This window comes from Nicotiana tomentosiformis, chromosome 9 (genome assembly GCF_000390325.3).
Source record: "Nicotiana tomentosiformis chromosome 9, ASM39032v3, whole genome shotgun sequence".
Taxonomy (NCBI): domain Eukaryota; kingdom Viridiplantae; phylum Streptophyta; class Magnoliopsida; order Solanales; family Solanaceae; genus Nicotiana; species Nicotiana tomentosiformis.
In genome coordinates, this window is record NC_090820.1 from 94010250 (window position 1) to 94154428 (window position 144179).

General features: G+C 38.7%; 5 protein-coding genes, 2 long non-coding RNA genes and 1 pseudogene across 12 annotated transcripts; 5 read left to right on the top strand and 3 right to left on the bottom strand.

Moving 5' to 3' along the window:
* The first annotated feature begins 15706 nt into the window (after positions 1–15706).
* On the top strand, positions 15707–25806 carry LOC104115433 (protein MID1-COMPLEMENTING ACTIVITY 1-like). 2 transcript variants are annotated; one of them, XM_009626062.4, is made up of 9 exons: positions 15707–15883; positions 16772–16842; positions 17117–17910; positions 19195–19610; positions 19747–19856; positions 23617–23688; positions 24750–24856; positions 25274–25367; positions 25543–25806. In XM_009626062.4, exons 3-9 carry the CDS (start codon positions 17503–17505, stop codon positions 25593–25595), a joined length of 1260 nt encoding a protein of 419 aa, XP_009624357.1. In that variant the 5' UTR covers positions 15707–15883; positions 16772–16842; positions 17117–17502; the 3' UTR covers positions 25596–25806. The 2 variants fall into 2 exon arrangements, with proteins under 2 accessions (XP_009624357.1, XP_018632925.1); XM_018777409.3 differs by lacking the exon at positions 16772–16842 and having other exon boundaries at positions 15773–15883.
* Positions 25304–26494, bottom strand: LOC138899423 (uncharacterized). The gene is made up of 2 exons (XR_011411026.1): positions 26296–26494; positions 25304–25439 (listed from the first exon to the last, which is right to left on the bottom strand). It is a non-coding gene; the product is annotated as an uncharacterized lncRNA (long non-coding RNA).
* A 6253-nt stretch (positions 26495–32747) lies between these two features.
* LOC104093891 (uncharacterized) lies at positions 32748–34799 on the top strand. The gene is made up of 3 exons (XM_009599718.4): positions 32748–32977; positions 33071–33125; positions 34489–34799. Exons 1-3 carry the CDS (start codon positions 32877–32879, stop codon positions 34594–34596), a joined length of 264 nt encoding a protein of 87 aa, XP_009598013.1. The 5' UTR covers positions 32748–32876; the 3' UTR covers positions 34597–34799.
* Positions 34800–36145: 1346 nt separating this feature from the next.
* On the top strand, positions 36146–85892 carry LOC138899424 (uncharacterized). Its single transcript, XR_011411027.1, has 2 exons — positions 36146–36314; positions 85748–85892. It is a non-coding gene; the product is annotated as an uncharacterized lncRNA (long non-coding RNA).
* LOC104093890 (aspartyl protease family protein 1-like) lies at positions 36329–40599 on the bottom strand (annotated as a pseudogene).
* LOC104087143 (probable protein phosphatase 2C 60) lies at positions 73917–79977 on the top strand. Of its 5 annotated transcripts, none has more exons than XM_009591546.4 (6): positions 73917–74326; positions 75059–75172; positions 75257–75680; positions 76361–76728; positions 78147–78383; positions 79504–79977. In XM_009591546.4, the coding sequence occupies exons 3-6, from the start codon at positions 75362–75364 to the stop codon at positions 79771–79773; spliced, it is 1194 nt and encodes a 397-aa protein (XP_009589841.1). In that variant the 5' UTR covers positions 73917–74326; positions 75059–75172; positions 75257–75361; the 3' UTR covers positions 79774–79977. The 5 variants fall into 5 exon arrangements, with proteins under 5 accessions (XP_009589841.1, XP_009589842.1, XP_009589843.1 ...); XM_009591547.4 differs by having other exon boundaries at positions 75086–75172; XM_009591548.4 differs by lacking the exon at positions 75059–75172.
* Positions 85698–88372, bottom strand: LOC104087142 (NEP1-interacting protein-like 1). The gene is made up of 5 exons (XM_009591544.4): positions 87977–88372; positions 86677–86855; positions 86420–86503; positions 86161–86328; positions 85698–86067 (listed from the first exon to the last, which is right to left on the bottom strand). The coding sequence occupies exons 1-5, from the start codon at positions 88140–88142 to the stop codon at positions 85945–85947; spliced, it is 720 nt and encodes a 239-aa protein (XP_009589839.1). The 5' UTR covers positions 88143–88372; the 3' UTR covers positions 85698–85944.
* A 16189-nt stretch (positions 88373–104561) lies between these two features.
* LOC138899207 (KNR4/SMI1 homolog) lies at positions 104562–105866 on the top strand. Its single transcript, XM_070185345.1, has 2 exons — positions 104562–104705; positions 105450–105866. Exons 1-2 carry the CDS (start codon positions 104562–104564, stop codon positions 105864–105866), a joined length of 561 nt encoding a protein of 186 aa, XP_070041446.1.
* Positions 105867–144179: the final 38313 nt, after the last annotated feature.

Genomic DNA, 144179 nt, shown 5'->3' on the forward strand with positions numbered 1-144179 from the left:
TCACAACCTGCCACCAAATTCCATCGACACATTTGCCATGTTAGCAGATTCTTTCGTAAAGGCACATGCCGGGGCCATAAAGGTCGCATCGAGGAAATCAGACCTTTTCAAGGTAAGACAAAGGGATAATGAAATGTTGAGGGAGTTCATGTCCCGATTTCAAATGGAACGCATGGAGATGCCACCGGTCACAGATGATTGGGTCGTTCAAGCTTTCACCCAAGGGTTGAACGAGCGGAGTTTGATAGCATCACGTCAGTTGAAATAAAATTTGATCGAGTATCCACCTGTAACTTGGGCAGATGTGCACAATCGATATCAGTCGAAGATCAGGGTCGAGGATGACCAATTAGGATCCCCTTCCGGTTCAATACATCCAAATAGGTCGGCAGTTAAAAATAAGAGGGACGTCGATATGGAGCCAAGGTCGAACATTGACTGATATCAACCATATACCACAGATCTAAGGAACAATGGTTCAGGACGCAATTCCGCGCGGAACGATCGAAGAAGTGATCGAGGACATAATGCTCGGGGACTTATGAGCAAAAGTGGTTTTGACAAGTATGTCGATCCCATAGAGGCACCTCGGTTATCGGAATATAACCTTAGTATCGATGCATCGGGCATTATATCGGCAATCGGAAGGATCAGAGATACTAGGTGGCCCAGACACATACAAATCGATCCTTCCCAAAGAAACCCAAATTTGATGTGCAAGTATCATGGCACGCATAGTCACAAGACCGAGGATTGAAGGCAATTAAGGGAGGAGGTATCCCGTCTATTCAATGAGGGCCACATCGAGAGTTCCTCAGCGATCGAGCCAATAATCATTTCAGAAAAAGGGATGCCAACATGAAAAATGAACAGGAGGAACCCCAACATGTCACTCATATGATCGTCGGTGGGGTCGATATTCCATAGGGACCCATATTCAAACGCGCTAAGGTAGCAATCACTAGGGATAATGAACCCGAGATTATGTGCCCGAAGGCACTTTATCATTAAACAACGAAGAAGCATAAGACATTTCTCAGCCTCATAATGACGCTCTAGTAATGTCTATCATATTAAATAAAGTTCAAGTTAAGCGTGTTTTAGTGGATCCAGGTAACTTGGAGAATATCATCCGATAGAGGGTCGTGGAGAAGCTCGGTCTACAAAATCAAATCGTGCCCGCAGCTCGGGTCTTAAACGGCTTCAATATGGCCAGTGAAATAACTAAAAGGGAGATTATTTTACTGGTGAACGTGGCTGAAACCATTCAATATACCAAGTTCCACGTAATCGAGGGCGATATGAGGTACAATGCCCTGCTCGAAAGGCCTTGGATCCACAATATGAGGGCAATCCCTTCTACTCTCCACCAAATGATGAAATTCCCGACGTATGACGGTGTAAAAACAGTATACGTGGAGCAGTATGCTACAAAGGAAATACTTGCGGTCGATGAGGTAACACTGATATCGACACTATCAACATCGAAAAGGTTGAGCATAAAAGGTAAATAGGAAGTAAAATAGCAATCACAGCCACGGGCCTCGATCGAATCAGGGAAGCAGGAGATAGAAGAAGAAGAGGATGATTTTCTGACCCCTCGAACTTTTATTGTTCCCGAAGTTTCTGATGCCACCAAATCAATGGTTAAAGAGCTGGAATAGGTTATATTGATCGAGTATCTGCTCGAGTGAAAGTTATATCTGGGAACGGGATTAACCCCCAAACTCAGGAAAAAGTTTATTCAATTTCTTATTGATAACATAGATTATTTTGCTTGGTCCCATTTAGACACGACATGGATCCCATCGGAGATAACGACGCATCGGCTAAGCCTGGACCCTAGGTTCAAACCGGTGAAGCAAAAGAGAAGACCCGAGTCCAAGGTAAAGCACACATTCATAAAGGACGATGTAACTAAACTTCTCAAAATAGGGTCCATTCGGGAGGTAAAATATCCTGAATGGTTAGCCAATATAGTTGTAGTCCATAAAAAGGGAACAAACTTAGAATGTGTGTAGATTATAAGAATTTAAACAAGGCGTGCCCCAAAGATTATTTTCCACTGGCTAACATCGATCGCATGATCTATTCCACTGCCGGCCACGAGATCCTTACTTTTATTGATGCCTATTTCAGGTACAATCAAATCCAAATGAACCCGGAGAATCGAGAAAAGACTTCATTTATCACCAAGTATGGAATATATTGTTATAATGTAATGCCCTTCGGGCTAAAATATGCAGGAGCTACTTACCAACGCCTAGTAAATAAAATATTCGAAGAACAAATAGGTAAATCAATGGAAGTTTATATTGATGACATGCTAGTTAAGTCCCTGTGCGCAGAGGACCATTTGGCTCATTTGCAGGGAACGTTCGAGATTTTAAGGAAATACAACATGAAGCTCAAACCCGATAAATGTGCTTCCGGGATTGGTTCGGGCAAGTTCCTTGGCTTCATGGTATCGAATCGGGGTATCGAGAACCCCGATAAAATCAAGGCCATCGAAGGCATCACCGTCGTGGATAGTGTAAAAGCCGTACAGAGGATAACTGGATGGATAGATGCCTTAGGGCAATTCATTTCGAGGTCGTCGGATCGAAGCCACAAATTTTTCTCTCTACTAAAAAAGAAAAACAATTTCGCCTGGACCCCAGAATGCCAACATGTATTAGAGGAATTGAAGCGATACCTATCGAGCCTACCACTGCTTCACACTCCAAAGGCAGATGAGAAACTTTACTTGTACTTGGCAGTATCAGAAATCGCGGTCAGTGGTGTCTTAGTTCGAGAAGAGAAAGGTACGAAATTTCCCGTTTATTATGTAAGTCGAACCTTAGGAGAAGCAGAAACTAGATATCCACACTTGGAGAAATTGGCACTTGCACTGTTAAGCACCTCTAGAAAGTTAAGACCATACTTTCAATGTCACCCCATATGCGTATTAACCACTTACCCACTTCGTAATATTTTGTACAAGCCCGAACTATCGGGCCGATTGGCCAAATGGGTCGTCGAACTGAGTGGATACGATACCGAATATCAACCTAGAACGACCATCAAATCTCAAAATTTAACGGACTTTGTGGCCGATTTCACGCCAACCCTCGTACCCGAAGTTGAAAAGGAACTCTTGTTAAAATCGGTTACATTATCGGGGGTATGGACCCTCTTCACAGATGATGCTTCCAATGAGAAGGGGTCCGGGCTAGGCATCGTTTTGAAGCCACCGACGGGTAGCACTATTAGGCAATCTATCAAAACTTTTAGGTTGACTAACAATGAGGCCGAGTATGAGGCCATGATTGTAGGTCTCGAGCAAGCTAAAAGCTTGGGAGCAGAAGTCATTGAAGCTAAGTGTGACTCTTTACTGGTGTTGAACCAAGTAAACAAATCCTTCGAAGTTTGAGAGGATAGAATGCAAAGATATTTGGACAAACTGCAGGTAACTTTGCACCATTTCAAGGAATGGACTTTACAGCATGTACCTTGAGAACAAAATAGTGAGGCTGATGCACTTGCAAATTTGGGGTCATCGGTCGAGGAAGATGAGATCAGCTTGGGGACTGTTGTTCAACTGTCGAGATCCGTGATCGAGGAAGGTCATGCCGAGATAAACTCTACAAGCTTAACATGGGATTGGAGGAATAAATATATTGAATACTTGCAGAACGACAAGCTCCCATCGGACCCTAAAGAATCGAGGGCCCTACAAACCAAAGCTGCTCGATTCACATTGGCTGAAGATAGAACATTATATAAAAGTACATTCGATGGACCATTGGCAGTAAGCTTAGGACCATGAGACATCGATTATGTTCTACGAGAGGTCTATGAAGGCACTTGTGGGAACCACTCGGGCACCGAATCACTGATTCACAAAATTATTAAAGCAAGATACTACTGGGATAGCATGGAAAAAGACACTAAGGAGTTTGTTCGAAAATGTGATAAATGTCAAAGGTTTGCACCGATGATCCATCAGCCCGGAGTACAACTTCATTCAGTCTTATCCTCATGTCCATTCATGAAATGGGGAATGGATATCGTCGGCCCTCTTCTGTCACGACTCAAACCGATGGGCCGCGACGATCACCCGGCACCTTACTCAACCGGGTACCAACATAACATATCTTTTGTATCATACTATCATAGATAATTGAGCCGGAGAGGTTGTCGTTAGATAAGTAGAACAAAACATGAGTAAATACTCAATATAGGGTGACCCAACTTGATATACCAACTTATACCTATTACGTACTGGCCTAAAAGGCCATACCAGTATCCGTATACATTATATGTGTCTACAAGCCTCTAAGAGTACATAAATATAATAAAGGTCGGGACAGAGCCCCGTCATACCAAACAATACATATTCAAATCATACTGACCAAATAGACAATTCCGGAGCAAGTGGAGTGTACACACACCTTCTGTTGAGCTGATAGCCTACTAGGAGAACTCTCAACCTATCTATCGGGACCTGCGGGCATGAAACGCAGCGTCCCCAGGCAAAAGGGATGCCAGTACAAATAAAGTATCGAGTATGTAAGGCATAAAAGTAGTATATAAAAGACTTGAAAGAAACATGGAGTAAATAACTCAACATGAAATTCTGAATAGCTATGTGAATCATGAAAATTTATAATGTCACACAAGTGCGTATAAATTCCATACCATGCATAGGTATATGCGTACATAACATCATCAAGCCTCTAAGGGCATCCCATCATATCATCTCAGGCACTGTGGGCAAAATCATCAATGTATACCAACTGATCAAGTGGTGGTGCACATATAATACCGTAACCTTTTCTCATATCCCATATGCATATGATATACGCGTATATAACGCCTTCTGGTCATGGTCAATGTACATGTATAAATGCATGAAATGCATAAGAAATACGTTAATAAGATTTCTCAAATATCATAAAATCAATATGTCTTTCGGACAAACTTTATCAAATACGTATTTTTCTGAGACCCATGAATAGAGGATATAATAATAATAATTCATATGGGGAATCAAGAATATAGACACCCCTAGTATCTCTATGAATAGAGTTATTTATGAAAGTTATGAATTTTGCTCGTTTCGTTTGTATCACTTGGATAATGCCAAAAGGAAAGAAGGGATAGGCTTAACATACCGGTATGATCTCTTCCTTATTACTCAACCAAGCTCAACACAAACTTCTTTCATCTACAACAAGTGAAATGATATTGCCGTTAACATACAATGTCATACCATCATATTAGGCTAGTCGTATGGCTTAAGAAAAATTGGACAGCAACTCCCCTGTTTTTAACTACGAAGGGTCATCAACAGCCCAACAACAACTATAACCAACAATAGCAACAACAAGTGAGAGAGTGAGAGAGAAATAGGTTATAGACTTCATCTCGGATAATATCGTATGTCGATTTGGAATACCCGCCGAAATAGTGTGTGACAATGGAAAATGATTTATCGACAGCAAAGGGACGAAATTCCTCGAAGACCATAAAATAAAAAGGATATTCTCAACGCCGTATCACCCTAGTGGGAAATGATAGGCCGAATTGACGAACAAGACTATCATTCAAAACCTAATGAAAAGGTTGAACGACGCTAAGGGTAAATGGAGAGAAATTCTACCCAAAGTCCTTTGAGCATATCGAATAAAATCAAAGTCCAGTACGGGGGCAACCCTGTTATCCTTAGTATATGGCTCTGAAGCTATGATTCCAGTCGGGGAACCCAGTGCCAGATTTCGACATACAACAGAATAGTCAAATCACGAGGGTATGAATACTTGCCTCGAATTATTGGATGAAAAATGAGAAGCCGCACTCGTTCGAATGGTTGCACAAAAGCAACGAATTGAAAGATACTACAATAGGAGAACCAACCTTCGCAACTTCAGAGTCGGGGACTTAGTCCCGAGGAAAGTCACCATCAACACTCGAGATCCTAATGAAGGGAAGCTCGACCCAAATTGGGAGGGACCCTTCCAAGTCCTCGACATCGTCGGAAAGGGATCTTATAAGCTCGGCACGATGGACGACGAACAACTGCCAAATAATTGGAACATATCGCTTCTCAAACGGTATTATTTCTAAGGTATGACTTTATACCATTTTTTCATTTATATATTCGACACTAACTCACTACAGGTGTTCGATCGAAGACATCGAGACCTCAGGTTTTAAGGCACGCATTGCACTCTTTTTCCCTTAGATCAGTTTTTGTCCCGAGTAGGTTTTTCCGGCAAGTTTTTTAACGAGGCAACAAGGCTTCTTTACAATCAACCTCGAATACTAGGGGGCATCACCCTCAGATGTTACACTTTCAAGGAAAATACTTTGTGTCAAAGGGTCTCGATAGAGAAACTTTGTAATGGGCCAAACGGTCGAATGAACCGTGTCCGTATAGATTAGTCGAGCCTCGATTGAAAAACATGTACGCATGTATAAATTATACAAAGAAGCATTCTTTCTATATCAAACATCTTTTGTCTCAAAGAAATTTTTTTACTATACAAGCTCCACACTTATGATTTTGTGAGAAATGGCTCAAGGGCCAAGTGCAAATATACCTCGTACACTCGGGGACTGCCGTCGACGATCGACATATTCTAGTAATATAAACTCAAATTCATAAGACCTCAAAGAGGCACCCCTCGATCTATAGGCCAAAGACATCACTCTCGGAGACTAACACTTCGAGCAAGTTCGAAATGTTATTGGAAAATAAGCCCAAGAGGTATACCCAAAGGTTACGACCAAATTAAGGCGGATCGGAGACGTCAAAATCCCGCAATTAAAATTGGCCTTCGAATTCTATGAAAAAATCGTTAAAAAAGGCTACCCTCGGCAAGTAATCAAAAGGGCTTCGATGAAATAAGCCCTCAAAAAACCTTAAGAGGTATCAAATTATCTTAACACAAACGTGCTAAGTCCCAAAAAGCAAAGGGGTTTCAATTGACATCGAACCCTCAAAAAACCCAATGGGTAAAGAATACGTGTTAAGGCATAAAGAAATTCTTTACTAAGTCTTCTGAGCCGAAAAAGGGAAAAGAATAGCCATCTTTTAGAGGCCATATCGACCCAATCTAAAGAGTCTAAGGGCCAATACACTTAGAGTTCGAGATTTTGTTTTCACTCAATTCGGACCTAAGGGTTCCACTATTCCGAGCTCAAATAAATCTGACTTGAATATAGCTTGAGGATTCATCATTATTTGATATAAAACCTTAATGGGTATGTTACTGTGAGTTCAAAACTTACTCGAACTCGTCTATAAAAATAGTACAATTACGTCTTCGATCAATCCATCCGAAATCAAAATCCCGAACATGTTATTGAGCTCGGGGACTCGCCCTCGCTTACCTAAAAAACCAAAGGGTTTGTTCTACTCTGAGTTCGAGCTATTGCTCACTCGATTATAGAGGCTACAATAACACGATTGCAACAAAGTTTTCACAAGGCAAAGGCAAAAACAGAATTTATCATAAATCAGAAATCGAAGACGAAACGGAAAGAAAGGGAATCTTTCATATATGCAAAGTATTTACAAATACCACACAAGGTTTTACAAAAAAACAAAAAAAATAAATCCTAAGTGACTAGTCCGCCTCGGGAGACGCATCTTTGGGAGCTTCATCTTCATCTCCTTAGTTCTCAGATCCACTCGCAGAGTCTTTATCATCAGAAAGCAAAGCTTCGACCTAGTCCTCCAAAACCTTCGCACTCTTGATATCAGCTGTGAGGTCGAAGCCACGAGCATGTACCTCCTCAAGAGTCTCTCTCCGAGATTGGCACCTAGAATGCTCGGCACATAGGACAATCTAACCTCAACAGCGTCAGAAATTTTCTTTGCCTGAGTGTTAGCGGCTTCGGCGTCGGCTCGGTAGGAGGCCACAAGTGCCTCTACTTCGGATGAGGCCCTTGCAAGCTCAGCGGCCAACTATGTCTCGAGCTCTTCAATCTTCTGGGCTCGAGCCAATTTCTCCTCCTGCACACTTTGGAGTTGACGCTCAACCGAAGACAGTTGGGTTCGAACCGCATCTTTCTCCTAGGTGAGACGGTCCATATTCTGCTTCTACCCGAAAGTGTCTGCCTCTTTCATCTTGGCCTCCTCACGAAGATGCTCAACCAATTCGGCCTTCTACTGAACCTGTAGGATCAAAGTGTTAGTCGACATTATCAAGTTAATATATAACAAGCTCCTAGAAATTTACATTACCTGTTCACTGTGCTCGGTCTGATCTTGATAAGCTCTTGTCAGCTCGACTCTAATACTCATGATCTCCTCTTCTTTTTGCACATAGAGGAGTTTAAGGGTGTCTCTCTCCTCCATAATCATTTTTAGATCAGCCTCACATCGAGCCATCTTAGCTCGGTATTTGGAGAACGCTTCTTGATGGAGCGCCATAGCCGGTACAGAAAGGAAGGAAATCAGACTTAGAGAAATAAGAACAAACGCAAGCATGGTAACATGGGATAAAACTCACTTGGTTTAGAAGCCGCTGAGCCTCATCAAAAATGAGTGATGCATCCATGTCGGGAACATCATCGACCCTCACGAAGCATCCGCGAAATATATCATCCCCTTCGGGGGCCGTCCCCACGTCAGGGGTCCCCATGGATCGGGCATCCCAAAACTACCCCTCAGAGAACGTGGGGACGGGCGGCGAATCATCAATGTTAATTGCCCTGAGCGAGTCACTTGGGGAATTCCCTTCTCTTTGAAGGGCCTCAGAACTAGACCCTTCGGGCACACCCTCCGGTTCTTCATCACGGCAGAAGACATCATCAACGCCCGATGACTCGGGGACTCTACTCGGACCTTCCTCCGAGATCACCTCGGTCTGCGGCTGAACCTCCTCGACCGTCACCGGCTCAATAGTCCTCGAAGATTCGATGCCTTCCCTTTTCCGAGCCACCAGCAGGTAGTCGACACCTTCTCCATCCTCGTCTTCATCTCGTAGCGTTTGGACTACATCGGTAGACACAACGGCGGGATCAGTCTTCGACTTTCGAGCCCTGCTTTTCCTGGGCTTTGGGGTATCTCGAGGCGAGGCTCTTCTCCTTTTCTTGTCTTTGGTCAGCTTCGGGACCTCTTCTTCCCTGGGGGAAGGCGAACTCATAATGACATTATATCCAAGACCTGTATGAGAAAAAATCAAGTTAAAAAGATGTATTTCACAGGAAAGCATCAAACACGGATAAGGGAACTTACCATGATTTATGGCCTACCATCGACCCTTGGCCAAATCGCGCCACGAGCGCTCAGCATACGAAGAGGTTGAAACTAGTTGTCGAACCCAACCTGCAAGGTCCGGGACTGCACCAGGAAACCAGGGGGAAGCTGCACTATAAAGAAGAATATAGATGAGAAGAGGTAAAAGAAACATAACAAGTAATCAAACGTTATCGGTGAGGTTCTACTTACGCTTCATGTTCCATTCTTCGGGGAATGGCATCTTCTCGGCGGGGATTAAGTCGGAGGTCCTGACTCGGACAAACGGCCCATCCATCCTCGGTCCTTGTTCTTGTCTATATTTCGAGAACAACACCTTCGTGGCCCAGCGCTGAAGCCTTATCAGTCCGCCCCGTTAAAGACGAGGGTTGTATAGCCTAATGAGATGATCGAAGGTGAAAGACATCACCTCGACCTTGCTCGAGAAGAATCTGAGCAAAATGACAATGCACCAATAAGTGGTGATGTCCTCCTCGGGGGTAGGAATCACCACCTTTTTATTCTCCTAGTGGCTGTCTTTTTTCACATGCTCGAGATCGCCTTCAGATATCGAAAATATGTATCTAGACACGGGCTCGCATCGGCTAGGAACCGAATAGGATTTTTTGACTTTAAAGTCGGAAGTAAGTTCACATGGCGCGGGGATGCACTCTATGATACGTGGCTCCACCGGTGTTTTGTCACCGGCCGACCACGATTAGGAGGCCTTTTCTTCTTGAGGAACGGTCTTTGATATTTGTACCATTTCTATATGAGGTTTAAGGAAGAAGAAAGCAAAATTTGTGTTTTAATAAGAGATTGGCAAATGAAAACCGGCAAAGTTGATGAACTTGGAGAGAATAGAAGAGCTTTTGAAGATTAAAAGAAGTTTGAAAGTAAAGTTTGAGAAGATCATGAAGGTGGTCTATTTATAATAGCCACTTTGATGGTTTGAAAGCACTGGTGGCCGACCATCAACTCCGTTAATTAATGACCTTGGGAACTGTGCAGATGCGCCACTTCAATTGCTTCTTCCGCTTACGTCACAATGTTGACGTCATAATTGATCGATGTATTAAATCGAAGTCTCGAATTAGTTTCTTCTCGTTACACTCTAAAAATGAGGGGATTATCTGTATATGGTCGAAATCGAGCATACCCGATTTTGTTGGCAGGGGAGTTGCCTCGAGGGTAACCTCATAATAAATCGGGCTCGAGCTCAAAGATAGAACATCAAGCCTGGAGATCGAAGTGTTCATTGAGATCGAGGCCAGCAACAATCGAGATCAAGCATGACTAACTTCGAGTAAGGCGTAATAACGGAATGACGAGATATCAGTAACCGGTCGAACATCACGGCGGAAATCTCGGAACAGATCAAATCAAAGCAGTTATTAGTGCCAATCATGGGATCTACTTCCGTTATTAGAGTTGTACCTTATTTAGGATTCCTCTATTATATAAAGAGGGATCACATTCACTTGTAAGGGGGAGTTTTCATTATTCAGTGATAAGAAGATACACATACATTGCTTTCTTTGTTTTACTTATTGTTCATCGTTGTTTGTTCCATCCTCTACTGTTTTTATTAACTAACCTCGAGACTATCTCGAATCGAGGTCGAGGCATTGTTTGCAGACCGGTTTGATTTATTTTATTATCCAATTTATCTATTTAATTCATTGTTTATCAATTGGTGCTGGTTTAAATCACATATTCTTAAAACCACAATATAAATTTAATTGTTACTCAATTTTTAGGGTAAACACTGTGTTATTTTCTTATGAATTGTATAATTACTAAATAAGACTTTTTTCCCTTATGTTATGGTCATATATAACATATCAAACAAAAAAGAATTATTTCTAAGATAATTTCGTAAAGCTACTCATGGATCAATTTGTGATAAAAATTAGTCCAACTTTAAATGGATTGAGATGAGCGGGGTCAAAATCAATTGGGCTCAATAAATGAACAATTTGGGTTTGGGCCAAATTTGATAGCCCTACATGAGCCACATCATTGATCGTACCAATTAACCTCTCTCTACATTGCAAGGCATGATATTTTGTTTTTGTTTTTTCCCCGTTCAATGTTTGAGTATTCTATATCAGAATTTTTTCCATTACCAAGGTTCGAACCCAGAAACTCTAATTAATATTGGTCATACGAGGTCTCAGATTCTATTCATTCCATCAAATTCTTTGTGTTGATATTTGTTTGGTCACGAAGCTAGTATGGAAGGAGAGAAAACTACAGGAACAATGTGAAAAGATGACAACAATTATTGAGTTTTCCAACTATTTTTGGCAAGACAGAATGGTTTGACTAACTGTTAACACATACGACTACTCGACAACTTATTCGGTTGCGCTGTAGAATTTAGGCCAGACACATGCTAATTTATCTTTTTGCCTTTCTCTTGTCTTGCACTACTATTATGCAAATATGAAAAATAGTATAAGTGTTTTAACAAAAATAACAAATTTGTAATTATAAGATCATAGAAGTGTATTATTATGCAAATATGAAAAATAGTATAAGTGTTTTAACAAAAATAACAAATTTGTAATTATAAGATCATAGAAGTGTATTATGAAATGGTTAGAGTCACAGGATCCTTAATCATGAATATCAGGTTAAGAATTGGAGAACATGTTGTTAAAAGTGTGCCTTAATAAACCTGAATATAATAAATTCAGATTAATCAATCAGTAAATTTTGAATATCATATAATTCAACTAAAAAAATTGTGGTTCATTTCATAAATGATGATTCAGCTTTTATTTTATTGTATCAAAGCCACTTAACTATATTTCGTAACAAAACAGTTTTTCTACCTTTTCAAAGCATCACATAAGTCATTAGCGGTGTTTTAAAAGGCGTGGGCGTAAGGCGAGACGTTTTACATATGTCTCAGCGGGGTGTAAGCCCCATAAATATTTAATTTTTAATATTTTATAAAATAATATAATGACTGTTAATATTTATAAACAGGTAAAATTGCATAAAAAATGAAAAAAATTATATATATATATATATGTGTGCTCAATCCCCACAAAAAACTAATCAAAACAATCTATTATACGTTACTTACAAGCACATGTAATTTGAGTCTAAAAGAATAAACTTTTCTATATGGATGAACAAAAAAGATGATTAACCTGCAATTTGAACTTTGAATTTGCTGCTATGAAGAAAAATGTAGTTCTCTTTGTATTTGTAAAAAAAATTAAATATTAGTTGCTTTTGGGAGATATTAGTAGATTAGCAGACAAGATAAAAATTTGGGAAAACCATGAATTAGGGCTTAAATCAATAAAAAAAGTCTTTACTTTTAAATTTAATACTTTTGAGTTCCTTTTTAAACCTTTTGAGTAATTACCAAACTGACTTTTGAGAATTTGGGTATTATATGAAGGACTAATTCAACACATTTTATTTTAATTTAAAAAAGTCTCTGGGGCTTACTCTTTACTTAAAAAACGCGCCCCGAATGCCCGGACGTACACCCCAAATTGCGGGGCGTACGCCTCTTGAGACTTTCGCCCCAGAGCGTTTTTGGTACGCCTCGCCCCGAAAACGTCTTTTAAAACAGAAGTCATTAGGAGAAAATAAATGAGATATTTTCTATGACACTTGAGAGCGGAATTAAGTAACTTCTTGGTTATGAAAATTGAAAATTTGGTTAGTGAATTTATCTGATATTTAGTTAAAGTTGAGTGAACTTATAATTACAAACGATATTTTGTCACCTTTTGTAATATTTAGACAAAATTAAATAAATAAATTAGCAACTCTAACACAATAAAAGTAAAAATTAAGTAATCACCCATCAAATTACCTAAAAAGAATTGTGACTATAGCTATAAAAATTATGAGGCGCAGACTCGTGAAGACATTGATGAGAAAACGACTAAGTACTAAAGTAGGCAAAAAAGAAAGGTACGTGTTCTATGGGGCACATGTGCCTCATTTTGTCCAAAGTATTAATCCTGGTCCCATTATGACAGTTGCGCAATATGGATGGAAGTTTTAAGTTGAACATGCATGCTCCTTTGTTTTTTAGTTGTTTGCTTAAATTGCGCAAATTTGCCTTTTTATATTTTCACCAAATAAATAAATAAACAAATAAACACCCAGAAAAGCTAAAGCTCTTCAATATTTAATTTATGTACATAAAAAAATTAATATTCTGTTTGGCCAAGATGGAGAAATCAGCTTATTTTGCGAAATACGTTTTTCAAAAGTGTGCTTTTGAAAAAAGTAATTTTGGAGATAAGCTGTTTGTGTTTGGCTAATCACTCTGAAAAATACTTTTGAGCAATAATTTGTGTTTGACAAAACTTTTTAGAAAGTTCTTTTAAGTACCAAATTACGAATAAGGATATATAAATGATTTACTTAATAGTTAATATTATAAGTAAATAAATAATCTTAAAATTTTATTATTATATGTAATAATTAAATATTTTCATTTTATTTAAGTAAAATATAAAAATAATAATTAAAAGTACTTAATTATTTTAATATAAGTTAAATATATTAAAAATTATTTAACAAATATAAAAAAATTCACCCCTAAAGTCACTATATATTAAAAAGCTATCCTAAAAATAATAAGAAATATTTATACATTAATATCCTAAGTATTAGGTTTAACGATTATTTCGGTATATACTATATTTTGTTAAGAGTACTTTTGGTAAGAAGAAAAGTCAAAATTGTTTCTGCTTCTACTTTTGGGAAGAAGTTTTTTTTTTCTGCTTCTCGGAAACTGCTTCTGCTTCTTTCCAAAAATACTTTTTTTCTCCAAAAAAGCTTGGCCAAACACCTCAAGTTACGGAAAAAGTGCTTGTGAGATTTTTTTTTTTTTGGCCTCTTGAAAAGCTTGCCGAACATGTTATTAATCTTATAAGGCAAAAAGAGTTCGCCTTAACCCCCTTTCGCTCAAAGGCGTATCCTGGTTGATGGATATGGGTTCACGTGAACCCATACTCCTCTCCCTAAACCATATATAACAATGCTATATTTTTTTAAAATTATCTAAATATATGTGTGTGAACCCATGCTCAAAGACTTCTATGTTGCAATTATTATTAGGTGCGCCTCTACAAGTGAAACTGGAGATTCAAATCTCACTCTGAACGGTCTTGATTTCGGCACGGAGTATAGATATATATGTGAAAATTACTAAAATTTAAAAAAGAATATAATTTTAAACCTATAATTTTAAAAGTGTAGTGAGTTCATGGTAAGACACTAAAGTTAAACTTGTCAAATATAAATTCTAGATACACTGTCGATGATAGATACTCGATGATTATAGTTGAGGTAATCCTATGTTGGCATATATAGACCGTTATAAAAAAAAATAATGTCAAACAAACAGAATTAAACAAAAAAGAAAATGAAACAGTGATGTGGCCTTGTCATAAAGCAAGAGGTAATTTGGTCTTACACCCATCAACTAGAAGCAATTAAAGCCAAAGATTATTCATTGGCTGCAAAATGATTACGTGGACTACTTAATTTACTAATAACCTAGCTGTCATTAATTAATTTAATGCTTTTGTAACTACAAGTCAAATTGGGAGTACTTTTAATTTACCCATCCGATGTCTTGATACCTAAATCCTTTACAGCTCATACTTGAGTTTATTAATTAATGAGGTTTAGGGGTAAACTCCGTAAAATATAACATTATTGGATTGGATTTTAAATAATCACTTCTTTTTTCATTTTATCGCTGAAAAGTTAATTTATGAATAAATAAATTAAATAAATCAATTAATTTTACCTAAATATCACATAAATTACTAAATATTTTCTGTAATGTTTACTGACTTTCGTAATATTTAAATAAAGTTGAATAACTTTTCATTTTAAAAAATAATTTAGTAATTTTGATTTAACAAAATAAAAATTGATTGACTTCATGTTAAATTAATTGAGGTGCGCAAAAGTTAGTTGGGGTGTGGGGCGGATTTATAACCTATTTTATGGGGCACGTGAACTCATGATATTTTCGTCAAATTAGTTATTTTATGTATATATTTGCTAGAATCGATCTACGGAGTAATACTATCTACTAGCATCGATGCTCTAAAAAGGTTAAATGGTGCACTTGGTTGAATGCATAGTTTTTTACCTAGAGGACCGAGGATCAATTTTACATGCCGTGTCATTCGTATCCGTTACCGTTATTATATTATTGTTATTATTGTTTGCTACTTATTACTTTATCTCCCATGTTTCTTGAGTCGATGGTTTATCGGAAACAACCTCTCTATCCCTATAAGTTAGGATTAATATCTTACATACTATCCTTCTCAGATCCCATTATAGGAATATACTGAGATTGTTGCTGTTGTTATTTGAAGCAGTTTAATTCCTACTTAATATTTTTTTTCTTTTTTTTTTGTAGTGCACCCATGTTATAAAAATAGTAGATGACGATGGTAACATTTGCAAGAACAAGAAAAAGTGGAGGGTGTTTTAGGCAAATTAAAAATAAAAGCCAAATTGCTTTTCTGGCATTCTGACAATGTATGTATCCACTCAAATCCAAATAGTGTGACTCTGCAAAACACTCTCTCCTTCTTCTGCAGTGTGCAGCAAAACGGAGCTCCAAGACAAGCGACACCGAAGCCGGTGACCTCTCTCTCTCACACACACACACACTGTTCTCTGCAATTTGGAAGTTGATTCCCTCAAATCAATGCCTGTAAAGCTGCAATTCACAGAAATCCATGTCCTTTTTGCTCTCAATTTTACGTTTCTTCCACCTATTTTTTAGCTTCTATACATTTTTTTTGTGTGCAACATTTTCGAAAAACTCATCTGAGTTTCTACTTTTTCCGCCCCAAAAAGCTTCATTTGCTTAAATTATGTGTGTGTACACCTCGGATGCAGTGTTTCCACTACTTCCTCTATAGTAGAAATAGTGCCCACTAGCCACTTTTTTACTCTGTTTCTTGAAAAAATAGCCATTCTTCTAGTTTCATTTGTGGAGTTTGAAACTTTAGGACAGTGGTTATTTTCAATTGCAGCGGGTTGAAAAGTGGCTATTTGTGAAAATTTGTAGTTAGTTGTATTTTTTGAAAAAAGAAGTATACTTATACAAAATTTTTGCATCTACTATTATTTTAGAAAATACTCTCTGGTATCATATTATTTTAAGTGATATTATTTGATTGAGCAAGTTTAATTTTTTTTTCTTCTGAAACTTATGTGTTTAATAGAAGCCATAATTTTTTTTGTAACTATGTAAATGAGAAGATTAAAGCTAAATTGTGTTTAAATTAGAAGGTATTTTTTTCTTTGGGACAGCCTACAAAGGAATGCGAGTGAGTAATGTGTTTTAAATATACACACACCCGAAATTTGCATCCATTATCACAAAGAATTAGTAGTTGCAGTGTATTATACATTGACTTAAATTTTTGGTCTTTTGTGTGTACATGTATAATATATGAATGTAGATATGTGAGCTGGGCTAATGTGTGGCTGAATATGATGAATTGGACCACATTATTACAGGTTTATCTAGGAAAGTGTGGATAATTCCGGTGGAGTACAGTGAGGTGATAGCAGCGTCACTGTTAATTCAGGTAATGCTGTTGGGAATTTTAATTGAATTATGCTGAAAACTGTTTCTTGCTTTTCCTTTATTTAAAAAAGAAAAAAGAAAAAAAAATCGTTTCTTGCTTTTCTTTTGTTGTGGGGATACTTGATCTTAAAGTGAAGAGTCAAACAATATCTTTTCCTATTTATTGTATATTCCTTTTTGCCTTTATCTCTTTGTTGAAATGGATAGCGGAAGGTAATGGAATGTTTGACTATCTTTGAGATCTTGTTGATTCATATTTTGAGCTTACATTGCAGCTGAAGATCTTCATCTGGAATTCAGTAGTTGCAAGATCTGTTGCAAGTTGTGCTCCCAGTGGTCTCAGTATAGAACTGACTGTGTAGGGAGCTCTTGAGTGGACATTGCAGGCTGACTTTATTTATGTGTATGTTTTTTAATGACGGTGGTGTCTGGGTCACGTACGTTGACTAATCAATTGGATTGCCTGCGACAACAAGCACAGAATAATTTAGAGACAATTTGTCAAAGAAAAGGAAAAGATAAATCTGAAACTTGATTAGTTTATTATGCAAGAGATTTGAATGAGCAAATGTTAGTATTATGGTCATTCAATTGATAAGAGTCTGTGCTTGTAATTGAGTTGAAAAATAAAGGGGGTTGAGGGAATAATCCGGGATTGAGAATGGCAACGTGGGAACACTTTGGGGAAGTTGCAAACTTTGCCCAGCTTGCTGGCCTTGATGCAGTGAGGCTAATTGGGATGATTGTAAAAGCTGCAAGCACAGCTCGGATGCACAAGAAGAACTGTAGGCAGTTCGCGCAGCATCTCAAGTTGATCGGGAATTTATTGGAGCAGCTTAAGATTACAGAACTCAAGAAGTATCCCGAAACCCGCGAGCCATTGGAATATCTTGAAGATGCATTAAGGAGGTCTTATATGTTGGTCCACAGCTGCCACGATAGGAGCTATCTTTATCTGTTGGCTATGGGATGGAACATTGTTTACCAGTTCCGGAAGGCTCAGAATGAGATTGACCAATATTTGAAGATCATCCCTCTTATCACGCTGGTGGATAATGCTCGAGTCAGGGTACTGAAACTTTGCTTTCTTTATTCATAGCATCAGGCATTCAGCTTTACATGTCTTCATAATCTATTTTATTCATTCATAATCCGTCTCATGTCTATATATTTGTCCTTTCTTGTATATTAAGTTTGGCTGGAAGTCTGAATTCATGATATGTAATTGGAATCATTCGTCAGGTCATTGCCTCGTTTGATATTGGCCTGATCCCCAAAGCTATAGTATGAGGCTTTTCTTACCTGCTAATCTTGCACGTATTTCCTATTGTAAGATCTTTTTCCTATTGTAAGATCTTACTAGGTTTGTTGGTTAATTGCTTTTCAAATCCTTGTTTTCAGATGCTAAGCAGACTTCTTTTTGGTTGACTTCTTCTTTCGTTAAATACTATGTTTGTGTGGAAGAACAAATTTCCTTTTTTCATGCTGTAACATGTATAAAAAGCTTGAATGTATTAGCATCATAAAGATAAATACCAATTACCAACAACAGTGTCAGTAAATTCAAGAATAAATTCTTACATTAGCTTACTTGTTGTGTAAAGTGCTATCAATTAGGAGAAAAATTAGTGCACGAGAGTTTCTCAAACATTTTGGTTCCTGCAAAATAGACAGCTCTGATCACTTGTTCATTTTGCATAAGATTATGAGGTGGGTCATGTGTGGGAAATGTGGACTAGTTCAATGTACCAGATGGTGGACAAAAGCCATGGGATATTAGTATCAAGCAGTTTCTACTTTCTCCTAGGTCTAGAGTTGGAATTCATAGTAATGTGTTGTCACAGCCACAGGGTTGTTGGGTATCTTCAACCTCTTTCTTCTGCTGGGTTATGTATTCTTATTCTCTTGTCTCCACTTTACAGGTTATGAACTAAAGTCAAGGACTAGGACGTTATGAACTAACGTTTTTCATTGCTATAGTAACTGCTGACTATTAACAAAGTCAAGGGCCAGTATTGTCTTATTTCTTGTTTTACAAACACTGTTAAAAAAATGTTTGTGATCACTTCCCAAGGCAGTAGTTTCTTTATCAAGTTTAAGCACGAGATAAATTGTAATTGGAAGACAGATGCATCTTTAAATAACAGTAATTTGCTCACTTATTTAATTTTCATGTAATTCTAATATATCTATTCAAGCATGCAAATCTAGCTTGGTTTGCTCGCTTCTGCTCAGAATTGGAAGGAGTAACCTGCACCTTGACTTAATTATTTACACATGTACAATTGGTGTGTGTCAGTATCTAGTTTCTAGCTTCAAAGCTGATAAATCTTTGCGTTTCGTATGTTGACAGGAGAGATTTGAAATCATTGAGAAGGACCAGTGTGAATACACTTTGGAGGCTGAAGACATGAAGGTGCAAGAAGTCATTTTGAAACGAGAGCCCTCTAAACATGATACAGTAGTGTTGAAGAAGACCCTTTCTCGTTCCTACCCAAGCATGCCTATCAATGAGGCAATTCAAAAGGAGAATGAAAAGCTTCAGCTGGAACTGCAACGTTCACAAGCTAATTTGGATGTAAGTCACTGTGAATTCATTCAGCATCTTCTCGAAGTCACAGAGGTAGTTGCATCTGAATCTCTTTCTGAGAAGAGTTCACCCACCAAGCCTACCAAAAAGTTAGAGCATAGTCACTCAGATGTCAATAGTGACAAGGAACACAATGATAGAAGTTATACAAAGAGCGATGAGAAACAGTCAACTTCAAGGTTTGTTTCCTTTATAGATATTATTGATCCTTAATCCTTTCATATGATGTCGAAGCTATCTTGTGAATTCTTTAGAGTCTGAGAGTTTAGTGCCTATACTCTTCTCTCAACCATTTTGTTTTTATGTTATCTACAGAATCACTTCATCAGTTTCATCTCAGCGTGAACTGCTGTCTTCAAAGGGTTCAGATCGATATGACGAGTGGCATTCAGATCTGTTGGGCTGCTGTTCAGAACCTCTCTTATGTACATTCAACATCTTTGCTTTACTATTCTTTATGTTACAGTATATGGTTTCATCTTTTCTATCGTTTTTCATATCAGTTTTGCTTAAATGAAAGATAATCTGTTTCTTCAATGAGTATTTGTTGATAGATATTTGTACTGAAGATGTAAAATGTCCAGAATAGTGAATTTTGTGCACAAAACTTCCCGTGTTGATTTACTTGTATTCGCAAGTCCAATTTTATGTGAGACACTTTGTAATTTGAGGAAATATTTTGTTATTATTGATCAAATCGAACAATTTATTCAATGCTCCAACGTCAGAAACTAAAAGTTTGTCATGATTGTTGTTTAGCCTATCAAACAGCTCCTTTGTGCATTTTTGGATGAATTTGGGGAAGTAACAATAGGATATTTGTTGGCATGGAGAAACCAGCATGGAGTATTAAAATCTATTTGTTATTTCATTTCTACTGTATAGGTCGTTGGATAGATTTCCTGAAGACTCAACGCTAAACTGATATAATATTTGTGACCATCTTGGTGCATGCTAATAAATATCCTCTTGATTCATACCTTCGGAGTAGTCAGAGGAAGTATTGGGAGTGAGGTTCCATTCCATTTACAGGGTCTGTAGGGTAGCTAGATCAAGGGAAAGGAGTTGCTTAATCCAGGGAGTATTCAAAAAAAGAAAAGATAAAGGCATTTATTTAAAGCAGGATGTACTAAGTAAGCATGCTATGGAAATGTTTCTCAGTGGCAGAAAAAGATTAGATGCTTTATAGACGGAGCTATCTGTAGACTGTAAAACAGAATAGAAGAAACATTGGATGTAGAAGTACAATAAAAGACTTCTTTGGTTCAGAAAAGAAAAAAGTCAAGAAAGTATTTAGCAGTAGATTCATGTGCATAGACACTCAAACTTGAATGTCAGTCCACAAGCTTCTAAGTGCCATCCTAGCATTGCAAATAACTGCACTTTAGAGCCAATTACAGATAGGCTAACTAGATTAATAAGGTAGAATGCAAACAACAAGGGACTGCTGCCAACCTGAAAACATTCTTGGTGAGTGATGTTACCATTCGAATTCACCTTCACAAGTTTTCTAGTTAGCATTTCAGATATATAATTGCAAAAGTGGGTTTTAAGCACCTGGAAATGTAACTTAGCCAATGACCTTTATCTTTCTAATCAAGGTGAGGTACCTCTTAGGCAGAATGAGAAATGTGAGACTTCTTATTTCCTAGCTCTAGCAGGCAAAAGATCTACGAGCTATGCATTTTAAGTACTTCAGATAAGCTCAGTTGATGGTGACCATTGTATGTTTTCCTATCTTGCAAAGTAAAATATGTTGACTTGGGTGTGTATTTCAAAAAGATAGAATGAGATAAGGAAATTGGATACTTAGGCATTGAAGCATAATCCTTAAGACACCTCTACCTCTACCTATGGATGGAATATTTTTTCTACCATATAATATGGCGATTTTTGGTTTCTCCTCTTTTTAAAATGAAATGAATCAACTCTTAGTTCTTGATACATTTGCTTTGGAACTAGTCATTAGGGTACGCGCTTTGTGCGTGTGCCTATAAATCTATTAAAAAATAACATAAATTCAAATTCAAAATGTGTTTTGAGTTATTATAAAAGAAAGTGAAAGAAAAAGATATAAGTATTTAAAATAATGATTATTGTATCCTATTCATCTAATTACTCTATAAGGAAGAAACTCTGCCCTATATATTCTCCTATAAATATGCGGATTATGAGTATGATTTTATTTTATGACTCCTATATGACATATAACTATAATTTTTATATATTTACTTAATTTAATCATGTAAGTATTAAGTGTCATTTAATGATTATTCTATCGTCTCAATTGGTTATATATATATGTATAAGTTGCATAAAGTTCAGATATTAACATTAGTACTCAATTTTATGCTATTTATTCCTATTGAAGTGTTAGAATCTAAATAGAATTTATTTAAAGTTTTAAATATTAGGACTTCCTACCTAATCCAAATAAGGAAGGGTTCAACAAACAAAATTTAGTTGATTTCAAAATTCTAATAATTAGGGAAGTAATTTGTCTAGTATGAAATTTATTATTAAAGGGTAAAAAAGGCAAACGACATTTTGCTAAGGGGCTTCGTGCTTTAATATAGTATAGATATAAATATAGATTGATAGATTCGTGTTTTTAATATAGTATAAATATAGATAGATAGATTGTTATGTCAAAGTAACTTGCTGGAATTTTTCTATAAAAGCAGAAAATGACATGATGAATTAGTAGACAGTGACATTGATTTTACTACATGTAAAACTTTATAATATATCATAACTATGACATGTTGACCATCGGCTAGTCTCACTGGACGATTATTTTATCAGAATTCTATATAAATTAATTTCAATCATTTGTTCGGTAGTATTTTACAAGTTGAGTTCGTATTAGTTATACTATTAGTATATAAGGTAAAAGTCTGAATTGATTTTAATTCCGAAATAGTAAGAATTTCTATATAGTTCAAATAAGGAAATACTTAGTATATAAAATTTCAGTTGATTTCGAAGTCCTAAATATTAGGAAAATAATTAAATAACTATTTGTAAATATTAAGAAATTAATTTAATGACTATTTTGTCCAGTGTGAACTCTATTTTAAAAGGATAAAAAAGGCGAACGACATTTCGCTAAGGTCCTTCGTGCTTTTAATATAATATAGATACAACAACAACAACCCAGTATAATCCCACTAGTGGGGTCTGGGGAGGGTAGTGTGTACGCAGACCTTACCCCTACCCTGGGGTAGAGAGGCTGTTTCCAATAGACCCTCGGCATCCTTCTATCCAAGAACTCCCACCTTGCTCTTGGGGTCTTGGTTGGAAGTGGAGGGCGCTTACCATCAGAGCAACCCACCTTGTCAAATATAATATAGATATATAGATAGATATTTTGAATTGATCCAAACCTTACAAGGAGTTTGATTTTTCCCGAGTACAACTGATTTATTTTATGTGATACATTCTTCATTTAGGAGTATATTGGAACCCATGGCACATGTTAACAAATATCCATGTTTGTTATGACCAGAATATTTGAGTCTGTGGCTACTTTAGATTTGGATCATGCTCAAGTTGTCAATGGCGCAAACATTTACTCCTTTAGATTGGATGTTTTTCATGTTATTGTTATTAGAAGCATCTTTTCTTTGTGGCAGATTCGGGCGGGAAGGATTCCCACGGCTGAAATAGGATACTGAAGCACAATTGGCTATCCTTTTTTGTTATCACTTTGTGCTTTTAGTACTGCTCTTCTTGCTATGAACCACACGACCGCAGTCTTCTGCTGGTTATGTGATCTTAGATAGATACTATTAGTTCATGTTCTATCATTTCTCATGCTGAATAGCCTTTATTTGAAGGAGAATCCTGAAATTAGTTGATCGTATGACTTGTTTGTTTTCATATGCATAAATTCTCTTTTCCCTATTTTATGGTTTTTGGTATAGAAGTTTCTTCAAAGATTATATTGGCTGGGAAAATAATTGTGCTAATGAACAATAGTTCTTTACTTCAAAGGAAGATCGCATTTGGCATCATTAACATATGATCCTTCTTGTTCAACTCAATTCATTTTGGTTTACTTTGTTTGCACTTTTACATCTTTCTGATGGAAAGCTACTTGTTATTCATCCTTTGGAGAAGATATTATTACATTTTCATGTAATATCAAGATATTGTAGTTAAAAGTGTGTCTTTACCTTGCAGGCATTAAAACCTGTTTCTTTCCTTGTGGTACATTTTCTAAAGTTGCCAGTGCTGCAGCTGACAGGCATATATGTAAGTGGCTTAATAGTCTGTCCAATTCTTTCTTGTCTAGTCATGGTTGATAAAATAAAATGGAGTCATCTTTTAGTTACTCATTTTCAGCAATCTTCTTTTCTCTGATGACAAGAGACCATAATTACCGATGGTTATGGTATTTGTTTTTGCAAGTCACTGCATGACATTCAGAACTAGCAGTTGAAGTGCTGTTCTCACTGTAAGAGCATATATACTATGTTTTTTGGTTAAGTTAAACTAAGTACTATCTAAGAGATGTGAAAGAACTAGTTAATCCATCTTTAGATTAGCATTGGTGGCCTATTTTTTTGATAACCAAGCTGTTGATTGCATTTCTCGATTGTTTTTAAGAGAAAATAGCAACTGCAAACTCAATACTTGACAAGGTCTTGTAAGTTAAAGAACTAGAAAATTTGGATCAATATTCCTGCGACAAAATTCAAATTCTATGTATAATTAGATATCTTATAACAGGTATCTTCATTTTAAGTATAGCTATGCATCTAAAAAGAATTTGAGCATTCAGCCAAAATTGGTAAGGATATGAGTGGAGTACCTTAAGGCTGAAACTACTTCTTAATTGTTGTATAATTGATATATTTTTCACATGCTACAAACCTGAAATGAATAAATAAAAGTGTCATATCTCTAACAGATTAATATTTTATGTGAGTTTCACAAATTCAACTATCATGAGGTTTTCAGTTTAAGACTTACAACACCTATCAACAAAAATATTTCCACGTGTTTGGCACAAGAAAAAGAATCAATCTACATGTGAGGAGGCGTGACGTACATATAAATAAAGAAATAAGTGTCCAGTAAATAAATTAAAGTTTCTTCCCCCTAACAAGTTTTTAGAACAATTCAAATGCGATCTGAAAGGTTATTGTTGGAGTCGTCCAAGATTGTTACAAATCCTTCTCGAGAAACTTATACTACTGATGTGAGACATATCTCAAACAATCTCACCGTGCCATTCTCTTATTAGATGTTTATTCACGATTTTGATACCATTTGGATCTCTCCTAAATAACTTTTGACTGTGTTGGATGCAGCTTCAGCAGATGCCTGTAATGAATTAATGGCTTACTCATTGATACTGTCCTGCTGTTGTTACACTTGCTGCATCAGAAAGAAGCTACGGAAAAAGCTAAACATCACGGTAAACTACCATATCTGCTGCAGCTGCATTCATCCCATTATCAGAGTAGATTCGCAAACTTAATATCCTTCTAGTAAACAGGAAATGAAAAATAGACTTGCAAGTTATCACATTAGATTCGCAAACTTAATATCCCTCTAGTAAATCAGAAATGAAAAATAGACTTGCAAGTTATTCCCGCAAGCACTCCACAAGAAAAGAGAAACCCCCCTCTCGCATTTTCATATGCCTATCGGAAGGGATAAGGAAAAGCTTCTGAAGGTTCCTTTTCTTCATCATGTTGATCCTTGTTTGAAGGTACTTGATTGACAAAGCCAAATAGTTAATGACGGACAAGTACCTTCATCCAAGACCTGGTGTTAAACTGAATATCATTGAGATATCGTAGATACCCTGCTGATTTTTGTTTCTTTTTAGGGAGGCATTATAGATGATTTTCTCTCACACTTAATGTGCTGTTGCTGTGCTCTTGTCCAAGAATTGCGTGAAGTGGAGATACGTGGGGCTCATGGTATGTTTTACTGGAATCCTCTACTCACTATTTCCATCTGTTAATGCCTTCAACTAGCGGGGTGCTGTTTTTCTGTATTAACAAGATCCTAACGGAAAATGTTAACACTGTTGCACTAAGCTAACTCTTTGTAGGTTCACGAATGATGCAAATGTGCGTGTGCTACGTTATGCAGGTACAGGGAAGACGAAAACAAGTCCCCCGCCTTCTCAATTTATGGAATCCTAAGAAATTACGATTGGCATTTTAGGGCTAATCTTCTTAATAGAATTATGCAGAGTTAATGACTGATTAACTTGTCACTACTGGATTCATGCAACATGATAGTTTCTGACTGAGTTTAGTCAACCATTCTGTAAAGTAATTCTTAATAATCCAGATTCAGCTTGTACAGAATACATTCTATAGTTTTCAACGGTTCATTGTCCATTACTTAAAACTGTGATTCACAAATCAGGGACTATCCCTAACCTTTCCCCCTTCCCCCCCCCCCCCGGCTCCCCCACCCCTGGCCCCGATATCGTGGTATGTGGCCATGCAGTCTGGGTGGGTATTAGCCCGTTAACATTAGTAGTTTAAATAGTGGAAAGATGAACTTAGCTATGCACCTATTTCACGTGAAAAGAGAGATGGGGTTGTATTCTCATGTGATGTAAATGGGAAAATATACCATTCTTGATATAATTTATATACACGTATTTTTTAATTGGTTAAAGCAAGTTATTTACTATACTTTTGAAGAATATTGTAGATAGTTAGTAGCTGTTATTGTATGTTGCCGTTTTTAAACATTCAACTGTAACATTCTAGGCAAATTTTAAGTCGGAAAAGATATTGAGTATATATGAAAAAATAAACCTTAAACTTTACTAACATATTTCAACTTAGACGTAAAATGGACAATATTACTATTGAACTGAGTTGTTACCTTCATTTTTCTTCAATAATCGAAACACCAATATGAAAAGATTCCTTCTCGGACTATATTTTGATCTCTGACATCTTTCTAAGGGCTGTTGGGGGATTCCCTGTCTAACTAAAGAAGAAGCCTAATTTATTTAAAATTTGACAGATTACATGACTGATATAACTAAGGAAAGATTAAAATAGATTTAACCCAAATTGACCCGTCTAAGGTTTGGACTAAAATGGATTGAAAGAAACCTAGTAAATAACTTGCTTTAACATTGCAATTACCATCATTTTTGACCATGGTGAATTATGGAGATCGCATCGCGACCCTTGAGGGAACGGTTGACGCATTACGGCCCATCGTGGAAATGGTGCCCGATCTAAAAACCAGCCTAGTGCAAAGGTTGGACGACCTGGACCGCAGACTCATCCAGGCCGAAGTTGACATAGAAAACATCAGCCGCGACTCTGAAGGAGACCGGCAAACAGCAGCCACAGAGGCAGCTGAAATTTTTGGTAAATTTGAGGTCCTCCAGCAGGAGCGTGCCGAGGATTTAGCCAACAGGGAACAAGAGGCAGACAGGGTGACTGCCATGCAACAAACCATTGACAACTTGACAGGCCAGCTCAATGTTGTCAATGCTGCTTTACAAGGCCTACTTCGAGGAGGCGGAAACCAATTTGGGGGTGGTGTGAACCTCGCCCCCATGGCACAAAAGCTGAAAATTCCTGAGCCAAAGCCATACAGTGGAGCTCGGAATGCCAAAGAAGTGGAAAATTTCATTTTCGACATCGAGCAATACTTCGATGCCGTGGGAAGCCTGGAAGAAGCTAAGAAGGTAGCAACTGCTGCCATGTATCTTCAGGGTGATGCCAAACTCTGGTGGCGGGTGAAGTACGAAGCCATCAAGGCAGGTGAAGATGCCCTCGACACATGGGCGGAACTGAAGGCAGCCATACGCCTACAGTTCTTCCCCGAAAATGTTGAGTACAATGCCAGGAGAAAGTTGCGGGAGCTCCGCCAGACCAAATCAGTGCGAGATTACGTGCGGGAATTCTCCGCGCTCATGCTGAACATCCGTGACATGGGGGACAAAGACAAACTCTTCACCTTCCTGGAAGGGTTGAAACCTTATGCCCGGATGGAGTTGCAGAGACAAAGGGTAGACACGTTGCCTAAGGCAATCCAAGCAGCAGAGTGCCTTGGGGATTACCAAGTGGAAGCCCGGAAGGATAGGCCTCAACAGCCTGTCCGAGGAGGATACAAAGGGGGCCAACCAAACACTAGTGGCCCTAGCAGAAGTGGAGGAGACCGGAGTGCACCCAAATCCAAGGCTCCCTCTTCCGGCAGTACTAGTGCTGCATCTAACAACAATGATCGGGGGAGGAAGCCCCCTTCAGGATGTCGCCATTGCGGCGGACCACATTGGAATAATGAATGTCCACATGCACAGATGAACGCCCATCAAACTTTTGAGGATGGGACGGATGACGACGCCGATGATGCGGACCAGACCGAGCCAGTAGGTGCATTCAATGCAATTGTTGGCTCCATTTCTGAGCCCTTAGCGGGAACCAGTGCCGGTATCCGCAAGAAGAAGGACCCATGTCCAATTGCCAGGAAAGGAAATAAGAAGGCGAATTTGAGGACTCCTCCTCATCAAGAGAGGACCCTAATGTTCGTTGACATGAAGGTAAATGGCAAGCCCATTCGGGCAATGATAGACACGGGTGCCACCCACAACTACTTAGCCTCGACTCAGGTGGAGCGTCTTGGACTAGTTGTAGGAAAGGGCAAAGGTCGTGTGAAGGCTATCAACTCACCACCTCAACCAGTAGGTGGAATAGCCAAAGAAGTACCAGTGAAGCTTGGCCCTTATGAAGGAAAGTTCAACTTGCGCGTAGTGATCATAGATGACTTTGAGTTAATCGTGGGGTTGGAATTCCTGAGACAGACCAATACCATGCCCGCACCGTATGCAGACATGCTACTGATGATGGGGGCAAATGGGGCCAAGCCCTGCATTATTCCGTGCATTCCCATGAAGATGGCAGCCGAGAACATCTCGGCCTTGCAGTTGAAGAAGGGGGTAAAAAGACATGAACCCACGTTCCTGGCTACCCTCTGCATGGAAGATATAGAACGCTCCTCGGGTCCCATTCCTGCACCCGTGAAGGAGTTACTTCTGGAATTTGAAGACATCATGCCACAAGACATGCCAAAGCGTCTTCCGCCTAGGCGAACTGTGGACCATGAGATTGAGTTGGTGCCGGGTGCGAAGCCACCTGCCCGGGCGCCATACAGAATGTCACAACCCGAACTCGCCGAGCTTCGGAGACAATTGACGGAAATGCTAGACACAGGGATCATTGTGCCCTCTAAGTCCCCATACGGGTCCCCTGTGCTATTCCAAAAGAAACATGATGGTAGTTTGCGACTCTGCGTGGATTACCGGGCTCTAAACAAAATCACCGTGAAAAACAAGTACCCTATTCCGCTAATGGCAGACTTGTTTGATAGACTGGGTGGTGCGACGGTATTCACCAAAATAGACCTGAGGACAGGTTATTGGCAAGTTCGGATTGCCGATGGTGATGAGCACAAGATGACCTGTGTGACAAGATATGGGTCGTACGACTTCCTGGTTATGCCCTTTGGCTTGACTAACACGCCAGCCACATTTTGCACCTTGATGAACCAAGTCTTCCGAGAATACATTGATGAATTCGTCGTGGTTTATTTGGATGACATTGTGGTATATAGCCAGACACTAGAAGAACACCTGGAGCATTTGCGGAAGGTCCTAGCCCGATTGCGGGAGCACGAATTATATGCGAAGCTATCCAAGTGCTCCTTTGCTCAGAAACAAATTGACTTCCTCGGACATGTCATCGAGGAAGGGAGGATCAAGATGGACCAGCAGAAGATTCAGGCCATTACAGAATGGCCGCCTCCTAAGGATATACATGCCTTGAGGTCGTTCCTTGGCCTATGCAACTTCTATCGGCGGTTTGTGAAAAGTTACTCCCTCATTGCAGTGCCGCTGACAGAACTTCTCAAGAAGGCCACCCCGTGGGATTGGGGCCCCAAGCGGGCAGAGGCCTTCGACGCATTGAAGATGGCTATGTCTAGTAGCCCAGTCTTGGCCCTCCCTGACTTGGCCAAGCCATTCGAAGTGCAAACGGATGCCTCCGACTATGCACTTGGTGGAGTATTGCTACAAGAAGGGCATCCCGTAGCGTACGAGAGCCGGAAACTGAAGGATGCAGAGCGGCGCTATGCCGCCCATGAGAAAGAATTATTGGCTGTCGTTCATTGCTTACGCCTTTGGAGGCATTATCTACTGGGAGCCCCTTTCGTGGTCAAGACAGACAACACAGCCGTTAGCCATTTCATGACCCAGCCAAAGTTGAATGGATGACAGGCTAGGTGGCAGGAACTCCTAGCGGAATTTCACTTCAACCTGGAGTACCGAAGTGGAAAGACCAATCATATTGCTGATGCACTCAGTCGGAGAGCTGATCTAGCATCGATGTGCGTACTCGCCGCCCTAAAGGGAAGCGAAGTAACCACCACCATAAAAGACCAGATACAGGATCTACTCATTAAGGATCCTGCTGCACAGTATTTGGTTGATTTGGTAGGACAGGGCAAGACTCGCCAGTTCTACACCGAAGATGGGTTCCTGAAGGTGAAAGGGAACCGACTTTATGTTCCTAAAGGAGGAGATCTGCGACGGACTCTTCTTGCAGAATGCCACGATACTTTGTGGGCCGGTCATCCCGGCGAGGAACGCACCATGGCATTACTTCGCCGTGCATATTATTGGCCTCAAATGGTCGATGACGTCGCTCAGTATGTGAAGACTTGTCTAGTATGCCAAAAAGATAAGTCAGACCGCTTGACGCAGGCAGGGCTCTTGGAACCACTAGCTGTACCAAAAAGACCTTGGGAAAGCGTTTCCCTGGACTTCATCACCGGATTGCCCAAGGTCGGAGATCTCACAACTATCTTGGTTGTGGTGGATCGGTTTTCCAAGTATGCTACCTTTATAGCAGCCCCACAATATATATCAGCAGAAGATACAGCTCGACTATTCTTCTCTCATGTCGTCAAGTATTGGGGCTTACCTAAAGACATTGTTAGTGATCGCGACTCACGCTTCACTAGCAATTTTTGGACCCAACTCTTTAAGTGCCTCGGGTCAAAATTGAGTCATAGCTCAAGTTTTCATCCGCAATCTGATGGCCAGACGGAGCGATTCAATGGCATGCTAGAGGAATATCTCCGGCACTTTGTGACCGGATCGCAGAAGAATTGGGTGAAGCTTCTGGATGCTGCTCAACTGTGTTTCAATTCACAAAAGAGCTCAAGTACCAACAAAAGCGCTTTTGAAATTGTTACCGGACAGCAACCGCTACTCCCACACACAGTGAACGCACCAAACATGTCAAAATCTCCTCGGGCTGCTAGCTTCTCAAAAGAATGGAAGCAAAATTTGGAGATAGTGCGGAGCTATCTTGTCAAAGCCCAAAAGCGGATGAAGAGGCATGCTGATCAGAATCGCCGCTTTGTGGAATACCAGGTGGGAGACAAAGTGATGGTCAAAATCCCAAAGCGGTACTTGTTTGCAGGGGTCCATGACCCTCGCCTATTGCAAAAATATATTGGACCCTTGTCCATTGAAAGGCGCATTGGGAAAGTTGCATACCGGGTGGATACCCCAGCTTGGTGGAAAATCCATCCTGTTTTCCATGTCAGTCTCCTGAAACCTTTTCGGGAAGATATGGAGGATCCTTCACGAAGCCAACTCACAATACCAAGTATTCGAGGCCCTAATTCAACCAGGAAAAGGCATGCTGAAGCTATTCTTGATGATTGAGTGATTCACGCCTCAAGAAAAGATCACCAGGAGTTCTTGGTGAAATGGCAGGGATGTGATGCAGAGGAGAATACTTGGGAGAGGGGAACAAACCTCAAAGCCTACAAGAGCCTGATTGATGATTACCTTGCAAGGAAGGCGCCGAGGACGTCGCCAACTCAGGTGGGGGAGAATGTCATGGGCGGCTTTCCAGCCATGCCCCATGATCCCTTGGACGCGCCCCGTGGCGTCCTGGCCAGCCTCCCAACGCCCGTCGCCACGGTCGGCCCCGTGGTCTCGGCAGCTCCAAGTGACAAGCGCGCATGTGCCTCTGTCGCCCCACCGATAGCCATCTCCAGCGCCCAGCCACAGGCAAAAGCCAACAGCACCGCGCGCGCAGACCCTGATGCTAAAGACAAAGTTGCTGCCAACGGACTTGCTGCTGCTTTGTAGAAGACTAAGTCCTTTTTATTGTAAATATAGAGTAGTTTTGCTGCATTTTCTTTAAGTGTGATTTTTCAGCTTTCATAGGTCTAGTCATGTAACTTTGGTTTATTTTTTTAAGCATTATTAAGGGGGACAAAGCAAGCAAACAATTCTCTGTACTGGTGTCTCTTCCCCCCGACACCGTCTTGTTTTCTGTAATAGCTTTCATTCAATGCAATCAAACTTTCTTTCATTCTCAATTCTCTTTTCTGCTATCTTTCAATTGCTCATGACATTGGTTTTCCCGTACGGCACTGACAATCTAGTCTAGCGTACGGAGGGGACCTCAGTTGGCGGATAGCAACCGTACTGACATCGATTGCCTAGCCTTACGTCGCCCTTCCAAGGAACTTCAGGAAGGCGTCGCGTAACATTACTATTGAACTGAGTTGTTACCTTCATTTTTCTTCAATAATCGAAACACCAATATGAAAAGATTCCTTCTCGGACTATATTTTGATCTCTGACATCTTTCTAAGGGCTGTTGGGGGATTCCCTGTCTAACTAAAGAAGAAGCCTAATTTATTTAAAATTTGACAGATTACATGACTGATATAACTAAGGAAAGATTAAAATAGATTTAACCCAAATTGACCCGTCTAAGGTTTGGACTAAAATGGATTGAAAGAAACCTAGCAAGCTGATTATTAACCAGCTATTTTGAAGGTCTAAATCAGAAGTAATCAATAAAATTTTCAGTCTTCCTGTTAAAAATAAACTAAAAGAAAGAGAAAAAAGTTAACATAATTTCTTTTTTGATAATCGTCGTATCCGAGCCAACTTGCACGCACCTCAACTAATTTCAGGAGACTCATCCGCAACAGGTACCAAGTAACTCTATATCAAGGATTGAACAGATTGAAAGAAATCACAGCTACTAATATTTTTGTGTCCGTTGAAATTCAAAGCCGAAACTTCCGGCTATCAACCTACTTTATTGACCACGCACCTTATGCACAAAGTCAACATATAAAAAGTATTAGTATTAGTTATACGGTAGAATATTTAATTTTTTATTTTACATTATCACTGTAATTTAATATATAGTGTATATATAATTTAAAAACACTAAACAATGCTTTCTAATCAATAGTGATTGTAAACCACTCTTCAATAAAGATTTTCTTATTAACCTCAACAATGAAGCTGACCCGTTTCTTACCCGCTAATCTTGACCCGCCCCAGTTCTTCTTAACTCACCATATCAAACCCCAGTGCCGGAATCAAATTTTGCAGGAAAAACTAAAAAATGGTGAGATTCGGAAGAATACTTCTAAAAGATGGAACGGGCGGGATTAACAAAACACTATTAGAATATCTGGTCTGTCCACTTTCAAAACAACCTTTAAGGTAAGTTCCCATAATTTTTACTTATTGGAAATTATTTTTCTTTTTCTGAACTCAGAATGTGTTTAGTAGTTTTTTATTTTAACTCTGTTGAAGGCTTTGTGAGAAGACGAATTCTCTAATCAGTGATGCCATTGGTGTTTCTTATCCGGTGAGTGATTTGTGTTGCATTGAATTACTAAATTGTTTTTGATAATTGAATTTCATTTCCTCTGTGTCCTATTGTTTACTCTTAATATTAAGGGCAGCCTGGTGCACAAAGCATCCTGCATTCACGCAGGGTCCGGGTAAAGGGCCGCACACCATGGGGCGTGATGTAGACAGCCTACCCTAATGAAACATTAGTGGCTGATTCTAGTGCTCGAACCCGTGACCTATAGGTCACATGGAGACAACTTTATTGTTGCTCCTAGGCTCCTAAATTACTGAAAATATTCTGTCAACGAGTGCAATTTTGTACAATCTTGGCTATTATTATTGTTCCTCAAGCTCGGAAACCGGAGGATAAATTAGAGTAAATACTTACTCACAGGCGGCAACCAATGTTTACACCAAACCAAACAATATAACCTTACTAGTATCAATTAACCATAATATGTGATGTTTATGTGTGTGAAAGACATAAGTCCTGCATTTACTGATTTGGTGTAAACAACATGTGTGGTTAAGTTTTCACCATTAAATTAGCTGGGATCCTCTACGTAAATAATTTTTATCCATGTTCATAGCTTTGTTATAGTTAGACTATCTTTAGTTCTTTACCATACTGCAATCTTCCTCCTTTATCTAGTCTGGGCGCTAGCTATGCTTTGCGAAACTTTCTTAGGCAGGTTACTATGATGTATAATCGATCAATATATCTTTTACAACAACTACGCCTCTATCCCAAACTAGTTGGCGTCGGCTATATGAATCCTTATTGTCCATGTTTCTCCATTTAATCAATATATTAATTTTGAGAATAATTTTATTCCTTGCCCATTCCTACTGTTTAATCAATGTCTGAGTATGTTTGCCTAAACTATTTTGAACAACTAGGAAAGAGAAGAAAAGAAGGGAAAAAAATTATGTTATCTAATTGGGAAAGAAACCTGATAAAGACAATTTCTACGGCAAAGCAAATGAAAAGAAACACATTTGTAAGGAAGGTGAGGGGTTAGGATAGGGATGGCTGGAGTGTAGACAATGAAATCAAACTGCTTAATAAAGAGTCCAGGAAAGGGAATGAGTAATATTTAATTGTTTAATTATTCAAAAGGAAAGATAACTTTAAGAGTTTGGAAATCTGAGGAAATTACTTGCCTTCACTTTCAGTAGAAAGTTATTTCCAGTCAAATCAGTGAAAAATATTGATTTGAGAACATTTTCCTCAAGATATAATCCGTACAAACAAAGAAAATTAAGAGGACACTTATGTCATATCAACTGGAGCTTTTGTATTTGACTTCACGCTTTACATTTTGTTGTTAGTCAAGTTTGTCATTTGCTTATGTTTCTTCCTTGTGTTTAATTAGATAGTCGATGGGGTCCCTCGTCTTGTACCAACAGATGGCAAGATTATTGAGACTGATGATGCATTGAATTCTAATGGTGCTGGTGATCTGCCTAATAAAAAAACATGATGATCAAAGAGGTAGTTCTTAAGACTATCCACTGACAAACAGCGAGGGAGCTCATTATCTGATGGAAGATGTTCGAATAGATTATGTGAGTTTACTCAGTTGTACCTCTTTATTATGTCAACCTTTTCTTGACTGCAGTTCTAGTTGTAGCGATCTGTACTTATCAATGAGACTAATAAGAAGTGCTTCTCCTTGATTAGTAATACCTAGAAGAGGCTAATTTCTATTTTTTTCCCAAGCTTTATCTCATTACCAAATTTCAAATATCTCTTTTCATGAGGTCGTTTGTGCAAATCATTTTTTTGCATTGCAAGAGCCAAGAGGTTGTGTTTTTCATAAGCATCTGAAACATAGGACTAATAAAACCTCGTGGTTTATATGTTTTGATGAATGCTGTTAGCCTTGAGTTCATGAATTGTCTTGGCATTTGGAACACAGGGCATAAACTTCAGTTTACTGTCATTAGGTTCTTTTTAAAATTAATAAGCATAATATCAGTGTTTTCTAGAGCTCACATATTAATCGTTGACTGGTTATACGTGTGCACTCTGGAACATAATTGAGGTTGCTTGAGTATTGGCCTTAGAATACTTATAGAAGGAGCAATTGTTGACACTACCCGTTATTTTCATATGTGCATCTTCCTGTTAGCATTTTATCTAGAATTAAAGAGGCTGCATCCAAGCCTTTCAAATTTCCGTGTACTTTGACATAGGGATAGTAGATATAACACAGAGAATGAATACGTGTTGCCGTTAGTGCTGTTATCAAGTGAAATCTAAAAGGAATATGCGTTGCCGTTAAAGTGCTGCTTATCAAGTGAAATCAGTAGATTTGGTGTTGCAACTCTAAAACCTTGAGAGAATTTTGTCCTTCAAATCTTGAAGTGGCAGTTAAAGATGCAAATTGCGTTGGTAGTTGATTATGCAGTATGTATTAGGACTATCATACTTTATGCCTCCCCTACATGGTTACGTCTCAACTCTTCCTATATATTGACTACATAGGACTCCTTCCAGAACATATATTATCTGCAAACAAAAGTATATTGCTTTTGTGAAACAATTGGAAACAACGTTTTGAGAAAAGGAAATAATGCTGCTAGATTCCAGTTTTTGTACAACAAAAAGACTCTTTCTACTGCCTATGAACGAGAGTACAAACATCTTTTGAACCGTGTCACTCTTACGCTTCATCCTCCATTTCTTTGAATCTTGATGTTGTTCACTTAACGTAAGCTCATAATTTTTTATTACTAATCAAGTTTGTACTTGAAAGGTGTGTGAAAATAAAAGAAATTTATTAACAAATACTGATTACAAAACGATACTGTAGTATGGTCAATGAGTTCAAATCTCAGTAGAGACAAAAAAGTTAGGTGATTTCTTCTGATCTGCCTAAACATTGCTAAACATTGCTGGACGGAGTTACTTGGTACCTCTGCTGGTGGGAAGTAACAGATACCAAGCGTACTAGTTGAGGTTTGAGCAAATTGGTCAGGATGCCATTGTTGTAAATTAAAAAAAAAAAAAAAAGGGTAGCCCGGTGCACTAAGCTCCCGCTATGCGCAGGGTCCGGGGAAATGGCCGGACCACAAGTGTCTATTGTACGCAGCCTTACCCTGCATTTCTGCAAGAGGCTGTTTCCACGGCTTGAACCCGTGACCTCCTGTTCACACGGCAACAACTTTACCAATTACTCCAAGGCTCCCCTTCATTGTTATAAATTAAAATAAAAAAGAAAAAGAGATTGTAGTACGGGAAAATGGTGTGTTTTGACACTTCGAAGTTTCTATTCGACCAATTAAACAGAGGTCACTATAATACAGGGGTAAAGAGATGCTTCATGAAGAAATAATAATCAAATAATAGCTAAAAGTGGAAAACATAGTCATCACTAGCGTGCAAAAGAAGGAATTCAACTGTGTTCCATGGTTTCCTGTAAGTGTAGATGATGGAAAAGCTGGAGTTGTCCTAGCAGTGCCATTTCCGTTTCCTCTGGTGGCCTCGGGCCCCACATTGGTAGGAATAGACGCTTCAGTAGGCTTTTGCTTGTTGATTGGCAGAGTAGTACTTTTGGATTCTTTAGAATCATAACCTGAAAAAGGAACTTGAACTGTTTTTGGAAATCGCCTTCTGTTTAAGGTTGAGTATATATCTTATGTTAAAGGTGGGATATAAACTCACAATCAGATGGCTTCCAGCCCAAAACCATCTTTTCCCGATCAAACACCATCAGGTAGGCAGTCATAAAATTTTCTGCAAAGGGGTCCTTGTATTACTGTTATTTCTTTCATTTTGTATATAGATGAAAACAAAAACTTAAAATCTTCTTACCACTTGGTATTGGTAAGATCTTTAGTTCCTTAATTGCAGAAATAAACAGAATTACTAGTTAATAGATACTCACGTCCAATGATGTTGACATCCCCACTTTTGACAACAGCTAAACAATATGCCTTGGATCCGTCCTGAGGATTAAGGAGGTAATTAGAAAATTATAATAGAGAATACTCTAACCTACTAAGAGCAGAAACCATCTTACCGGAAATGACAATGTTATGATTGGATCAAAAAGATAAAACTGGTCGCCACCTTTCATTATCAAATTTACATCAGGATTTCCAAAGGTAGTCTGATTTGCACTGTATAGACAGTGTTAAGTTCTGAGAGTTTATAAGGAATTAACTGAAAGAATACAAACAAAGATTATAGAGGCTGGTTTAACCTTACGCCATAACAGTACTCAAAAGGAAGTTGGGCGGTAGGTTGAATACGTTGCTCTTGTGCCTGGGAATTAAACTGCCAAATATACCAAATATTTTTAGTTGTCAAATATACACAACAAAGTCTCCAACTAGTGATCATACATCCAACTCCTGGCCGGAGACGGATCTAGTGTTTGAACTTGATGTATTCAACCTTTAAAGTTCTTACTTCAACTTATTGTACTTTTGAATTATGGGTTCAGAATTTAATATTTATTGAAATTTTAGTGGTTTTTCACATATATATATATATATATATATATATATATATATATATATATCTGCCTTTTCTCCGGACTCACATTCTCTGTAATGACTCTGTAAGGTGGATCATTTAAGTATGTGAATGAGGTACCAGTGTCAAATATGGCTGTGAAATCTACATCAATGTTCTTAGTTCCCACAGTTATTCCTGTGAAGCTAATATTATAAGTTTGGCTGCATCCAGAGAGAGAAGAGGAAGGAAACACATATTTAGTTTGAATTCCCACATCATATATAATCAAGCTTGAAACAGAATCAAAATGCTGAACCCTGTGAATCAAGGTGAATGCTTACTGTGGTTGTTCAAGATTGAATGGTGTTTCTCCTTGGCCTGGACTCCCTTTGTCTCCAAAATCTATTCTTCCAATACCATCAGCCCCAAAGCACATGGAAAAAGAATTTGCAGCAAAACCTTTGCTGGCCAAAATGCTAGGAACAGATATACTGTCCATACCAAGTCCAAATAGACCATTGGGAGCACAGCACCATTCAAGAATGCACCAGTTTGTTTCATCCCACACCTGAAATAGAACTACTAGTAAATATAGATTGTAGTGAATTAGAAAATGCATTGTGTAATGCAAGAACGTCTTTGGCATCCTGGGGTCCTGGATCGGCCATTGAACCGTATTCAGTAAGTGGAACGCATTAGCTCTCCGCTTTTAGGTTGGGCAGTCAATAAGTGAATTTGACTACATTTTCTCTCACACCATCTAGTGTGCAGTTATTAACCTTGGGGTCGTGTGGTTTGAAAACAAGTTATTCTGGGATTAGTTTTGGTGATATTAGTTATTCTGGTATTACTCCCTCCGTTTCAAAAAAATTGTCTTAATTTGACTTGGTGCAAACTTTAATAAAGAAAGGAAGACTTTTGAAATATATGGTATTAAATAAGCCATCACATTTCTGTGGCTATAAAACTTTTGAAACTTGTGGTCTAAAACCTGTCATAACATTTGTGTGGCTATAAATGCTTCTTATTAAGGAAATATTGAAAGATGTCAATCTTTTTGAAACAGACTAATAAGGAAATAGTGACAATCTTTTTGAAACAGAGGGAAATTTGGTATGTTATATTAATCCTGGGGTTGTCAATTTTACTGTTTTATCGTAGGATAACTTATCCTGGTATTACTTTTCCATTCTCTGACACGTATAAATTATTCCGGTACTATTTTTAATCCTCGGATAACTTATCTCAGGATTAGTAACCAAACAAGGGATAAAGCGGTACTAAATTTTTATTCCAGGATTATTTTTGCTTATCCATCCTACCAAACGATCCCTTAATATCTTCAAAAGAGAAACAAGAAGTAATCACACTCACCCCAGTGTAATTGGTGCCTCTACACTTTTTTGTTGAGTATTATCTGTTTGTAAGTGCAAGATGTCTTCTACCAATACTCCTGAAGATGAGGTATTATTGGAGAGATATTTAACTACATAATCACATGCACTATGTGCCGCTGAACATTGTCTTCCTTGTCCACACAGAGTGTTGTTGCAGGGAACAATATTGCTTGTCGAGGATGTATTAAGGTTGTAAATGTTGAGATCTATACGCTGTTTCAAAAGTAGGGACAGTAAAACAAGTGTCTTTTAGTTATCCATATCCGTCACTGGAAACGCAATTTAACTGTTTCAAAGTAATATGCAAGAAGGGTAGCCTTGAAGCAACGGTAAAATTGTCTCTGTGTGACATATGTCACTGGTTCGAGCTGTGGAAGCAGTCACTAATGCTTGCATTAGGGTAGGTTGCTTACATCACTCCCCTGTCCTTCTCCGGACTCTGCGTGAATGCGGGATGCCTTGTGCACGGGACTGCCCTAAAGTAATAAATATGCAAATTAGACATACACTTCCAGAACCCGTCACAAGTGAACGGGCACAGCTGCTGCAGTTACATGGTAGCCAAAATAAGTCACTGCCAGTGTCAAGTGCCACCAGAAATGGTTGCCCGGGTGTACCCACTGTCACATTTGCATAATGCAAACTGAAAATCACCAAACACATTTAGTTAGTCCTAGTAAAGGAAGAACATGAGAAGAACTGCAAAAGAAGGAACCTACAATCCCAGAGAACTGAGTAGAACAGTTTTGTTTCCCCCTCTGGCGAACGTGACTGACACCGGAGTAGGATCACCGGTGTCAGCTAGCCGGTGATCACGCTGAGTCCAAGCTGAATAATACTCAATACTACCTTTTTGGGGCAATCTTTGAGGGTCCAGAATACCTTTCACTGGATCAGAATACCTGTGGTGGATATCAAACCCGAATGTCCCAAACGCTTCACTATTATGCAACTGTAAAGCTAAAACCATCAGCACGATAACCCGCACCGTGAAGGTACTAGTACAACAAGAATTATCCATTGAAATAACGAGAAAAAGTAACCTAACGGCTCAGGCTCAAATGTGAAGGTATAGTTTACGCAGTTTTGTCTTAATCTGAAAGACGTCTCAATGGTTGAATTCCTGATCTCGCCTTAACTTTCTCTTCCCATTCTTCATAGCAAACTCTTTCAAGTTCAACCACCAGCAGTCCGGGAAAAGAACTCCCCAAAATATTCTCAATGGAACAGTGATACAAAAATGAACAAAAAACAGTGCGGTACAATACATAGTCCATATATATGTATGTTTAGGAAGGGAGAGAAAAAGGGTAGAACCAAGAATCAAAAGGGTGTGTGATAATTAAAGATATGAATAGAAAATTTTGGGTTGACGAATTCGAAACTGGAGGAGGTGGAAAGTGAGTCCACCAACTGAAGCTTTACTACAAGTTGTAGTAGTTTATTGTCAAATGGGGAATGACAGAATGATAGAGGGAAAAAAAATGTTCAAGTCTTTGTGAAAGCAAGGATGTTTGGACAATTACCTAGTACTGATTGGGGAAGGTATTGTGGATTCCATGTTTTGGGTTCACACATAATGGGGCCCAAGGTTTAATGTTGTTGGTGGATATGAAGTGCATTTGGAGGGTATTGGCAGAAGCAAAGTCAGGTTTTGAAGCTTACATGTTTGGGATTCTTACTTTATTTAAGTTATTGGGTTCTAAGTTAATAATTTGTATATATTCAATAATTTTTTAAGATAAATACAAAATTTGGACCAAAGCTACTAGATTTGCTCGAATCCCTATTCTGCATTTTAACTCCGCCCCTAGGTACTTGCACTACCTACCAGAAGATCCGATACTGCAGTTTCTAATCCATTCATGATTTCTCCTGTTTTGTTTTGTGAAAAGTATTTGCATGGTATCTTTTATATGCTCAATAAGAATAAACGAATTCAAGGTCAGTTTGTAAGTAGGAGGTGCAATTGTGTTTACCAAGTACAATGTAAGTTTGTATTTTCTACTTACAAAGTAGTAAAAATAATGAAAGTATGCACTAGGGGTGGCAAACGAGCGGGTCGGATATGGGACGGGTCGAAAACGGATAATGAAAAAACGGATAAATTATCCGACCTGACCCATATTTAATACGGATAAAAAACAGGTTAACCGGCGGATAACATGGGTAACCATATTATCCATGGTTTCATGAATATGATCACTTTTGGGAGAATTCAAAGTCTCCCAATTTGAGGTTTTACAAATGTAAAAATTAAACCCATGAGTTATCCATTGGTTATTCATTTCTAAATGGATAATATGGTTCTTATCCATATTTGACCCGTTTTTAAAAAGTTCATTATCCAACTCATTTTTAGTGGATAATATGAATGGTTAACTATTTTTTTTTAAACCATTTTGCCACCCCTAGACTATGCACTCACTAACTTAAATAATGGAGGAAAAAAGCTCGAGAAGGAATACCAAAACTTATTTCATTCGATAAGTCTTTTTGCATTCATGGTTAAATAGCAAAATCACCCAACCCGTAGGTTTGATTCCTACCGATTGTTTTTATAGGATCGAAAAATGATATACATGAGAGTTAGTGTGACCTTGGCTTAAAAGATTGGTTAAAAAAGCTCTTTTTGTTAGCCAAGACCTTTTGTTGAACTAAACAAAATGGAATAGATTAGCCTCCACAAGTTTTGAGTTCGTAAGAAGTGATGAACAACCTTAATTTATATGTTGCTAGTGAGCTACCAAATACCTATCTTGTTAGGCGGATTTAGGATTTCTACAATATGGGTACACCTAACGAAAAGAGATAAGAAAGTATTAAGCAAGAATTTATCTCTGTTCCTCTAAGTAAGTAACTCGGTATTCAACCAAATGCAATATTTAATTTTTTGGAGCATGAGGGCCATTAGATAATATTAAATCAATTCTAAAAAATGCGTACATAAAACACCTAGTTTGATAGAGAGATCATGGGTTCACGTGCTCTATTTTTTAAACAGTAAATCCGCCCAACATGCCAACAATACTGACGCAAAAGAGTCTTTTCTTCCTAAATTTACATTTATCTTTGATGTCAGTGGTAGAGCCACATGTATTTAAGGAGTGTTAATTGATACTCCTTTTCGAATATTTCATTATGTAGCTAGATAAACTTTTTTTTTATGTATAAATATTATATTTATTTTTCTTGGTTTCTTTGTGGGTTTAAAAAATATTTTGACATTCTTTGATAAAAATTCTAGCTCTATCATTATTTTGCCGCAAGTGAAATTGGAAATGAAAACGGGTTGAGGCAGAAAAGTGGGAGACGACTTGATCACATGTTGCTGATTTCTTTCGATTTCTCTTTCTTTCCTTTAAGTTGAGAGGCACGGGTAGTTTCTGGTGTACAAAAAGAATTAAAATTTTAGTCAATCTTCCAAATGTATACCAAACATCTTATATCGAGTCAATATCATATTTTCATATCCTATCTTCTTTTAATTATTAAGTATTTGTTCCCCTCCTCTTTCATTCCCTTAAAGAAGTATAAACTACCAAAATGACAATTTAAGTCAAAGCTATCTAATTAGAGGCAGAAATACTGAACTTTCTTTTGCCAAATATTTGAATCAATCGGTAAAATTAGTTGTCATTAATTTCAACCAGCGAAGCCAGGAAATTTAATAAGGGTGTTCAAATTCTTTGCCAGTGGACTATGCAAGGGTGTTCAAAGTCTATTTTTAATCAATAACAAGTAATATTTTACCTTATATGTAGTACTTATAATTTTTCGGCGAATGGTGATCAGTTGACCACCCTTGGGCCAACAAAGCTTTGCCACTGATTTCAACATATATACCACTGGTAATGTGCAGGGGTGGAGTTATCATTAGTGAAGAGGGTTTAATTAAATTTTATAAAAAAAATTATACAACGTAAAAAGGGTGAAAACAAATATCATGTGTGTATGAATTGTTGAATCTCTCTGACATAAGGAAAGTTTCTAGCGTAATGACAAAGGTGATTCGAAAAATAAATTGATGAATTCCCTTATAAAAATTCTAACTTCACTACTAACAAGCGAGTCTTACAACAAACTTTGTAGGTCATATTCATACCCAATTTGTTGAAATTGCCAAATAATCATCAAATCTATGCCATGATGTTATCAAACTGGCATACATGAAAAATGGGCACCTCTTCCCTTTTAGACTTCTTTCCAAATTACTTTCTCATTTACTTTTATTAGTCCATTATTTACTTGACGCTCCCCTTAAAAAATTATTAATTAAGAATTTATTTTTCTATTTTACATATACTAATACTAGTAATTAAGAACCTGTCAGCAAAGCAATGACTAGGAAGTACGGGTACTTAATGATAATGGTAACATTGGAAGAAAATGATAAATGTCTCTTAATTTGCTAAAGTGACACCTAAAAGAAAAATATTAGTTTTAGTATACCGGAGTGAGTAATATGCTGGAATATTGGGTTTTTAATATTAAAATAATAATATATCATGATCTCTTATTATTTTCATTATTATCCCATGATCTTGAGAAGTGGTCATAAACTCTTAATTTTCATTAACCCATGTTCTCCATGATCTCATAATTTATTACCCAATTTTCTTCTAATTTATTCCAAGGAAGACTTCTTACAGCTATAAATAGGAGTATTCCTGTGGTAGAGTAGCGTATGAAAAATATTGTAGAGTGTATGAAAAAGTAAGTTGGTATAATTAAAAAGAGAGCTGAGAGAAGGAAATAATCTAAGTCTCCAACTTATTCACTACAAATAGTGGCGGAGCCACATACACCAAAGGAGTGTCAACCGACACCACTTTACCGGAAAATTATACTGTAGAGCTAGGTAATTTAAAAAAAAATATAAATATACTATATAATGACACCCCTTGACTTCTTGATTCGTTTATTTTTTTATCTTATGAATCCCCTTAATGAAAATCTTGGTTCCGCCACTGACTACAAAAGAGAATTTTATTTAGTTGAAGGAATATGTTATTTGTGGTGGAGTTTTGGAGTCAACAACTAGTCCAGAATTTGTACGAGTCATACGATATGGTCGGGGATAGACAAGTCAAGAAGATTACTGCTGGACCATCGAAACTTTTGATGTAATGAAGAGAATGGAATATTTGTGCCTCAGCCTAAAGGATATTTTGATTTTCTTTGTTATTTTTTCAACTTCACTTATAAATTCACCTAACATAATATCATATCATAGCTTCAATGGATAGACTACATATACAGAGGAGTGTAGCTATATATTATGATATGGTTATATATGGTATTTGGTCTTATCACTTATGTGATGCGTTGTGTCACGGGTGACCTGCTTCAACCCCACCCCCCACACACACAACCCCCCTCACGATATGAAAATATACTCCAATTTCCTGCATATCCACTCTGCATTGAATTCCATAGGTAATTAAATAGTGTTAATGCAGTGCATTAAAGACGCCTTTGATTTCCCAAAATATTTGAAAAAAAAAAAACCTTTCAATTTTCGGTTGAAGAATTGTCACGATCCGAAATTTTCCACCGATGGGACCGTGATGGCGCTTAACATTTCACTTGCCAGGCAAGCCAACGTTAGAGAATCATTAAACCAATTTCTTATTTTCATTCAGTAAATAATAATAATTAACTAAGATGAAATATAATAAGTGCGGAATATCATAAAACTGTATTAATTATTACCACCCAGATCTGGAGTCACAATTCACGAGCATTCTAGAATTTGCTACAAGTAATAGTCAGAAAGAAATACAACTGTCTGAATGAAAGAACCAGTAGAACAGAAAAGATAGACGGGGACTTCAAGGTCTGTGAACGCCGACAGATCTACCTTGAGTCTCCGGACATCGGACCAATAGCAAAATCTCGATTTACCTGAGCCAGTATCAAAATCTGCACACAAAGTGCAGAGTACAGTATTAGTACAACCGACCTCATGTACTGGTAAGTGTCGAGCCTAACCTCGACGAAATAGTGACGAGGCTAGGACAAGGCACCTACAAATCAACATGTACAATTTAATAGTGTATATGCAAATAACAGAAATGAAGAACTAAACAGGAAATGTCGGGAGAGGAACATACTGTGGGGAATACAAGATAAAGAACTACAACAGAATGATCACCGGAGCAGTCAATATACCATGAATCAACAGGAATAGTGAATACAGCAAGGAAAAATGCACGGCATCACCCTTCGTGCTTTTACTTTCAATCTCACCATAAAATTAATAGAAACAGCACGGCATCACTCTTCGTGCATTAACTCTCATCTCATGGAACGGCATCACCCTTCGTGCATTAACACTCACAATATGACACGACATCACCCTTCGTGCATTAACACTCACAATATGGCACGGCATCACCCTTCGTGCATTAACATTCTCCCTTACCATAATGCAATGCATAAATAACAACAGGAAGATAGAATAACAAGTACAAACCTTACTTCAACATTTGGTTCCATAATTTCAATCTCAACTTTGAAATATAAACTCAATTATCATTAGAAAATCCGTAAACATGATAATGACGATCAATTTAACAACACTAGTATAACACATAGCAATTAGGCATGGGAATGAGACAATATAAGAAAACGAAAGAAACATGGAAAAACAGGTAAATTGGCGACGCATAAGTACTCGTCACCTCACATATACGCCGCTCACAAGAATTTCACTTAGCAAGTAATCTAAGGTTCATAATTTTCTCAAGTCAGGGTTAGACACAACACTTACCTCGCTCCGAATACTACTTAATTCTCAATCACAGCTTTTTCTTTGGAATTCACCTCCAAACCACTCGTATCTATTTAAAAATGACTCAATAATGTCAAATATTGCTAAAGGAATCAATTATATTGCATAAATTAAATTTTCCAAATTTTTCCTCCAAAAAGTCAAAATATCGGCCCCGGGCCCGCTTGGTCAAAACTCGAGGTTCGGACCAAAATTCTTTTACCCATTCATCCCCGAGCCCGAATATATAATTGGTTTTAGAATCCGACCTCAAATTGAGGTCTAAATCCCCAAATTCCCGAAATTCCTAGTGTCTACCCTAACCCCTAATCCTACCATGAAAATTCTAGAGTTTAGGTTGAAATTTCAAGAAATTAATGGGTATTTGAAAGAAAATGATTTAGAATCACTTACCAATAATTTGGGGAAGAAATGACTCTTGAAAAATCGCCTCTCACCGTTTGATTTTTGAGAAAAATGAGTTTTTGGCTAAAATCCCGTTTTTAGATTCTGTTAAGTGCTGGGCGACAGTGTTCATCGTGTTCGCAAGAGCACTGTCGCGTTCGCGAAGGGTACTAGCTGCCAAGACTTCGCGTTTGCGAGGCATCGCTCGCGTTCGCGATGAAGCAACGAAAACCCCCCTCAGGTCCCCACATGCTTCGCGTTCGCGAAGGGTAAGTCCCCCATCACTTCGCGTTCGCGAAGAAGAAAACTTTAGCTGCCCAGTTTACTCTTCGCGTTCGCGAGAGTACCTTCGCGAACGCGAAGAAGGACATGCCAGAACACAGACTCTGCAGTAAAAACCAGATTTTCAAAGTCCAAAACATCTCGTGGCCTATCCGAAACTTACCCGAGCCCTCGGGGCTCCAAACCAAACATGCACACAAGTCTAAAAATATCATACGGACCTGCTCACGCGATCAAATCGCCAAAATAACACCTAGAACTCCGAATTTAGCACCAAATCGAATGAAATTCTCAAGAAAACTTTAAAATTACTATTTTCTCAACCGAAGGTCCGAATTACGTCAGATCAACTCCATTTCTCACCAAATTTCTCAGACAGGGCTTAAATATCATAATGAACCTGTACCGGGCTCCGGAACTAAAATACAGACCCGGTACTAACAATGCCAAACATCTTAAAACAATTAATTTTCAGACTTTTAACTTTCATCAAAAATTCATAATTCAAGCTAGGGACCTCCGAATTTAATTCCGGGCATACGCCTAGGTCCCATAATTCGATACGGACCTATCGAGACCGTCAACGCACGGATCCAGGCCTGTTTACCAAAAATATTGACCGAAGTCAACTAAAATCAACTTTTAAGGCAAAAATTCTTATTTTCATTAGTTTTTAACATAAAAGTTTTTCGAAAACCTTCTTGGACTGTGCACGCAAATCGATGAGGGTAAAAATGAGATTTTTAAGGCTTAAGAGCGCAGATTCGAGTTCTAAAATATAAAATGACCTTTTGGGTCATCACAATCTCCACCTCTAAAACAACCGTTCGTCCTCGAACGGACATAGAAAAGTACCTGGGCTGGTAAAAAGGTGGGGATATATACTCCGCATATCGGACTCGGACTCCCAAGTAGCTGCCTCAATAGGCTTACCTCTCCACTGCACTCGAACTGAAGGATAACTCTTTGATCTTAACTAGCAAACTTGCCGGGCTAGAATTGATACTGGTTCCTCCTCGTAAGTCAAATCCTTGTCCAACTGGACAGAGCTGAAATCTAACACATGGGACGGATCGCCGTGATACTTTCGAAGCATGGACATATGGAATATCGGATGAACATCTGCTAAAATAGGTGGTAATTCAAGCCTGTAAGCCACATCTCCCACTCTCTCCAGAATCTCAAAAGGTTCGATATACCTAGGGCTCAACTTGCCCTTCTTTCCGAACCTCATTACACCCTTCATGGGTGATACACGAAGTAACACTCTCTCTCCGACCATGAATGCAACATCACGAACTCTACGGTCGGCATAACTCTTCTGCCTGGACTGAGCTGTGTGAAGTCGATCCTGAATAATCTTGACCTTATCCAAGGCATCCTGTACTAAGTCTGTGCCCAACAACCAAGCCTCTCCCGGCTCGAACCACCCAACTGGCGATCGACACCGCCTACCATATAATGCCTCATAGGGAGCCATCTGAATGCTCGACTGGTAGCTGTTGTTGTAGGCGAACTCTACAAGGGGCAAGATCTGATCCCACGATCCTCCGAAGTCTATAACACAAGCGCGGAACATATCCTCCAAGATTTGAATAGTACGCTCGGATTGCCCGTCCATCTGAGGATGAAATGTTATGCTCAACTCAACCCGCGTACCCAACTCACGCTGTACTGCCCTCCAAAAGTGTGAGGTAAACTGCGTACCTCGATCAGAAATGATAGACACGGGCACACCGTAAAGACGGACGATCTCACGAATATAAATCTCTGCTAACCGCTCCAAGGAATTGGTAACTACCACAAGAATGAAGTGCGCTGACTTAGTCAGCCTATCCTTAATAACCCATATGACGTCGAACTTCCTCTGAGTCCGTGGGAGTCCAACAACAAAGTCCATAGTGATACGCTCCCACTTCCACTCAGGAATCTCCATCTGCTGAAGCAAACCACCGGGTCTCTGATGCTCATATTTTACCTGCTGACAATTTAGGCACCAAGCTATGTAAGCAACTATATCTTTCTTCATCCTCCTCCACCAATAATGTTGCCGCAAATCTTGATACATTTTGGCGATACCTGGATGAATAGAATACCTGGAACTGTGTGCCTCTTCAAGAATTAATTCATGAAGCCCATCCACATCAGGCACACAAATACGACCCTGCATTCGCAGAACTTCATCTTCCCCCACAGCAACCTATTTGGCATCACTGTGCCGCACCGTGTCCTAAGGACAAGTAAACGAGTATCATCATACTGCCTCTCTCTGATGCGCTCATATAAAGAAGATCGAGCCACTGTGCAAGCTAGATCTCGATTGGGTTCTGAAACATCTAACCTCACGAATTGGTTAGCCAAAGTCTGAACATATGCAGTTAATGGCCTCTCACCAACAGGAATATACGCAAGACTGCCCATACTCACAACCTTTCTACTCAAAGCATCGGCCACCACATTGGCCTTTCCGGGGTGATACAAAATGGTGATATCATAGTCTTTCAACAACTCCAACCATCTTCTCTGCCTCAAATAAAGATCTTTTTGTTTGAACAGGTACTGAAGGCAACGACGATCAGTAAATACCTCACACGAGACACCGTAGAGGTAGTGCCTCTAAATCTTCAGCGCATGAACAATGGCTGCCAGTTCTAAGTCATGAATGGGATAATTCTTCTCGTGAACTTTCAATTGCCGCGACGCATATGCAATTACCTTGCCATCTTGCATTAATACTGCACCAAGCCCAATGTGAGAGGCGTCACAATATACCGTATACGATCCTGAACCTGTGGGTAATACCAACACTAGCGTTGTAGTCAAAGCGGTCTTGATCTTCTGAAAGCTCAACTCACACTCGTCTGACCATCTAAATGGGGCACCCTTCTGGGTCAATCTGGTCTTAATAGTTGTTCATAATCAATTACAGAATCGTCAATTAACTTCATGTTAACAAAAATCTCGTTTCAAACCTTCACAATACTAATAACGAGATGCGAGGCATGAAGACCTCATAATTATTTTCCCGAATTAACGAGTCACATTTAACGCCACCTGGGCGGGCACCTACCTCGTAGGTTACAACTCAATATTACAACATAAATTTGGCAAGTATGCATAGAGAATTTCATACAAATATTTTTGAATAAGCCTAGCAGGCATGACTCCCTATTAGTACTATTGTACAAATTAAATTTCACAAGGGAGAATTTAAACACAAGATTTTTTTATCACAAGGATCTCGTCCTTATATAACTTCCACCGCAGCTCATAGCCCGGTTTAAACACATCAATTTATTTTAAAATACGAGCACCTCGGCCTCCGTTCTGAATCACAAGTAATATGTACATCTTGCCAATCGAAACTTTCCATTTTCTCCTTTTAAATAACTTTCTTTAAACAAAATCACAACGCATAATGAACCCCACATCGGTAAGGCATATAATTCACAATTTGTAAATAAATTATCCGAAAATACATCAAAACATACCGAAATAAGTACCAGAAAGGCACCTTTAGCCTCACAGATCTTATTAGAGTCCATCATGGAATGATAGGTGTATTTATCTCCATAAAACCTCCAAACAGAAGTAAACACATAAGTAGATTATAGAATTACGAAGCTCACTCATAAGTGGTGCACAATAAGAGGACTCGTCTTGATACTCAGAATCGAATCAAGTTAAGGAAATTATTCCTTTATTTTAAATCGAGGTCGTACCTATAACGACACCATCTGATGTAACGACCTCCACCATACCATAAAACAAATATAACAACGGCTGGGTCTCCACCTCTAGGACGTCTTCTACCCGCCTGTCCTCCCCCCTTAACTGATCGTGTGGGTGGTGTAGTAACTGCAATGGGGCACGTAGCCTGAGTGCTTTGATGAAATATGCCTCTCCTAAGTTTGGGATAATTTTCTCATGATGTGCCTAGTATCGCCGTATTCATAACAACCCATCTGCTGGTTTGGCTGCTCATACTGAGTCTGTGCCAGATAACTAGAATAACCATTGTAGGACACTTATGTCAGTGGTGCATTAAAAGAACTTACTAGAGTACCTCGATTAATCCGATGTGCTAACTGGGCTGACCGACTACCCGAGCCCCTGCCATAATAATTTATACTCGCAGAGTAGAATCTACTGAATCCCCCAGAACCTCGAGACGTCTTGGTCTCCTTAGTTTCCTTTTTCCTCACCCCGAACACGTTCTAATATCTTGGCAATTTCTACCACTAGTGAAAATGAAGTATCAGTCTGTAGCTCCCGAGTCATATAAAATTTTACGATCATAATAAGTCCTTTAATGAGTCCGTGGACTCGCTCTCTGGTTATAGGAAACAAAGTAGGAATATGACGGGCTAACTTATTGAACTTGATGGCATATTATGACACCGTCATGGTGACCTGACGCAATCGTTCAAACCCTATGCGCCATGCATTACGGAGAGTCCGGGAAACAAACTCTTTCAAAAGCATTTCTGAGAATCGAGCCAAGTGGGCAGTGTTGTATTGGCTGGTGTGCCCTCTTCATAGGCTTGCCATAGACACCTGTGGAGAATTATCTCTCCCAAGGCCAATTAATTCTTTTGTTATGCTGTCTCGACACTGTTGAGCTGACCCATTTCTTAACATTCTCTTCGATTCTTCTCGGAGGTACCCCTTACCCCTATTTATACACAACGATCACACAAGTAGAGCTCCATACAGACAAATCTTGGCACAAACCACATAGTCCATAATCTCATCAACCATTGTACTTCCTCCGAAGCATCCCAAAATCCGCAACCATGACGTCCACGCTGAGTAGATCTTTTGTAAATTTAAAGTTGTTTCTCTAACTCCTTTGGTACTGAAGTATAGGATTATTATGGAGGTGGACATACCGCAAGTCCCAACCTTATCCTCTACAAAATCTCAGGCCTTAAACACATATAAATTTTGGGAGAACCTTTCAGTTCCATATATATACATTTCAGGCCAAAACTGATATAACACATAACTCGCAATCCATTCATTGATAGTGGACTCCTCCACTCGGCGCGAAGTCATAGTTCACCACATCCGATGGTCCACAATATTAACCTTCACAACTCGTATAAATCAACCAGATGCCAAGGTACGTTGCACCCCCCACACATTATTCACTGGGTGATCTCTTTATACGTTCGCATCTTCAGTCGGAATCACACGTTGAGGCAATGTTTGCGCATCTCTGGCTCCCTCGTAGTTCATCTGCGGACAGCGGACCAATAGCAAAATCTCGATCAACCCGAGTTGGTATTAAAATCTGCACAGAAAGTGCAGAGTGCAGTGTCAGTACAACCGACCCCATGTACTGGTAAGTGTCGAGCCTAACCTCGACGAAGTAGTGATGAGGCTAAGGCAAGGCACCTACAAATCAACTTGTACAATTTAACTGTGTATATGCAAATAACAGAAATGAAGAACTAAACAGGAAATGTCGGGAGAGGAACATACTGAGGGGAATACAAGATAAAGAACTATAACAGAATGATCACCGGAGCAGTCAATATACCATGAATCAACAGGAATAGTGAATACAGTAAGGAAAAATACACGGCATCACCCTTCGTGTTTTTACTCTCAATCTCACCATAAAATTAATAGAAACGACACGGCATCACTCTTCGTGCATTAACTCTCATCTCATGGCACGGCATCACCCTTCGTGCATTAACACTCACAATATGGCACGACATCACCCTTCGTGCATTAATACTCTCCCTTACCATAATGCAATGCATAAATAACAACAGGGAGATAGAATAACAAGTAAACCTTACTTCAATATTTGGTTCCATAATATCAATTTCAACTTTGAAATATAAACTCAATTATCACCAGAAAATTCGTAAACATGATAATGACGATCAATTTAACAACACTAGTATAACACATAGCAATTAGGCATGAGAATGAGACAATACAAGAAAACGGAAGAAACATGAAAAAATAGGTAAATTGGCGGCGCATTAGTACTCGTCACCTCACATATACGCCGCTCACATGAATTTCACTTAGCAAGTAATCTAAGGTTCCTAATTCTCTCAAGTCAGGGTTAGACACAACACTTACTTCGTTCCGAAGGCCACTTAATTCTCAATCACAGCTTTTTCTTTGAAATTCACCTTCAAACCACTCGTATCTATTAAAAAATGACTCAATAATATCAAATATTGCTAAAGGAATCAATTATATTGCATAAATTAAATTTCCCAAATTTTTCCTCCAAAAAGTCAAAAAATCGACCCCGGGCCCGCTTGGTCAAAATTCGAGTTTCGGACCAAATTCCTTTTACCCATTCATCCCCGAGCCTGAATATATAATTGATTTTGGAATCCGACCTCAAATTGAGGTCTAAATCCCCAAATTCTTAAAATCCCTAGTTTCTACCCTAACCCCTAATTCTACCATGTAAATTCTAGATTTTAGGTTGAAATTTCAAGAAATGTAATGGGTAATTGAAAGAAAATGGTTTAGAATCACTTACCAACAATTTGGGGAAGAAATGACTCTTGAAAAATCGCCTCTCACAGTTTGATTTTTGAGAAAAATGAGTTTTTGGCTAAAATCTCGTTTTTGGATTCCGTTAAGTGTTGGGCGACAGTGTTCATCGCGTTCGCGAGAGCAGTGTCGCATTCGCGAAGGGTACTGGCTGCCAAGCCTTCGCATTCGCGAGACCCAGCTCGCGTTCGCGATGATTACTCCCCCATGGCCTTCGCGTTCGCGAGGCATGGCTCGCGTTCGCGATGAAGCAACGACCAACCCCCCCCCCCAGGTCCCCACATGCTTCGCGTCCACGTTGAGCCAGTCGCGTTCGCGAAGGGTAAGTCCCCCATCACTTCGCGTTCGCGACCAGGCCTTCGCGTTCGCGAAGAAGAAAACTTCAGCTGCCCAGTTTACTCTTCGCGTTCGCGAGAGTACCTTCGCGAACGCGAAGAAGGACATGCCAGAACATAGACTCTGCAGTAAAAACCAGATTTTCAAAGTCCAAAACATCCCGTGGCCTATCCGAAACTCACCCGAGCCCTCGGGGCTCCAAACCAAATATGCACACAAGTCTAAAAATATCATACGGATCTGCTCACGCGATCAAATCGCCAAAATACCACCTAGAACTCTGAATTTAGCACCAAATCGAATAAAATTCTTAAAAACACTTTAAAACTACTATTTTCTCAACCGAAGGTCCGAATCACGTCAAATCAACTCCATTTCTCATCAAATTTCTCAGACAGGTCTTAAATATCATAATGAACCTGTACCGGGCTCCGGAACTAAAATACGAACCCGGTACTAACAATGCCAAACATCAATTAATTCTTAAAAATAATTAATTTTTAGACTTTTAACTTTCATAAAAAATTCATAACTCAAGTTAGGGACCTCCGAATTCAATTCCGTGCATACGCCCAGGTCCCATAATTCGATACGGACCTACCGGGACCGTCAACGCACGGATCTGGGCTCGTTTACCAAAAATATTGATCGAAATCAACTAAAATCAACTTTTAAGACAAAAATTCTTATTTTCATTAGTTTTCAACATAAAAGCTTTTCGGAAACCTGCCCAGACTGCGCACGCAAATTGAGGAGGGTAAAAATGAGATTTTTAAGGCTTAAGAACGCAGATACGAGTTCTAAAACATAAGATGACCGTTTGGGTCATCACAAGAATTTAATAAGCATGAAATTTCCTGTTTCCAACTTAAACATATGGGCCTCCTGAAAATGGTGCGATTTTTGGCAATATAATAATTGAGAAAATGAAAATAATGATCTAAAATGAGTCGTTCACGAAAGTCATAATTACTTAAATTACTTAGTAGGAGTAAATCATTAAATTATCCATGTGGTTGATTATAGAAATTCGAATTTTACTGTCGATAGCTCCTCAATGACAGTCAAACTGTCAACTTTATTATTATTATTATTATTATTATTATTATTAAGTATAATATATAGTATATCTGCCGACTATCTATTTAAGTTAATTTTTCTATTTTCTACTATGCCTGATCCAAGCGAGTTTGCATAGATTTCAGTGGGCAAGCTTAAATTTATTTGGGTATTGAATTAATTAGGAGGAAATTATGTCAACAAGTATTCAGCCCTTATCAAATGATTCAAGAATGAGTATGAGCATCATGTTAAAGAGTTCTAGTTTAATCCACGAATTGGATGACTCCTATAAAATTGATCATTAGACTAGAGAATTAATGCAATGATCATTAGACTATAAAATTGATCATTTCAACTTTCAGTTTATTATTAATTTACAGACCTTAGATTACTTACATGTTATGTGTGAATATGTTTCTTGTACATCATGTATTCCCCATGTAATCTATGAGAGTTACCGAGTATTCTATAAGTAATACTTAGTTGGCAAGGGCTTGCTTCTATTTCTTAAATGCAGATACAACTGACAACGTTTCCGATACGACCAATTAGCACCAGCTCACATTCCAATATTCACATGCTTCTCTTTTTGGTGGGAGACTCGGTCTCATCATTTATAAATTGCTTTAGTATTCCGGGGTATGGCATAAGGATATATGTTTTTAGATTTTTATTCAGTTTTAGAGGCTCATAACTTAACTTAGTTGGTGTTCATAGTTTTCAGTTACAATTCTTAACGTTCAATTATTGTAACGATCCGATCGATCGTTTTGAGTATTTACATGTTGCTCGGTAGTTTACGGGCATGAATAGCTCTGTATGATGTATTATGACTTATGTGAATCGTCAGTTTTGGTTTTTAGGTTATTCGGAATCGATTTAGAAGAATGAATTTCATTGTTGAAGTTTTAAAGTGGGAGAGTTGATCAAATTTGACTTTTTGTGAATTTGAACTCGGAACGGAGTTTTGATGGGTCCGTTAGCACCGTTGGGTGATTTTGGACTTAGGAGCGCGTCCAGATTGTGATTCGGAGGTCCGTAGTGGAATTTGGCTTGAAATGACGAAAGTTGAATTTTGGGGAAGTTTGACTAGGGGATTGACTTTTTGATATCGGGGTCGGATTCCGATTCCGGAAGTTGGAGTAGGTCCGTAATGTTGAATATGACTTGTTGTAACGACCCGGCCGGTCGTTTTGACTATTGCAATCCCGTTCCCCCATTTACTGCTCCGATTGTGAATTACAGTTGTTATTTGGCTTGCCGGGGTAATTGGTTTGGGTTCAGTGAGATTTTGAAATGATTTAGAGCGCTTAGTTCCAAGGTTTAGAATTTAAGTTGAAAAGGTTGACCGGATGTTAACTTATGTGTAACGACCCCGGAGAAAATTTTGCTAAGGAAATTAAGGTTTGGTGGTGCCGAGGTAGATCAATTAGTACAAAGATTATAGAAATTTCTCGTGGCTCGGACTTTTTGGGTTGAACAATGCACCGATGTGTAAAGGAAAATTTTGTCGAAAATGATCATTTCTGCGACCACTATGTAGTTGCAGAATCACTATGCGGACCGCATAATGGTCGCAAAGTGGAGCACGAGGAGGGCAAGGTTTGAGAAAAATCTACGGTGCACTATGCGATCGCAGACCTATTTTGCGGTGCATTATGCGACCGCAGAACAAGTATGCGGACCGCATAATGATCGCAGAACAGGTCAGTAACGCCCAGCTTTGGAGGCCAAATTATGCGGTTGGTATGCGGACCGCATACCTGTTATGCGATCGCATAACTGCGTCGGAGCTTCCATTCTTTCTAATTTTTGACCCGACCCAACTTCGATTTATAGCCCTTGAAGCTCATTTTTGAGCCAAAATGTGATATTTTAGAGAGAGGTGAGAGCATTTTAGAGAGAGAGAAAGTAAAGACTTAGTGATTTATCCATCAACTCTTGTTCAAGGTTTGAAGATTTCACAAGGATCTTGCTAGGGCTTCAAGAGGTGCGAATTTCTTTCCCTAATTCTTCAATTTCGGGTTTGGAGTAAAGATGGGTGATTAATAGTATGATTCTTGGGTGTAAAGTATCATATATACATACCAATAAGGTTGTGGAAAGATTGTTAAGTTCAAATAGGTAAGGATTGGGCTGAAAATGGTAGAAATTTTCATACACTTTAATTGAAGATTTGAGGGTTGAGTTGGTATCGGATTTTGATGAAATTTGTATGGTTGGACTCGTGGTTGGATGAGCGTTCATATTCTTTAACTTTTGTCGGGTTCCGATACGTGAGCCCCACGAGCGATTTTTGAGTTAATTTCGGATTTTATTGGGAAAATTAGTATTTTCTTATTGAATTAATTACAATAATTTGTATTGACTGATTCGAATTAATTGTGGCTAGATACGAGGCTTTCGGAGACCAATTCTCGTGGCAAGGGCATAGCGGAATAAATAATTACACGGGTTGAGGAAAGTAACAGTTATAAATCTGGTCCTGAGGGTATTAAACCCCGGATTTTGGTATCATGTGATTATTTTGGAGGTGACGCACATGCTAGGTGACGAGCATGTGGGCGTGCAACGAGAGGATTGTGACGTGGTCCGTCCCGAAAAACTGTAAAGTTGAATAATTTGTTGTTAGCTATATGCCCTCTATGTGTTGATAAAATTTGACTGTAAATCATGTTAGAAATCATGCGTAGGTTATGTAATAGTGTTGTTGGGACCCACAGAGGTCGTGTACTTGTTGAATTGCTTGCTAAATGCTATATTTACTCAGTCTCAATTTCTACTTGCACATTTTATCTCAATCTCTGTTATTATTATTGATACATCATGTCATTGTTGTTTGGGCTGATTCATGATTATTGAGAGCCTGAGAGACTAGAGAGATTTATGACTGAGGGAGGCCGAGGGCCTGATTGTGAGGATATTTTATGGATCGGGGATGCCCGCCTGCAGTAGGCCTAATTGGCTTATTATTGCACGTGAGTTAGCCGTGCAGCTCGTGAGTTGGCCGTGCGGATCCTTATATTATTATTATTGCACGTGAGTTGGCCGTGCGGATCCAGAGATTTATATTATGGCACGTGAGTTATCCGTGCAGCACGTGAGTTGTCCGTTCTTATAGCACTTGGGCTGTAGGAGCCCCTCATGAGTCTGTACACCCCCAGTGAGCACGTGTACCCATTGAGAGTGAGTGATGAGGGCTGGGAGCCCAGTGAGTGATTGTTGTCCTAAGAGGTTGTACTTGATTTTCATTTGTTGTTGCACTTAGTTGCTATCTGTCATTATTGTGAAATCTCTGAAAGATTGTTGATATACGGATTACATGAACAAGAACTATATAAACATTGATTTGACATTAAACTGTCAGATTTGATAGCATGTCTATTCTTTTGCTGGAATTACTAGAAATGAACCATAACTGTGTAGCTCGTTACTATTTTCAGTTCCTTATTTATTATTGTTACTTGCTGAGTTGGTTGTACTCATACTACACCCTGCACTTCGTGTGCAGATCCAAGTGTTCCCGGACATAGCGAGTGTTGATCCTTTCGCGCGGTTGATTTTCAGGAGATTTTGTGGTAGCTGCCGTGTTCTGCAGATCTTGTCTCTCCTTCTCTATCTCTTTGTTCACTGTATTTGGTCTCAGACTATTATAGACTATATTTTCCAAACTTGTATTTATATTAGATGCTTATGTACTCAGTGACACCAGATTTTGGGGAGTGTTTGTATTGTATTTAAATATTATATTTTCAATCTTGAGAGAAATTATGGTTTATTGAGATTTTCGGCTTGCCTAGTATTGAGATAGACGCCATCACGACGGGTGAGATTTTGGGTCGTGACACTTGTATGAAAAAGTTGAGGTCAATCGGGCGTGGTTTGGTATGATTCGACATCGTTTGTAGAATTCAGAAGTTTAGAAGTTTTTTAGGGTTGAATCCGGGTGTAATCGATGTTTTGATGTTGTTTTGAGTGATTCGAAGGTTCGACTAAGTTCGTTTTGGGTTATATGACTTGTTGGCATATTTGGCTGAGGTCCCGGGGGCCTCGGGTAGATTTCGGGTGGTTAAGGAACTTGATTTTTTTTGAGTTGATGAAGCAGTTGAAGAGTTGCTGCTACTGGTGTAACCGCACCTGCGGAGTGGGCACCGCAGGTGAGAGCACGCAGAAGCGTGGCATGAATCGCAGATGCGGGCAAGGCTATGAAGGACAGGGATCATAGGTGCGAAGAATTTCCCCACCCGCGGTAGCGCAGATGTGGACAAGTGGACGCAGGTGCGGGGGCAACTAGGAGAGATTGACTCCGCAGAAGCGAGGCCAAGGGCCGCAGATGCGCGTTCGCAGGTGCAGAACCTGGAGCGCAGGTGCGGGCCCTGGAGGTGCAAGTGACTTCCGCAGAAGCGTCATTTTCACTGCAGATGCGGCATCGCAGGTGCGACAATAGGCCCGCAGATGCGAAAAGTCTAGGCAGAAGGTTTATAAGTAAGGGTTCGCAATTTTAGTCTTATTTCAATATTTTGGACTCGGACTTAGGCGATTTTAGAGAAGATTTTCGAGGTGATTATTGAGGTAAACTTCTTGTACTCGTTTTGGATCATAAAACTTGTTTCCCTACTGATTTTCCCGCCTAATTAGTGAGATTTTGAAGTGAAATTTGGGGGTTTAGGGCTTGAGAATTGGAGAGTAAATTTTGGAGATTTGCATGACCAAATGGTGTCGGATTTTGATAAATTTAGTATGGTTAGACTCGTGAGTGAATGAGCTTTCGAGTTTTATAAATTCTGTCGGGTTCCGAGGTATGAGCCCGGGTTGGGTTTGTGGCCGATTTTGGGCTTTTGATTCAAGATTTGATCTTTTTCGACAGGGATTGGTTCCTTTAGCATTGTTTGATGCATTTGAGTTATTTTTGGTTAGTTTCGAGCCGTTCGGAGGTCGGAACACGCGGGATGACATCTTTGGAGCATCGCTTGGCTTGTTCGGCATTGGTATTGGCTTGTTCGAGGTAAGTAACTCTTCTAATCTTAGTGCTGAGGGTATGAAACCCCGAAATACGTGTTATGCGATTGGTATTGAGGTGACGCACATGCTAGGTGACGGGCGTGTGGCGTGCACCATGTGAATTGGGACTCTGTTGTTTCCATGGCGCTGTACAATGGTCCTACTTTATTGATATCTGTATTTTTACCATGTGATAAAGTAATTAAGATTCCAATCATATTAGATATCATGTTTAGGCATTATGCCGATACTGTTTGGACCCATAGTGGTCGTTTCTTACTATTATCTCACTGATTTTATTGATATTTCATACTCAGTCATATTCATGCATTCATACCATATCTCAGTCTCAGTTATTATTTATTGATACATCATATCCATTGTTGTGGGACTAGTTATAGTTTCATGATATTGTGAGCCTGCGAGTGAGAATGGAAAGATTGATGACTGAGTGAGGCCGAGGGCCCGAGTGAGAGTGATATTTCGGGATCGGGATGCACGCCACAACAGATTATATTGATTATAGCTATGGGATCGGGCTGCACGCCGCAATATGCTATATTGATTTATGCCTGGATCTGACTTATGATAGCGCTTGGGCTGTAGGAGCCCCTCTAGGGTCTGCACACCTCCAGCGAGCGCGGTTGATTTATATTGAGGGATGGATCTTCCCTGGACATGGATCTTGTCCGAAGCATTTATATATATCTGGAGATGGATCTTCTCCATGGAGCCGGATTGGCCTTCCTCGGTACCGAGTGACTGATGGTCAGTGATGTATATATTCCGGGATGGATCTTCCCTGGGCCGTATGGGCTATATATAGTACCGAGTGGTTGAGCATGATGAGTGAAAAGTGTGAGACAGTGAGATTGGGTACTCTATGAGTATGAGTACATGATTCATCTCTGAGATACATGGCATTGGCATGCACACATGATATACAAGCATAGAGATGCATTTTTCCTCATGTTGTACGGTATCACGTCATTCATGATTTTTTACACACATTGATATATGGGCATAGAGAGGTATTTTCACACTTGCTATCTGGAAAAAGAATGAAACATCTTATTTATTGTGGAAAGGATATTTGAAAAAAAAATATTTATTACAGTTTTCAAACTTACTCGTATTTTTGGCATTTTTGATAAAAGATTTGGGTTTTCACTAAGATACTTGATAAGCATGACTATTTTCTGGAACTGTGAAGGGGTTGAGCATTTTACTTCTGAGATACATCTTTTTTTACTTGTATTATGCTATTATGAACTGTTGTGGGATATTGGTATTGGACCCGACCTTGTGTTAGCTCGTCACTACTTTCAACCTAAAGTTAAATTTGTTACTTTTTGAGTACATGAGGTCGGTTGTACCCATACTATACTCCTGCACTTTGCGTGCAGATGTTGGTTGTTGATGTTGCTGTATTCGATGGGAGCTGGATTGAAGATGTACCTGCATCCCGATTGTAGCTGTCTCTTGTTCGTGGTAGCTTTAGATCTGTAAAACTCTGTTTATATACTTTTCAAACAGACGATGTATTTATTTCATTTCCGCTTTGTAAACTCTATTCTTAGAAGCTCATGATTTATACTACTGGTTCTTGGGGAATGTATAAGATTCAGATAATTGTTTTATTTAATTGCTTTATTTATTATTATTAGAATTGGTTAATGGTTAACTGGCTTACCTAGAGAGTTGGGTTAGGTGTCATCACGACTAGTTGGATTTTGTGTCGTGACAATTATAGACTTAACAATTCAATGTTTTTAACTATGGTTACATTTCCAGCTAAATTCAGACAATTCAGTTAAATTATATGTCAGACAGTTAGACACAAGGTTCGCTCGATGAGTAATTAGAGTTCACACCCTCCTCACTTTGGGGCACAATAGATAATTAATATTTGAGATTTTAGAGCATTAAATAATATTTTCTTTGATCACTTTTCTTTATGACTTTGTATTGTATACTATTACTAAATTAATTTTCCAAAATAGAGGGAATTATACATGTTACTTATACTACTAAAGTTTTAAATTATTATGAAGTAATCATTCAACTTGACCCAAAACTCCCACCTGGGTGTCCGCTTTGTTCCTCTGAGAATTGTAGGGTTCACCATCGTGGTGAGACCCTAGAAATATTTCTTCTATTTGCCCTAGTGCTTACATTGTGCTTCTGTAATTGACATATGGCATTCATTGTCATTTGTGAACGACAATTCTTATTAAAATAGGGACGACATTCCCCTCCTGAAGTTGCACATTTTGCTTTAGAATTAGGCACGTCAAGTGTTCGACGAACTGCCATATTAGCCACAGGGCCGAGCTGGTGAAGTCTGAGTAGCCGTTTAATTCATGTGAATCAACCCGTGTGAAGTATGGTAGAATAGCACCTTTGTCGCGCGACTATTTTGTGTCTTACCTTTTCTAGGCCTTGTTCCTAGGCGCTATACAAATTAAGCTTTCTATTGACGAACTTAAAGTCTAAACTACACGTATTGGGATTAATGCTTTACAACGAAGCTTTTTAAGGGATTTATTGTTCTGGACTATTAGTCTAGAGATCTTAAAAATTTAAATTAAATGCTCGGATTAGTTAATTACATGGCATTAGATCCAAACTTTCATAAACCTATTTCCGCAATTTCTTATATCTATCTATGCTATCACTAAGTGATAAATGATGGAAAATGCATGTTTCTGAGTATGTTTGCATATAATTTCTTATGTGAGTTGCGGGATATTTCATGTTTATAAATATATAATATGCTCATTACATGTTTATTGTGTGTAGGAATGAATTTGGATGGAAGTTCGCAAGATGCAAGACCTAGGAGCGTGCAACAATTGGTGCATTGCATGAAGGCAGGCGCGAAATGGCCTAGGAGATGAACAAAAAAAATAGTGAAGTATGGAGGTTGGCGCTGGACCTAGAACGCGAAAGAACAAAGAAGAAGAAAAACAACTGGGAGCGTGCTAGAAGTCGCGCGTTGCACCAACTCTAGTACGCAACTCAGGGTGCCCTTTTCGAATTTGGAGAGATCAAGGACGCCCCACATCAACCCTAATTGATATAAATATATCATAAAACGTCCTTTTGAAGGGGGAGACACTACTTTAGGGTAAAACAACACCCAAGGAGGCAAGAATACACGAGAATCAAGGAGGAAGATTCAACCACGAGTTTTTTCCCTTCTTTTTCCTACTTTTCATTGTTGGTTATGACTTTTAGTATTGTAGTTTTACATACTATTATGAGTAGCTAATTTATTATCTAGAGTTTTGATGGAACCCCTTAGAGGATGAATTTTTGTTATGTTTTAATATAATTTAACCTTGGAGTTATATACTTGTTCAACTACGTACTTATTTCAGTTGATTGAATGGCCATCGATTGACTGTGCCTATTTATTATCTGTTGCTTGAGAAAGGATATATATTTAGGTGGTTGTTGAACAATGTCACTTCTAACGTATGTGAGAAATCAATACAGCGGGTTTAAAGGTAGGTTTAGAAATAACAAAGCCTTGACGTGGTCATAGTGAGCGGTTAGATAAAGCCAGTTAGCGTAGTTCGAGAGAATATACCTAGTAAATTATTATAGTTGCTTGAGAGACAATTACGACACCTAAAGTGCTCACGATCAGTAGAGAATACATAGGCGAAATTGTAGGAAACATAGCGGGAAGGATTTCGACAAATGGGGAAATCATAACTCTAGACCTCCTTAATTTAGTCTCCAACCCTTAGTTTCTTTAGTTGATAAATTCATATTGTTTTTTGATAATCACTAGTTAATTAGTTTAAGTAACTTAAAAGTTATCCGAGCTTGTCCTCTTGGTGATATTGAACAGTTATAGCGAAATCTTAGTTCTCTGTGGGATTCGACTCCGGACTTTTAGACCGGATTATATTTGCAGCGACCGTTTATCCTTTTTAGGACTAGTGTTGGGCGTGACCAAATTTTGGCGTCGTTGCCGGAGAAATAACGGTGTAGCTGTATGTGTACATAATGATAGGTTTCAAGTTTGAACTTTTATTTTTGTTTTCTTGTATTTGATTCTTTTAATTTTTGTTTTGCTTGTTAATTTGAGAAATATGGCATCGTGGAATTATGAGAGATTTGATGTTGGTAATTCTACTGTTGATCTTCCTTTTGTGTATTGTGGAGGAAACCACCTGTGGCAAAAATGTTAAAATATTTCCGAGAGCGAGTTATGTGCACCAACTCAATCTTATGTGTGGAATGTATGTGATATGTGTGGTAGTCAAGATGGTCACTTTCATGATTGTGCTTATATTTCTTATCTTCCCCCAACCCCTTACTTTGATGGTTCTTCTTTTTTTTGTGAAGTTAATAGGAACAAAAAACCCTGGGATGATGACCTGAAAGAGATCAAGGATATGCTAAGGTGCTTTGTGGAACAAAATAATGAGAAACAACTGCACATACAAAGGCAAGATGCTATTATTCGCAACCTGGAGGCACAAATGAGAAACAAATGTCGTTTTTGATTTTTTAGGAGCATGGGAAGCAAATGGAAGGATGCAACAACAAGCTAAATGATTAGAACTAAGTGTGGGGTGCCCGCACAAAGGGTCATGCATGAGAGAAGTTTAAGTACCCCATGAGCTGCTAATGCTTCGGCCTTTGGCCTACCAGGGAGTTTCTTTTACCCTCTTGTATTTTTGGGTGTGTATTGGAGACAATGCACAATTTTAAGTGTGGGGTGAATAGACTGTTTGTGTGATTTCCTATGCTATTTCAGTTGTAGTATTTTATGTGTGTTGAAAATAATCAAAATAAAAATAAAAATAATAATTAGGTAGAAATAATCCCTCTTGTTTTTTCTTATGGCCACAGTTCTTTTCTAAGGGATGACTCTTTGAATCGGATAATAATTTTTTTTTGTAGGTAGAATTTTCAAAAAGTTTTGGACTTTTCCCTACGATGGACTTCCTAGACAGTTTTCTTGAGGGTTTAAAGTCTAAACAAAAATATAATATATTTTTTTCAACTGATAATGGAATAGGAAGAACTTGAGTGTCTATGTTTTTGACATGATTTATATCGGGTCTTAGAGGTGGAGCATTTGTACTGAGTACTTTCTTCTTGATTCTTATGACTATATGCCTTGAGAATATTGTGTGACTTCCTTTTGACGCTTGGGCTCATTTATTGACTCTTGTTGTTACTTCCTAGTGTTTGAATTATATGATGACTGTGCTAGTTGCTTTAACTTGAGAGTCGAGTCTGAGCCGTCCTGAGTAAGTTATGTGCATTGTGTGAAGTGAGATTTTGGTTGTACTCTGTATCATCCCTTATTAATCTAGAACTTGTTCCGTGTGTGAGTCAAAGCGAAATGATTAAGTCATATGAGTCTAGAAAATGATATAGACATTTCTTTGATTGATCCTTAAGCCTATTTGCCTACCAGTGATAACATTTGTAGTCAGCCTTTTGACATGTAGACTTTTTTCTTTGGCGCCCACATTACGAGCCAACCCCTATTTTGTTATAAATCGTATCTTATTCACCCTTTACCTCCGAAAGCACTTAAGTCGTTGAAAGAGTAAGGAAAAGATGGGTAGTTTTTGAGTGAAACCATAAAAAGGCTGGAAAGGAACATTTGTGTATAAAAGTCTTACTAGTTGGAAATACCAAATTAAGGAGAATGTAAAAAAAAACACAAAAGAAAAAAAAAAAAGAAAAATGAATGACACCTCCCATATGTTTGTTTGGGTTAGTGAGTTTCTATATGTTGATGTACTTAACGAAGAAAGGCTTAATTGTGTATGGTTTTACGATAAAATATTGAATTGGTCATGACAAGAATGTGCTTGAAAGTGTGGTGTATGAAAGTACTTAGGAGGATTAGTCACTATTTTCCTATATATATATATATATATATATATATATATATATATATATATATATATATATATACTACCCATCCCTTAGCCTACATTACACTCTATAAAGTCCTACTTGATCCTAGATTTTACCAGCTTAAATTAGTTGAGTCTTATACTATGGGCAAGCCTATGGTACGAACTTGGGTTTCATATGAGTTTCTTTGCGAGAGTGAGCGAGTTTTTTCAATATGTGAGTCCTTAAATTATACTTAAATTTATATTTGAGTGTGCGGACTAATTACTCTCTTTGCTTTGTTGGTGAGGGCACATGCTTTATGACGGATTGGTAAAGAACTCATATCTTTAGTTGGCACAAGAAGCGAGTCATATACAGGAATGTAGTGGAGTCAATTTTTGAGGTTAGGATGTTAAAAGAGACACAAATATTTTAAATAGTCTTGGCATTGGTCTAAAAATGTGGAGAGTATGAAGAGTACTTATGCCGGGTTCTAAGCGTTGATATAAAGCATTGTCATTGGTGTGATGCTTGAGTATGTTTTGAAATATGTGTTTTGCCTATGTACTTAATTTTAAATTGCTCGAGGACGAGCAAGAGTTTAAGTATGAGGTAGTGATAAATAATGAAAAATGCATGTTTCTGAGTATGTTTGCATATAATTTCTTATGTGAGTTGCGGGATATTTCATGTTTATAAACATATAATATGCACATTACATGTTTATTGTGTGTAGGAATGAATTTGGATGGAAGTTCGCAAGAATTGGATGATTTGATGCAAAAAGAGTAGAGATGCAAGACTTGGGAGCGTGCAACAATTGGTGCATTACATGAAGGCAGGCGCGAAATGGCCTAGGAGATGAACAAAAAAACAGTGAAGTATGGAGGTTGGCGTTGGACCTAGAACGCAGAAGAACAATGAAGAAGAAAAACAACTGAGAGCGTGCTAGAAGTCGCGCGTTGCACCAACTCTAGTACGCGACTCAGCGTATCCTTTTCGAATTTGGAGAGATCAAGGACGCTCCACATCAACCCTAATTGATATAAATACATCATAAAACGTCATTTTGAAGGGGGAGACACTACTTTAGGGTAAAACAATACCCAAGGAGGCAAGAATACGCGAGAATCAAGGAGAAAGATTCAACCACGAGTTTTTCCCCTTCTTCTTCCTACTTTTCATTGTTGATTATGACTTTTAGTATTGTAGTTTTATATACTATTATGAGTAGCTAATTTATTAGCTAGAGTTTTGATGGAACCTCTTAGAGGATGAATTCTTGTTATGTTTTAATATAATTTAACCTTTGGAGTTATATACTTGTTCAACTACGTACTTATTTCAGTTGATTGAATGGCCATCGATTGACTGTGCCTATTTATTATGTGTTGCTTGAGAAAGGATACATATTTAGGTGGTTGTTGAACAACGTCACTCAACGTATGTGAGAAATCAATACAACGGGTTTAAAGGTAGGTTTAGAAATAACAAAGCCTTGACGTGGTCATAATGAGCGGTTAGATAAAGCCAGCTAGCGTAGTTCGAGAGAATATGCCTAGTAAATTATTGTAGTTGCTCGAGAAAGAATTACGACACCTAAAGTGCTCACGATCAGTAGAAAATACATAGGTGAAATTGTAGAAAACATAGTGGGAATGATTCCGACAATTGGAAAAATCATAATTTTAGACCTCCTTAACTTAGTCTCCATCCCTTAGTTTCTTTAGTTGATAAATTTCTATTGCTTTTTGATAATCACTAGTTAATTAGTTTAAGTAACTTAAAAGTTATTCGAGTTTGTCCTCTTGGTGATATTAAACAGTTATAGCGAAACCTTAGTTCTCTGTGGGATTCGACTCCGGATTTTTAGATCGAATTATATTTATGATCGCTTATCCTTTTTAAAACTAGAGTTGGGCATGGCCACAAAGCTTCTCAGTTTCTCTGAAATCTTTCACAAGCAGAAGTGATGAGATGGTAATGTTTTAAATTATTTCACAAGTAGTATGTTTTCACAAGTACAATATGTTTTACATAGATTTCACAACTGTAGATTTCATCCGGTGTTGTACAATATGTTTGGCAATATACGCTCATATGTCGTAAAACATACTACTACTGTATTACTAAGAAATATTAAATTGACTGACAGAAAAGAAAGAGATATTACAGTTGAAAGTTGAATTTGAATTATTAAGCTAAAAAGATGAAATCATGGTTCTCTCCTCTCAATTTCATAAACAGATTTATTTAAGAAATATTATATTATAACCGGTTCATAAGTATTCCCTCGGTACCATTTTATGTGAAGGTATTATTATTTGAAGGAGTCAAACACTTTTTCTTTGACTAAAACTTTATAAAGTATTTTTTAAATAGTTGAATCATTAACTATGTTAACTTATAGTAGTACTTTTTATGTAATTATTTAATATATAAATTTTAGTATTAAAAAAGTTGTATGAAAATTCACATAAAAAATTAAGTGTTTTGACGTTCATTTTCCGAAGCTCTTCACATAAATTGGGAGAAAGGAAGTAGTAATGTAGTCTTTCTCCATCCAATTTTTTGTGACATTTTTGTTTTTGGTTTGTCTAGAAAAAAATGATTTTTTTTTTTTTAAAAAAAAGTTTATTTAATCTTAGCATCTCCATTTTAATCTTAATAACACATGTAATATGAAATTTCATTCTTTTGTTATGAATATATTATATTATGGATGTTCATTTAGTACTCCGTTGTAAATAAGCTTCCTGAAGAAGTTTATCCATATGAGACTCCGCCATAAATACATTTATCTATTTAGTACTCTATTGGAAATAAGCCTCCTGAAGAAGCTTATCCTTTCGGTACTCCGTTATGGATAAATATTACCCATGATAGAAGATTATCAATATGGCACAACAGTTTAGAGCAGCAGCTTACAAGCAGTTTACACAGCAGCTTGCAGCAGCAGCTTACACAGCAGCTTGCAGTAGCAGCTTACACAGCAGCTTGCAGTAGCAGCTTCCTTTCTTCTATAAATAGAGGAGAATTCAGTTCATTATGTACATAAGTTTGAAGTGAGAATAATATATCAGTTTCTCTCTATACTTGTCTTTACTTTACAGCCTTTATTTTATAACACGTTATCAGCACGAGACTCCGCCATCTCGAGCAAATACTTTGAAAGTATTAGAGGTACGAACTTTCTTTTTCTAAATAATGTCAAATCTTTCTAAACTTGAGTTTGTAGCCCTGGATATATCGGACAAAAGCTACATGTCTTGAGTACTTGATGCCGAAATTCATCTTGATGCGATGGGTCTGGCAGACACCATCAAAGATAAAAATCAGGCATCAAACCAAGACCGTGCCAAAGCAATGATATTCCTACGCCATCACCTTGATGAGGGCTTGAAAATAGAATATCTTACTGTTAAAGATCCAGTCATACTGTGGAGTAATTTGAAAGATAGATATGACCACCTAAAGATGGTCGTTCTTCCACAGGTACGTTATGATTGGACTCATCTAAGGCTACAAGATTTTAAATCTATCAGTGAGTATAATTCTGCTATGTTCAGAATTATTTCCCAATTGAAACTATGTGGTGATAATATTACTGATCATGATATGTTGGAGAAAACTTTCACCACTTTTCATGCCTCGAATATGCTCCTGCAGCAGCAATATCGAGAGATGGGATTTAAAAAGTATTTTGAACTTATCTCACATCTTCTTGTAGCCGAGCAACATAATGGGCTATTAATGAAAAACCATGAAAGCCGACCTACTGGTTCTTGTCCATTCCCTGAAGTGAATGAGACGAACTTCCACCAAGCTAAGCGTGGAAGAGGATGTGGCCCCAGTCGTGGTCATGGCTGTGGTCGGGGAGGAAACTCTAATCGTGGTAATAATAATGCACCAAAGAATCCTCCTCACCACCAGCAGTGGAAAAGGAAGGAGCAAAAGCATGAAGCGGTGCAAACAGCAAAGCCAGAAAATACATGCTATAGATGTGAAGGAAAAGGGCACTGGTCACGTACATGTCGTACGCCAAAGCACCTGGTTGAGCTATATCAAGCTTCTCTGAAGAAGACAGAGAAAAATGCTGAAATAAATTTTATTTCTGAAGATAATTTAGACTTCATGCATTTGGATGTAGCTGATTACTTTGCACTCCCAGAAGGAGAAACAAGTCATGTGATCGGTAGTGAATATGTAGAGATGTAAATATTTTAATTTTTGTTATTTGTAGTAGATAGTATGGTTATGTAATTGTTGTACATAAATAAAAGTTATGCTTTGATAATAATGTTTACTATCATATTTATTTTGTTTATGTCATTTTGAAGAATATGGATAATCCTCAAATTATGTTTGGATCAAAGACTAATCATGAAGATATTTGTGTAGTTGATAATGGAACAACTCATGCCATATTCAAAGATCAGAAATACTTTTCTTATTTGCATAAGGAAAAAGCAAATATTTCTACAATTTCTGGTAATATAAGTTTGATTGAAGGCTCCAGAAGAGCTATTGTATTTCTGTCTAAGGGAACAAAACTTATTATCGACAATGCATTGTACTCCTCCAAGTCCCGAAGAAACTTGTTGAGTTTTATAGATATCTGCCGAAATGGATATCATGTTGAGACAATAGATGAAATGAATGTGGAATATCTTTGTATTACAAAGAATATTTCTGGCCAGAAATGCATTGTAGAAAAGTTACCAACTTTATCTTCTGGCTTATACTATTCAGAGATTAGTACAGTTGAAGCACACTCTATCGTAAACCAGAAGTTTATTGATTCAAATACTTTTGTGCTTTGGCATGGCCGTTTGGGCCATCCTGGATCAATAATGATGAGACAAATTACTGAAAATTTGAGTGGGCATCTATTAAAGAACCTGAAGATTCTTACAAATAATGAATTTTCTTGTGATGCTTGTTATCAAGGCAAAATGATCACTAGACCATCACCAATGAAGGTTGGCATTGAGTCCCCTACCTTTTTAGAACGTATACATGAGGATATATGTGTACCTATTCACCCACCAAGTGGGTCGTTTAGATATTTTATGGTCCTAATAGATGCATCTTCAAGATGGTCTCATGTGTACCTATTATCATCTCGCAACCTGGCGTTTGCAAAGTTATTAGCCCAAATAATTCGATTAAGGGCACAATTCCCAGATTATCCTATAAAGGCTATTCGTCTTGATAATGCTGGAGAATTCTCATCTCAAGCTTTTGATAATTACTGCCTATCAGTTGGGATAAAAGTTGAATATCCCGTAGCTTATGTTCATACTCAAAATGGCCTTGCAGAGTCATTCATTAAACGACTGCAATTAATAGCAAGACCACTACTTATGAAAATAAAATAGTCCACTACTATTTGGGGCCATGCTATCTTGCACGTAGCATCACTTATCCGTCTCAGACCAACGCATTATAATAAATATTCTCCGTCATAATTAGTTTTTGGTCATGAACCAAATATTGCCCATCTACGAATTTTTAGATGTGCTGTATATGTGCCAGTAGCACCACCACAGCGCAATAAGATGGGCCCCCAAAGAAGGTTAGGAATATGTATTGGGTTTGAATCACCCTCTATTATTCGCTATCTTGAACCATTGACGGGAGATTTATTTACTGCTCGATTTGCAGATTGTCGATTTGATGAAATAAATTTCCCACAATTAGGGGGAGAGAAAAAGGAAATCAAAAGAGAAATTGTGTGGAAAGTTTCATCATTATCTCACTGTACCCCTATATGTAATCAGGAGGTCCAGAAGATCATCCATTTACAGAATATAGCAAATCAAATGCCAGACGCATTTACTGATTTGAAAAGGATAACTAAGTTACATATCCCTGCAGAGAATGTGCCTATCCAAATTGATGTCCCAGCAGGACCATCTATTAGCATGAGAGCTAGTGAACCTAAAGCACGCCTGAAGCGTGGTAGGCCTATGGGTTCTAAGGATCGAAATCCTAGAAAAAGAAAATCGACAAATGATCAAAATGATATTATGAAGGGATCTCCTGAAGAGACCCAAGATCTGATTAGTTATGAGATTCCTGAAGAAATCAATAAACCCGAGACTCAAGTGAGCGAGGAACTTTTAATAAGTTCTACTGGTGATGGGATTAATTTAAATCGATCTCAAATAGTGGTGGATAATATTTTTGCATATAATGTTGCACTTAACATTATGCAAGATAGTGAGGATTTTGAACCCCAATCTGTCGAAGAATGTCAATAAAGATCTGATTGGCCAAAATGGCAAGGGGCAATTCAATCAGAATTGAACGCACTTGCTAAAAGAGAGGTCTTTGGACCAGTAGTCCAAACACCTGCTGGTATAAAGCCAGTTGGTCATAAATGGGTTTTTGTGTGAAAAAGGAATGAGCAAAATGAAGTTGAAAGATACAAGGCTCGCCTTGTCGCACAAGGATTCTCACAACGACCTGGAGTCGATTATGAAGAAACATATTCACCCGTTATGGATGCCATAACATTTCGATATCTCATCAGTTTAGCCTTACGTGAAAGGCTTGAAATACATCTAATGGATGTGGTTACAACTTATCTATTCGGGTCACTTAATAATTAAATTTACATGAAAATCCCCGAAGGATTTAAAATGCCTGAAGCATATTCAAAATCTCGGAAAATGTACTCAATCAGATTACAAAGATCTTTGTATGGTTTAAAGCAATCTGTGCGCATGTGGTATAATTGCCTCAGTGAATATTTGCTGAAAGAGGGTTATATAAATGATGTTATTTGTCCATGTATTTTTATAAAGAAAATGGCATCAGAATTTGTTATACTTACTGTTTATGTTGATGACATAAATCTTGTTAGAACTTCAGAAGAGCTCCAAAAAGCAACTGAATATCTTAAGAAATAATTTGAGATGAAAGATCTTGGGAAGACAAAACTTTGTCTTGGTCTGCAAATTGAACATTTAGCAGACGGGATCTTTATCCATCAATCTGCCTATACAGAAAGGGTCTTAAAATGCTTTTACATGGACAAAGCGCACCCATTGAGTACACCAATGGTTGTTCGATCACTTGAAGTGAATAAGGACCCGTTCCGACCTCCAGAAAAGAATGAGGAACTCCTGGGTCCCGAAATACCCTATCTCAGTACAATTGGTGCACTTATGTATCTTGCTAATGCTACAAGGCTTGACATAGCATTTTCTATTAATTTACTAGCAAGATATAGCTCTTCTCCTACACGGAGACATTGGAACGAGATTCAACATATATTGCGATATTTAAAGGGAACTCTTGATATGGGTTTGTTTTATGCTAACAAAGATAGTGCAGATCTTGTTGGTTATGCAGATACAGGTTATTTATCTGATCCCCATAAAGCTAGATCTCAAATCGGATACGTGTTTACATGTGGAGGTACTATCATATCATGGCGCTCCACAAAATAATTTATTGTTGCTACTTCTTCAAATCATGCTAAAATAATAGCTATTCATGAAGCAAGTAGGGAATGCATATGGTTGAGATCAATAATTCATTTTATTCGAGAAAAATGTGATTTGGAATGTGAGAAAAGACCCACAATTTTATACGAAGACAATGCTGCATGCATAGCCCAATTGAAGGGAGGATTTATAAAAGGAGATAGAACGAAGCACATTTCACCAAAATTATTCTACACACACGATCTTCAGAAAAATGGTGACATCGATGTGCAACAAATCCGTTCAAGTGACAATCCGGCAGATTTATTCACCAAATCTTTACCAACTTCAACTTTTGAGAATATGGTATACAAGATTGGAATGCGGAGACTTAAATATTTGAAACAAGGTTTTCATCAGGGGGAGTAAAATACGCGATGTACTCTTTTTTCCTTATTAAGGTTTTTTCCCACAGGGTTTTCCTTATAAGGTTTTTAATGAGGCAGTTAGCAATGCGTATTACTAAATATGTGTACTCTTTTTCCTTCACTAGGATTTTTTCCCACTGGATTTTTCCTAGTAAGGTTTTAACGAGGTACATTATCTTTTAATGAACATCCAAGGGGAAGTGTTATGAATATATTATATTATGGATGTTCATTTAATACTCCGTTGTAAATAAGCTTCCTGAAGAAGTTTATCCATATGAGACTCCGCCATAAATACATTTATCTATTTAGTACTATATTGGAAATAAGCCTCCTGAAGAAGCTTATCCTTTCGGTACTCCGTTATGGATAAATATTACCCATGATAGAAGATTATCTATATGGCACAACAGTTTAGAGCAGCAACTTACAAGCAGCTTACACAACAGCTTACAAGCAGCTTACACAGCAGCTTACAAGCAGCTTGCAGTAGCAACTTACACAACAGCTTGCAGTAACAGCTTACACAACAACTTCTTTTCTTCTATAAATAGAGAAGAATTCAGTTCATTATGTACATAAGTTTGAAGTGAGAATAATATATCAGTTTTTCTCTATACTTGTCTTTACTTTACGGCCTTTATTTTATAACATCTTTCACAAAGAGTAATTTTTTTTTTTAATATTTTGCCTATATTTGACTTATATGCCATTCCTTTAGCATTGCTGTCTATTTGCCATCTAATTTTGTTGGGTTTTTCCTGAAAGGGTTTTGTTTGTCTACTGCTAAACACTAGTGAGTGTGTGTTGTTCTCTTCAGTTAGTTTAATCACACACAGATAAAGTAAAACCTTTCCCCCACCCAACACCCGCTTTTTCTTTATTATACTTATCTTTTTCTTCTTTCTTTCCTCTTTAATTTCTCAATTTTCTTTTTCCCCTTTCCTTTTTACAAGTAATACAAGAGAAAAGAGAGAGAGAAAGGAAACAAGAACTGGAAAAAAGACTCAATCTTTACTGTGTATAGTTAAGGGGGGCTGCTTTGATGGATCTATAGATCTAACACTTTCAGACCCACATGGATTGTTATGTCTTTTTTCAGATCTCAGTCATTATCAGTTGAAAAGATTCAGTAACTGACCAGAAAAAAGATAGCATAATAAAGGCCTAATTGCATCAAAATCTTATCTTTATATTATTTTTCAAGAAGGTAATTCTCTCTAAGCTGTAAACATTATTTGATTTGTGTGCTTTCTATATTATGAATTACTGTTGTTTTGTTCATTTGGGGGGTATGTGAGTATAGGATTGACTGGTTTTCATTGTAGACTGTAGTGTGTAATTTTACCCCAATTTGCTTCTTGTGATTGCTGATGTAGTCTTCATATCTTGGAAATTGCTAGGATGTTGGTCATGATTTTTTTGATAAAGTAGCAACCTTAACTCTCGATTTAAGTATTCGCGCTTTGATTCATGATTTGAAGCTTCCAATAAGTGTATATGATGTATTTAGACTCGTGCTTCTGTTCGGTTTAGGACCCGAGGGGCTCGGGAGCATTTCGGCGGCACCGTTGCATGATAATTGGAACATTAGGATCCTTAAGTTTCACTTGAGTCTTCATTTTTAGTTGTTGCATTTCGCTTCGTGTTTTGAGCCTTTGGATAAGTCCAATATAGGGTATTTCGACTTGTCGGGATGTGTTCGTGTCGGTTGGGCATACTCTCGAATAATTCCAAAGGGTATTTGCTGCCTCCCACCAGCACGGGTACTGGGTGACTATCTACGAAGGCCCAGACATATGCGAAGAAATCACCTAGTATTGGATTTGAACCTGAGACCTCATAGTTCTTAACCTACTTCATTGGTTATTCTTCTTTGGTGTTGAAATTGAACTTTGGAACTCTCTGTTTTACTAAGTAGATTTATTTCTTTTTGTTAAAGCTATGATCTTTTCTCTACCTTCACTAGGTAGGGGTAAGGGGTAAGGTCTGCATACACTCTACCCTAACAGACCCCACCTGTTGGGAATACAGTGGATCTGTTGTTGCTGTAAAGGTATGATCTTTTCCCAATTCTGTGTTTCTTGAAGTGGTTGTATAGCTGAACTTCTTGTTATATTTGCTTGTTTCCTGTTTGCAGGATAAGAGAGTAATAACCAAATTAGAGTTTAGTTAGAGTGCTCTTGTATCCATATTCTGGCTGTTGAAGAATTGGAGGTAGAGCAGAGGTGAAATGAAATGAGGGATGTTATCAAGACTGATAAATTTCCTGAGGGCCTGTTGGCGGCCATCATCAGACCGTTCTGTATATGCTGGTTCGGATGCAGCTGGACGGCAAGATGGACTTTTTTGGTATAAGGACAGTGGTCAACACTTGATTGGCGAGTTCTCAATGGCAGTAGTACAGGCCAATAATTTGCTGGAGGATCAAAGCCAGATCGAGTCGGGCTCTCTGAGCTTGCTTGATTCGGGCCCGTACGGTACATTTGCTGGGATATATGATGGTCATGGTGGACCTGAAACATCACGGTATATAAATGATCACCTCTTTCAGCATCTCAAGAGTAAGCAAACTAGACCTTTTTTATTGACCAAAGTACACATTTGTCTATTGCATTGCATCAATCCAATGTAGTTCGGAATGGTGTTGGTAAGCTAGTTAAATGCTATGCAGTATATCTTTTAATAAGGAAAATGCCAGGGTATTTTTTTGAATTTAAAATAGGTATAATTATATTTTTGGGCCGCCCTAAAAAATAATAGCCGGCAAATGTATATATTTTTGTATATTAAGTATGAATATACATATAATATACTCCCTCCGATTTCAATTTAAATGATACACTTTCCTTATTAGTCCGTTCCAAAAATAATGACATATTTCTATGTTTAGAAACAATTTAACTTACTTTTCATTTTACCTATTACCCTTAATGATAAGCTTTTATAGGCACACAAATATTATGGTCCCACAAAGCTTTTACTCCTTAAGTTTTAGGACCACATGTTTCAAAAGTCTTCTTTTCTTTCTTAAACTTTGTGCAAGTCAAACTACCTTATCTAAATTGAAACGGAGGGAGTACTTACATATGTTATATACATAATCAGTGTATATGTTTTGTATATTTGGGCTAGCGCCCGTAATTAATTTCGACCGACAAAAATGAATAAAGTCCTTTAAAATATCTAGCATATTAACTTATTTGCCATTTGAATTAATTAGTCCGCAACTTTTATATTGCAGGGTTTGCAGCTGAACAAAATTGTATGTCTGTGGATGTAATACGAAAAGCATTTCAAGCAACAGAAGAGGGATTCTTTTCTCTGGTTGCAAAGCAATGGCCAACGAAGCCGCAGATAGCTGCTGTTGGGTCTTGCTGTCTTGTTGCTGTGATCTGCAATGGCACCCTTTATGTTGCTAATGTAGGTGATTCCCGAGCTGTTTTAGGAAGGCTTGTGAAGGCTACGGGGGAGGTTCTTGCGATCCAGCTTTCAGCTGAGCATAACGCGAGTATTGAATCTGTCAGACAAGAGTTGCATTCAATGCATCCAGATGACTCACAGATAGTGGTTTTGAAGCATAACGTATGGCGTGTCAAGGGTCTGATTCAGGTATATCTCTCATAACGTGAGCAATTGTTTAGTCTATGTCGCACGGACTCTCCAGAATGCTGCCGCACCCGTGTTGCATCCTCAAAAAATACACTACTTTTGGAGGATCAACACACACCCGGCGACATTTTCGGAGAGTCCGAGCAGCATATGTTTTGTTTTCATGATTTATGGATAGTGTAGCTTATATGATTTATTCTTGTTATTATTTCAGAGGTAGACATATGGTTAATACCATGTAGAGAGTTCAAAGCATTTTATAGTTGAACAGTTAAAAGGTGTGTTACTCATTGATCATTTGTATGCAGTTGCTTGTGTGTCATCTATCTTCTATCTTCTAGTCTTAGCAATGAATACAAGGACAATTATTTATGAGCCGTGTCTCCTACTCTAGGCTGGCTTTTGACTAGGATAGACGTTTTAGATTCCTTGAACCCAAAAGAGATTAAAGTCTTCCCTTCAATCCCTATATTGGCTGATATTTTGATATTCTAAACTTCCTTTTCCCTTCTCTATTGGTTTGCTTTATTAATGGATGATGGTGGTTTGCAACGACTCAAGTTATTAGTTGATCTGCTGCTCGCCGCCAGTTATTGTCCTGTATTTATCTGCAATTTCCAGAGAAGCAAACAACCATTTTTTCTTTCTTTCAAAGTTTCATTTAAGTACAATCAGACTCCGTATAGTCCACGTTAATCCATGACAATGAAAAAAAATTCTAATTAAACCACCAAAAGATGAAGTGACAGCTTAACCAGAAGATTATTAATAATCACTTTTCTCATTTGCTATGCTGACTGGATGTGTGCTCGCGTGATCAATTGGTGAATTATGCAAATGATGGGACCGGCTAAACCTATGTTCTCTGTTGGAAGTGGAAAAGAAGACGGCTAACCTGATCTCCTGATATGCTATTACAACATTCCCAATAAGGAAATATAAGACCGGGACAGACTTATCCAAAAAAAGGTCAGATCAAGACAGACCAAATAGCCATAGATGATGCAGGAAAAGACAGAATTTATCGTGAGATAAGAACAACAGGCACTCCACCACTTAATTAATGGCCCAAGCATCGGTGCATGTTTCAACTTCAAGCAGCTATGTGTTGTGCGTGAAACTACATTTATTTGAAGTAATGGTGCTAAAGATCAGAAAGGTCAAAGGAAATCCCGTCCTTTGTTTCTTCCTGGGGGTTTGGATTTCATTGTAGTTGCACTATGTGCATGAGATCCTTTATTTCAATCCATTGATGGCGATGTTTCTTTGTTCTGGTTATTAAATGTGACAGATATGGATGTCATCCTTGATCCTGCTTTCTATTCTTTACATGGATTCCGAACATCATTGAAATGAATTTGCTTATTTTTTGCACTAAGCTATTTATATGCACACAAATTTTTAAATTCATCTTGCAGATTTCGAGATCTATTGGTGATATATACCTTAAAAAGGCTGAATACAACAGGGAGCCTTTGTATGCAAAGTTTCGGTTAAAGGAACCTTTTAAAAGGCCCATACTGAGCGCTGATCCATCAATTACAGTTCAAGAACTCGAACCGCATGATCAATTTCTCATATTAGCTTCTGATGGTCTTTGGGAACATCTTAGCAATCAAGAGGCAGTTGATATAGTACAAAATAACCCCCGAAGCGTAAGATCTTTGACTATAGGAGACTTTTAATTTTTCCCTTTCTCTTTTATATTTCTTTTGCATGTATAAAGTCTTCAACTGCAAATCAACTCTGATAGAATTGTGTTGCTGGCTTTAGGTGGTGCACTTTTTAAATATCGTGTAAATGAAATGTTGGGCTAAACATATCCTGTTTCTTTGTCTTTCTGGATCATGTTTTCATGTGCCATTCGAGCAAGTTATGATTTACTCTTTTTTTTTTTCCCTTGGTGATACTTGCTCATAATGCATCGACTACTGTATTGCCTTTTTTAAAAAAAAAATAACCATGGTGACCGGGTTTATAACCGTAGTGTCAGGGCCAGCTTGCACATACCTCGACTAATTCCATGAGGTACGTGCCATCTCCCACTAACAACACGTACCAGGTAACTCTGTCCACCAAGGCTTGGACAGATGGGAAGAAATCACCTAGTGCTTTTGCCTTTGGAATTTGAACCCGAAACCTCATGGTTCTCACTCACTTCATTGACCACTTGGCCACACTCTTGGGTGCTACTGTATTGCCTTATCACACTGATATAATTGATATGGCTCCTGCTACTCACTTATTAGCAAGCTCGTCTTGAGATCTCAAGTAGTTTCAGGACTGTCCACATTTAGAGAGAACAAAGTAACACTTCTAGATCAGACATTGTACTCTATGAAGGAAAAAATATATGTTGCATGAGCACTTCTTGACGAGTACCTCATTTTTGGTCTATTCTTTTGTCCATTTTCTCTTTGGGGTAAAAACATAGATCGTTACTAGGGTCTTTGCTATTAAATGACGTTTTATTCATGTTATACAAACATGGTATTTAGATACTCATGAGATATACATCTCTAGTATAATAATATTCAAGGTAGGGTAGCATAGGTGGCGAGAGATTTCAACATTTCCCCTTGCATTTTATTAGGAAACAAGGAAATGGTTGCAAGGGGGGAACACAGTGTTTTAGGCGTGCAAATCCACTAAAAGGATAGACCAAATTAATTCATTATTTTTTTTGGTGTGTAGTTATATAATAATAAATATTTTTGTGTATTACTCTTTTGCTTATTAAAGAAATGACATGTTTCCTAATTTTCAAAACTTCAGGGAAGCGCTCGGAGGCTTGTAAAAACTGCGTTGCATGAAGCAGCAAAGAAGAGGGAGATGAGATATTCTGATTTGAAGAAGATCGATCGTGGTGTTAGGAGGCATTTTCACGATGATATCTCAGTCATAGTTGTGTTTCTAGATTCAAATCTTGTAAGTAGGGCGAGCTCGCTGAGGGGGCCCACTTTATCTCTCAGAGGAGGTGGTATGAACTTTCCAGCAAAAAGTTTGGCTCCCTGTGCTACTCCCATAGAACTCGGTACCACTTAAAAACTTTTTACTCTGTTGTATACTCTGCTGTATCCACAAAAACTTCCTTGTGAGAGCATCTTTGTAGTAGATAGAATTAAAGAGAAACGATAGAAGATGCACTAATTTATTCTTTTTATGTACAATGTTATGTTTAACTTGAAACACAGGTGCCTTGTTTAGTTTTCGAGCAGCAAAGAGAATGAAAGAAAGAATTTCTCTACAGATTCTTTCTCGAGTATGAACGTGTCTGCGTAATTCATATTCCCAACGTACGCCCTTTCGATTCTTTTAGTTTCATCGTGTAAATTGTGTAAAACTGACACCCCATGAATGAAGTATTATTCCTCGTCATTTTTATATTCTTTCCATTTCCTCATTAGTCTCGTAGTACTTTGTGCTTAGGGTCTATTGGAAACAACTTGTCTACCCCAAGTTAGGGGTAAGGTCTGCTTACACACTATCCTTCCCAGACCCCACTTGTGCGATTATATTGGGTGGTTGTTGATGTTGTAGTTGTTGTAGTCTCGTAGTACTTGGTGTCATCGTCGATAACGCAGAATTTGGAAGGCAATACTAACATATTTTGTCCTGCAGTGCTCAAGTACTTTGCTTGTTTGGAGATTGATTCTTGAATGTTGGATTTTGGATAACTCTTTTTCTGTGTGTAATCTGGTGGTGTAGTTTTTAACTACTATTTTCCAGTAAGTTAACAATGTCCTACAATGTAATGGTCTATATTATGACACTACAGGTTGTTTAATAACAACATTATTATGGTGATATCTGAAAATTGTCCACTTGTAAATGGTAACATTAAGAGATTCTGTGGAATTTCAGGTTGCTAATGATCTATTCTGGATTTATTTTCTCTCATATGAAATGGTCTCTACTTAAAACCGGATAATCATGGATGTTTTTTTGTTGCTAGAAAATCAAAATTTCGTATTTTAAGTTGCTATTTGTTCTAAAAACATAGTTAGAAAGGCTTTTCTTTTTAGCAACGGTGACAATTTAGACCAGTTTGCGTGTATCCCGGCTAATCCATTAGGTATCTTTAGGGTAATAACAAATATTTTGCATATATAAAGATTGTTGAATCCCTTCAAAACAAGGTATGCTTTAATTATAATAACAAATATGACTCAAAAATTGCTATAGGTTGCACGCGTAAAATACGTGTAACGTTCTTGCAATTTTTTGATTTCTTTTCATAGAAACTTTTGGGAGAAATTTAAAAATAGTCAGATTTACAAGTGGTAATTGAAAAATAGTCACAGTTTCAAAAGTAATCGAAATTTAGCCACTTTTCATGTAAGAATAAATCTGAACGAAAACACTGTTCAAAATCTGAAAAATTATACTGGAATTCCAGCATAATATACTGGAACTCCAGCATAATACACTGGAGTTCCAGTATAATATACCGGTCCAACACAATATGCTGGAAGTTCATACACAGGTGCTTCAATCTCCAGTATATTATGCTGGAACTTTTCGCGTGTTGAAGTTACAGTATAATATGCTGGAAGTTCATACACGGGAGCACGAATCTCCAGTATATTATGCTGGACCGATTCGTGTTGCAGTAAAATAGTGGCTATTTTTCAATGACTTTGCAAACGCTGACTATTTTTCAATTACCAGTTCGAAAACTGATTAGTCGGCGCTATTTTTACGAAATTTTTGGCTCCGTCATTGGATGCTTTGAAGGCAATGAGCTGCCTCCTATTTGGTTTGATGTAAACGCCTAATGCGAATAAAATATATTTCATTACTGCCAAGTACTGCATCCTGGACTAGATGGACGTGTACCAAAACAACTAGGAGTACTATCTACATTCCGTAAAAATTGTATGGGGCATCCGATTTGGTCGCCCATTTTTAACTTATATCCGTTTTGTTTTTTAGTTTGCATCCGTACCCATTTTTTTGTTAAAAGTGTTTTAAAAAAATGATTTTGCCTTTCTTTAATAAAAGACTATTGACAAACTGCAGGACAAAAATTTAATCATGTTTAGGCTGAAGTTTTAGCATATAAACTAAAAAACTTCAGCTTGTTTAGACTGAAGTTTCGGATAAAACTCAGGACAAAACTGTAGTATGCGTTACAAAACTTCAGCATGTTTTGATATGAAATTTTAGCAAATGAACTAAATAATTTCAGCATGCATTAGTAAAAACTCTTTAGAAAATTACATATTGCAAGACAAACTTAAGCATGTTTAGTCTGAAATTTTAGCAAATGAACTAAATAACTTCAGCATGTTTTGTATGAAGTTTTAGCAAATGAACTAAATAACTTCAGCATGCATTAGCAAAAACTAATTAGAAAGTTACATACTACAAGACAAAAACTTAAGCATGTTTAGTGTAAAGTTTTAGCAAATGAACTAAAAAACGTAAGCATATTTAGTCTGAAGTTTTAGCAAATGAACTAAATAACTTAAGCATGTTTAGTCTGAAGTTTTAGCAAATGAACTAAATAACTTCAGCATGTTTAGTCTGAAGTTTTAGCAAATGAACTAAATAACTCCAGCATGTTTACACTGAAGTTTCAGATAAAATTCATGACAAAACTGTAGACTGCAAGATAAATAATTTCAGCATGCATTAGCATGAAGCTTTAGCTTCAATGTGAAACAACGTCATGCTATATTTGCATGAAGTTTTAGTTTTAGCATGAAACAACTTCATGCTACATTAGCATGAAGTTTTAGCGTCAAGGTGAAACAACTTCATGCAAGTATGATTCTGAAGATGAATCTGGACAAGTTTCTGATTTTTTTTATAAAGTTGCTGAGAGAAGAGGAGGAAATTATTTTATATCTTTTGTCAGGGGTGTAATTGTCATATTATTACGGATTTTTTGTGAGATGGCTACCAAATCAATAATTTTAAAAAATAGGGTACATGTTAAAAGATGACACAAATATAGGGTACGGCTGCAAATCCTCCCTACATTCGTACTCGTGTCAAAATCAAGTTTTATCTGTCATTATGTACTATTCACTCCATTTCAATTTATATGAACCTATATGACTGGGCACGAAATTTAAGAAAAAAAGAGAGACTTTTGAACTTGTTGTATAAAATGAGGCACATATATTTTGTGTGGCTATAAATTATCGCATAAAGGTAAATTGTTTCCAAATATGAAAAACAATCATTCTTTTCGGCACGGACTAAAAAAGAAATAGGTTCACATAAGTTGAAACGGATGGAGTACATATTTTATCAATTCTCTAAAGAAATATACATCAACCAATATGTATTATAGTGGAGCAATTTAGAAATAACAAAGAAATAGAGAAAAGTAATACTAACAAGTTTAACTTTAAAACAGCACAATTTAAAAGTACTTAAGACAAAAAAAAAATGAAAATTCTAAAGGGGAAAAATATAGCTAAAGTAGCAAAAGTTTAAATGAAAAATATGGAAGGTCAAAGTGATTATATTAAGATGCGTTTTAGATATTACGGAAAAGATGATTAGATTTTTATTTTGGTTCCAAGTGAAAAACAAAACCTGGTTTTTTTTTTCCCGAAAACATTTTTACTTTGGTTTTCAAAAACTAACTTCACATTTAAAGTAAACAATTTGGTTTGAGAAAAAGAAATGTCTTGTTAAGTTGGATTGTCTTTAAAGCTCAGTACTACCAGCATTCTCAAAAAACAGCCACACACTTAGAAGTAGAATTTTTTCTCAAATAAATCGAAGCGATAAAAGGCCGAATCTCAATAGATTATAACAACAAGACCACTCTGCCCACTTATACTAACTTGCCCATTTCAAACCCTGTTTATAGTATTCTAACAGCTCATGCATTTATGACTCAAATTTCTAGAATTAGACCAGATAACGTTGATTCAGATTATTATATTACAAAGTGTTTCAGTCTTAATCTTTTAATATTTTGTTTTTAAATTATTAAATTGATTAACTATTTAACTAATGTTGTCTTGCCTAGCAAACGGATATTAAGTGTCTTCACGGTCCCGTGGTCGGAATTTTGGGTGTGGCACTTAGTAGAAGTTCTCTTGAATTAGAAGTCTTCTAAAACAAAATGTTTAAACACCCAAAAAGGGAAGCAAAGTATCATTGTCAACTATTGAACTTTTTGGCGGTTGAAAGCTGCAAATTGAGAATAACAGTATTTGTTGAAAATCCTTTGTTTGTAGCAACCAGACCAAGCAATTGCCTCATAAATTGAAGATCACTGGACTAACATCTGGAATAATGCAACCTATCATCCAATTACTCTACCAAAGATTGCCGAGGAAAAGCCAAAAGCATATATGATTTTTGACTTTAAAGTCAAAGTCATACATATTCTTTCACATGGAGTATTAATAGTACATTTACTTTAACAAAGTGGTGCACTTTTAGTCATAACACTGAGAAAAAGCCCAAAAACATATATTATCTTGGGCTTTAGACTCAAAGTCATACATATTCTTCCACATGGAGCACTAACAGTCCATTTAGTTTAACAAAGTTGTGCACTTTTAGTCATAACACTAAACACATTTTAATTTTTGACAGAAATCTAAGATCTGACAAAATATCTGTTTCCTTTATTTTCTTGTTTACCGAAAGAAATAAAGATGATAGATTTATCTAGATAGCAAATAGTAAATATACATAAAATTTATTTACTATTAATCTATTTACTATACGTAAAATATACATTTTACTAAGAAATGTTAAATACCGTTAATTTTTATTTGCAATGATTTTTATCTAGATAACCTCAAATGTTATCTAGATTTTTTATTATATACATAATATTTATTTTTATTTTATGTATATTTACAATACGTTGACTCTCATAAAATAAAAAAATTGAATAAATATATATTTATTTTATGTCAACGTATAGTAAATATTTATTTACTCTCAGCAATGATTTTACGTATATTTATTTTATGTCAACGTATAGTAAATATTATGTATATAATAAAAAATCTAGATAACATTTGAGGTTATCTAGATAAAAATCATTGCAAATAAAAATTAACGGTGTTTAACATTTCTTAGTAAAATGTATATTTTACGTATAATAAATAGATAAATAGTAAATAAATTCTATGTATATTTACTATTTGCTATCTTTTCGGTAAACAAGAAAATAAAGGGAACAGATATTTTGTCAGATCTTAGATTTCTGTTAAAAATTAAAATGTATTTAGTGTTATGATTAAAAGTGCACCACTTTGTTAAAGTAAATGGACTATTAGTGCTCCATGTGGAAGAATATGTATGACTTTGAGTCTAAAGCCAAAGATAATGTATGTTTTTGGGCTTTTTCTCAGTGTTATGACTAAAAGTGCACCACTTTGTTAAAATAAATATACATTTAGTGCTCCATGTGAAAGAATATGTATGACTTTGAGTCCAAATCCAAAGATCATATCCAAAGATCATGTATGGTTTCGGGCTTTTCCTCAAAGATTGCCTCATAAATTGAAGATCACTGACTAACATCTGGAATAATGCAACCTATCATCCAATTACTCCACCAAAGAAAGATCTGTTTGAAGCCTCTCAACTAAATGTTTAAACTAAAAAAAAAACTTCCACTAAAGGTTAATTACAGAGAAAAACTTGTAACCTCGGATATCCAGCTATTAGGGGCTATTTCAGTAACATAAGTCAAGCAACATAACTAACTGTTGCTACTAAGAATTAAACAATAATGGCCAAGTGCAAGAAACTTTTTTCATTTGGTAATTAGGTCAGTAAAGGGCACAGCGGCGCACGAAGCATCCCGCATTCACGCAGTGTCCGGGGAAGGGCCGTAGTGATGTAGGCAGCCTACCCTGATGCAAGCATCATTGGCTGATTCCACGGCTCGAACCCGTGATCTATAGGTCACACGGAGACAACTTTACCGTTGCTCCAAGACTCCCCTTTCAGTAATAAGCCTATTCTTGCATGAGGTGTGCATAAAACATGAGCGCACTGATACAAGATTACTACTTACCGGAAGTAGTGAGCACTATAAAACAGCTCAAAATTCTTTCTACTGATGGTAATCAACTACAATGACCATACTCAAAAGTGCATATCTGCCACTAATTACAAAGGTTTCCTCGAAATATGGTTATCTAATGACAAACATAGAGGGAAACCCTACCAGCAAATATGAAGAAATTAAATAACCTATAATTATTTACCGAGTACAACCACCTATAGATCCCTTCTGCATAATGGACAAGAGCCATGTCTCAGCAGCCATGTATCGATGCACGGTAGGTGAAACATGTGATGACATTGCGGCAAACATCTAACAGTTTCCGACATTTGAAAGTCCTGAATACATCAGAAATGACAGACATCAATCTGAATCATAAGTAATACAAACAGAAAGAGAAATAGCAAATAAATGTTACAAACGAAATTTACCTGTAAGCAGACTGAACATGAGACTCTCTCCCCTGTATCATCTACATTGTTATCTTTGCTAATTACAATCTTTGGGATCTTCTCAACAAAATCTCCCGTCAAACCTTTTGACCCGCCTGTATCGAAAATGTTAGGGACCTCTTCATATGTAGTTTCAACAGCTCCCATCTGATCAACATGAAGAAAGAGTCAGCAACTGAATTGAGTTAATTTGCTGCCACGATTCACACATGGCTAGCCGTTATGCACTACATGATACCTGACTTTGCACTGCACTTAACATTGCTGGACCAATCCGCTCACGAACTAGTCTACCACTTAACAGGCTCGCTATTACATCAATCTGTACAGTTCAAAGGATCCATCAATTAATCATACACCTAAGAAGTATGAAATATAGCTTGAGATTCACATACAATTATTCTCATTCTCTCTTTAACTATTGGATCAGGAGTTTGTTTATCAATATACCGGTATCACAAATATAGAAGTTACAAAAGAAGTTATGTTGCTTACCAAGTAAAGAAGACATCCGATTCCAGATTCATCGGATTGCCATAGTAATAGAGATGACTCAAAGACCTCAAGGGAAAATACAGCACCAGAAATGGCTCCAACAGCGGCACCTCTAATAAATCCACTTTCTGTTTCTTGACCTATCAAAGCTCCGGTCATTGCTCCTAATAAGGTGCCCACTGCAAGAACCAATTCTATTCATTATTACCTTCAAAATCCATGTCTCTCCATTTAAAGTCAGCCCACATTATACAAAACAAAAGTAAAAAAAAAAAAAAAAAAAAAGTACTAGCAATTCTCTATAGTTTTCTACTGGCATAAAAATATTTAATATGGTAAACACTCCTAAATAGCATAAGACCTAGAGTAAATGTACTAACATGATGAAAGCATATTGGTATCACCTATATAGATCTATTTTTTTCAATTTTGTCCTATCTTATAGAATTAGAAAAAGTACCCCTTTTAACATCATCATCAGTAAAAACACAATCACCAAAAAATCTGCAAATCGCCATTTCATTCTTGTAATAGGAAATGAGATTGTTCAGGAGTATGTGAAGTCTCACTGAGTGACCAGCATTGAATTAATGTTATTTATAGTCAACATATCGACTTATCTTTAGAGAGCGTTTAACTTGTTTTCAAAGATGAGATTGGAAATTTTTTGATTGTTAAAGAACCAGATTTTGATAATTGCTTCTAGGCATCTATGCTTCTGTTTATGCCTTCTTGAGTTTTATAGATCTTTTGGACCCTATGATTCAGCCATTTCAATTAAAAAAAATAAAAAAGACTCAACCTTTTTACTGCAAATTCTAGAATCCGTTTTCTTTCATGAATATAACTATCAGGCTTTAGCTCATTAACTCAACACAATGAATAAAACTAAATAGTCTCTCGGTACAATAGACCCTTGTGGTGACTCCGCGCTATACCCTTGTGGTGACTCCGCGCATAGCGTTAGTGCATCGGACTTTTTTTTTTTTTTTTACTCAATCTCTTCTGCTATATTCTTGAACTGTACAATACTCGAACCTATCATACAAATTCCAAAAAATGCTACCTTTTTCAATTTTTTTGCAATATATCATACCTTAAATTCAGGTTAAAGACACAATCAACAAGGCAGCCAAGATTGACAATTAAAGTAAAAAATTCCAAATACCCTGATTACACATGTGAAAGCCCTCATCAAAATGCATAGAGAAATGAAAAATCACAAGTCCTCAATTGGAAAAAAGGCACAATCTGACACACAATCAAAGAAAATTGGAGAATGGAAAGTAAATAAACTCACCTAATGCAAAGAAAAAAGTGAAAATTGCAGAGAACACATTGCCAATAATTGCAGATACAGCAAATCTGAAGAAATCTTTAGCTCTATCAATCAAATCCCTCATAGAAAAAGATGATACAATTGAAACAGCAGCAAAAGCACGAGTTGGGTACGCGTTAAAATCCATTCTTTTTTACTTCTTTTCTAAATTCAAGAGTTCTTCCTTCAAAGGGGCTGTTTTTTAAAATATAAAAACAAGAAAGTTTAGCCAAAGAAAAACAGGTATAGACCTATAAATCAATGTATATATTTGTATGTGGGGCAGTTGTAAATATAAAGAGAAGAAGTTAAGAGGGTGATATGAAGGTGAAAAGAAACCACAAAACCAACTAGCATTTATAGCTTTGTTTCTCCCTCACACTCTCATGAGAGAAAACAAAAGGGTAATACTACCTTTGTTATTTATTCATAATATTTGATTTTTTAAGCTATGAAGAATGAGTTAGCTTTTAAAAAAAAAATTATTCTTGGAGTAAAGAATCTAGTAATATTTATTATATTTCTAATGAACAATTAATACTAAATTGGTCAATTTTATTATTAATTAATACTACAAGGTGAATTATGTGAAAATATTCAAAAAATTAATTAAAGTAGATCGGGAGTAAGAAATAGTAGTTTAAATTATATACTATATATTAACAATGTAATAGGATAGTCCCGAGCACAAAATATCATGCATTCACGTAGGGTCTACCATAATGCAAACATTAATGTCTGTTTTCACGGCTCGAACCCTCGACCTATAGGTCACACGTGCCCGAACACATGACCTATAAGTAACACGAAAACAACTGTACCATTGCTCCACGCCTTTTCTTTAGTATACATATCCGTGCGATACACGAATCGTTCTCACTTGAAGAGATTTAACTGTAGATATTGTTTGATGATCTAACGATGTATAAAATTTAAACTCGATAAAAAAGTGTATTTTTTTTTTTTGGGGGGGGGGGCAAAACTATTGGATTGAATGGGAATTGGCTTGTTTTGCAAAAGTCAAAGGGACAGGGAGAGAGAAAGGGAGGCTTCTTTTTGACAAAAAGATTGAATCTTTGCTTGAGGGTTTAAATGATTCACCAAATTAAGGTCAGGTACTCACATGCAAAGTTTCTGATTGTCACTCATTTTTCTTCCTTTTTAGTTAGAGAAAGGGTATTTTTCTCCAACTCTTTCTTTAGTTTTCTTTTATTTTTGTTCTCATTATATCCAAATGGAGGAAGACATTTCAAAATCTAAACAATATTCATTATTTAAAGTGAATCTTTCGATCATTCATTTAAGAAAACACTTGATTTTGAATTTGACCTGAAGGAATATATCTTAAAAGACCTATAATTTGTCGGATGTCTATTTAGTTAAGAACAAAAAGCAAGAATTTGAAAGATTATATAAACTAGTTAAATTAAGATTTAATTGTCACATTAAGTTAATCTAGTGTTTGATCGTGCTTTCTTAACAACAACAACAACAACAACAACAATATTAATACTCTATCCTTCTCGAATTATCTGTCATAATTCTCTTTTACACGACCCCTAAAAACATTAATTAGAAGAGATTTTTTACTATTTTATTCTTATTTATGTCTTAAAATATAATCTATCTTCATTGAATATTTATTCTATTTATGTGTCATCTCCATCTTCAAGAACAATCATTCCTAAGGGTAAAATGAGAAAAAAATAATTAATTTTGTCTTGAACTTCTAAAATGACCAACAATTTGAGACGAAGAGAGTAATAATATACCCCGTTGCTTTCATATTCGGGCTAAATCATGTATGTATTTAAATGTAAGAACCAAATTTAGAGATCTAATCTTAGAAAATTCTAAATTAGTAGAAAAAGACAAGTTATTAGTACTATCAAAATGGTGAACCTAAATACAAACCAAATACTATATAAAGAAGATTCATATCATAAACTAATTTAGAGTTCAACTGTAGTTGACCATGATTTGTTGTGTACGTGTATATTCTTTAGTACTACAGTATTATTATATTTTAATAAAGGGGAGACTTTGCAACTGTGGTTGGGTGAGAGATGAATAGATGTCTGTGTACTTTTATGACAGAGATATTTCTTTCTTTTTGGAAGGTGGACCCTCAGAAGGAGCATTGGGATTGGAACCTATTATTATATTATAGTATTATATATATTTGTATGTTATATATAAAAAAAAATATAAATTTGATATACTTTTATGCCTGCCAAATATAAAAAGTTTCAGCTGCTTGATAAAAGTAATATTAGTCCTTTTTCTTGTTTTTTAGGTTCGACTAGCTCGAATTTGCTTTCCTAAGGTTCATTAAGATTAATATATTTTCTATCATAATTGTTTTTTATTTTGAAAACTTGAATTTGATGTCGCCATTAAGAATGAAAGAGTTTTATTAATTTCATCCAGACCCTTGGTAGTTGCTCATGATCAGTGGCGCATGTAGAGATCAGTATGCGAAATCGAATAACTTTGGTTTAAACTTTATATTTATTTTAAATAATTATTTAATATGTATAAATTATTAATTTAAAAATTAATAACTTAAAAATGTTAACAAAAAAATTTGGTAAGTAAAAAGGATTAGATTCTTGAACCTATAAATTTTAAATTCTGACGTGGTCTATGCTAGTGACAAGGTTCTTGTGTTGCCACTTGCCAGCTATGCACTTTTTCTTTTTCTTCTTCCACCCCACATTGGACGGCTTCTTTAGAAGAAAAAAATAGCACAACTACCCTTCATTTCAATGTTTCATTGCCGAAAATTAAAAACAAGAACAGAAACACTCAAATTTAAGTTTTTCTTTTAATTTTCTATTTAGATACTTGATCTAGTCAACTGCAATAATGTGAATGTAAATTAACTATATATCAAGCTTGAACTATTTCGTAGCTACGCTTGGGAATGATTAAAAATACAAGAGTACTAATTAACATATTATATAGAGATTTATATCTAAGCTTAAGGTTATTAGCTTTTTAGATTAATAGCCTTAGATAAATATGATTTGAGCGATATCAAAAACAAAAATTATCCCTTTATCTTTTAGAAAATCTAATATAATTTCCAGATTTTGAGATTTTAACTTTTACATTATAGGTAAGAAGCGTCGGAATATAATTAAAATCGTTAACAAAAGAATGAAACTTGTAAATAATGCAGATGAGTTTCTTTTTTCTTTTTCTTTTTTACTTTTATTTAGGATTCAATCATTGGTGAAATCTTGAAATTCCCATTGCCGTTACTTTACTGGAAAAAACTTACGCATATCCTTTATTTGCATCAAAATGATAAATGCACAACATATATTTTAAATAAAATTAATTAACTAATTCTAAGTAAACATATATTTTCACTTTAATTTGCTACTCTTCATGTGAAATTACGTGCTATGGTTTAAACTTCTGTTTACCCGAAAAACAGATAGAGTTGAATTTATACGTAATTCTAAGGACATGTGGTATAACTCTGCACAAATCGAAAAAGTAAGTAGAAATATATATCAAATATTGACTGTAAAAAAAGAATAAAATACAAATCAAACTGAGTAGAAAACGATTTATGAACAAGCAAGATGAATCAATGTACAAGGCTCGCAAAAAGGATAATCTCTTTACTATATTTCTGTAGAGCTCTATAATATCTGAATATGAGAGTGTATATATGCCTTAATGTGTAATGTTTGATGCCCTTACAGAAATAATAGTCATCCCTCTTATAGTGGAGGGATCCTACTTTGGATATAATTAAAAATACATAGTGGGGATCCCATGATAGATTAGCTTTTCCTTAATTCCCCCTGAGATTCTCTCCCTTAGTGCGGCTGCAACGGCTCTTGTCTCTTAGTTCGATCTTGGTCGGACTTGATATTGGTCGATCTCCAGATTTCGAGCTCGATACTGACTCGAGCTCGATATTGACTCGGGCTCGGTATTCACTCAGACTCAGATCTTGAGTTCGATAACGCCATTTTACATCATAGTTCGATTTGGACTCGAGCTCGATAATGACTTCGAGCTAGGTATTGATCGGCCCCTAAATCTTGATCTTGGTAACCTGGCTTCAGATCTCATCTTGGTATTATGAAAATGACCCTCTGTCCATCATGTTCTAATCTTGACTAATTACATGAAGGGCAAAACCGATTTTGACAGTATACATATAGTTCCCTCGTTTCTCGGGAAGAATGTGGCGAGAAACGACATGATTTTCCACTGATACGACTAGATATATACTGACGTTTGCATCGAGCTCGACCATGACATATGTGATAACTATCCCATCGGTTTATTTACTAAGGCATTAAATGTGTGTCAGTGATGGTCGGCCACGACTGATATTGAACCGTCATTGCCAACTCTATAAATATCCCCTCTCTTTACCATTTTTTACTTTTAGATCTCCAATCTCCAAATCTTCAAAGTTCTTTTTCGCATCTTCTGAGTTCTTCATCTGTAAACCTGTGATTTTCACTGTAAATTTCTTCTCAAAACACCAAAATACTTCTGATCTTTGTTCACAGAAGTTTAGATGGCCAAAACATAAAAAATTGTTCCTCAAAAAGAGAACGCCTCTTCATCGAGGCATGCCGACGACAAAACACTGGTGGAGCCACGTCCTGAGGAGTGTGTTCCCGGGGTGTGTGTTCTCACTTATGATTTTAAGACCGACAAAGTCTCGCCGGTTCCCGGTCGATGTGATCCAGTATCGAGGTATATGTGCTCGATAACTGAGGGATATCTTAAACATGGAAGGAAAGATTGCAGCTGGGAGAACAAAGAAGTGATAATCTCGGCTCCCGAAGAAGATATTACTACTCATGTGAAAGGGTTTTTAAGTATTTTTACTTACCCTTTCACGTTGGGCCCCCTCGACCCTGTTGTTATCGATTTTTGCCACCAATACCGCATAACCCTAGGTCAAATCCATCCTTATTTTTGGCGAATCTTTATTCTAATCCGCTTCTTTGTAAACAAAATCGAGGGGATGCCTTTCACCCTCGACCACCTCATCCGGTTGTACAGCCCCCGCCTCTATCGAGTTGGGTTAATAAAACTCCAGCGCCGAGCCACCAAAGTGCTGTTCTCGAGCATAGATGAGGACAATGACCGATGCTGGATGGGCCGGTTCGTTCGAGTGAAAACTTTCGACCTAATCTCGGCCGAGAAGATGCCATTTCCCGAGGAATGGAATATGAAGCGTAAGTACAATCCTACTGTTAGCTCCTATTATTTTGCTCCTTCGTTTCTTTCTCACCGATATCCTTTTTCGTGATGTAGCGATTGCTTGTTTGCCCGGTGCAATTGCTAACCTTAAGAGCTGGGTACGGGACCTAGCTTCGACCTCCACATATGCCGAGCGCTCGTGGCGCGATTTATCAAAGGGCCGATGGGAGGCCAAAACACATGGTAAGCTTCTTTCCCCACGTCTTTGTTGACTTTGTAAAGCATTTCTTACTTTTTTTCTTTTTATACATGTCACGACCCAAAATCTCACCCATCGTGATGGCGCCTATCTTAATACTAGGCAAGCCGAAAATCTCAATAACCACAATTTCTCTCAAAATTGAAAATATAATATTTAAATACAATACAACTACTCTTCAAAACCTGGTGTCACTGAGTACATGAGCATCTAATATGAGTACAAGTCTATAATAGTGTGAGACCAAATACAGTGAACAAAGAGATTGAGAAGGAGAAACAACGTCTGCGAAAATACGGAAGCTACCTCAAAATCTCTTAAAAATCAACCGCGCGAAAGGATCAACACCCGCTATATCCGGGAACACCTGGGTCTGCACACGAAGTACAGGGTGTAGTATGAGTACAACCAACTCAACAAGTAACAATAATAAACAAGGAACTGAAGATAGTAACGAGCTGCGCATTTATGGTTCATTTCGAGTAATTCCAGCCAAGAATAGACAGGCTATCAAATCTGGCAGATAAATGTCAAATCAATTTTTATACATTTCCTGTTCATGTAATCCGTATATCAACAATCTTTCAGAAATTTTACAACAATGACAGATAGCAACTAATTGAAACAACAAATGAAAATCAAGTATAACCTCTCAGGACAACAATCACTCACTGGGCTCCCAGCCCTCATCACTCCCTGGGCTTCCAACCCTCATCATTTACTCAATGGGTACCCGTGCTTACTAGGGGTGTATAGACTCCGGAGGGGCTCCTACAGCCCAAGTGCTATAATCTGCACGGACAACTCACGTGCTGCACGGATAACTCACGTGCTACACGGCCAACTCACGTGCCATAGTATAATATAAGGATCCGCACGGCCAACTCACGTGCTATAGTATAAATATCTCACATTCAGGCCCTCGGCCTCACTCAGTCATAAATCTCTCCAGTCTCTCGGGCTCTCAATAATCATGAAATCAGCCCAAACAACAATGATATGATGTATTAATAATAATAACAGAGACTGAGAAAAAATGTGCAAGTAAAAACTGAGACTGAGTACATATAGCATTTAGCAGGCAATTCAACAAGTACGCGACCTCTGTGGGTCCCAACAGTACTATCACATAGCCTAAGCATGATTTCTAACATGGTTTACAGTCAAATTTTATCAACACATAGAGAGCATATAGCTAACAATAAATTATTCAACTTTACAGTTTCCCGAGACAGACTAAGTCACAATCCCTTCGGTGCATGCCCACACGCCCGTCACCTAGCATGTGCGTCACCTCCAAAATAATCGCATGATACCAAAATCCGGGGTTTCATACCCTCAGGACCAGATTTAAAATTGTTACTTACTTCAAGCCGTGAAATTCTTATTCTGCAATGTCCTTTCCTCGTGAATTGGTCTCCAAACGCCTCGAATCTGGCCATAAATAATTCGTTTCAGTGAATAAAATTCATTGAAATTAAATCCATAAGAAAATAATAATTTTCCATAAAAATCCAAAAATTAGCTCAAAAATTGCCTGTGGGGCCCATATCTCGGAACTCGACAAAAATTATAAAATCCGAACGCTCATTCAACCACGAGTCTAACCATACCAATTTTACCAAAATCCGACCCCAACTCGACCCTCAAATCTTCAATTTAAACCAAGAGGGTTTTCAATTTTTTCCCAACTCCATTCACCAATTAAATGATAAAAACAATCATGAATTCAGGTAATTTAACTAATATTGAGTTAAGAACACTTACCCCGTTGTTTCCTCTAAAAATCACCCAAAATCGCCTCAAATCCGATCTCCAAATCGTCAAAAATTGAAATTTTCGTCCCATTTTCAGAACTTAAACTCACTGCCCAGGCTTTTCTTCTTCGCGAACGCGGTCAGTGCCTCGCGTTCGCGAAGCACAAAATAGCTCCCGTCCAAATTCCTCCTTCGCGAACGCGACATCACCCTCGCGTTCGCGAAGCACAAAAATGCCTCTGCCTCAATGTCTTCTATGCGAACGCGTTCAACCCCTCGCGAACGTGATGATTCGTTCCCCCTCACTACGCGAACGCGACACCCCCTACGCGAACGCGTAGACCAATTGCCTGGGGTCCTCAGCTGCTTCCTCTCTTCTTCGTGAACGCGTAACACCTCTCGTGTTCGCGATGCACACCCAGTCCAACCTCCGCGAACGCGTGCTTATCTTCACGAACGCGAAGAGCAAATATTTCCTGCCTCTCAGTTCCTCTTCGCGAACGCGATGAAGGAAACCAGATGGTGCATCAGAAAAATTCCAGCAGAGTTCCAAGTCAAAAATCCAACCCGTTAACCATCCGAAACTTACCCGAGCCCCTCGGGACCTCTACCAAATATACCAACAAGTCCTAAAACGTCATACGGACTTAGTCGAATCTTCAAATCACATCAAACAACGCTAAAACTATGAATTACACCCTAATTCAAGCCTAATGAACTTTGAAATTTCTAATGTCTACAAATGACTTCGGAACCTATCAAATCATGTCCAATTGACCTCAAAATTTGTACACAAGTCATAAATGACATAACAGAGGTATTCTAATTTTCAGAATCGTATTCCGACCTTGATATCAAAAGGTCAAACCCCCGGTCAAACTTCTCAAAAATTAAACTTTCGACATTTCAAGCCTAATTTCTCTACGGACCTCCAAATAATATTAAGGACACGCTCCTAAGCCCAAAATCACCATACGGAGCTATTGGAATCATCAAAATTTAAATCCGAGGTCGTTTACACATAGGTCATATCCGGTCTATTTTTCTAACTTAAAATTTTAATTATGAGACTAAGTATCTTATTTCATTCCGAATTCCTTTCGGACCCGAACCAACTAACCCGATAAGTCATAAATCAATTACAAGACATAATTTGAGCAGTAAATAGGGGAATGGGGTTATAATATTCAAAACGATCGGCCGGGTCGTTACATTCTCCCCTTCTTAAACAAACGTTCGTCCTCGAACGGGTTTAGAATAATACCTGAAGTCTCAAATAAGTGTGGATATTTGTTCCGCATATCATGCTCAGTCTCCCAAGTAGCTTCTTCAACTGGCTGGCCTCTCTACTGCACCTTTACTAATGCTATGTTCTTTGACCTTAGCTTTCGAACCTGCCGGTCTAAAATAGCTACCGGCTCCACATCATAAGTCAAATTACCGTCCAGCTGTACTGTACTGAAATCCAGAATGTGAGACGGATCCCCGTCATACTTTCGGAGCATGGATACATGGAACACTGGATGAACACCTGATAGACTAGGTGGCAAAGCAAGTTCATAAGCCACCTCCCCAATTTTCTTAAGTATCTCAAAAGGCCCAATATACCGAGGGCTCAACTTGCCCTTTTCCCCGAACCTCAACACACCCTTCATGGGTGAGATCTTGAGCAGAACCTTCTCCCCAACCATGTGAACAACATCACGAACCTTCCTGTCGGCATAACTCTTCTGTCTAGACTGTGCCGTGCGAAGCCGTTCCTGAATTACTTTGACCTTCTCTAAAGCATCCTGAACCAAGTCAGTACCCAATAGTCTAACCTCACTAGGCTCAAACCAACCCACCGGAGACCGACACCGTCTCCCATATAAAGCTTCATACGGAGCCATCTGAATGCTTGATTGATAGCTATTATTGTAAGCAAACTCTGCGAGTGGCAGGAATTGATCCCAAGAACCCCCAAAATCAATGACACAAGCACGTAGCATATCCTCGAATATCTGAATAGTGCGCTTGGACTGTCCGTCCATCTGAGGGTGAAATGTTGTACTCAACTGAACTTGTGTGCCCAATTCTCACTGCATTGCCCTCCAAAACTGTGAGGTAAGCTGCGTACCCCGATCTGAAATAATGGACCCCGGCACACCGTGTAGGCGAACAATCTCGCGAATATAAATCCCAGCCAACCGCTCCAAAAAATAATTAGTACCGACTGGAATAAAATGCGCAGATTTGGTCAACTGATCTCTATCACCCAAACATCATCAAACTTTCTCAAAGTCCGTGGGAGTCCAACTACGAAGTCCATGGTAATACGCTCCCACTTCCACTCCGGAATTTCAAGTCTCTATAGCAATCCGCCTGGTCTCTGGTGCTCATACTTTACCTGTTGACAATTTAAACACCGAGATACAAACCCAACTATATCTTTATTCATCCTTCTCCACCAATAGTGCTGTTTCAAATCATTATACATCTTCGCAGCGCCTGGATGAATAGAGTACCGCGAACTATGAGCTTTCTGGAGAATTAGCTCACGCAAACCATCTATATTAGGTACACATAGCATGCCCTGCATCTGTAATACGCTGTCATCTCCAATAGTGACTTCCTTGGCATCACCGTGCTGAACCGTGTCCTTAAGGACAAGCAAATGTGGATCATCATACTGGCGCTCTCTGATGCGATCATATAAAGAAGACCGAGAAACCACACAGGCCAAAACTCGATTCGGCTCGGAAACATCCAATCTAACAAACTAATTAGCCAAGGCCTGAACATCCAAGGCTAAAGGCCTCTCTGCTACCGGTAAGTATGCTAAGCTGCCCAAACTCTCCGCCTTACGACTCAAGGCATCGGACACTACATTGGCCTTTCTGGGATGATAAAGAATGGTGATATCATAATCCTTAAGCAACTCTAACCACCTTCGTTGCCGCAAGTTAAGATCCTTCTGTTTAAACAAATGTTGTAGACTCCGATGATCTGTATACACCTCACACTGGACACCGTACAAGTAATGTTGCCAAATTTTCAAGGCATGAACAATAGCTTCCAACTCAAGATCGTGGACTTGATAATTTTTCTCATGTACCTTTAACTGTCTGGACGCATAGGCAATCACCCTACCGTCTTGCATAAATACTGCGCTGAGACCAATCCGCAATGCGTCACAATACACAATATAAGACTCTGAACCTGTAGGCAATACCAATACTGAAACTGTAGTCAAAGTTGTTTTGAGCTTCTGAAAGCTCTCTTCACATTCATCCGACCACCTGAACGGAGCACCTTTCTGGGTCAATTTAGTCATAGGCGATGCAATAGACGAGAAACCCTCCACAAAATGATGATAATAACCGGCCAAGCCGAGAAAACTCCGAATCTCAGTAAGTAAGGATGGTCTGGGCCAATTCTGAACTGCCTCTATTTTCTTCGGATCCACCTTAATACCTTCACTGGACACTATATGTCCCAAGAATGCCACCGAACTAAGCCAGAACTCACACTTAGAGAATTTGGCATAAAGTTTCTCCTCTCTTAGCCTCTGTAATACAATACCCAAGTCTTGTGCATGCTCCTCCTGGCCACTGAGTACACCAGAATATCATCAATGAATACCACGACAAATAAATCAAGATATGGTTGAAATACACTATTCATCAAATGCATAAATGCTGCTGGGGCATTGGTTAGCCCAAAATACATCACAAGAAATTCATAGTGGCCATAACGAGTTTTGAATGCCGTCTTTAGAATATTCGAATCCCGAATTTTTAATTGGTGATACCCAGACCTCAAATCAATTTTGGAGAATACCCTCGCTCCCTGAAGTTGGTCAAATAAATCATCAATACGCGGCAATGGATATTTATTCTTGATTGTAACTTTGTTCAACTGCCTATAATCAATGCACATCCGCATAGTACCATCTTTCTTTTTCACAAACAGAATCGGTGCACCCCAAGGTGACACACTAGGCCTAATAAACCCGTTTTCAAGGAGTTCCTGAAGTTGCTCTTTCAATTCATTTAACTCAGTTGGTGCCATACGATACAGAGGAATAGAAATGGGCTGATTGCCCTGCACCAAGTCAATACCGAAATCAATATCCCTGTCGGGTGGCATACCCGACAGGTCTACAGGAAATACATCCGAAAAGTCTCGCACGACCGGTACTGAATCAATAATAGGAGCATCTGTATCAACATCTCTCACAAAGGCCAAATATGACAAGTATCCCTTTCCAACCATACGTTGGGCCTTTAAATAAGAAATTACCCTGCTAGGAACAAGATCTAGAGAACCCCTCCATTCAACCTTTGGCAACCCCGGCATCGTCAACGTCATGATTTTTGCGTGACAGTCCAGAATAGCATGACATGGAGACAACCAATCCATACCCAGGATTATATCGAAATCAATCATACCGAGTAATAAGAGATCAACTCTAGTCTCCAGTTCCCCAATAGTTACTACACATGACCGATACACATGATCCACAGTAATAATATCACCCACCGGTGTAGATACACAAACATGTGAAATTAAGGACTCACAGGGCATATCCAGATAATGAGAAAAATACGATGATACATATGAATAAGTGGAACCAGGATCAAATAATATAGAAGCCTTCATGTGGTACACTGAAACAATACCTATGATTACTACGTTTGAAGCAACAGTATCTAGCCTGGCAGGAAAAGCATAGAATCGAGCCTGCCCACCTCCTGATCGGCCTCCCCCTCTAGGGCGACCCCTAGCTTCCTGACCCCTACCCCAAGATGACAGGGCGGGTGGTGTAACTGCTGGTGCTGGTGCCGTCGGTCGAGAACTCTGCTGTGAAACCCCACTCAATAGCCTAGGACACTCGTTCTTGAAATGGCCAAATTCTCCGCACTCGAAACAACCCTTCCTCTAACGGAACTACTGCTCCTGATATCTCGAGGGATGACCTGCAGAAGCCTGTGCGGATGGGGCATGATGAGAACTCTGCGCTAGTAGTGCACTGAATAAAGACTGGCATGAGTGAGCACTGTAAGAACCATGGCTAGCTGATGCACTACGATGAGCTGAATGACCCGTCTGAGCGTATCTATAAGAACGACCCCTACCTCAGTGAAACTGACCCCCTAAAGGAACACCGCTGCTCAAACTGTCTGCGCAGCTCTTCTCTGCGGGACTGAGGTATGAACTTCTCCAAAAAGACCATGGAGAACTGATGCCAAGTAAGGGGGCTGCGCCAATAGGTCTACGTCTCTCATAAGTCTCCCACCATCTGAGTGCAGACCCAGAAAACTAAAAAGTAGTGAATGAGACCCCACTGGTCTCCAGAATACCTACTATCTGAAGCATCTGTTGGCACCTATCCAGAAAATCCTGAGCATCCTCTGACTCAGTACCTCTAAATGGTGGAGGTCGAAGCCTCTCAAATCTCTCAAGTCTCCTATGCTCATCATCTGCCATAACAGGAACTACCGGGGCCTGAGCAGCTGCAACCGGTTGGGTTGGTAGTGCCCCCGGTATCTGAAGTCCCTATACTACCTGGTCTGGAGTATGGAAAACGGGGGTATAAGTACCTCCCCCAGCCTGAGAAGTGGCAGGTGCGGCCTGAGCCAAAACCACCTGAGCAAGACCAGTGCAGGCTGCCAATATCTGGGCCAAAGTCTCCTAATTGCCTGCAATCTCAATGGGCACAGCTGGTGCTTGAGCTGATCCTGTCGGCTCAACTATATCTGGAATCTGCTCCTGAGCTGGAACAACTAGTGGTACTACATGTTCTATTCCAAGTGTGGTACGAGCTACACCTCGGCCTCTACCTCGGCCCCGGCTTCTACCACGACCCCGGCCTTTCGCGGCCTTAACTGGTGGCACTGGTGGATGATCGTCCAATCCGATAGTACGTGTCCTCACCATCTGTAAGAGAATAGAATAGCAAAAATTTAGTTTCCAGAATCAACAAATTCGCACGATAGAATACAAGACAGTGAAATTTTCCTAAGGTTTTTGTAGCCTCTCGAAGATAAGTACAGACGTCTCCGTACCTATCCGCAAGACTCTACTAAACCTGCTCATGACTCGTGAGACTTATGTAACCTAGGCTATGATACCGGCTTGTCACGACCCAAAATCTCATCCGTCGTGATAGCGCCTATCTCAATACTAGGCAAGCCGAAAATCTCAATAAACCACAATTTCTCTCAAGATTGAAAATATAATATTTAAATACAATACAACCACTCCTCAAAACCTGGTGTCACTGAGTACATGAGCATCTAATATGAATACAAGTCTATAATAGTCTGAGACCAAATACAGTGAACAAAGAGATAGAGAAGGAGAGACAAGGTTTGCGAAAATACGGCAGCTACCTCAAAATCTCCTGAAAATCAACCGCGCGAAAGGATCAACACCCGCTATGTCCGGGAACACCTGGATCTGCACATGAAGTGCAGGGTGTAGTATGAGTACAACCAACTCAGCAAGTAATAATAATAAATAAAGAACTGAAGATAGTAACGAGCTGCACAGTTATGGTTTATTTTGAGTAATTCCAGCCAAGAATAGACATGCTATCAAATCTGGCAGATAAATGTCAAATCAATTTTTAGATAGTTCCTGTTCATGTAATCTGTATATCAACAATCTTTCAGAAATTTCACAACAATGACAGATAGCAACTAATTGCAATAATAAATGGAAATCAAGTACAACCTCTCGGGACAACAATCACTCACTGGGCTCCCAGCCCTCATGACTCCCTAGGCTACCAGCCCTTATCACCCACTCAATGGGTACTCGCGCTCACTGGGGGTGTACAGTCTCCGGAAGGGCTCCTACAGCCCAAGCGCTATAATCTGCACGGACAACTCACGTGCTGCACGGACAACTCACGTGCCATAATATAAATATCTGGATCCGCACGGCCAACTCACGTGCTGCACGGCCAACTCATGTGCCATAGTATAATATAAGGATCCGCACGGCCAACTCACATGCTATAGTATAATATAAGGATCCGCACGGCCAACTCACATGCTATAGTATCAATATCTCACATTCAGGCCCTCGGCCTCACTCAGTCATAAATTTCTCCAGTCTCTCGGGCTCTCAATAATCATGAAATCAGCCCAAACAACAATGATATGATGTATTAATAATAATAACAGAGACTGAGATAAAATGTGCAAGTAAAAACTGAGACTGAGTACATATAGCATTTAGCAGGCAATTCAACAAGTACGCGACCTCTGTGGGTCCCAACAATACTATCACATAGCCTAAGCATGATTTCTAACATGATTTACAGTCAAATTTTATCAACACATAGAGAGCATATAGTTAACAATAAATTATTCAACTTTACAGTTTCCCGGGACGGACCAAGTCACAATCCCCTCGGTGCATGCCCACACGCCCATTACCTAGCATGTGCGTCACCTCCAAAATAATCGCATGATACCAAAATCCAGGGTTTCATACCCTCAAAACCAGATTTAAAATTGTTACTTACTTCAAGCCGTGAAATTCTTATTCCGCAATGTCCTTTCCTTGTGAATTGGTCTTCAAACGCCTCGAATCTGGCCATAAATAATTCGTTTCAGTGAATAAAATTCATTGGAATTAATTCCATAAGAAAATAATAATTTTCCATAAAAATCCGAAAATTAGCTCAAAAATTGCCCGTGGGGCCCACATCTCGAAACTCGACAAAAGTTACAAAATCCGGAAGCTCATTCAACCACGAGTCTAACCATACCAATTTTATCAAAATCCGACCCCAACTCGATCCTCAAATGTTTAATTTAAACCAAGAGGGTTTTCAATTTTTTCCCAACTCCATTCACCCATTAAATGATAAAAACAACCATGCATTCGAGTAATTTAACTAATATTGAGTTAAGAACACTTAACCCGTTGTTTTCTCTAAAAATCACCCAAAATCGCCTCAAATCCGATCTTCAAATCGTCAAAAACTTAACGTAAACTCACTGCCCAGACTTTTCTTCTTCGCGAACGTGGTCAGTGCCTCGCGTTCGCGAAGCACAAAATAGCTCCTGTCCAAATTCCTCCTTCACGAACGCGATATCACCCTCGCGTTCGTGAAGTACAAAAATGCCTCTGCCTCAATGTCTTCTATGCGAATGCTTTCAACCCCTCGCAAACGCGATGATTCGTTCCCCCTCACTACGCGAACGCGACACCCCCTACGCGAACGCGTAGACCAATTGCCTGGGGTCCTCAGCTGCTTCCTCTCTTCTTCGCGAACGCGTAACACCTCTCGCGTTCGCGATGCACACCCAGTCCACCCTTTGCGAATGCGTGCTTCTCTTCGCGAATGTGAAGAGCAAATATGGCCAGCCTCTCAGTTCCTCTTCGCGAACGCGAGGCTCCATTCGCGAACGCGATGAAGGAAACCAGATGGTGCATCCGAAAAATTCCAGTAGAGTTCCAAGTCAAAAATCCAACCCGTTAACCATCCGAAACTCACCCGAGCCCTTCGGGACCTCGACCAAATATACCAACAAGTCCTAAAACATCATACGGACTTAGTCGAATCTTCAAATCACCTCAAACAACGCTAAAACCATGAATTACACCCCAATTCAAGCCTTATGAACTTTGAAATTTCTAATTTCTACAAACGACTCCGGAACCTATCAAATCACGTCCGATTGACCTCAAATTTTGCACACAAGTGATAAATGATATAACAGAGGTATTCCAATTTTCAGAATCAGATTCCGACCCCGATATCAAAAGGTCAACCCCACGATCAAACTTCTCAAAAATTAAACTTTCGGCATTTCAAGCCTAATTCCTCTACGGACCTCCAAATAATATTCTGGACACGCTTCAAAGCCTAAAATTACCATACGGAGCTATTGGAATCATCAAAATTCAAATCTGAGGTCGTTTATACATAGGTCCATATCCGATCCATTTTTCTAACTTAAATTTTTAATTATGAGACTAAGTGTCTAATTTCATTTCGAATTCCTTTCGGACCCAAACCAACTAACCCGATAAGACATAAATCAATTGCAAGACATAATTTGAGCAGTAAATAGGGGAACAAGGTTATAATATTCAAAACGACCGGCCGGGTCGTTACAATACAAGCCCTGGCAAATATGCCGTTTTGAGGCCCCTATCTGGTGAGGAGGAGACTTCGGTCTGAACACCGAAACCGACGAAGGACAAAAAGAGAAAAAAGATCTCAACCTCCGAAGATCTAGAACCTAAGAAGAAGACGGCTCCTAAGCCGAGGAAGAACGTCATCCTCTTGACCGAAGATTCTGTTCGGCGTCTTAGGGATGAAGATGAAGAAGATGACTCCGGGCTGGTAGCCCGAGTGAAAATGAGTACCAAGGCCCTAAAGGCTACTGAATCGGTAAAAGCTGCAGAGATTCCATCTCGTGATGAAGGAGTCTCGGGAAGAGAATTAGTCGAAGTCCCCGAGTCGTCGAGGATCAAGGCTACCTCCCACCATAATGAGCCAATGGTAGGTACGGCTGTAGAGGCTGATCTTGAGCCCCCCCTTGAGATGGAGAGAATGCCCCAAGTTATTTACTTGGGGCAATAGAAATTGGAGGCTCCCCGATGCTTCCCTCATTTTCCGATGGGGTCCACGGAAGGGAGGATCCCTTCTGTGATTACTTTACTGGTGTCGAAGATGCTACCGGCCTGAGTGACTTGGAGGTCCCGAGGAAGGACTTGGGTGAGGCATCGAGCCTTTTTAACGAAGTGCAACGAGCTATGAATTGGGTATGCCTTAACTCCCCTTGTTGGTATTACCCTTGTGTTTGTTTTTCTCTTTTAACTTCTTTTCTTCTTTCTACGTAGGCCTCAACACTTCATCGAGAAGCATGTTCAAGGTCTCAAGCTGAGTTGAGTCGGTATGAGACCGACCTTCGAGGGCTCTCGGAGGAGAAATACCCTTAAAATTCTCTGTGGGCAAAGAGAAGAGGAAATCAAGGACCTCTGAGCCGAGTTGGCCAAGGCTCACCAAGATCAGTCTGACCTGATCGAGCAGGTAATGAAAATCTTAAAAACTCATGGGCTCGATTCGGGGATGGTGGCTAATAGTTTGATCTCACAGCTGCAACAGAAGATCGAGGCAATCGGGCGGCTCTGTGAGGAGGTCGACATGATAAAGGCAGAGACCTTGCGGTGGAAAGAAGGTATGGACCGCTTCACTGCAGAAAAAGAGACCGCTTTATCCTAATTTTCATCGACCAAAAATCAGCTTCGAGACATGAAGGAAAAAAACTCAATTCAGGCGAAGAACATAGAGGAACTTGAGGCCCGGTTGGCTTCCAAACTTGCAAAGGCCAAGTCTGAAGCCGAAAAGGCAAAGGCCGAGGCAGAGGAGATCGTTGTTGTCTACCGGGATGATGCTGAAGCCGCTCAAGTACAAGCGAGAGAGGCAGCCGAGACCACTCAAACTCAAGCATATTGGGTTGTTGAACTCGCCAAATGCCAATCTCAGAGGGAAACCCTCGAGGAGATCCATGCTCGAGATTTCGATCTTACCGAAGAGATAATAAAGGCTAAAAAGCTTGAAGCGGAAGCTAGAGCCCTGGCTTCTGATGATGATGATGATGATGATGAAGACGAGAGCAAGAGCGGGGAGGACCTCGATGGAGAAAAAGTTTTCCCCTAAGGTTTTTCATTTTTGAACTTGTAAATGTTGGGTCCTCGATGATGATATAGAGTCCTGATCGGACTTTGTAAATGTTTTCATATATATATATAAAGATCTTTTTTTCCGACTTGTCTTCATTTCATTTTCTTGTCTTGTGAAAATTTTGTTTCATTCATGCCTTATGAAAGTTTTGTTCATAAGTTCGAGGCTTTAGGCAATTTGATCGAAGTCGGACCTTGTAGTCTTTATAACCGAGTGAGAGTTTACCTAAACTCGCATTAAGAGTTGTCCTTGGGCTTAATAGTCGAGTGGGCATTTGCTCGAACTCGAAGTAATGTAGCCCTTAGGCTAAAAGGTCGAGTGTTTGATCGTACTTGAAGTAAGAGTAGCCCTTAGGCTTAATAGTCAAGTGAGTGTTTGCTCGAACTCGAAGTAATGTGGCCCGTAGGCTTTATAGTCGAGTGAGCGTTTGCTAGAAATCGAAGTAAGAGTATCCTTTTGGCTTAATAGTCGAGTGTGTTTATTTGAACTCGAAGTAATATAGCCCATAGGCTTTTATGGTCGTATGAATGTTTGATCGAACTCGAAGTAAGAGTATCCCTTATGATTATTAGTCGAGTGAGTGTTTGCTCGAACTCGAAGTAATGTGGCCCGTAGGCTTTTATGGCCGAGTGAATGTTTGATCAAACTCGAAGTAAGAGTAGCCCTTAGGCTTAATAGCCGAGTGTGTTTGTTTGAACTCGAAGTAATGTAGCCCATAGGCTTTTATGGTCGAGTGAATGTTTGATCGAACTCGAAGTAAGAGTAGCCCTTAGGCTTAATAGTCGAGTGAGTGTTTGCTCAAACTCGAAGTAATGTGGCCCGTAGGCTTTTATAGTTGAGTGAATGTTTGATCGAACTCGAAGTAAGAGTAGCCCTTAGACTTAATTGTCAAGTGAGTATTTGCTCGAACTCGAAGTAATGTGGCCCGTAAGCTTTATAGTCGAGTGAGTGTTTGCTCGAACTCGAAGTAAGAGTAGCCCTTAGGCTTAATAGTCGAGTGAGTGTTTGCTCGAACTCGAAGTAATGTGGCCTGTAGGCTTTATAGTCGAGTGAGTGTTTGCTCGAACTCGAAGTAAGAGTATCCCTTAGGCTTAATAGTCGAGTGAGTGTGGTCGAACTCGAAGTAATGTAGCCCTTAGGCTTATGGTTGAGTGGGCGTTTGCTCAAACTCGAAATGAAAGCAACCCTTTGGCTTAATGGTCGAGTGAGTGTTTGCTCGAACTCGAATTAAGGTATCCCTTAGGCTCTTTAGTCGAGTGAGAATGATTTCTCGAACTCGAATTAATGGCAGCCCTTGGGCTCGATAGATAGTCCTCGAGTGAGAATGGTTGCTCGAACTTGAGTTGGGATAGCCCTTAGGCTTTATAGTCGAGTGAGGATTTACTCGAACTCTAAATGAAACAACCCTTAGGATTTATGGTCGAGTGAGTGTTTGCTCGAACTCGAATAAGGTAGCCCTTAGGCTTAATAGTCGAGTGAGTGTGCTTGAACTCGAAGTAATGTAGCCCTTAGGCTTATGGTTGAGTGAGTGTTTGCTCGAACTCGAAATAAAAACAGCCCTTAGGCTTAATAGTCGAGTGAGTGTTTACTCGAACTCGAATTAAGGTAGCCCATAGGCTTTTCAGTCGAGTGAGAATGATTTCTCGAACTCGCATTAATGGCAGCCCTTGGGCTCGATAGATAGTCCCCGAGTGAGAATGTTTGCTCGAACTCGAGTTGGGATAGCCCTTAGGCTTTATAGTCGAGTGAGGATTTTCTCGAACTCGAAATGAAAACAGCCTTTAGGCTTTATGATCGAGTGAGTATTTGCTCGAACTCGAATTAAGGTAGCCCTTAGGCTTAATAGTCGAGTGAGTGTGCTCGAACTCGACGTAATGTAGTCCTTAGTCTTATGGTTGAGTGAGCATTTGCTAGAACTCGAAATGAAAACATCCCTTAGGCTTAATGGTCGAGTGAGTGTTTGCTCGAATTTGAATTAAGGTAGCCCTTAGGCTTTTCAGTAGAGTGAAAATGATTTCTCGTACTCAAATTAATGGCATCCCTTGGGCTCGATAGATAGTCCTCGAGTGAGAATGGTTGCTCGAACTCGAGTTGGGATAGCCCTTAGGCTTTATAGTCGAGTGAGTGTTTGCTCGAACTCGAACTTATGTAGCCCTTAGTCTTATGTGGGCTTGATCTCATTGATTTTTTGGTTGGCACTCCCTGATTTATGGGGTAATGGTCGGCCCTTAAGCCTGTTTGCCTAATAGATCACGAAATAGAGGAATGTTTCTGAGATATGAGATATCGGTAAAGAAGAAATTTCTCTTTATAAGTCATTGTACATGTGTTCATGTTTTGTGCCAGGGTTCGAGCAAACTACACGAGCATGGTTCGTTTTGACCATTTGGCCCTTATAATTTTTCCTATCGAAGCCCTGTTGTCACGAAGTAACTTTCTTGCATAGAACTTGATATATTCGAGGGTAATGCCCCCAGTATTCGAGGTTGATTATAAAGAGGCCTCGGATACCGTTGAATTGTTCTAAGTTAGCACGATCAATGGTTGCCTCATTAAAAACCTTGCTGAAAAACCCATTTGGGACAAAATCGGTCTAAGGAAAAAAGAGTGCAATGCGTGCTTTCAGGCCTAAAGGCTTCGAGTCGAATAATCCATCCATGTTTCTGGTCGAACACCTATAAGGGTTAGTTTTGAAATATAAATGAACATAGGAGGGTCGTACCTTAACAATAGTATCATTTTAGGTGCGACACGTTCCAATTTCTTGGTAGTTGTTTGCTATTTATCACACCGAGCTTGTAGGATCCTTTTCCGGTAATATTGAGAACCTGATACGGTCCTTCCCAATTCGGACCTAGTTTCCCTTCATTAGGATTTCGGGTGTTGAGGGTGACTTTCCTTAGCACCAAGTCTCCAATTTTAAAATGTCGAAGGTTGGTTCTTCGATTATAGTACCTTTCGATCCGCTATTTTTGGGCGGCCAGTCGGACGAGAGTGGCTTCTCATTTTTCGTCCAATAATTCTAGGCTCGTGTTTATGGTTTTGTTATTCGACTCATTTATCGTATTTTGAAACCTGACACTAGGTTCTCCGACCTCAACCGGGATAAGAGCTTCGGCGCCATAAACCAACGAGAATGGTGTTGCTCCGGTACTGGATTTTGATATTTTGCGATATGCCCATAGGACTTCGGGTAGTATTTCTCTCCATTATCCTTTAACGTCGGTTAATCTTTTCTTAAGATTTTGGACGATGGTTTTTTTGGTCGATTCGGCCTATCCGTTCCCGCTGGTATGATAAGGTGTTGATATGATCCTTTTGATTTTGTGATCCTCGAGAAATTTAGTTACTTTGCTGTCGATGAATTGCTTTCCATTATCACATACAATCTCGGATGGCATCCCGAATCGACATATGATGTGATCCCAAATGAAGTCTATCACTTCTTTTTCTCTGATTTTCTCGAAAGCCTATGCTTCAACCCATTTAGAGAAATAATCAGTCATAAACAAAATAAACTGAGCCTTACCTAGGGCTGAAGGGAGGGGGCCGACGATGTCCATCCCCTATTTCATGAAAGGCCATGGAGATAGGACCGAATGGAGCAGCTCCCCGGGTTGGTGAATCATAGGCGCATGTCCTTGGCATTTGTCGCATTTTCAAACGAACTGCCATGCATCCTTGTTCATATCGGTCCAATAATATCACGCTCTAATTATTTTATGGACCAACGAATCGGCACCAGAATGATTTCCACAATTGCCTTCGTGAATTTCATGTAAGATGTAATCGGTGTCTCCTGGTCCCAAACATATTGCCAGTGGACCATCGAACGTCCTCCTAAATAGCGTTCCTTCTTCAGACAAGGTGAACCGTGCTGCATTTGTGCGCAGAGCCCTCAATTCTTTTTGATCTGGCGGAAGTTTCCCGTTCTTGAAGTATTCTATGTATTTATTTCTCCAATCCGAGGTTAAACTCGTGGAGTTTATCTCGATGTGTCCTTCTTCTATACCGATCTCATGAGTTGTACGACAGACCCCGAGTTGAGTTCGTCATCTTTGACCGATGAACCTAAGTTTGCAAGAGCGTCGGCCTCGCTGTTCTATTCCCGAGGTACATGTTGCAAAGTACATTCCTTAAATCAATGTAGAGTAACTTGTAATTTATCCAAGTACCTCTGCATTCGATCTTCTCGGACTTCAAAAGTCTCGTTGACTTGATTTACCACGATGAGGGAATCACATTTAGCCTCTACGACCTCGGTTCCCAAGCTTCTAGCTAGTTCGAGACCTGCAATCACGGCCTCATATTCGGCCTCATTGTTAGTCAATTTTGTAGTTCTAATAGACTACCTTACTACATTACCTGTGGGTGATTTTAGTACGATGCCCAGTCCGGACCTTTTTACGTTCGAAGCACCGTCTGAAAAGAGGGTCCATACTTCTGAAGAGGTACCCAATTTTGTCAGTAATTCCTTCTCAATCTCGGGTACGAAGGCTGTCGTAAAGTCAACCACGAAGTCCGCTAAGATTTGAGATTTGATAGCGGTTCGAGGTCGATACTCGATGTCGTACCCGCCGATTCTATGGCCAATTTGGCTAATCGACCTGAAAGTTCAGGCTTGTGCAAAATATTTCGAAGAGGATAAGTTGTTAAAACATGTATCGGATGACATTGGAAATATGATTTTTTAGTTTCCTAGAGGCACTTATCAAAGCAAGCGCTAATTTTTCTAATTGTGGATATCTAGTTTCGGCCTCGCCTAAAGTTTGACTAACTTTATAAATAGGGAATTGCGTACCTCGTTCTTCTCGAATCAGGGCTCTACTTACCGCTATCTCCGAGACAGCTAAATACAGATAAAGTTGTTCGTCTGCCTTCGGTGTATGAAGCAACGACGGGCTCGATAAATACCGTTTTAGCTCTTCCAAAGCTTGCTGACACTCCGGAGTCCATGAAAAATTGCTTTTCTTTTTAAGTAGAGAGAAAAATCGGTGGCTCCTATCTGAGGATCTCGAAATGAATCGTCCCAGGGCGGCTATCCATCCCGTTAGCCTCTGTACGACATTTACATTATCTACCACTGTGATGTCCTCGATAGCTTTGATTTTATTGGGGTTAATCTCGATTCCTCGATTGAACACCATGAAACCGAGAAACTTGCCCGAGCCGACCCTGAATGTACATTTTTCGGGGTTGAGCTTCATATTGTATTCCCTCAGTATGTCAAAAGTTTCCTGTAAATGCTTTAAATGATCCTTTGCTCGCAGGGATTTAACTAACATGTCATCAGTATTAACTTTCATTGATTTTCCTATTTGCTTTTCGAATATTCAGTTTACTAGGCGTTGATAAGTTGCACCAGCATTTTTAGACCGAATGGCATTACATTATAACAGTAAGTTCCATACTTAGTGATAAATGAGGTCTTTTCCTTATCCTCCAGCTTCATCTGTATTTGGTTGTACCCGGAATAGGCATCGAGATAATTGAGAATCTCGTGGCCGGTCATGGCATCGATCATACGATCGATATTAGGCAAAGGAAAAGAATCCTTAGGGCATGCTTTATTCAAGTCTTTATAATCTATATACATTCTAAGTTTGTTCCCCTTTTTAGGGACTACCACCATATTTGCTAGCCATTCAGGGTATTTTACTTCCCGAGTGGATCCTATTTTAAGAAGTTTGGTTACCTCGTCTTTGATGAAGGCATGTTTGACCTCAGACTAGGGCCTTCTTTTTTGTTTTACCGGGTGTAATTTTGGGTCCAAGCTTAGCTTATGAGTGGTGATTCCCGGTGGGATCCCTATCATGTCAAGATGGGACCAAGCGAAACAATTTATGTTAGCTATAAGAAATTGAATAATCTTTCTCCTGAGCTCGGGATCTAACCCCGTGCCCAGATATACCTTTTGTTCGGGCAGATGTTCGATTAGCATGATTTGCTCCAGTTCTTCGACCATTGATTCGGTAGCGTTGGAATCATCGGGAACCACGAAGGATCGAGGGACCCCATGCTCATCATCTTCGTCAGTCTTCTGATTTTCTAGTTGGGTCTAAGGTGACGTTTGTGATTGCTATTTGGTATTCCATTCCCCCTTCGAATCCGATCCTTTTGCCGATGATAATGATGATATCGAAATCACTTCATCGACGACAAACATTTCTTTTGCGGCCGATTTTTCCTCGTAGACCGTTTTGATTCCCTGCGATGTTGGGAACTTCAAAACCTGGTGGAGGATCGAGGGTACAACCCTCATATTGTGGATCCACGATCTTCCGAACAGGGCGTTATATCTCATATCGCTTTCGATCACGTGGAACTTCATTTCTTGGATGGTCCTGGACACGTTAACTGGCAGGATTATTTCGCCCTTAGTAGTTTCACATGCCATATTGAATCCATTTAGTACCAAGGTTGCGAGCACAACCTGGTCCTGTAGACCGAGTTTCTCTACGACTCTCGACCGAATGATGTTGGCTGAACTACCTGGATCAATTAACACATGTTTAACTTGAGTTTTACTCATAAGTACAGATATTACCAGTGCATTGTTATGAGTGTCATGATACTCGTACATTTGATTGGGATAAATCTGGGCAGGATCGGTCTATAGAGGTCGAGACCATTTAGTATCTTTGATGCGTATGATAGCCGATACGATGGCGGATGCATCGATGTTGAAGTTATATTCTGATAACCGTGGTGCTTCCTTAGATCCGGTATGCATGTCGAACCCATTCCTGTTCATCAGCCTCGAGACCCTTGGTCTCGATCACCTTTTTTTATCGCCTTGTACGGGGTTACATCTTGGTTAGTTACCCCTATGATCTCTATTATACGGCCAATATTGGTCTCTGATCGGCCTTGATTCTCAGTTGATGTCCCTTTTAATAATGGACACAGAACCCAGCTGGTCGACTTAAACTCTGATCTTCGATTGATACCGATTGTGTACATTGGCCCAGGTAATAGCTGGGTACTCGATCAGGTTTTGCTTCAACTGTCATGAAGCCACCAAGCTTCGTTCGTTTAGACCTTGAGTGAAAGCTTGAACAACCCAATCGTCTGTGATTGGCGGTAGATCCATTCGTTCCATTTGGAAACGAGATACGAATTCCCTTAGCATCTCGTTATCTTTTTTTTTTACCTTGAAAAGGTTCGACTTCCTGGTCTCGGCCTTTATGGCTCTAGCGTGTGCTTTTATGAAGAATCTACAAGCATAGCAAAAGAATCGATTGAGTTAGACGGTAAATTATGATACCATATCATTGCTCCCTTTGACAGGGTTTCACCGAATTTTTTCAATAATACAGATTCGATCTCATCGTCCTCTAGATCGTTCCCTTTAATGGAACATGTGTAAGAGGTGACGTATTCGTTGGGGTCGGTCGTTCCATTATATTTAGGAATTTCGGGCATGTGGAACTTCTTAGGGAATGGTTTCGGAGCTGCGCTCGGGGGAAAAGGCTTTTGTACGAATTTTTTAGAATCCAAGCCTTTCAATACCGGTGGTGCCCCCGGGATCTGATCAACCCTGGAGTTATACGTTTCTATTTTTTTGTCATTTACTTCAATCCTCCTTTCTCCTGACTCTATTCGTTTTGTCAGTTCTTCGAACATCTTAACAATTTCGGGATTAGTCCATGATTCTTGCTCATTTGACCATATTATAGCTAGCCCCGTTTTGTGGGTGACTTCTTGGGGTGGATTGGGCTCGAGTCTGGTCGGTGCCTGGGTTTGGCTCTGCAACTGGGCTATTGTTACTTGTTGAGCTTGCAACATTTTGAAAATCATACGCAAGCTGATTCCGTTTTCCTCAGCGTTTTGGGTATTTCGAGCTGCAGATCGAGTTTCACCATGAATGCTATTTTTAGGGTCGGAACATTGGTTCGCCTCGATGGCCACATGTGAATTAACGTCTATTGGCTCTTCGACCCGAGCTCCAACGAGATCGACGAGTGGCCTTCCACCCCTGGGGGTTAAGTTGTTGTTCTCATCTTGAAGGCCAACTTCATTGTCGATAGGTAGGGCCATTAATTGATAATTCATCATTTTCAACCTGTAATCAAAGATACTTCCAAGAGCAAGTGTAAAATGGTGTGTCTTGCAGAGATTCGTGCCAAACGACCACTTTTATCCTTAGCCCCACGGTGGGCGCCAAACTGTTTACCCGAAAAATGGATAGAGTTGAATTTATACGTAGTTCTAAGGACACGTGGTATAGCTCGGCACAAATCGAAAAAGTAAGTAGAAATATATATATCAAATATTGACTGTAAAAAAGGATGAAATACAAATCAAACTGAGTAGAAAACGATTTATGAACAAGCAAGATGAATCAATGTACAAGGCTCGCAAAAAGGATAATCTCTTTACTAAATTTCTGTAGAGCTCTATAATATCTGAATATGAGATTGTATGCCTTAATGTGTAATGTCAAATGTACTTACAGAAATAATAACCATCTTTCTTATAGTGGAGGGATCCTACTTTGGATATAATTAAAAATATATAGTGGGGATCCCATGATAGATTAGCTTTTTCTTAATTCCTGCCGAGATTCTCTCCCTTAGTGCGGCTGCAACGACTCTTGTCTCTTAACTCTATCTTGGTCGGACTTGATATTGGTCGATCTTCAGATTTAGAGCTCGATACTGACTCGAGCTCTATATTGACTCGGGCTTGGTATTGACTCGGACTCAGATTTTGAGTTCGATAACGCCACTTCACATCATAGTTCAATTTGGACTCGAGCTCGGTTTTGATCGGCCCCTAAATCTTGAGCTTGGTAACCTGGCTTCAGATCTCATCTCGATATTATAAAAACGACCCTCTGTCCATCATGTTCTAATCTTGACTAATTACATGAAGAGCAAAACCGGTTTTGATCGTATACAGATAGTCACCTCATTTCTCGGAAAGAATGTGGCGAGAAACGACATGATTTTTCACTGATACGACTAGATATGTACAGGGGGCCAACATGAAAGGGTAAGTATAAACACTTAAAAACCCTTTCACATGAGTAGTAATATCTTCTTCGGGAGCCGGGATTATCATTTTTTTGTTCTCTCAGCTACAATCTTTCCTTATGTGTTTAAGATATCCCTCAGTTATCGAGCACATATACCTCGATATTGGCTCACATCGACCGATAACCGGCGAGGCTTTATCGGTCTTAAAATCAGAAGTGAGAACATACATCCCGGGAACATACTCCTCAGGACGTGGCTCCACCGGTGTTTTGTCGCCGGCAGGCTGCGATGTAGAGGCGTTCTCTTTTTGAGAAACAATTTTTGACGTTTTGGCCATTGAAATTTCTGTGAACAAAGATCAGAAGTATTTTGGTGTTTTGAGAAGAAATTTGCAGTGAAAATCACAGGTTTACAGATGAAGAACTCAGAAGATGCGAAAAAGAACTTATAAGATTTGGAGATTGGAGATCTAAAAGTAAAAAATGGTAAAGAGATGGGCTATTTATAGAGTTGGCAATGACGGTTCAATATCAGCAGTGGCCGACAATCGCCTGACACACATTTAATGCCTTGGTAACTGAACCGACGGGACAGTTATCACATACGTCATGGTCGAGCTCGATGCAAACGTCAGTGTATATCTAGTCGTATCAGTGGAAAATCATGTCGTTTCTCGCCACATTCTTTCCGAGTAACGAGGGGACTATCGGTATACGTTAAAAACCGGTTTTGCCCTTCATGTAATTAGTCAAGATTAGAACATGATGGACAGAGGATCGTTTTCATAATACCGAGATGAGATCTGAAGCCAGGTTACCAAGCTCACGATTTAGGGGCCGATCAATACCGAACTCGAGTCCAAATCGAACTATGATGTAAAGTGACGTTAGCGAACTCAAGATCCGAGTCCGAGTCAATACCGAGCCCGAGTAAATATCGAGCTTAGGTCAGTATCGAGATCGAAATCTGGAGATCGACCAATATCAAGTCCGACCAAGATCGAGCTAAGAAACAAGAGCCGTTGCAGCCTCACTAAGGGAGAGAATCTCGGCGGGAATTAAGGAAAAGCTAATTTATCATGGGATTCCCACTATGTATTTTTAATTATATCCAAAGTAGGATTTCTCCACTATAAGAGGGATGTCTATTATTTATGTAAGAACATCAAACATTATACATTAAGGCATATATATACACTCTCATATTCAGATATTATAGAGCTCTACAGAAATATAGTAAAGAGATTATCCTTTTTGCGAGCCTTGTACATTGATCCATCTACCTTGTTTATAAATCGTTTTCTACTCCGTTTAGTTTGTATTTCATTCCTTTTTTACGGTCAATATTTGATAATATATATATTTCTACTTACTTTTCCGATTTGTGACGAGTTATACCACGTGTCCTTAGAACTACGTATAAATTCAACTCTATCCGTTTTTCGGGTAAACAATTTCAAATGTTGATAAATATTAACCAGTATATCAGTAATTTATCAACCATTGGAGAAGAGAAGAAAAAAATGGACAAGAAAATATTGCATAACAAAATCCAAAATCTTACCAGCCAATTATACGTTTTAGTTTATTAAAATATTGTGAGGTCAATGCATGAACCAAAATAAGGTAGGTAAAACTAGAGGAAAATTAGCTGAGGCCTGTGATTGATTAGTATTAACATAATAGCCGCAGAAACAACGAGGTATTACAGTGGGCCAAATATGGCATAGATTGGATTGGACAAAGATAGCCGAAAAAGTGTATAAAATTTATATATATATATATATATATATATATATATATATATATATATATATATATATATAAATATTCGGTTATTATGTTAAGAGCTACTTCCAATAATTTGAACAAATTATTTTATTATTTAACCATCTAATATCAAAAACCTATCCAACAGACTAATCTATATTTGCGCCGTGCATAATCTATTTAAAGGGAAAGCGCTTTATGTCCGGAATTAATTTGCATTTTCACGACTCAATCGTCGAATCCAATTGATGGTTAGACAAAAATCTTACCTTCAACCCTTTCAAAATATTTACTAGTATTGCATAAGACCTAACACATTATCTACTCTTTGGTTCTTAATTAATTACGATTCCTTAAATGTTTAGTATTATTATAGTACCTAATTTACTGCTGAACGTCACAACTAATTACCAAGAATTATCAAGTGGTTAGTTCAAAGACTTATAGTTACCACCGAAGACGATGGATGTATATAGTTTTTCAAAACACAATTTTTCAATATTTGGTTTACGAACCAACCCTCAAATTACATATTCCTCCTTTGTTTTGAGGAAACCATGGGCTAATCCAACCTACATTAGCGTGATTCAGGACATCACCTTTCGTAATATTTTTCTTTTTGCTCTTATCAGTAATTTTGGTATTTGTTTTCTAATAATTAATGGTTTTATGATTTAACCTAAAAAAAGAAGGAAAACGTGGGGTCCTTCATTGAATATTTTAAACTAAAATATTTTTCTTCTTATTACATAGACTGAAAAAATTCAATTCCTAATTATTTAATGTAACATTTATTGTTTAACTTTTATTTTGATACTGTAAAGGAATTATGTTTAAAAGATAATTACAAGTAATTATTCTTATACTTAAAATTAGTAACTTAGGAAATGAACTGGGTAATCCGATACAACTAGTTAAAATACACTAATAGTATATATTGTATATACTAAGTTATAGTTATATATATATATATATATATATATATATTATGCGATTAGTGTATATAATTTAGCCTATCAGTGCGTCGGCATCACATCATTCGTTTTCTTTTCAAAACACCTTAAATTTCCGCTTTTAAAATTATACAATAGCTTCCTAATGAGCGTCCGGCTCATGTTTGAGCATTTTATTCAATGTGGATGGAGAATATTAGTATTATTTTGATCATATATATGCAAGGTGAGGTCATTTAATTAATAACTCATCGATGTAAAAAGGAACATTCTTCATAAATGTAATACTAAATACATGTTTCGTACGGGACTTATCATAACAACTAAGGAAATTATACAATATAAATAATAGTTTCGATCGCGAGCTAAAAGTAATATTACCCATTTTAATTTCTATTGAAGTGGCCATCAAACAGTTGCATTTTCCATGACAATTTAATCACTACCAATTAGTCACTAGTTTTTCAAGGCTAATTAATTCTTTTACGGACTGGTAAACCAAACATGCAGCTATTATGACACTACTATATTTTCCTTAATACATTTGCTTGGAATTTTCTGAAGAATAAATTATAAAATATCTCATTAGGATGCCTAATTATAAAGGAAGGCAAGGCTTAGCACAATGATAGAGTTGTTACTTTGGACATTTTTGAAAAAATACAAAATATCTGATATATGCACATTGTCCTAAGCAAACCTACATTGATAGAAGTGGGTCCTATCGAACCCATCCTTTTCTATTTAGATCATAGCACATACTCCATTTAATTTAAATTTAAATTCACTCAGCTACTAAAAGAGCCGAGAATTCGATCTATCCGAAACAATCTTTTTATCCTGGCCTTACCTTATATACCCAATATCTCTCTTGTATTTTGTCGATGTGGGACTCTATCTAAAGTTTGGGGTGTTATATAATCCCTTCTTATGGACTCAGCGTCCTCGCTGAGGTTTGTCCTACTACATGGGATTCGCCTAGACTCAACAGTGAGATTTGCCTAAATTTAGTTGAAATTTGACCCACAATCCGCAAGGCTGACACAATAGTGGCTCTGATACCATCTGGAACAGCCCAACCCGCTAGTAATATTGTCCACTCTGGGCCTAAGTACTCACGGGTTTAAAACGTGTCACTATGGTCTAAGGCTTGTTAACTTATATACCCAGCATCCCTCTTGTATTTTACCAATGTGGGATTCTGTCTAAAGTCAGGGGTATTACATACACCCCCTCTTATGGATTGCCCCGCCTAACCGGGATTTGCTTAAACTCAGTTTAACTCTGAACCACTATCGGCAAGGCTAACACAAGAGTGACTCTGATACCATCTGTAGCAGCCCAACCCGCTAGTGATATTATCCGCTTTGGGCCTAGAACCGCATGACTTTAAAATACGTCACTAGGGTCTAAGACTTGTTAACTTATATACCCAACACCCCTCTTATTTTTTTGTCTATGTGGGACTCTATCTAAAGCCTGGAAAGTTACACTATTGGGAATATTGTTGCTCCCAAACGCACACGCAAGTATACATGATCGACAAGTAATATAGGATTATAAGTCCAGATATTGTACCCACGGGGACTTGTGATTAACTATCAAATAAATTAAATGCAAATAATTAATCTATTCAAGCGAATCCTAAAGTAAGAGTATTTAACTAAAACTAATCTACAAACTAAGAGTTTAAAGTAAACAAGTTGGCGAAAGTAGACACGAATTTACTGAGAGATAATATTCTAGACTATGGGTTGGCTAATAATCCTGTTGAGTCTTTCACTTAAAGTGTCTAATTAATTTATCTGATTTATTGGTTGACAGGGTTAATATTACTCGTAGTATTCTCCCTAATTACTACTCGCCTATTCAAGCTAACCTAACGCCTATATTCCTATGGAATCAGGATTAGCAAGAACACATTTATAATTCTCGTATAGTAACCAAGCAAGGCGATTAGGTATATCCCTATCCTAACTGCAAATCCGTTCCCGATACTCAAGTTCAAGATCTTACTCTACTCAATTTTATATGCAATCTAAAATTTCCTCTCCTGAGTTCAATCCTAGATTCGTAGATAGTATTTAATTGTTGATCAAGCAATCAAATAATTAAGCGCAAGATTGAATAAATAAATCATTGTGATAAAATAATAAGAACAATTCAAGTTTCAAACTACAACGTTCATGTAACACCAAAAACTCTAGAACTAATAAATTATGAGATTAAAGGATGGGAAGAGAAAGAAAAACTGAGAATCCTTGCTCCCGCGTGTTCCGTGCATGTATTTTCCTCTCAAAGTGGTGTCTCCCCCTCCAAAATAGGTTTAGACTTGCTTTTATACGAGTTGGGGGGTATTGGGTCGAAATAACCTTGTCCCGGACGAAGTAGGATACTTTTCCGTCATTCAGCGCCCAGGGTAGCGCGGGGCGCTAGCCCTGGAGCGGCGCTACACTATCCAAATTTTTCATTTTGTTCCATTTTTGCTTCGACTCATGCACTTTCGTCCCACACTACCTCCAGATGATCTACATATTAAAATACCACGAATTAACATAATGTATAACATTACACATCCGAAATTTATTAAACATGTGCATATAAATATATATTCTTTAAGCTAAATATCAACACCCCACACTTAAACTCTTGCTCGCCCTCGAGCAATGGGACTATCAACTACACCCCAACAACATACACATCTCAATTAGAGAGGAACACTTCAATTTTTAACTATACACTCTACTCTTGACTATGATCGATGCCGACAATCAAGTATGAACATACACATTTCACATTATTCATGTTTCAAATATGCCCAAGTATAAACATTTCAATTCAAACAATCTATCCGTCACCACCCTACCTCAAGAGCCAACTCATTACCACTAAGCACGCTCAACTCGCGCACTCACCCAACAAAGCAAGTTTACAACATTACCAATCTATATTGAGATCATATGCTCTCACCAACAAATAAAAGAGTGAATATATAATAGTCCACACATTCAAATATGCCTTTGAACATAATTTAAGGACATCTCACAATTTGAACAAAAACAAGTTGCTCACTTTCACAAAGAATTCATTTGCATCCCGTGGCCGTACCATAAGCTTGCCCGTAGTATACATTTCTACTAATCTAAGTGATAGAAACTAAGGGTCTACCAAACTATGTAGAGAACCAGGTTCTTTATAAGTTCCCACAGAATTCACGCACACAGCGGTAAGTAAATGACACAATAGAATTTTATGTGGAAAACTCCCAGCTCACGGGATTAAAAACCACAATCTACCCTTGTAGGATTTCAACTTCACTACTGAGCAAACTTTAGATTACAACCTATTGTAACCTAAGAATTAACCTCTTAATACCTCACTAACTTGTAACAACTCTATTATAAGCCACTTTGTAATAACTCTATTACAAATACTTACAACTCGACTAACTCTAACTAAGACACAAATACAAGGCTTATGATTTTACAAAGATTTCCTACACAGTGCTTCTAACTAAGCTAAGTGGGAATTACAAGTAAAGTGCTTTAACAAAGGTGCAATACAACTAAGGACATGTAATGACTCAATACATGAAACTGGTCCTTCGTTATGTTGTTCTTTGTTCTTGATGCCCTTGAAAATCACTTGCAAGATTGACACAAACTTGAGAAAATGATTGATCAATTCTGAATGTGCAAGTGTTTTGTTTTAACTTTGCTTGATGTTATTTATTCATTTGTGACATCACTTAAATGATGCAATCAAGTTAGATAAAGGGCATTCCCCATAAAGTTGACTGCTGCACTATTTTTGCACAGTTGCGTGTGCAGGCAATAACTTTACAGCTGTGGGGAGTTGACTTATACCATCACCAAGGGAACTAGTGGCCATCTGTTCCCTCTGTTGTTCCTTTGACTCTGAAGAGTTGAACCATGTCCCCGACTTACGACTTATTGTTCTTTAAGTACTTGAGGATGTGTAACACGTTCCTTATCTGGTTCTTATCATTAAGTTTGTTAGATAATCAAAACATAACAGGGATACATATAACCTATCAATTTCCCCCCTTTTGATGATGACAAACTTATAATTGAAGTTCCTCATATGAACCAGAATGGTAGATCAGTTTCTTGTATTCCCCCTAAATCTGTTCCCCCCAGCCAGTGTTTTAAAAGGCGTGAGCGTAAGGCGGAGAGTTTTACATATGCCTCATCGGGGCGTAAGCCCCATAGGTATTTAATTTTTAATATTTTATAAAATAATATAATGACAGTTAATATTTATAAACAAGTAAAATTGCATAAAAATTGAAGAAAACTATATATATGTGTGCTCCATCCCCACAAAAAACTAATCAAAATAATCTATTATACGTTACTTACAAGCACAAGTAATTTGAGTCTAAAAGAATAAAGTTTTCTATATGGAGGAACAAAAAGGATGATTAACCTGCAATTTGAACTTTGAATTTGCTGTTATGAAGAAAAATATAGTTTTCTTTGTATTTGTAAAAAAAATTAAATATTCATTGCTTTTGGGAGATATTAGAAGACTAGCGGATAAGATAAAAAATTGAGAAAACTATGAATTAGCGCTTAAATTAATAAAAAAGATCTTTACTTTTAAATTTAATACTTTTGAGTTCCTTTTTAAACCTTTTGAGTAATTACCAAACTGACTTTTGAGAATTTGGGTATTATATGAAGGACTAATTCAACAAATTTTATTTTAATTTGAAAAAGTCTTTAGGGCTTACTCCTTACTAAAAAATGTGCCCCGAACGCCCGCGCGTACTCCCCAAATTGCGGGGCGTACGCCTCATGAAACTTTCGCCCCACACCATCGCCCCGAGACATTTTTGGTACGCCTCGCCCCGGGGCTCGCCCCAGAAACGCCTTTTAAAACAGAGCCCCCAGCTTGTCCCCCCTCAATTATATTCCCCCTTTTTGGCATCATAAAAATATCAGTAGCAAGCAATAAGCAAAAGAGCAAGACATACACAACAAAAAGGATGAAACGTCCGTTATTTTTTGGAAATTAAGCAGGGAGTAGTTCCATTGTTACTAAAACATCCACAAAATGAAAACAATAAAAGGTACCAGTCATAAACATCATTAAGACTAAAAACAAAGGACTGACACTAGGAAGGGAACAGTGTTTAGGGAGCACTGGAAGGAGAAGGCCTAGATGAAGAGGCAAGGTTTCTAAGAAGGATGTCCATTCGAGCATTAGCTGACACCTGCTCGTTGAGCAGTCTCTCCTTCAGGTCCTCAACCTGTTTTCTGAGGTCAGCACTTTCTTTTGTCAGACGGGAAACCTCTGTGCTGTGAGAGATGCTACAACTAGGTGCCTCCTGAACCTGACTGAGCTGACTTTCGAGAATGGCATTCCTTGCCTTCATCTTCCTTATCTCTTCAAGTGGCACTGTTCTGTGCGTTGATCAGCTGGGAGAAAGTAAAATTGCTGCGAGCCCCTCCACTTCGGTCAATGAACTCACACTCTTCTAGGGTGGTCTTGGAGAAGGTTTGCTTGCGAGTTCCCACCTTAGCTTTTCCCAAAGGGACTTTGAAAAATTCAAAAACTTTAGTGAGGAGGAACCCGTAAGGCAGCCCATGATTACCATCCTTGAACTCTGGCACCTTCTTCATGTGTTCTATCATAAGACCAGGCAGGTTTATAGTGGTGTATCTATCCAGTGCTTCCATGAGAACCAGGTCTGCTTGTGACGTAATGGACCATCTTTCTGCGCATGGGAGCAAAACTTTGTTCACCAATTCAAACAGTAGTTGGTACACTAGAAGGAGGGACTTCTTGTGTTCCCGTTCCCCTTGTTGTATTGCCTTATCCTTCATGATGGCATTTCTGAAGTTAGAAGAGCAGGTTCCCTTAATGGTGGACATTCCCTCAGTAGGAACACCCAAAATGGTTCCCAGTACAGTAGTGTCCATCACAAAATCAACACCATTCACTTTCAAACATATATTATCATCCTCAAATGTGAAGAAGTCGGCATAGAAACTGCGCACGTCTGCCTCATAAACTTTGGGACTGTCACTAGTGAACAAATGTGTCCACTGTTGGTATTCATAGATGTCAGCCAGTTGGCGCATTCCTGACATATCAAGAATATCAGGCGCAAATGTGTGACCCCAAAGTACCTTCTGATTTCTCAAATTCTCCCTTTCCTTATCCCTGACCACATTCACTTTAGCCTTTTTAGAGGAACCAGGTTCCTTATTAGCACCAGCCTTTCGCTTAATTGATTTTCTTACACTCTTTCTTTTGTTTGCAGATTTCTTGGAAACCTTCTCAGCAGACTCCTCAGCCACTCTTTCACCAGACTCCTTAACCACTTTCTCACAAGATTTTTCAACCTCAACCTTGCTCAAATCTATTTCACTCACAGATGACTCCCTTTTGGACTTTGGAACAGTAAGTTTCTTTGAGGACTTACAAACCAAGGAACCTGGTTCCTCTTCTACCTCAACATCACCAACTAGTGCAGGAGGCACTACCTTCTCATTTACAACCTTTCCATCTTTCACTAATCTGTTCTTCTTCTTTTCCTTTTTTCTTTTCCTTAAAACTGACTCAAGTTCTTCCTTCTTCTGCAACCTAGTGATAGGTCTCTTAGAAGTTGACTCTTGGGGAGTTGCTTGATTACTCCTAGCCCTAATGAAGCTTGCAAGAGCCATATTGTCATAGTCATCTTCACTCTCTTCGTTTTCCTCCTCAAACAGAGATCTCATCTCGGGAGGAACAATGGCCAATGGCTTAGCATAGAAATGAGGAGAGGGAGCGGGATCAGTACTGACGTAGGGTTCTTTTGAAGTACAAGGAGTTTTATCCCAAGTAAGAGCATAGTGCTCCTCTTGTGTGGAGGGATCGGGTCCCTCAGGAAGTTCTCCCGTAGTACTGTTTGGTGCCAGATTTTTGACAGGCACCATTTCCCTTCCCTCCACTATTAGACTATCACCTTCCCCCTTAGACTCATTTGTTTCATACACGCCTTCATACTCACCAACTACACAAACCTCATCAGCGATTGACAACATATTCTCTATGGCCTCTTGTTCTTGCAAACCCAAAGTAAACTCAGAAGACATAAAAAGAGCATTACCTATAGACTCGGCGAGATTCAAATCAAGACATGGGGTAGTATTTGCCGATTCATCGTTGTTAGAACCCACTCCTTGCATCTTAGAACATTTTTCCACTAGTCGACTAGAAATTTCCTGATTGTCTTTTTCCGCCACTGTATCTGCTTCTACCATTTTTTCGACGAGAAAGAAGGCAAGGCTGCTGCCACAAATTTCTTGCGATTCGAGGTTTTGAGACTCCTATGAGAGCCAGTGCTCGACTGAGTTGGAAAAGAGCAAGTAGGTGGTTGTGACTCTAGCTTAGGGTTTGGACTAGATGGTTTAGTGATTATCGGTTCTAGCACTCGGGTTTCAATAGGTGATGACACAGTGGGGACGATGCTTGGAACAGTCTGAATCTCCAGATTTTCAGACATGGTGGAGGATAGTGAGAGTTTGATGGAAGAAGATGGTGTTTGGTTTGAAGGAAAAAAGGGAATTTTGGGCTTTGATGTGAACAATTATGATAATGAATGTGAGACAGGTTACTTAAGAGTGGTGAGGGACCAGTTAGGAACGGGTATCAAGTTGGGTAGGCGAGTTATTTCATAACGGGTAGGACGCATAAGTTCCAAAAAGAGAGAGAAAGGAAGGATTGACATTTTAATGACGTGGCACCATTTCAGCCGTTAAAAAGATGTGGATGAGAGTACATAGAAACTACTAACCTGTGTCAAAAGAAGCAGGTTCCCTGACAGATTTTGTAAATATGAACTTCATCTTTTTGACTGAAATGCGATATCATTGGCTACTTGTTTGCTCTGTAATCGTCATGCGTGTCTACTTGCAATGGTATAGAGATGAGTTAGACTTTGCCAGAAAACACTTTTTAGCTATTTTACCTGTACATTTCTTTCATAGCCAATCATCGAGGGACCATGTCCCTAGCTAGATTTCATCAACCCTAGTGCCAAGCGATTCTTTTCAAAGTTCTCTCTGCTAAGTGCTTTGGTGAGGATATCTGCAATTTGATCTTCTGTGTTGCAAAACTTCATGCAGATGAGCCCTTTCTCAACATTGTCTCTGAGGAAGTGATGCCGCACATCAATATGCTTTGTTCTCTTATGTTAAACTGGATTTTTTGCCATGTTGAGAGCACTAGTGTTGTCACATAGTAAGGGCACACAATCATAAAACACACCGAAATCTTCTAGCTGCTGCTTGATTCCTAGCAATTGAGCACAACAAGAGGCAGCTGCCACATACTCAACTTCAGCAGTTGAAAGGGCCACTGAGTTTTGTTTTCTTGTGCCCCATGAGATTAGACACGAACCGAGAAAATATGCTATACCAGAAGTGCTTTTCATATCCACCAAATAACCAGTATAGTGAGCATTAAAATACCCTATTAAGTCAAAGTTATCTCATGAGGGATAGTAGAGAACCAGGTCATGCGTTCCTTTGAGATACCTCAGAATTCTCTTTGCAGCCTTCAGATGAGACTCCTTTGGAATGGATTGAAACCTGGCACAGAGTCCCACACTAAAAATAATATCTTGTCTACTTGCTGTGAGATACAGAAGTGACCCAATAATACCTCTATACATAGTCTCATTTACAGGAGAACCGGGTTCATCCATATCCAGGAGAGTGGTAGTGGTAATAGGTGGATCAATGATCTTTGAACTCTCCATCTCGAATCTCTTCAGAAGCTCTTTGATGTAATTTTGCTGACTTATCATTGTGCCCCTAAGAGTTTGCTTAACTTGTAGACCCAAGAAGAAATTCAATTTCCCCATCATGCTCATTTCAAACTCACTTCCCATGAGTCTTGCAAATTTCTCACACAAAGAGTCATTTGTTGCTCCGAAGATAATGTCATCAACATAGACTTGCACTATGAGAAGGTTCCTTCCCCATTTCTTCAGAAATAGAGCGTTGTCAATTTTTTCTCTTGTAAAGCCATTTTCTAGAAGAAACTTGGACATCCTTTCATACCATGCATGAGGAGCTTGCTTCAGTCCATATAATGCCTTGTTAAGTTTAAGCACGTGCTCAGGATGCTCATGGCACTTGAAACCAAGCGGTTGTTTGACGAAAACTTCTTCTTTTAGAAAGCCATTCAGAAATGCACTTTTGACATCCATTTGAAACAATTTGAATTCCATATGAGATGCAAAGGCAATAAGGATTCTGATGGCCTCCATTCGAGCAACTGGATCAAAAGTTTCATCATAGTCAATTTCTTCTTCTTGTTTGTACCCTTGAACTACTAACCTTGCCTTATTTCTTGTGGTGTTTCCAAACTCATCAAGTTTGTTTCTAAATAACCACCTGGTTCCTATGACAATTCTGTCAGCAGGTCGAAGAACTAGGTGCCATACATTGTTCCTCTCAAATTGATGAAGCTCATCTTGCATAGTCGTAATCCAGTCAACATCTTTCAATACTTCTTTGATATTTTGGGATCTATTTGAGAGAGAAATGCAGAGAAGGAAAGTGAGTTTCTAGACTTTGATGTAGTTTGAATTCCTGAGTCAATGGGGGTGATCACATTTTGAAGAGGGTGTGAGATTTTGTGCTTCTAGTTGGACACCTGAATCTCATTATGAGAGGTTTCAGGTTCTTCTACATATGATCCATGTGTCATGTTCCTCACCTCAGCAGCTGGAGTTCCATGTACATCATCCACAACTCTATTTTCTGCTTTAGTTATTGTGATTGAGGGACCAGGTTCCTCTATGTCAGCTGGAGATTGAGCTGTACCATTGTCATTTGATTCTTTGACCCGGCTCATCATATCGGCCTTTCCATTTTCCATGTCAATAATTTCACCAGGGATATTTGATAACTCTCCATCTTGATAAACCTTATCATGTGCAACTTTTCCAAGAGGGTGTTGTTCTTTATCAAAGATCACATGTATTCTTTACTCAACACATTGAGTTCTTTTGTTGTATACCTTGTAGGCTTTGCTTTGTGATGAATATCCAGGAAATACTCCTTCATCACTCTTGGCATCAAACTTTCCCAGAGCTTCCTTACCATTGTTGAGAACAAAGCATTTGCAACAAAATGTCCTCAAGTGTGTTAGCTTAGGTTTTCTCCCATTCAGCAGTTCATATGAGGTTTTATTTAGGAGGGACATGATCATGCACCTGTTCACTAAGTAGCATACAGTGTTGACTACCTCTGCCCAAAAACCTTTTGCAACACCACTATCAATCAACATTGTCCTAGCCATGTCTTCAATAGACCTATTTTTCCTCTCCATGACACCATTTTGTTGAGGTGTTCTTGGAGCTGAAAAATTGCGACTTATACCATTTTCAGCATAGAACTCGTCGAACTTTGCATTGTCGAATTCTGTACCATGATCAGATCTTATACTCACAATATTATGGCTCATTTTTACTTGGATCTTTTTGACAAAGGCAGCAAACACTGAAAAGGTCTCATCTTTGAGTCTGAAAAACAAGGTCCATGTGAACCTCGAGTAGTCATCCACAATGACAAAAATGTATTTCTTTCCTCCTCTACTTGGCACTCTCATAGGTCCACATAGATCCATATGGAGGATATCAAGTGGCCTTGAGGTGCTTAATTCCTTTTTGGGTTTGAAGGAGGACCCGATCTGCTTTCCTTTTGCACATGCATCACACACATTGTGATCTTTGAAGCTTGACTTAGACAATCTACGAACCAGGTCCTTCCTGACCAACTTGTTCAGCAATGTAAAACTTGCATGGCCCAACCTTCTATGCCGTAGTTCAGTATCATCATCCACATCACTCAGACACGTGAGATCCCAATTATGTAGTGACTCAAAATCAGCGACATAGATGTTCTTGTATCTTTTTGCCATAAAGATCACATCACCAGTCATAAGATTTGTGACTGTGAAGATTTTGAACCAAATTCCACCTTGGTGCCTTTGTCGCAAATCTGAGAGACACTCAATAAGTTGTACTTCATGCCATTCACGTAATACATATTTTCGATTGAGTGAGTGAGAGACTTACCAATTCTTCCTACTCCAAGAATGTATCCCTTTTTTCCATTTCCAAAGGATACACTCTCTCCTTGCAGGGCTTTGAGTGAAAGGAAATCATTAGTGCCTCCAGTCATATGCTTTGAGAAGCCACTATCCATGTACCATTTTTGGCTGCCTCCTTTCACTGCTCCCTGCACAAGAGAATCAAGGATTATACTTAGAAACCCAAAAAAGTTTGGTCCCTTGTAATGAAGAAACGGGTGAATCAAAGTTCTTTTTGTCCAAGCAGGCAATACACGTTTATTATACGAGGGAGCAGGTGTTTTAGCTATAGGTACTTTTTCAGCAAAAACTTTATTTTTCTACTGGGACTGGAATCTGGCTTTACATGCTTCCTTGAAATGTCTAGTGTTACCACAGTGAGTGCAGAACCAGTTATCAGGAACAATAACGTACTTGTTGTGTGGGTTGTAAGGTTTTTTTTTCTTTTGCAACTTGATTCCCTGCCTGCCCCCTCCCCCCCCCCCCCCACTATTCGCATACATAGCAGTGATTGAATTAGAGGACCAGGTCCACTTAAGATATTTTTCTAGGTCACTCTTCACTCTGTCTAGATCTTTCTAAAGTTATCTGTTTTTCTCAAGCTCAGCACACAGACTAGATTTCACTGATTTTAGCTCATTTTCAAGCCTAAGGTGTGCCTCACTTGCAACTTCCTTTCCCTTTTGAGTGTTCATAGGCCTACTTTCCCTTCTTAGTTTCTCAGTTGTTTCCTTTAGGTATATAACTACAACCAATAGGTCATCTCTCTCATGCTCTATGTTTACAATTCTCTTGGTCAAAATATCTTTTTCCCTTTTTAAACTCTCAATGGTCTCTCTTAGATCAACTGCAACCACCACTAGATCATCTCTCTCGTGTTCTATTTCTCCTAGTTCCGTGGTTAGCACATTTTTATCATTAATGAGATTGTGATAAGCATCAATTAAAATATTAGCCAAAGATATAAGCTTCTTTTGAGAATAGGATTTCAAATTTCTTTGAACATCTAGAAAGTTTACCCCATCTTCATCGTCATCATCCTCATCCTCATTTGATTTAGCCATTAGAGCAAATATGGAATCATATTCAGCTGCTTCACTTTCTACTACCATCATGGAGATGTCACCTTGATCATCATCATCTCCAGATTCGCTGGAGGAGTCTCCCCATGCAGCAAGAGCTTATTTCACAACATTGTCAGCGACATCTTTTCTCTTGAACTTTTTGTTAGGAACCTGGTTCCTTTTGACTACTTTGTCTGTGTTGTGTTTGTACTGATCTTGCTTAAGAAGGGGGAAATCCTTGATGAAATGTCTTGGTATCCCACACTTATGACATTGGTCATAACCTCTTGGCTTGCTAGAGCTTCCCCTTTTTGGATTACCTCAATTTCTGCGAACCATTTTCTGAAATCTCTTTGTCAGGTAAGCCATATCGGCATCCTCACCACTTGAGTCATTTTTGTCTGTCTTGAGGACCAGGTTCTTCTCCTTTTTGGGATATCTTCTCTCATTGTCCTTCTTCTTCATTTTATAAGTTTTCATATTACCAATGAGTTCATCAATGGTCAGCTTCTGCAAATCCTTTGCCTCTGTGATGGCGTTTACCTTGCTTTCCTAGGAACCAGGTAATACACTAAGTATTTTCCTGACAAGTTTGTTCCTGGGAATGATTTCTCGAAGTGAGTGAAGCTCATTGATGATAGAGGTGAAGCGAGTGTGCATGTCCTGAATGGACTCGTCGTCCTTTATTCTGAAGAGCTCATACTCAGTTGTCAACGTGTCGATCTTCGACTACTTGACTTCAGTCCCTTCGTGTGCTGTTTGAAGAGCTTCCCAGATCTCCTTAGCACCATGACAAGATGAGATGCGGTTGTATTCATCTGGTCCGATGCCACAAACAAGAATCTTTTTTTGCCCTGAAATTCTTCTCAATAGCCTTTCTGTCAGCATCGTTGTACTCTTTTCTCGTTTTTGGGACTGTAGCTATTCCCCCATCAACAGTTTTCATGGGAACAAAAGGTCCGTCACAGATTACATCCCACAACTCTGAGTCCTCAGCCATGATGAAATCATGCATTCTTGTTTTCCACCAACCATAGTATTGGTCGTTGAATCTAGGTGGTCTGTACGTTGATTGTCCTTCCTCGAAGTTTGGTGGAGCAGCCATGATGAAGATCCTTTCTAGGTGTCAACCTTTTAGAAAGAACCTGCTCTGATACCAATTGATAGAAACTAAGGGTCCACCAAACTATGTAGAGAACCAGGTTCTCTATAAGTTCCAACAGAATGCACGCACATAACAGTAAGTAAATGACACAATGGAAGTTTACGTGAAAAACTCCCAACTCATGGGATTAAAAATCATGACCTACCCTTGTAGGATTTCAACTTCACTACTGAGCAAACTTTAGATTACAACCTATTGTAACCAAGGAATTAACCTCTTAATCCCTCACTAACTTGTAACAACTCTATTACAAACCATTTTGTAATAACTCTATTACAAAGACTTATAACTCGACTAACTCTAGCCAAGACACAAACACAAGGCTTATAATTTTACAATTTCCTACACAATGCTTATAACTAAGCTAAAGAGGAATCACAAGTAAAGTGCTTTAACAAAGGTGCAACACAACTAAAGACATGTAATAACTCAATACAGGAAACTGGTCCTTCGTTATGTTGTTCTTTGTTCTTGATGCCCTTGAGAATTGCTTGCAAGATTGACACAGACTTGAGAGAATGCTTGATCTATTCTGAATGAGCAAGTGTTTTGTTTTACCTTTGCTTGATGTTAATAATTCATTTGTGATATCACTTGAATGATGCAAGCAAGTTAGGTAAAAGGCATTCCCCATAAAAGTTGACTGCTGCACTGTTGCGTGTGCAGGCAGCAACTTTACAAATGTGAGGAGTTGACTTGTACCGTCACAAAGGGAACTGATGGCCATCTGTTCCCTCTGTTGTTCCTTTGACTCTGAAGAGTTGAACCATGTCCCCGACTTGAGACTTGTTGTTCTTTAAGTACTTGAGGATGTGTAACAGGTTCCTTATCTAGTTCTTATCATTAAGTTTGTTAGATCATCAAAATATAACAGGGATACATATAACCTATCACTAAGCTAGCCAAATCTAGGATCAATTAGGACTTTAAGGTTGTAATGTAGGTTAAGGGACATGTATGATACATTTAGGAATAGTGACTAACCCTCCTAAGTACTGTAACACACTACACTAAAAAATCGAGCACATCTTCTTCTCAACCAATTCACTCGCCATAAACCATACATAACATAGCCCTCTTTTCAATTAAGCACTTCTATACTCCCACTTGCACGAAATAGTAAGATTAGGAGGTGTGTGTTTCTCTACATTATTTAAACTATTATTTTTTCCTTCTTTCTTGCAATTTTGTTTTTCTACACACACTCCATACATTAAGATTCAATGGCTAGTGACCTTCCTTTTCCACAACTTTAGTGCACCTTAAGGTCCCTTCCATGGTTCCACTCAAAAACTACTCCCCAGTCTCTCACCTTGCTTCTTTTAGCGACTAAGTGTCTTACGAGATAAAGGTTCAACAATCTCAAATTAAGAACAAAATAGGGGCACCGCTTGTAATGTGGGTGCCAAAGAAAAGATTTATAGGCTCAAAGGGGCTAGCAACGAGAAATTTTATTTTCAAGTGACAAGCACATCTATGATCAAGCAAGAAACGCCTATGTCATCTCCTAGTCTAGCACAACTTAATGATTTCGCTTCAAGTAACACACGGGGCAAGTTCTAGACTACACAAGATATCACAGAAAATCACAGCTCGAGACGGTTCTTTTCAACTCCCAAGTCAAGCAAGCACATATAGTTGAGAAATTATAGCAATATTGCACTATGTGGCATACAAGTCAAACAACCGAGAAAAGGCGTCACAGAGTAGGCTATTTATTTACTCCGGCATCATAATTCAAATCAAATGCACGGGAAGATAGAGCGCATGCCATACCCTAATGTGCCAGCATCAAACACGTCAATAGGTGCCTCAGAGCAACTCAGTTTCTTCCTAACCTATTCCTAAAAAGAAAAACAAAGTACTCGGTTCGAGTTACACCCTTGGAAAAGAACCGGTGCCCAAAGAAAAATCAAGGGATACTACCTAACTATCCTAAAAAAAATCTTTTTGGTATTTTTAATCGGACTTTAATCCCTCGAGAAAATTATCCAAAAGATCCATCATCGGGAAAAGTCCGAGCTTTTACTCATTTTTTTTCTTTTCTCAATTTTTTTTGAATTACAAAAATCACTACACTAAGAAAGAATACTATAATTAAGCTAGGATAGCACATAAAATCATTCAAACAATCTCCTCACCCCATGCATTAAATTGTGCAATGTCCTCAATGCACACTGTAAATAACAATAGGGTAAAAGAGACTCCATGGTAGGCTAAGGGCCGAAGTATTAGCAGCTCACGGGATACTCAAACTTCTCCCAGGCATGATACTTTGTGCGGGTAGTTCAAACTTAGTTTCAACCATTGCTTTTATATACTTTATGTTAGCTTTGACTCCATGCACCTACTCCTACAAAAATACAAAAACAACACTAAAAAAAATAATACAATAAAAAATGAATAAAATAAAAAAGTAGAGTTGGGTTGCCCTCAATAAGCGCCTTATTTATATTCGTGACACGATTTCATCACTTTCACCACTTTTCTTCCACTTTGAGGATATGAATTGTATCCCCAACTTAGCATCAATTTTTCTGTCACGTTCCTGGGGCGGTGGTACAAATACAAATAAACCAAGTAAACAATGTCGCATCTAGCACTTCTTGGCCCTTAAGTGAGGTATGTCGTTATGTCTCCTTAGCATCACAAATTTCAGAATGTATACACTTTGTTCCCCATCCATTGACTCCTCCATAGGCTCAAATGGACCAATTCTCGTGTCACCAAACAAACACAATATTGAAAAGTGTTTAGAATGAGGCCCGATGCGCTCAAACTCTAAAAAAGCCTTGCTTTTAACATCCTCACTTTTGTACAATTCCTTAACCTTGGCATCATTAATAATATTTTGGTCAAATAGTTGAAATTCCTCTTTCCGCTCCATATGCTGGTCAGTATCCACAAAAATTAATTGTGAGGCATCAGATGCCTCAAATTTTTTATTCAATTGAGCCACTTGAGCTTATTCTTCTAGCCAAGATTGGCTCACGATATCTGCTTCTTCAAAGTTATCTTCTTGTGGGAACTCGCTATCTTCGTCGAGTTAGGGTTTTTCTTGAAAATTGGCCATTAATTCTTCCATCTAGCCTGCAGTCCTTTTATTGCTAAGGGATTCTTTTTGTGAATTTCATGTTGTTGCTCGGCTACTTGCCTCACCATGTGTCACGATCCAAATTAATCTCTGTCGTGATGGCACCTATCGTGGAACTAGGCAAGCCGACTCATTTCCAAAACAAACCGATATATTTTCATTTCAAATATAATTTCAAGGTTATTTAACATAAAACCTCCATTTAAAGAGTTCAAATCAAAGAAAAATAGAAGTGCGGAAAAGAAAAGCCCGACATCGAAGTGTCACTAGTCATGAGCATCTACTACAAACTGTCTAACAATATCAAGGCTAACTCAACCTGAAAAGTAACTAAATACAACTAGAGGAAGATAAGAGGGAGAAGAGCAGGGGTTACGATCGCCAAACAGCTACCTTGCTATCTCCAAGAAAATCTGCAACCAGAACACTCAATAACCGCTACTGTGTCCAGCTACACCTGAATCTACACACAAGGTGCAGGGAATAACGTGAGTACGCCAACTCAGTAAGTAACAACAATAAATAAAGACTGAGAAGTAGTGACGAGCAATAAAGCATATAACGTCCATATCGTGAAATCTCAGTAAAGTATAACATGCTTTAAAAATCAGTGTTTGAATCAAATCATCTCGTTTAAACCCGGTTCCAGTAAAAATCATTTAAATATATTTTTCCAACAGTTTTTCAAACAAAGGCTCAATACAAAGGTGAGCAAAAATGATGAAATCATAAACAGCCCCTCGGGCATAACATCACTCATATACAACCACTCGGGCAAACCTCACAGTCACTCTTGCCACTCGGTCATACCTCACAATCACTCTTGCCACTCGGTCATACCTCATAATCGCTCATGCCTCCCAGTCACTCAGCACTCGGCACTCGCACTCACTAGGTACCTGTACTCACTAGGGGTGTGTACAGACTTCGGAGGGGCTCCTTCAGCCCAAGCGCTATAATATGCATGGACAACTCACGTGCAAAAATAATAAAGTATGCTGCAGGTAGGCAGCCCCGATCCACACTCATCCTCACAAATCAGGCCCTCGGCTTCACTCAGTCATAAACCTCTCAAGCCACTCGGGCATCTTAGTAAAACAGGGCATTCGGCCCAAAATATTTATATTCATCCAAATAGAGTCATAAAACTGAGTTATGCGGTAAACAAGTATAAACATGACCGAGTATAGATTTTCAATCGAAAACAATGAGAGGATGGTAAGAAACAGCCCCTAAGGGTCCAAACAGCATTGGCGCAAGGCCCAAACATGGCATTCAGCCTAATTTACGGAAATTCTTTCTAAAACATATAAGTATCAAATGGTTTCAACAAAGTATGCAACTTTACAGTTGCTACGAGACGGACCAAGTTACAAATCCCCAATAGTGCACGCCCACACGTCCGTCACCAAACATGTGCGTCACTTCAAAATAGTAGAATGATACGAAATCCGGGGTTTCATACCCTCGGGACTAGATTTACAATCGTTACTTACCTCAAACCGCGAAATTCTTATTCTGCAATGTCCTTTCCTCGTGAATCGGTCTCCAAACGCCTCAAATCTGGTCATAAATAATTCGTTTCAGTCAATAAAATTCATTGGAATTAATTCCACAAGATAATAATGATTTTCCATAAAATCCGAAAATTAGCTCAAAATTTGCCCGTGGGGCCCACATCTCGAAACTCGACAAAAATTACAAAATACGGAAACCCATTCAACCACGAGTCTAACCATACTAATTTTACAAAAATCCGACCCCAACTCGACCCTCAAATCTTCAATTTAAACCAAGAGGGTTTTCAAATTTTTCCCAACTCAATTCACCAATTAAATGATAAAAACAACTATGGATTCGGGTAATTTAACCAATATTGAGTTAAGAACACTTACCTCGTTGTTTTCTCTAAAAATCACCCAAAATCGCCTCAATTCCGAGCTCCAAATCGCCAAAAACTGAAAATGGGACAAAGTCCCATTTTCAGAACTTAAACTCACTGCCCAGACTATTCTTCTTCGCGAACGCGGTTAGTTCCTCGCGTTCGCGAATCACAAAATAACTCTCATCCAAATTCCTCTTTCATGAACGCGACATCACCCTCGCGTTCGCAAAGCACAAAATGCCTCTACCTCAATGCCTTCTACGCGAACGCATTCAACCCATCGCCAACGCGATGCTTCGTTTCCCCCTCACTACGCAAACGCGACACCCCCTACGCGAATGCGTAGATTAATTTCCTGGGGGGCCTTCGGCTGTTTCCTCTCTTCTTCGCGAACGTGTAACACCTCTCGCGTTCGCGATGCACACCCAACCCACCCTTAGTGAATGCGTGCTTCTCTTCGCGAACGCGAAGAGCAAATATTGCCAGTCTCCCAGTTCCTCTACGCGAACGCGAGGCTCCACTCGCGAACGCGATGAAGGAAACCAGATGGTGCATCAGAAAAATTCCGGCAGAGTTCCAAGTCCAAAATCCAACCCGTTAACCATCCGAAACTCACCCGAGCCCCTCGGGAGCTCAACCAAATATACGAAAAAGTTCTAAAATATCATACGGACTTAGTCGAACCCTCAAATCACCTCAAACAACGCTAAAACCATGAATTACACCCCAATTCAAGCCTAATGAACTTTGAAATTTCTAATTTCTACAAACGACTCTGGAACCTATCAAATCACGACCAATTGACCTCAAATTTTACACACAAGTCATAAATGACACAACAGAGGTATTTTAATTTTCAGAATCGGATTCCGACCCCGATATCAAAAAGTCAACCCCCCGGTCAAACTTCTCAAAAATTAAACTTTCGGCATTTCAAGCCTAATTCCTTTACGGACTTCCAAATAATATTTCGGACACGCTCCTTAACCCAAAATTACCATACGGAGCTATTGGAATCGTCAAAATTCAAATCCGAGGTTATTTACACATAAGTCCATATCCGGTCCACTTTTCTAACTTAAACTTTTCAATTATGAAACTAAGTGTCTCATTTCACTCCGAGTTCCTTTCGGACACGAACCAACTAACCCGATATAACATAATATAGTTTAATAACACAAAAAGAAGTAGAAATGGGAAAAACGGGGCTATAACTCCCGAAACGGCCTACCGGATCGTGACATCCTCCCCCACTTAAACATACGTTCGTCCTCGAACGTGCCGAGAGTTGTTCAAAAAGCCAAGAAATGGTTGTGTAACTTTGCCATGCACATACCCGGGGGTGATCCCACGTCACCCTATCCCATACAGGTCTGATAGCACAGCAAAACTAAAATTCCTATATTCAACCTAGCCCACAAGCCTTCGAATCAAATTTCCGACATCCGAAATTTCTTATAAGATCAGAAGTTCGCATCTACATACCGTATAAGTCTGAACAAGCTATACCAAAAGCCGTACCCATAACTCAAATACTCAAATTCAAATACCGCATAGCTCGAATGCTCGGAGCAATGATTTCAAATCACAGTATCGATTCAAATCAACCTAGTGCTGGTAATAAGCATCATATCAGACAAAACCTCGTTCTAAAACCTTCGTACACTGTCGATGATGAAAGAAACATACCGAATTCATAACCATTCATTAGACCAACAGGTTATGGAGCTCCCGTTCCTTCTACAAGAACTATAGCCAATTTCAAAGCCGACTTCCGATATTATCCTCCCAATTATACCACAATCAAATCTGATAGCATCCATTCTAGGCCCAATGACCTCGTCTCATCCAACACGACCACTCTAATAACATGACATATCAATACAATCTAAATCCACAACTCGTGCACCAGATAGCAATATTCCAAATGTACCCAATCGTAACAATGACCCAAATAGGAGAACCGTTTCGCAAGCTCGACGAGTACCACCCCAACGCAATGCTAATAACCCATCACACACCGCAGAACCATAACACATGAATCTTACACGAGGGATCATATTTCCACATAACTCTGCTACAATACGCGACCCTATCCAAATACTAGTCCATATGAAAACACCTTAAGCCACCCTGCTAAAATCAATAACCATGCGCAATTCGACATCAAGTACCCAAAGTGCATTACCATAACCACGGAGAAGCAAACGACACCATGCCACATAAAACCCGAAAGAACATAACCAATACGTTATCAACCAAGAAATATCCAATACTATTCTCGCTCAAATTCCGCTATAAGGCCACAATAGAACCGCACCATATGTGCATATAACCACGAATCACAACTCCTCGTAGCATAGAAGAGTAACTCACAGATCATTTCAAAACACGAATAAGCTTCACATCAACCGAAGGGCACATCCTTCAATAATAGCAGTATAGAGCCAGCAATCCGGCTCGGTGTAGAATACACATCCTAATTGGGCCTACCAATGGGCCCCCAAATCAACTATGGTCAGCCACCAATAGATAAACAACCTCCGAAAGTCCACAATGATGGAATCATAATACCTTCTATCATCTGGCTAGCTCCGGCCATAACTTCACAGTCCACAACCATAAAACAATCTGCTCCTGAGAACTCCCAATCTCCAATTCAATAGAACACATGAATCACTATATTTGATTCCACCTCCACCGCCCGAATGCCTAACACCTATCTCATACACAGTCATCCCACGAGAAATACTCAAAATTCTTCAGTGCCACATCGCAAAAATTTGAATATCAACAGTCGATCAACCAGGAGAGTGTCGCAATACCAGTGAAGTACCCATAAATCAAAACACACTGCCCCTTCTGAAATGTACACTCTCATCAAGCTATACCAGATAGTAATATCATTTACTTAGTCATCGGAAACCGTTCATGCTGCCTAAGAATTTATGTCCTTCCCTTCAAAACTAAACTGTGACCTTGTACATGTAAATCCTATTCCCGCACAACACACCACATCTATTATGCCATCGTGTGACAAGCATAAGAATTCCATTATCAACTCTGAGTCACTAGCAAATTACATACCTTATTAGTCAGAAACCTTTTTCTTATTTCTTTCAAGGAGGAAATCATAACACACAACAAGTTCCGTACATCGGTAGAAAATATCCGGTTCAAACCATGGTAGAACCCATCCTGAACACTTTGAAATTCATTCGCACATAACCAAGTTATCTGAACTGAATTCCTCTAACTCCACCAAGCCACACAGGTTGCCAAATTCGAGAGCATTGCCACAAAACACCTGTAGATACTAGCCACATCATAAGTACCCAAAGAACCGATCATACCCATTACTGTGCTAACCCAACCTACTACCAAGCTGTCCTATTTCTCCAAGTTCTTTCTAAATTCCCTTCAAATTGCTACTTTTTCCTTGTTAGAACACTACTATCCTTAACTAAAACTTACCCCACGAACTCTAGCATAGAATCATGCCGCCCTAAGGCTTATAAGCCGCCGAATTCCCTTTTTATGTATTCCAAAGGTTCCACAACCAAAAATGCTTACTCCGAAGAGACTTTATGTGAATCTAAAACTGTTTCCTTCACCTTCTTGATACTGAAATGCATAATTCACAATGATATATGATTCCAGGAGTCTCAATACCGTTCAATGCAACTCCCAGTTTTCTAGACATATTTATAAATCTTGAATCTATTGTAACCATTCTCGAATTAACCGACCAAACGGACCGAAACGACTTATGCCCCATTAGCACACCAACACCCAGGGGAATAAAGAGTAACCCACGCTCCTACGCAACTGAGCAAATTCCCACTTCATGTACACTACATTCTCTGTGAATAACCACTCAATTATTTTATGGTCCTCCTATAACCATAGAGTGTAATACAACTTGTGTCCAGAAATTCCTTTAACCGAGTCATCCTCGACCTCGACCACTGCAAGTCATAACTGATTTACCGGTATACCCCGAACCGAAACTAATACGACCCATAACCGTGCAATCAACTCGTCGATAGCAGACTCCCCCACTTAGCCTTAAGCTGCAATTATATAAAATTAGAAATCGTAAGGATTTCTCCTTCTCAATTACCAAGGTTTCGCACCGTTAACCTGCCAGGCTTCTCGAAGTCTTTTATTAAGCCTTTCATGAACATTCTGAATCTCCAGCCAAAATCACACACGCGACCTCCTACCGGGTATCAAGTAATATTCCTCGCAAAGCTTCATCAACATCACGTCACTGCTAGCTGCACACAGGAGATAACCCACATGTGGAATTCCTTGCCGAAATCTTCCAATGACACTACACTAAGTGCAATGACCACTAAATCCGTAAATTCTCCTGAGTTCATGCTCACCCACCATTTGTATAAGTATGCACTTTCCCTATTGACATCAACTGTACGTCAACAATACCTTCTGAACTCAAGTCATATTGCACCTGACACGATAATCAGATCTTCACGCCTCTATTCATTTCAAACACACTCCTTTCTGCCGTATTCAATTTTCCTTTGTACACTAACCATCACTCCAAATAGAGTCTGCGGGTCGATTCACATACTAACATGATTCCAAACCATTCTACACTTTCTCAAGGCGCACGACTACCCTACTAGTGAATCCATATGCTAATCTGCCACTCTTACTTCGGTTAAATCATCTCCTTTAAGAAACTTCTCAACCTCTACGTCTCTTACTTGACCTGCTAGTACTTCAACCACCGCGAAACACTTCCCGTCATGTCGTCCCTCATACTTTGCTACCCAACCGCTGCATCAAATCAAAATGTATATCTGTCGCACCTGAACCAATACAATGTTACCGACTCTAAGTCTCTTCGAAGATCATCTTTCTCGAGCTATCAAAATCAAAAATACTCATTCGCAACCATAATTACTACACAATCACTTACTCTTCTTGAGTCCAAACTCATTGACAAGACATGAGAATTTAATTTGCCCCAAAATTTAACAACGTGAAAGATCCTTCAAACCATTCACACTCGAGACCGTACATTACATCAAAACAAAAATCAAGCGCCCAATGGCCTTCATTTACATTTCAAGGAAACACTTATCGTCATATTCAAATCGTCTTAACACATCCCGCAGTTACATCATACTTATCACAAAGCCATTCCACCGCTCATCGAGCCACGAATTCCACTCGTAGGGGCATTACCGGACATATGAGTCCGAATGTATAGGTTACAACTGAAGCTACCAAGCCAAAACTACGGTTTAAACCTGGCCTCAAGACTAGCCCATAACCAAAACACATAATACACATCTCGAACCTCGTTCATAGAATCACAAGCCGGCGATGCACAACTGATACCGAGCGCTCATGTGCGCATACGAATGCGTGGAAGGAATTCAAAGAGTTATGTTTCAAGATGAATCAATTTCGCACGATAGAATACATGAAAGTGAAATTTTCCTAAGGGTTCTGCAACCTCTCGAAGATAAGTACAGACGTCTCCGTACCGATCCGCAAGACTCTACTAAACCCGCTCATGACTCGAGAGACCTATGTAACCTAGGCTGTGATACCAATCTGTCACGACCCAAACTAACCTCTGTCGTGATGGCACCTATCGTGGAACTAGGCAAGCCGACTCATTTCCAAAACAAACCGATATATTTTCATTTCAAAGATAATTTCAAGGTTATTTAACATAAAACCTCCATTTAAAGAGTTCAAATCAAAAAAAAACAGAAGTGCGGAAAAGAAAAGCCCGACATCGAGGTGTCACTAGTCATGAGCATCTACTATAAACTGTCTAACAATATCAAGGCTAACTCAGCCTGAAAATTAACTAAATACAACTAGAGGAAGATAAGAGGGAGAAGAGCAGGGGTAGCGATTGCCAAACAGCTACCTTGCTATTTCCAAGAAAATCTGCAACCAGAACACTCAATAACCGCTACCGTGTCCAGATACACCTGAATCTGCACATAAGGTGCAGGGAGTAACGTGAGTACGCCAACTCAGTAAGTAACAACAATAAATAAAGACTGAGCAGTAGTGACGAGCAATAAAGCATATAACGTCCATATCGTGAAATCTCAGTAAAGTACAACATGCTCTAAAAATCAGTGTTGAATCAAATCATCTCGTTTAAACCCGGTTCTAGTAAAAATCATTTAAAGATATTTTTCCAACAGTTTTTCAAACAAAGGCTCAATGCAAAGGTGAGCAAAAATGATAAAATCATAAACAGCCCCTCGGGCATAACATCACTCATATACAGCCACTCGGGCAAACCTCACAGTCACTCTTGCCACTCGGGTATACCTCACAATCACTCTTGCCACTCGGGCATACCTCACAATCACTCTTGCCACTCAGGCATACCTCACAATCGCTCATGCCTCCCAGTCACTCAGCACTCGGCACTCGCACTCAGTAGGTACCTGCGGTCACTAGGGGTGTGTACAGACTCCAAAGGGGCTCCTTCAGCCCAAGCGCTATAATCTGCACGGACAACTCACGAGCTGCACGGACAACTCACGTGCCAAAATAATAAAGTATGTTGCAGGCGGGAAGCCCCGATCCACACTCATCCTCACAAATCAGGCCCTCGGCCTCACTCAGTCATAAACCTCTCAAGCCACTCAGGCATCTCAGTAAAACAGGGCATTCAGCCCAAAATATTTATATTCATCATAATAGAGTCATAAAACTGAGTTATGCGGTAAATAAGTATAAACATGACTGAGTATAGATTTTCAATCAAAAAAAATGAGAGGATGGTAAGAAACAGCCCCTAAGGGTCCAAACAGCATTGGCGCAAGGCCCAAACATGGCATTCAGCCCAATTTACGGAAATTCTTTCTAAAACATTTAAGTATCAAATGGTTTCAACAAAGTATGCAACTTTACAGTTGCTATGGGACAGACCAAGTTACAAATCTCCAACAGTGCACGCCCACACGCCCGTCACCTAGCATGTGCGTCACTTCAAAATAGTAGAATGATACAAAATCCGGGGTTTCATACCCTCAGGACTAGATTTACAATCGTTACTTACCTCAAACTGCGAAATTCTTATTCTGCAATGTCCTTTCCTCGTGAATTGGTCTCCAAACGCCTCGAATCTGGTCATAATTAATTCGTTTCAGTCAATAAAATTCATTAGAATTAATTCCACAAGATAATAATGATTTTTCATAAAAATCCAAAAATTAGCTCAAAAATCGCTCGTGGGGCCCACGTCTCGAAACTCGACAAAAATTATAAAATCCGAAAACCCATTCAACCACGAGTCTAACCATACCAATTTTACAAAAATCCGACCCCAACTCGACCCTCAAATCTTCAATTTAAACCAAGAGGGTTTTCAAATTTTTCCCAACTCAATTCACCAATTAAATGATAAAAACAACCATGGATTCGGGTAATTTAACCAATATTGAGTTAAGAACACTTACCCCATTATTTTCTCTAAAAATCACCCAAAATCGCCTCAATTTCGAGCTCCAAATCGCCAAAAACTGAAAATGGGACTTTAAACTCACTGCCTAGTGTATTCTTCTTCGCGAACGCGGTCAGTGCCTTGCGTTCGCGAATCACAAAATAACTCCCATCCAAATTCCTCTTTCGTGAACGCGACATCACCCTCGCATTCGCGAAGCACAAAATGCCTCTACCTCAATGCCTTCTACGCGAACGCGTTCAACCCATCGCCAACGCGATGCTTCGTTTCCCCCTCACTACGCAAACGCGACACCCCCTACGCGAACGCATAGATCAATTTCCTGGGGGGTCTTCGGGTGCTTCCTCTCTTCTTCGCGAACGCATAACACCTCTCGCGTTCGCGATGCACACCCAGCCCACCCTTCGTGAATGCGTGCTTCTCTTCGCGAACGCGAAAAGCAAATATTGCCAGTCTCCCAGTTCCTCTACGCGAACGTGAGGCTCCACTCGCGAACGCGATGAAGGAAACTAGATGGTGCATCAGAAAAATTCCAGCAGAGTTCCAAGTCTAAAATCCAACTCGTTAACCATCCGAAACTCACCCGATCCCCTCGGGACCTCAACCAAATATACCAACAAGTTATAAAACATCATACGGATTTAGTCGAACCCTCAAATCACCTCAAACAACGCTAAAACCATGAATTACACTCCAATTCAAGCCTAATGAACTTTGAAATTTCTAATTTCTACAAACGACTCCGGAACCTATCAAATCACGACCGATTGACCTCAAATTTTACACACA

Bases quoted from the DNA above. Each gene is read 5' to 3' on its own strand.
- LOC104087143 (XM_009591546.4), top strand. From the start codon at position 75,362: ATGTTATCAAGACTGATAAATTTCCTGAGGGCCTGTTGGCGGCCATCA. The intron at 75,681-76,360 runs GTAAGCAAACTA...TTTATATTGCAG, and splicing joins CCTCTTTCAGCATCTCAAGA to GGTTTGCAGCTGAACAAAAT. The intron at 76,729-78,146 runs GTATATCTCTCA...TTCATCTTGCAG, and splicing joins GTGTCAAGGGTCTGATTCAG to ATTTCGAGATCTATTGGTGA.
- LOC104087142 (XM_009591544.4), bottom strand. From the start codon at position 88,142: ATGGATTTTAACGCGTACCCAACTCGTGCTTTTGCTGCTGTTTCAATT. The intron at 86,856-87,976 runs GTGAGTTTATTT...TGGTTCTTGCAG, and splicing joins CACTTTTTTCTTTGCATTAG to TGGGCACCTTATTAGGAGCA. The intron at 86,068-86,160 runs GTAAATTTCGTT...TGATGTATTCAG, and splicing joins CATGTTCAGTCTGCTTACAG to GACTTTCAAATGTCGGAAAC.
- LOC138899207 (XM_070185345.1), top strand. From the start codon at position 104,562: ATGAGTACCAAGGCCCTAAAGGCTACTGAATCGGTAAAAGCTGCAGAG. The intron at 104,706-105,449 runs GTAGGTACGGCT...ACCAAAAATCAG, and splicing joins CCCACCATAATGAGCCAATG to CTTCGAGACATGAAGGAAAA.
- LOC104093891 (XM_009599718.4), top strand. From the start codon at position 32,877: ATGGTGAGATTCGGAAGAATACTTCTAAAAGATGGAACGGGCGGGATT. The intron at 32,978-33,070 runs GTAAGTTCCCAT...ACTCTGTTGAAG, and splicing joins CTTTCAAAACAACCTTTAAG to GCTTTGTGAGAAGACGAATT. The intron at 33,126-34,488 runs GTGAGTGATTTG...GTGTTTAATTAG, and splicing joins CCATTGGTGTTTCTTATCCG to ATAGTCGATGGGGTCCCTCG.
- LOC104115433 (XM_009626062.4), top strand. From the start codon at position 17,503: ATGGCAACGTGGGAACACTTTGGGGAAGTTGCAAACTTTGCCCAGCTT. The intron at 17,911-19,194 runs GTACTGAAACTT...GTATGTTGACAG, and splicing joins TGGATAATGCTCGAGTCAGG to GAGAGATTTGAAATCATTGA. The intron at 19,857-23,616 runs GTACATTCAACA...TTTACCTTGCAG, and splicing joins CTGTTCAGAACCTCTCTTAT to GCATTAAAACCTGTTTCTTT.